Genomic DNA, 144,179 nt, shown 5'->3' on the forward strand with positions numbered 1-144,179 from the left:
AATTATTCCAAATTAGCGCCTGTTCCATCTTTTTTTGTCCGTTGCTTTTTGTGCGCTAAAAAGAACCACAGTCATCGTGCAACTCTCCTTGCGTGTCAAAAACAAGCTGCACCATCTGCTCGTCGTCGAGGTTTTCTTTTGTGTCATTGTTTGTGACACCACCTGTCGTACGCGACATCAAATTCCCGCTGCCTCTTTCATCATCTGGTGGGATTGACCTCGAGCCTGGATAGGAGTCGTGTTAATAAATAGTGTAAAGCGAATTTAGCGAAATAAAAAGTGTATGGCGAACACAAATTTGCAATCCCAAAACTAGAAGCGACGAGGAATAGTTGGTACTCGATGGCGCACAACTTAAGGAAACAATCACTGGATTTCATTGTACTGAACCTTTTGAAGAAATATAAAAAACGGAGTATTGATTTTAGCAACCCTGGTGAAAAAAAGTTGAAAGTTTCATTTACGTCTGTATTTTACTAACCAGATCTGTCAGCTTCTACCACTACACTGCATTCAATGTATGGTGTAAAAAGTGCCTTTTTTTATTTCGTGCGTTATTATTTTCATGTAGTAATATAAAATTGTTAAAATAAAGCACTCTTGAATTTACCATACAACGTCAATATCTTTTCGTTGTTACGTTACATTTACATCAATTACAATTGTTTTCCGTATATAAAATTCATGTCCTACGTTTTCCAGTATTTCTTTTTTTTATTTCTTCGTTATGTAGACAAAACGATATCTCAACACTGCCTTGTGTATAGGCCTCCAATCTAAAAACATTGCTCCCCCCCCCCCCCAGGCACATTAGAGCTGCTTTTTTTTTTCGCGGATTTTCACCTGGGGTGACCCCCAACAACCGTTGGAAGTAAACTTTCTTGATTTTTTATTCCAAAAGAAATATCAATAAATTAGTGCACATATAGAAAATTTTGGCAAATTTTTCGGAGCTGTATACGAGAGAAAACTTGAAATATTTCAGCTTCAAACACCTTGCACAAACGCTTTCCCGAAATCTAGGTAAAGGAAGAAATGATACTTTGAGAATATGTTTTGTGTGAAAAACAACTCAGATGACATGCCGTCAAACTAGTAAAGCTCCTACACAACGAATTTTTTTTCCTGTAAAATATTTTAGCAAACAGGAGCTTTCATAGTAAGTAATCGGAACATTTTTTTTTTCGAGTACAGCAGAGACGATCTCTAAAGTGGCTGATACGTTTGGCGCAGAATGACCCATGAACCAAAGTAATGCGGTAATTGTTAAAACAATGACAACCACACATCCTTTTATTTTGTTACTGCTTATCGAAAGCGTCAAGCTAGTCTGATGATTTCAATTGTATTACTCATGTTATCTCAATGCGCATGAAAAAACCTTCATTTTTGAGGAGACAGATTGTTGACGTCCTCCATGAACGCTCCGGAATGAGTTACTAACAGGATTACTGGGTCATCCGCATCTAAAAGCGCGTCGCTTTATCTCGTATCTTCGTATGACTGAAACGGCAAGCTTCTGATATCAATCACTCTGAGACCGCTATCTGATTCTCGAGTGCCTATATAACTCGTGCATTTTCCGGAATGTTCAAGACACTCTCCACGACCAGTCGCCGCTCAAGAAATAAGCGACAAGGGGCTTGCATCGAGTTCTTCTTTTGGAGTTTAAAGGCAAGTAGAGCTTTGACATCTCAAAAAGAAAAATTTATAGAGCTAATGGAGCTTTGACATCTCAAAAAGAAAAATTTATAGAGCTAATGAAATAAATCGTGGCGATATGTAAATATATAAACATTGAGCTCTTTTCAGTTGCACCCTATTTCTTATTATTGATGCTTTTAAAGTGTACGCCAATTATCACCTTGACGAAGTCATTTTATTTTCCTGCTCACAGTCTTTTCAGTCCAATCCGGGCCTTTTCTTTTCTACTTCATAAGTTGGTAATGCGTAAGGCAAACAGATAAAAGCATTCGAATTGATTGATTGATTGATTGATTGATTGATTGATTGATTGATTGATTGATTGATTGATTGATTGATTGATTGATTGATTGATATGTGGAGTACACATCTCAAAACCACCGCAAGATTTTGAGAGACGCTGTAGTGGAGGGCTCCATAAATTTCCACCACCTGGGATTCTTTAACGTCAACCCAAATCTGAGCACACGGGCCTACAGCAATCTTTGCTGCTTCGAAAATGCAGCCGTCGCAGCCGGTACTGGATTCCATGACCTGCGGATCAGTGGTCGAGTGACTTAGCCAGTATACAACCGCGGCGAGGCAGCATGCAAAAGGAATTAACTGTGTTACCTCGTGCTCACAGGAGGTGTTATAAGTAGCTGAATAAACTTGTGTTAGGAGCAGGGGGGGGGGGGGAGGAGGCATTTGGTAAGATATTGATATGTCAAGTAAAGCTCGCCTGGGTGGGACGAGAACACAGAGTAGAAATAGTCAGGACCAATCCAAACTAACTGAACAAGTTGTTAGTATGCATTCTTCCTTTCTACTTCTACGGCGGTGTCTCATGCAAAGCGTGGATTATGTTTACACAATTACGCTTCGAAATAGGTTGGTTTTCTGCATTAGCTGTAACAATAAAAGCAAAGAATTAACTTCAACCATAAAGATTACAAATTTTTCTAGCGTAAGCTACAGTGGCCGAGGTAGTTTTGCGTGGCTTATATGATAACCGCGCTGCACATGCCTGAAGAGCACTGACGTCACACGCCGTCCAGAAAGCCTGGAAGCTCTTTGAGTGACGTGTCACTAGTTTGCTGGCACTTGAATAGCGCGAACTCACTCGCTAGTCCTTCTGTTCGTCCATCTGTGAGCCGTTGCATTCATCCGTCTATCTGTACACCCGCCTGTATGTCTATATGTATGCATTGCCGTTCATCCGTCCGTTGCTTCCGTACGTATATACTGGCGTAACTCAGCTATGCCACCGCTATTTTTATAGGAGGCGGAACGGCAGGGACTGGATGAACGCCTTGACAGTTTCGAACAACACTTATTTTCCTTGTTTACATCCCGAAAAAAACCCCTCTATGGCAATTTGGGAGAGGACGACGGAGAGTGGGTTCCTATCAAACTCCCGTAGCTTGGGCTGTGGCTACGGCCCTGCTTCAGATGTCGCACTCTGTTATCGATGCTGCACATGACAGGTAAATAGAGGACGCTGAGACTGCTGCGCAGGTGTCATTTACGGGAAACAAACTATTTTGCGATGATGACGCTGGGGCAGGGCCACATGGCAAACGCTCGTCCAAGCGGCTGCAGTTGAACTCTGTTTCACCTTCGTAACTACGTTTATTCTATTACTTTCAAAGTCATGCATATTTAGTTCACATAAAGTTGATATTCATTGAGACCAAAGTGTCGCTGAAAAGGCTCCCAGTCTTTTATTGTTCTGACCGTCATTTCTCTATACTTAGAGTGCACAAAAAAAAGATATATGAAGAAGCAAGGGGACGGAAAACATGAAGAAGGCTGCGTTCTTTCATTATTTTTAACTTAGAAGTTCTCGGTTCTAGTTGGCGTCATTGGGTCCGGAAAGTGAAATGTCCTACCTAGACAGCCTACACCAGAAGCGCTTCGTGGTTCTCTTGCATCACAGTCATTCAAACGTTAGGCTCACTTCGGGACGCACTCTGTATATGTCTGACAGTATCCGAGCTCACGGGGCACATCACTACAACATGCACGTTCCTGATCATTTCTGAGCTCTTTTGTCTCAGATATTGTTTGTTATAAAACGCATAGAGAACTTGCGTTTCGCAACCATCACAATTTTTTACGGAATAGCAAATCCTGGTTTGTTCCAATGTCAGTGAAGCATGGGCATTAGGGAAATGATACCAGTGCTACTTGCGCATCTGATGTGAGGGAGGTCAAGTTGTCACTTTAATTGCTTACTCTTGGACAGTGTCTAGAAACTTTTTGTGTGAGCATTCCTCCGATTTCAATTTAAAATCATTCAGTCAGCTTCGCAAAGATAATGGACTATACCGTCAACGTTGTAGTTCACGAGAAACTGTCGTGCTTTGCCGGAACTCAGTGTTCATCGTGCGCTATGTTTTCAACCCGAATCATCTTGCCATCTTGGGGCACTGTCGGCATAGCCGAAACCAATTCTCACGCGCGTTTCTCACATTTAGGCCTCAGGATGGTTGTCATTGGCAAAGCACGCTGCATTTTACGCAGAAAGTCACGCTTAAAAGGAGTTAGAGCATTGGTAAGATGAATGATGAACCAAGTTCAACTTCGAGGAACCGAGATAGCAACGTTCAGAAAAGTGAAGGAATTGAGTGGTTCCTTACGTGCCCCACTCCTCGTCATTGTGTAGTGGACAAAGAGTGAGAAATCCTGGAGCAATAACAAACCCAATTACCGTACTTGGCAATAACACAGCGTGGGTGCTCAGGCAGCAAGCTTTTTTTTTTTTTTGCCTTGCCCTTTTCCTGGAATGTGGGAGCAGCCCGCAGTTCACTTTCTCCAGCGAAAGCTAAAAAAGTATTTTTTCATAGGTTAAATATAGTTTACTATCTGCCTAACTAGCTCGTTCAGTGATTGCTGATCTGCAAACTTCATAGTGAAATTATCGCTTGTAAAACAATATCTCTCTGATCCTCTTCTTGAAATGTCAATTTTTTTGCTGTGGCGCTAGGTACCCTGGGCAGGCTCTTTCGGGAATTCCCAGCTTTCTTCATTACAAAGTTCCTGCTTTGTAGGCCAATAACGAGGTGTCAAGATCAACGTGGAGTTTAATGCAGTGGAAAGCGAAAATATATAAAGGTAGAGAAAATGTAAACCTGAAGTCGTTTTCAGGGAGCCGCGGCACGATGAGCAATAGATTGACAGATCCGCAATTATTTGTCTCAACATCAAAGCTTCAAAACTTCGAAGCTCCTCGTGCTACAACACGTTGTTTGGCATTTCGAAATAATGTGTCTACTTTTTTTTTTCTTGTAAAGGAGTCATCATGAAGACCTCGAGCACTGCAATCTTCTGTGTTATATCAATGTGCGCCGTTGTCGTGACGGTCGGTCAAGCCCATCCTGCTGTCATTGTCGGTGGAGGATCGTACGGATGCAACTGCCCTGCATTAAACGTGCTGGCTGCAAGGTATGAGCCTACATTTTACAATACTTCTTACGTCATCTTTATATTTAAAGCACAGCTGTCGTATACAGAATAGCCTGAATAGTTTATATGCCGACCTCTTTGCCTTTCTCTGAATAAAGACCTGTCTCTTTTCGAAAGGTTACATTTGCGCCTGCAAAATGTTGCTTGAAAGCTCTGAGCCAAGTGCATGAAAATTCAAAAAAGACCGAAACAGAATGTACTGAACTTCAAGGATTTGGCTGAGATTCAATCTAAACTTGACGAAGGTTGATCGTCGGACTAGCCGGAGCAGCATTTCATTTCGTCATTTCACAGCGCATGGCAAGAGAATGAACAAAGGGGTAGACATGCAGAGCACTCAACTTATAAGATGCTTTTTATTTCCGCGCCGCTGCAATACATATGCGATTCTCATAGGAGAAAGAAAAAAAAAACAGAGAAGACGAGGTATACAAAAGTGGAGTCAAGAGTACGGTACCCAATCATCGATATCACCTGTCGTGCTATAAAAATGCGCTTATCTTACTCGAAAGGGCAAACGAGGCTAAGCTGACATCCTTTCCATCACTTTTCAAGATCTGCTAAGCTTGTAGGATTTCCCGTTTGCTCATATTTTGGTTTCTTGTACGCACACATGTGTCACAAAAAGAAAGCCGGCGTCCACAATCCCGACAAAGTTTTCCAGAATTCCCGCTGTTAGCCCTATCTACAATGTACCGAGATAATCACTCTGGTGAATTAGGGGCATTCTTCGCATGAGACGAACTGATTTTTATGCTTGGCGGTGCCCACTTTTCGGGCATTTCCATTGACATTCTGTGAACCTTGAAATCTGGTACAAGGTTTAGGCGCACCGTGCACTAAAACCTGTACGCACATGGCACAAGGAGAAATAGCGAATGGCCACCTGCTATCGCAATTAATTATTCTCAAGTGGGCATTCTCCTTTTTTGATTCATTAATGTCCCACTTTGCAGGCAATGCTGCACCACGGTGGGCAGTTGCTGTCTCAGGGCAGGAATGGGCTTTGGTGCTTACGGCGGCCATCTTGGAGGCCACCTTGGTGGCGTCGGATTCGGTGCAGGATACCCGGTTGCCTCTTATGGTTCCCTTGGACTGGGCATGCGAAGACCACTGCTCATGCCGCCTCGATTGGCTCACGGTGGCGTACAGCTTAATATTGGCGCTGGACTGGGATGAGCTCTATATATAGTGCGAAACATTGGTGGTAGGCTGGGATGAAGTGAAGCGTCATTGTTCAGCAATAAAAGTTATTGAACACTGAGAACTTATGCTACCTTTTGCGCAACATTGAGTGCATCATCATTCAATATGTCGTCGAACACAAAGAAAAAGAGGTGATAATAAAAGAGCCGTGTGTGTATTTGTGGTTGTTAGTGATCTCTGATGCAACGAATAGTCCTTCCTTACGAAAGTTCAACGCACCATTGTTCCACGTTTTGCATTATTCTCCAGCAATTTTAAAGCCCGGACCCACAGTTAGAAAACATGCCCTAGTGGGGGCCAACAAAAAATTTGGACCACTTGGGCTTGTTTAATATGCACATAAATCAAAGTGCACATACCACTGGCGTTATCGTCTCAATTTGAAAATCGACAGCAATGGCTGACACGAAAGCTGTGGCCTTCGGGTCCACAGCTGAGTGCTGCAATCACGGTACCGCCGCAGCGGCTAGTAAGGGGTCTTCAAATATTCTGAACAACCGCAGTTCTTCTACATCGCTCAGACACCGACTACATGCCTTAATTATTATTTTTATACCAGTTATACTGAAATGCGACTATACCAAGGAAAATTTCACTACACGACTAAGACATGTTCAGAAATTAACGTCAAAGTTGTTTAACTGGAACTATAATGAACTAGAATATAATCTAGTGGCGCGACCGGCAGGCCGCGCCTGCTGTTTTGGTGGTCCAAAACCATACGAACGGCCGCTCGGTTTTCTCGGGGCGCCACTGCGCCTTTTCGTGTCATGTGCGCGAGGCGAGAGCACGCCGGCGGTGTCTTCTCTGGATAGCACGAGCAGCGCGGGAGTGAATCAGTGCGTGTGCGTATGTGTGTGTTTGGTGCATTGAGCCACCACCACCTGAAGGAACTTCGTCAAGGCCTGGAAGCTCTACCGCATATGTCAAGAGGCTGACGACGTGGGTTGCGTTGTGAGCTGTGGCGGCAACAATGCCACCAACGCCAGCATTCGGCGGCGCGTTCACATCGGCGTTCAGTCTTTGCAGCATTACTGCGCTTCGACAAGGAACAACGAATGTTGCATCCTTCACTGTGTGCAATCGGGCTCTTCGTAGTTGAGATGGGTGTTGCTTGTGATTGTGCTCGTGTTCATCGGTGAGTGACCAGATTGCGAGCAGCTGCGGTGCGAAAGAGGTTTTCTGTCCATATTTCTGTGGAAACTGTGAATCTGGACTGCGAGTGTATGTATTTGAATTGCCCACTGACCAAGTGGGGCGGCAACATGAATACGGGTAGATAAGGGCTATTTTAAGGGAGAGTGTCAGCCCAACAAAAACATGAAAAAGTAAATATTCTGCTTTTATTTCGCTTTGTATGTTGTGCTACACCTAGTACCGTGTTATTCCGTGTCACTTTTATTGGATGTGCACGTTTCAAAGTACGCGTTAAGGCCACTACCATAAACTGGAATCATAATTCTGCCACTCTCTTGTCATTCACAAATGTTGGAAATTATTTTTAGCCTGAGTGATACAGACGAGAGGGCTAGCGACCACCAGAGGGAGGTCCTATATTGTACACGAGACGCACTGTTTTAGTCTTCAAGTCCCTGTGCGCGCTTCTCAACCAGTGCTCTTCCGGGACGCGTACCACGCTCTTGTTGGCCACGTAAGAGAGCGAAGCCGATGAGCGACTCTTGCAGGACGAATTATTGCATTTTCAGTTCTAACAAGCTGCTCTACCGCACGTGTGCCATTGCACTGTGCTGCACAAAGACTGTGGTGAAGTCTATGAGAGATACCCTGCACCAACAAACATGTCGCTTGTGACATTTCGAAACGGAGAACTGGTTGCCACTGTTTCGCCCCGGCTAGCCGAAGCGATAACGAAGGCGCTCTGGAGGCGCCGTTGTTTGGATCTCCCACGCCAACGCTCTGTTAACGTTGTTCACGAACTAAAAGCCAACCAGCATCACAACAATCACGGGCGGAACGTCTAGAACCACTTATCACCCATTAACTAATAGCCTCAGGGAACGTATGAACAGGACGCTCGCCAATATAATATGTATGTAGACGTCAAGCACAAGGCCTGAGACGATCTTTTGCCGATATTCATTCGCGTACAATAGGGCACACCAGAGGACAATGTAGATGACTCCCTGCGAGCTTGCCTGCGGCTGAAAAGTAGCCGCCTTGCTAGACGTGATGTTGCCCTACGTTGAAAAGTATGGCCCCAACAAAGACGCTGCTGAATTTATTAAACGCTCTCAGAACTAGCACATCAACTCTGGGCTGTCCAGAGGGCCCACGACGCGGCGGCGAGGTGCGGCTTATCCGTTCCGACTTGGGAGCGGCCCGCTGCTCTACCTCCTCTAGGTAGTCATCCTCAGGACCTCAATAAAGTTCTGTGTCTGTCTGTCCGTCTGTCCGTCTGTCTGTCTGTCTGTCACTGAAGAAGCCCGCCAGCTGACCCGCATTCGCATCAAGAAATAACACCTCGACGCCCATCATTACAACTGGGGACATCGCGACAGGCTGTACGCGCTTGGTGACCGTGTAGTGGCATGGACTCCCATCCACTGCGTTGGTCTCAGCGAGAAGCTGCAGACTTCTGTGCTACTTTGAACCATAAAAGCTCACTCTACAGCTTAGTTATTGTACATTCTTACTAACATCGGGGCACTGTTTTGACGTGGAAGGGCAGTGCCGCCTGTGCTAGTACGCACTGGATACTTTCACCAAAGGCTTGGTAGTAGTCGTAACGTATTCTTCGGTTTTATAACGAAACTTTTTTCTGAGACAAACGAGGCACACGGGAATAAACACTGCGCTGGCGCTCATCTCAAGATGAGAGGGTGAAAAGAGTATGCAAGCCGTTTCCACTTCTGTGTGGGATCCAACGATGAAGTCGTTCCAGTGTGACGTTTCTCTTCATCTGACTATCCACAGCCGTCTGATTTCAACTATTTTTTTCTTGTGGCCACAAGTACGTTCAATAATTTTTTTTTTTCAATTTCAATACGCTTTTGGTGCTTCCTTCACCCAGTTGTACCTCTACCACGTGAAAATTTTGAACATTAATGAGCAACAATGCTTTGCACAAAAATCGTAATATACGACAATGAGTTCTTTGCTTCCCAAATTGGAAAGCACCCTTTCAGATATACATTTACACAGTTCTGTATGCGCATACAGTTTCATTAAAAGCGGAAATATTGTTTCCTTGACTGTCACTGTAATAACTCTGCTTTAAAGGGCCCTGTAATGCTTTTTAAGCATGGTCAGAAAGTGCTGCCGATCGGTAGTAGAGGCTCCCGATAACACGCGAGCCAAATATTCTTGCGCATCACGCGGCCTGGAGTTCACAATAAGTTATCACAGTCAGCTAAAATCGCAAGTTGTATGGCAAGTTTTAACATCGCTATTGTTCTTCTAAGGGATCAATTCCAATGTTGAAACTTGCCATAGAAAAACTCTTCGCTTGGTATACAGGTGTGAAACTGAGTTTTGTGGGATCATCACGACGTTTAAAATATTTGAAATCGTTCTTCTAAGGGAATAGGCGTCTCTCATAATCATATGGCGGTTTTGGGACAATGAACCCCACATATCAACCTTATAATGGAATGGGAATTTATTTCATCATTAATAGAAGAGAGAACTTTTTTTCAACACGAGAATTACAAAACGACCACTGCAGTCTAACCTCGATTTAACAAAATGACCGAAACCCGCCATTCACTTCGCCAAATCTCTAACTTCGTAAAATGATGTGAACAACAAATATCGTGCGAGCGGTTGACAAAATTATTGCCAAGTGACAAAGATCCTTATTTTCCCCTGCGCACGCTTCGCGAGCAGCGGGAAAAGCAATCCTTGTATCTAATAGGCTAAATATATGCGTCCTCAGCAGCTTGGTGTGCCTCATTAAACCGCCTTTGTGGGTCGATGGTGTCAGTCATCAGACTTGGTATGGGCATGCAAGCACCGACAGTATAAGCATCATTCGTACCTTCAGACTCCTCTCTTGTGGGTCACATACAAGCTGCACTAACTCATCGTCATCGAGAAGTACTATTGTGCCAGTGTCCGTGAGATCACGAGTCCGTCGGCGTAGCCAGGGAAAGGGAGTTCGGGGTTCCAACTCAAAACCCTCCCAAAATGTTTCAGTTTTTCTTGCGTGTCTAGACACAAATAAACGCACGCACAAACATACATAAAATATGATGGGATGCCCTGCCCCCTTTACCCTTCTCTCCCTCTCAAAAAAAAAATGTTGCTACGCCTGCAATCGAGATGAAGAGCTAGGTGAAGCCGCCGCCGCTTTTGCCATCTGGCGGATTTAACCCAAAGCCTTGAGACAAGAGTTTAGTCTGTTCTTACATGAAGCTTCATTCTTTAGCTTTGCCGGAATCAAGTTCAAGTTTATGCAGTAACATTACATGTACAAAGAACGGGTTACATAATGCATACAAATTCAGGAGGTTCCAAAGTACGAGACTGTCAGGGGGACTTCCTATATTTAGTGGCATACATAAAAGGTAACAGCGGCGAAAAGGGGGACAAATAAAAAACGCAATCAAAACAGAACGATCAATACTAATCAAATCAATCAAAACGAGACTGCCTCTGCTGCCATGCTGGCCGCACACTCCCAGACCTTCTAGGCGCCATAAATTGAAAATAAATATATTTTTCTCATTCTTTCGTTTTCATAATGCTCCGTTAAATAGGGTTTTGTAAAAAAGTTTGCTCATTTTGAGTTCTTAAAACCGTTAAGCATGCGGGGGGAATCAGAACTGGTTTCATGAATTTTAAAATTCGTAAAAACTGGTTTCGTAAAATTGCGTTTTAAGTGTATTCATTTGATTTCACTTGAGATACGAAACGATCTTTTTTTTTAATTAGGATCCCACTGCGTATAATAACTGGCCAAAAGAATAATGTTTTCGGACTTCGCTGTAAGCGCTCGAACGTTTGGAGTAGAATGACTCGTGTATCAAAATGTGTCATGCGTCAACTGTTAAGACAATGACAAACACGCGTCCTTATATTTTGTTACTGGTTATCAAAGATGTCAAGCTAGTCTAAAAATTTTAATCTTACTAATCTTGATATCTCAAGGCGCTTCAAGAAACCTGAATTTTAGAGCAGGCAGATTGCTGAGGTCCGCCACGATAGCTCCGAAAAAACTAACCTGACGAGAACCAGTCCGCCAGCCGAAACGAGTCACCAGCACCACTGCTGTGTCATCGGTATAGAAAATCACATCGTTATATTTACTATCTTCTTATGACTCAAACGACAAGATACTGATATCAATCACTCTGCGACCGCTATCTGATTGTCAAGTGCCTATATAACTTGTGAACTTCTCGGGGTATTGGAGACTCTCCCTACCACCAGGCGCCGCTCAAGAAATAAAACGTAAGTACAATTTCACATTTAAGAAAGACAGCTTTATAGCCCAAACGACGTGATTCTCTGAAAAAAATCAGCGTTTTCTAACGGTGTTTAATTGAGTAGCAATAATGAATAATGGTTTTTTAAATTTATGGTAACTGTTGCTTTAAAGGAGTGTTAACATTTTGCTGCTCTAAAGTTGGCCGTTCTACAGACTAGATTTTTGTTTCTCTATTTCGTACACTCTAAAATGATTAGAAAAATACGCATGTTTGTTCAGAATTATTTAGGACTACTAACTTGCGCTCACAGGAAGCAACTCCCGGAGCCTGTGTTGAGGGAGGTGGGCCATCGGTATTATATTATTGTGCGCTTGTTACAAGACTCCCAGCTAGAAGAGTAGACCGGATGTACGCTAACCAACTGTCTTCTTCTGCATGAGTGGCTCGTAAAAAGTGCGAATTATGCCTACATGTCTATTTTTTACTATTTATCATGTTCACCCTTAAATTTATATTTTTTCCTTCGTTTTTCTTGTTGCTGCTCTCCACAATCGGAAGTACAGTTAGGGAAAGGGGGCTTGCTATACATTAGCTATCAGAACAAAGCAAGTAATTACCTTCAGCCAGCTTTGTAGCCAGCATTTTTTTTTCTAGAGAGGGGCGGAGGAGGACACATGCTGACGGTATTGACCTTTTTAGAACAACACTTGTTTTCTTTATTTTCAGTAAAAAAAACACGTCTTAATTAATGGGGGTTCGAGCTGCACATCTACCCCTAGCATGAGGCCACGTTTGAGTTGTAACTGCGTTATTAATTTATAAATTATTTATTTATAACACCTCAAGGGCCCCAGTCAAGGGGTGTTACATGAGGGGTAGACAGTTCACAAACAGATGATTTGTTCGATGGCTCTTTTGAAATGGACGATGCTGGAGTGGTGCACGACATCATCAGAAAAATCATTCCATTCTATTGATCTTTGTACAAAAAATGAAGAGTGATGGGCAGTGGTATGCACACGGGTAGATAAACCGCTTTCGATTGGCTGATACGGCATGAAAGACGATGAGCTGGAACAATAGCATGGTTCAGGTGCAATGCGTGATAAAAGTTATTATTCAAACACAGTCTTGAAACTTTGCGGCGCGAAGCTAAGTAAACCGTGTTAGCATGAGATTTTAGCTCAGTGACGCTACTGTGATAAGAGTAGTTCGAATAAATAAATCTGTCTGTGCGATTTCGGATAGATTCAAGTGTTTTAATAAGGGTGATTTGATGGGGATCGCAGATGGCACATGCGTATTCTAGCTTCGGACGAACGAGTGTTAGATAGGTTAAAAGTTTAACAGAAGGTGGGGCTAGACGTAAGTTTCTTCGGAGATAGCCAAGAACGTGGTTTGAACCATTTGTGATGCTCATTATGTGGGATGACCAGGTGAGATCTGAAGTTAGAGTGATACCGAGGTATTTACATGAATTAGCTGTTGTAATTTCAGAATCAGACAGGATGTATTTTTTGGAGGAATAAGATTGTCGGCGATGGAAAGAAATGGCACAGTTTTTTTGTGTGTGTGTGTTAAGGGACATCAGCCAGTTTTCGCACCATGATTCTAGTGTTAGAGAAGCGTGGACATTACCAGTGCTACGTGTGCATCAAATGTGAGCGAGGTTAAGTTGTAATTTTAATTGTTCTCTCTTAGAATGGAGTTCACAATATTTTGTGTTAGCAGTCCTCTTAGTAGTAAGTGCTAAAAGGCATTCAGTTAGCATCGCGAAGAAGAATTAACTACGAAGTGCACGTTGTAGTTCACAAGAAACTGTCGCGCTATGACAGAATTCATCAGGGCTCATCACCCACTCTGTTTTCTACCCAAATCACCATACCAACTTGGAGCACTGTCGACATAGCAGAAACCGATTGTTAGGCGAGTTTCTTACATTGAGGTCTAAGTGTAGTTTTCTTTCTTGCCAAACATGACACATTTCACGCAAAAGGTTACTTTTTAAAGGAGATAAAGCATTTATAAGATAAAAGATGAGTCATGCCCTACTTTGAGGAACAGAGATAGCAACGTGTATAAAAGTGCAGAATAAATCCAATGGCTCCTTACACCCCCTGCTCCTAGTGATTGCATAGCGGATGATGACTCGTGGAGTGATAAACTAGTCAAGTTGACGTACTTATGTCATCTTTGACTGGTCGTTTTGGAACGCCCTAGTGAGCTCTCCTGAGAGAAAAAGAGAGAGATAGGAGAGGTTGAGGAAAGGAAAAGTGGCAGCCTTACTCTCTCTCAAGAGAGCGCTCTGAAATGACCAGTCAAGAGTGGCATTAGACATAGGACAGCGGGGGTGCTCTGTTGTAATATATGTTTTTTTTTTATTTTTCGCCTTGTCCTTCTCCTGGGACGAGGGAGCGGCTCGCGTGTTCTCTTCACTCAACTAAAACTGGACGGAGATTTTTTCAGGACTTCTATATTTTAGTATCTAGCTTGGTAAGCGATTGCTGATCTGCGAACTTCATTGTGTACATCTCGCTTATAAAACAAAGTGGACAGTTAAAAGTGGCCTCTCTACGGTTCGAATGATGACACGATCGGGCTGTCTTTTTTGGGGTGGGGGGAGCGCTAGAAACCCCGGACCATCTCTTTCGGGGATTCTCGGCTTTCTTGACTACAAAGTTCCTGCCTTGCAAGTAAATTGCGAGGTATCAAAAGCAATCCCGAGGGTAACTTAGTGGAACGTGGAAGGTGACAAAGGCAGTGAAAATATAAACCGAAAGTCACTACTTTGAGATAGCCGCGGCACGATGAGCAATAGATGCAGATATCGGCAAATATTTACTTCAACCTCAAAGCTTCAAAACTTCAAATCTCCTCGTGCTACAACACGTTGTTTGGAAATTCAGAAATGATTATTCTACTTTTTTTTTACTTACAGCAGCCATGATGAAGACCACGAGCACTGCTATCTTCCTTTTTGTATCACTGTGCGCCACTGTCACGACGATCGGCCAAGCACACCCTGCAGTCAACGTCGGCGACGGATCGTAAGTATGCTTAAACGTGCTGGCTGAAAAGTATTAGCCTAAATTTTACAACACCTCCTACATCGTCATTATATTTTAAGTAATGCTGTCGTACACAAAAAAGCCCAAAGAGTTTATAGGCCGACCTCATTCACTTTGTCTTAACAAAAACATCTCTCTTTTCGAAAAAATTAGAGTTGCATCTGGGAAATGTTGCTTGACAGCTCCGGGCCAAGTGCGTGGAACTTTTAGAAAAGACTGAAACAGATAACCTTCAAGGATATGTACTGAATTTTAATTTAAACTCCACCATGGTTGATCGTCGGGCTAGTTTATGCAGCATGATTTTATTTCACCGTTTCGCAGCGCGGACAAAAGATCGAAGAAAGTGGTAGACACGCAGGGCGCTCCACTTACAAGATGCTTTTTATTTTCCTATTACAGCAATACATACGCGCTTCTCACAAGAAAAAGAAAAAAACTGCGCAAAATGAGCAACAAAAAAATGCAGTCAAGGGTACGGCATGCCCATCATCAATATTGACGATAAAATTCACTTTCTTTACTCGAAAGAGCAAGCGATTGATTAACTGATTCATTCATTGATTGATTGGTGCCTGGCATTTAACGTCCCAAAACCATTATATGATTATCAGAGTGGAGAGAGAGAGTAAAACTTTATTGAAGGGGAAAGGGAGAGGGGCGTTTTAGAGCCTTTATGGTTGGGGCCCTACGTCCAGGGCTCCACTGGCCTTAGCCGCCCGCCGGACTTGATCCAGTAGTGCGAGCTGCACTCCTGGGTCCGAGCTAGCGAGGTGTGCCTCCCACTGCTCCATACTAGGTGTTAAAGGTTCGCCGAGAAAATTGGTTATGTCACTTGGTTTACGATCGCACCCCCACGATATGTGGTAGAGAGTCGGTCTTCCGCCGCACCACGGACATACAGCCGGGTAAAGAGTTGGATGTATCGCGTGTAACTTCAGTAGGTGCGGAAATACATCCGTTTGAATTTTTCTAAGGTCAGTGGCCTCTTCCCCATTAAGGGATCTGTGAGGTGTTCCACATTTTTGACGCGTGAAGCGCTGGTGAGCTAGAATCTCCCTAGGTAAAATTGGCATGGTCAATGAAAGAGATGGATTCTCCGCTCGGTTACAAAACGCACGAGCTAGAGCGTCCGCCCTTTCATTGCCTTCGAGACCTGCGTGTCCCGGGCACCAGATCAAGCGATGGTGGTGAGTGAGTTTGGATCCTAGCAACCTCAGCCCCATTGCTGGAAGGCGGCCCCTTAAAAAGAGCCGGCAGGCTTCCTGGGAGTCGGATAAAATAACTGATGGCTCCCCTCTACGCTCCTGAAACCTTAAGGCTAAGGCTATGGCCATCGTCTCCGCCTTTGTAGCCGAGGTCGTGCGTACGGAGGCACTCGTTAGCAGCGTCATGTTGTTGTCGACAACAGTAATTATGTGTCTCTGCCAATCGAAACTGGCCGCATCGACGTACGCGACATTTGAAGCTGAGCCGAATTGCTTTCGAAGCCAGTTTACCCTCGCAGTACGTCGCTCAGCGTGAAAGTCGTGATGCATATTTTTGGGCACCGGTGCGATTGAGATTCGCCTGCGGACCTCTTGGGCTACGTCGACCAGCTCCTCATCAATGTGCTGTGGGTGGGGCGAAATTCCTATTCTAGTGAGTATCGCCCTGCCTGCTGAAGTTTCACTTAGACGATTCCTCTGAGACATGAGGACTGCGGCACTGAGCTCAGCATAAGTGTTATGTATACCGAGAGCTAGGAGCCGCTCGGTCGGTGTGCTGGTGGGTAGACCAAGTGCTGCCTTAAAAGCGCTTCTAATGAGCACATCCACCTGGCTCTCCTCACTTCTGTCGAGTGAGTGGTACGGTAGGCCATACGTCACTCTGCTCAAAACTAAGGCCTGGACAAGCCGGAGAGTATCCTTTTCTTTCATGCCTTTTTTATGATAAGTGATGCGACGGATCATTCTAGCTATCTGTTTAACCGTAGTCTTTAAGGTGGTTATCGTGTGACTGGCTTTGCCATTGCTTTGGACCCAGAAGCCAAGTATACGGGCCTGAGTAACCTCGGCTATGGCATGGCCGTCTACCTGTAAGTTTATGGCACCGTTACTTTTGTAATACTTACTGTGTATTCTTATGAGTTCAGATTTTTCAGGCGCACAGCTCAGCCCACTATTTCTTGCGAACTCTGCCACAGCTGTCGCAGCAGCCTGGAGGGTCTGCTCTTTCAGCGCCAGTGAACCCTTCGTAGCCCAGAGTGTGATGTCGTCCGCATACAATGTATATCCAAGGTGCGGGATTGCTTCGAGCTCGTGAGCAAGTCTGCGCATAGCTATGTTAAAGAGCAAGGGGGAGATGACTGCCCCTTGCGGTGTGCCTTTATTTGGCATCGAGAACGGCACCGACCTCGTGTCGCCTATCCCAATAGTTGCCGTCCGCCCAGAGAGGAAGGATTTAATGTAGTTAAATGTACGCTTTCCGCAGCCGATTGTGTTGAGTTCAGAGAGAATGGCCTCGTGCGAAACATTATCAAAGGCCCCTTTGAGGTCGAGGGCCAAGACCAAATGTTCGCCTCCCCTGGGTACGCAACTCATGACCTCTTCTTTTAAAAGGAGGAAGGCATCCTGGGTTGAGAGTCCGGAGCGAAAACCAATCATGGTAGCGGGAAACAGATTTTCTTTTTCAATGTAATTTTGAAGCCGTGTCTGTACTACTCGCTCGTAGAGCTTGCCCATGCACGAAGTAAGCGAAATGGGCCGCAGGGCTCCGAGCGATGGTGCTTTACCGGGCTTTGGTATAGTTATTATTTTGGCTTCCTTCCACTCCGGAGGAACGTGACCTTGGGACCAGCAGTGGTCGTTAAGAAATTGCGTTATCTGCTCAAGAACCTCAGTGCTGAGGTTTCTTATCATAGCGTTTGTTATACCATCCGACCCCGGCGCAGAGTTCCGATTGGCTGCCTGGGCTGCCGCGAAAACCTCTTCTTTCGTGATTGCGGCGTCTAATGTGGCATTCTCGCTGCCGATGTACTCTAATGTACATGGCGGAACCACATCAGTACCGATATAACGGTCTTTAAGCGCCTGGATCAACTCTCCGTCGGTGCCGGGGTAGCTGTGTACTATTCTTTGAAGAATGCGGTTCATGGAGGACTTAGATTTGTCCGGCTCCAGCATGGACCTCAGTATCGCCCACGTCTGGCTAGTCCCTAGTGTACCGCGGAGAGAACCGCAAAACTGCACCCAACCATCGGTGGCAAGTTTCGTTGCGTATTCATTCGCTTCCTCCGACAGAGCAGCGATTCGCCTGTAGAGGCAGCGGTTGAGGCGTTGTTTTTTCCATCTCTTGATCAGGCGTCGCCTACTATCCCACATGTGCAATAGGTGCCGGTCTATCGCAGGCGCCTCAACTGTGCGCGCTATTTTCTTAGAGGTGGCATCATGCGTTTCTCGAATGAAAGCAACCCACCCACTGACATCACAGGGCGTTTGCTCCGGCAGAGGGCGCTTTCGAAAGGTCACCCAGTCTGTCATCACAACGTCACCAGCGACACGACGAACTTTTGGTGATGCTATAGAGGTGCTAAGAATATAATGGTCACTACCAAGGTTTTCATCGAGGTTTGACCACGTGGCATTTTTAATGTTGAAGGTGAAGGTCAAATCAGGGTACGTGTCCCTGCTAATGCTATTACCAAGCCTGGTGGGTGCTGTTGGCAGAGTGATAAGGGTAAAACCTAATTTAGACGTGGTGTTCTCTAATAACACTCCCTTGGGTGAATCCCGGACGTAGCCCCAAGCGGTGCTCGGAGCATTAAAGTCGCCCACCACCACTAATTGATCTCTGGTGCCAACGGCTCGAACTGCCTCGTTTAGGAGTGGGCCGAAGTCGTCATTCCGGTTTTTGGGAGGACTGTATATGTTTAAAATTTTCGTTCGTACTTTTCCTCGTTTTTGTGGGAAGACATCGATAATTTGGTGATTAATGTCAGTCTGATCGTAATGGTCTAGCGCAACTGTCATGAAGTTACTCACCAGCGCTGCAACGCGGGGGTATTTTGGATCGTATAATGTGTAATATCCCTGCAATTTGACGGGACGGTTCCCAACTTCTTGCAGGCATATTACATCAGGTGGGATTAGTGCCGAATGGATGTAATTCTGCAATGCCGCCGCTCGTTTGTGGAACGTGCGACAATTCCACTGCCAGATTTCTAGGTGGTCGGAGTTTTGCGTGGAATTAGTTCGCGCCATGGTGACTACTGCCTTTATTGGGGGGTGTCTGCTTTCTCCGTGATTCGACGGTCCTTCAGTAGTGGACTGCTCGCGGAGGTAACACTGACCCGCTTGTTGATGGCACGCTGAATGCCTACAACTGAGTCATTAACGTATCGTCTTTGTTGTTCCGTTTCTGCTGCAAACTCTTTCCTGTACTCCGAAAACATTTGATGCATTTGCTGCATCATCTGCTCTCGGAGTTCAGACGCTGCTCGTTGCTGTTGTGATTGGAGTTCTCGCATTAAGTTTCGCAAGCTCTGCAACTGTTCCCCCATCTGTAACTGGCTAACGTGGGCCTCCTCGCTAAACCTCTGAGGTATGTCTACTTTCGCCGTTCCTCCCTCCAAAGAGTGGGCTACGGTTGCCCTGGAGATAGCATGAGTGGCGTTGTTGTTCGCCTCTAAGGCGTTAAGCCTGGCTTCAAGTTTGGTTTCTAAAGATGATATGATTTTGTGGAACTCCCGGCGTTCCTCCTTAATCTGGCATCGAAGTTTCTCGTTTTCTAAAGCAAGCTGCTTATTCTCGGCAACCATTTTCTGATATTCGGGATTCTCAATTAAGGGAGCAGATGGAGACACAATCCTCGTCCAGCTCACCGTGTTTGCTGGCTGGCAGGCGGCTGCCTCCGTCCCCTCTTTGGGCGGCGTCAAGATTTGTACCAGCGCTTTCTTCTTCTGCTGCTGATGCTGCTGCTGTTGCTGCTGCTGCTGTTGCTGTTGCTGTTGCTGCTGTTGCTGCTGCTGCTGCTGTTGTTGTTGCTGCTGCTGTTGCTGCTGTTGGTGCTGCTGCTGATGCGGCTGTTTGTTGAGTCGTTTTCTGGACGCAGACTGGGCTCGACCCTTTGAGGAAGCCCGTGACTTGGATCTTGAACGTGAGCGTGATTCCACTGACGAGTCCCGCTCGGAGCTGAACCAGCGTGGATGGTGCCTCCGTTTTGGCTGATCCACTCGGGACCTCCTAGGCGGAACGTGTTTAAGCTTCTTCTTGCACATTTTGTCACCTGTCATATGGTCCTCACCACATATCACGCACTTAGGGGTACACGCGTGTCCTTGTGCGGGTTCACGTGTTCCACACGTGGAGCATACATTGGCGTCGGGCGTTGGGCACACGTCAGTTCGATGCCCTGTGGAGTGGCATACCTTGCAAGCCTGCCTCGTAGGCTTGTGGGGATAACAGATGGCTTCCGCTCCCATGAAATAGACGCACCTAGGCAGTGTGCTGCCCGTGAAGGTAATGATGGCGGTCTTCGTAGATCCGAGCATGCGTGCCCGCTCAATCTTGACCCCCTGTGTTCTCACACGGAGATTCGCCATGAGTTCTGCTTGAGAAGTCCCCGACGGAATACCATGGACTATGCCTCGTAGGACGTCCTCAGGATCCGCCACATACGAGTTGAATGAGTGCACTCGTCCCCTGATATTCAGATGCGTGATCTCTCGCAGCTCTTTGGCTACATGCTCGTGGGGCGTCGATACGATGATAATATTCGAGCCCGGGTGGACGCGCAGCATGAAGCTACCACCGTCGAAGTGTCGGTGGCAAGCGTCTATCACAGCGGTGGAAAGTTCATAGCCGAGTATGTCTTTTACGGCGAGGCCTTTGTGAGGCCTAAGGATGATCTTTATGTCGTCCTTTGGCAGGGGCGGGAGCGGACGGCGACTTCTCGTACGACGTCGGCGCTTCACCTGACTTCCCTGCTTCGGTGGGCTGCTTGACGAGGCGTTGCACTCCACAGCTTCTGACGCGTTTTTCTGGTTTTTCTTCTGGTTCTTCTTTTGCCGGCGTGTCAAAACCGTGTGCCAGCCATCCTCCGTCCATGCGGCACCATCGTGGCGTTCCCCTGCAGACACATTGTCGACTTCTTCGGACGAACCCTGCGGTAGCCAGGTCTGAACGTCCATTTGAGTGGTTTCTGTAGCAGACTCCTCATCTGTGTGAACCAGTGGCTGCTCCTGAGGAGACCTCGGTGTTTCCTGAAGAGCGTCCATCCGCCGACGCTTGAGACGCGACCACGACGCAGACGCCGCTGTGCGGCGGTGCGTCTGGCCGGGCGCGACGGTCGCTGCCTCGAAGTTTTCAGCTTGCAGAAAACCGAAAAACAGCCACTCACCGCTGAAATTCGACGTTCACTGTTCGCTGTACTTTCACGAATCCGATGCACTTCAAACAACCAGAAATCGCCGAAAAACCATAGAAAATCTGCGGAGCCGATGCGACGCGCGTCCGCACACCGTGGCCCCCTAGCGGCCGATCTATCAGAGTGGAGGACTTCGGAAGACAAAGCAAGCGAGGCCAAACTGACAATGTTTTCATCACGTTTCAAAATTTTGTATGCTTGTAGGATTTACCGCGTGGTCCTAGTTTTGTTTCTGGCAAAGACACGTGTGTGAATGAAAAAAAAAGCAAGCATCCACAATCCCGACAATGTTTTCCCAATTGTCCGCATATAGCCCTATCTAGATTGTGCCGGTGTATTCTTGTGGCAAAATAGCGGCATACAATGGGCTATGCGTTCTTTGCGTGGGACGAACCAGTCTTTATGCTTAGTGGTGCCCACTTTTCGGGCGCCTCCCTTGCCGTCGTGTGAACATGTGTTATTCTTTGAAATCTGGCACAAGGTATGGTGCACCATGCACTAAAATTTGTTCGCACATGGCGCAACAACAAAGAGCTATCGCAATTCATCGCTCCCTTGACAGCATTCTGTTTTCTCGATTCCTTCCTGTCTAACTTTTCAGGCAATGCTGCGCCACGGTAGACACTTGCCGTCTCAGGGCAGGAATGGACTCTGGGTCTCATGGCGGCGATCTTGAAGGTCACCTTGGTGGCGTCGAACTCGGTGGATACCCGGTTTCCCCGTATGGTCTCTTTGGGCTGCGCATCCGAAGACCCCTTCCCGTTCCCCCTCGATTCGCTAACGCTGACATGCAGCTGAGTGTTGGCGCTGGTATGGCATGAACGCAATACATAGTGTGAAACGCTGATGGTATTTCGGGATGAAGAGAAGCGTCATTCTTCAGCAATGAAATCTATTGAACACTGAGGACGTCTGCTGTCTGTGTGCCGACATTTACCAAGATCGACGTCGTCGACTCTCAGGGCTGTCTTAAGGAGTCTGAATGATCGTCGTTTTACTAGGAAATGGTCTTGAGTGCATGGCCGCGTAGTACATAAGCACAGAAAGCAGCACGAGCCGTTCTACAATTCTCTAAGCCCCCGCCCCCCCCCCCCCCCTCTGAGCAACGGCCTGTAATACTCTGCACTGTGGGGTGTGCAATGTGCACCTTCTCTTTTTCTCTTTTAGTCCCTTCTCACCACGTGTGTGGGCAGCAAACTGGACGTTGTCTAGCTAACCGCCCTACTTTTACTGTATTCTTTCTCTTCCTCTCAGTGCATCGTCAATAAGTAAACCATTGAATGCACAGAAAGAGGGTGGATAATATGAGATCCTTGCGCATTGATCTGCGTTGCAACAAGGAATAGTCCTTCAGCACCGAAAGTTCTACACGCTAGTGAGCCAGATATGGCCTTCTTGCTTCAACACTTATAAAAGCCTTTAACAGCCCCCCCCCCCCCCAAAATGCAACTTCATGGCTGCCCTTTTAATGCTTGGGCACGCACTTAGGCACTTGTAGCAAAGAACATTGACAATACTTTCTGATTTATATGCCGAAACCTCAGTTATAAGACACGCCATACTGGAGCGCAACAAAAAATTTGGACCCCTGCACTTGATTAACGACGTGCACTTCAACTTCAGCTCACAGGCGGCTGGCGTGATCGTCTCTATAGAGCATTTGACAGCCATGGTATGGGTTAAACCTGTGATCTTCCAGTCAACAGCCACGCATCGCAACCCAGATACGTTCGTGGCAGCTATATAGTAAATGGTCTTGAATTATAGTGACCAGTTTATTCGTATCACGGGAATGTAAAATACTCATTTTTATTAAAATTTGTTGCATGCCGCTTCTACTGAAGTGCGACCATACCATGTGAAATTTTGCTGCATGAGGCAGAAGTTTTCAAAAAAAAAGCGTCAAATTCGCTTATCTGTAACGGTGGCTTCTTGGTCATTTAAAGCATGCGTTGTCAGAGTGGGTTTTGTGGAGCACAGGGGGCTCCGTGAAGGACATCATTGGGTTCGGCGAGCGATCAAAGCGAACGCAACCAGCTCCCGTTCTACACATTTGACAACTATTTATATATATAGACAAATTGAACGCTACATCCGTCCCAGACTCACGTGCAAGCAGCTATTAAGTGTGAATACACTTTATAAGCGACCAGAAACCATCCACCGCCGTCGGCGGCGTCCGCAGTCTTCTCTCTATCTTTAAAAGAAAGAGGACTTGGCGGGCCGCAGCGCGACGCTCTACCGAATAAGCCACGGACGCGACGCTGATATCGGTGTCAGTAACGTGCCTTATACCCCCTCCCCCTTCGCTCGCTCCTCCGCTCTCCTCGCTCGCTGCAGCTGCGCGTGCACCCCTCTCTCTCGCGCGCCCGCCTTCTCTCTCAGTCTCCCGTCGAGAGCGGGTCGTGCGATGGATGTCCCGGAGGCAACGCTACCATCAACAACGAATGCAGTACCACCGAATGCCAGCACTGCACCCGTCGTTGGAGGTGACGGTACCGCGGTGGTTTCGCCTACGTTGGAAGACAAGGCGGCGCTGCGAAGGGCTCGTGAGACCGAACGTAAGCGGGCGAAGCGTGCAGCGGATGCCGAACTGCGTGCTCGCGAGGCCGAGTGCAAGCGGGCGAAGCGTGCAGCGGATGCCGAACTGCGTGCTCGCGAGGCCGAGGACAAGCGGGCGAAGCGTGCAGCGGATGGTGAATGAACTGCGCGCTCGCGAGGCCGAGATGAGGCGTCAGCATCGAGCCGCGAACGCGGCCCAAGAACCGGAACGACAACGCAAGCGTCAGGCGGAGAAGGGCGATGAAGGCCGGCGTCAAGACGCCGCTCGCAATCGTCAACGGCGAGTGGACGTTCCCGAAGCCGTTCGAGCCAGTGAACGTGCCGCGCGGGAGAGGGTGCGAGCCCTGGACTTTGCTCGTCCGGACGCGTCGTGAAGTGTAAATAAATAATACTTCGTATATAATGTATCTGTGTACAAGTGCTTCATGACAAACAACACTTAAATTCATTAAATACACCTTAATCATCATCATCAATAATAAAACTCCCAAGCATTTCCTCGAGGGTGAACATGGTTAAGTGCGAATGCATGGGGTGATGCTATGAGGGAGAGTAAAGTTAAAATCCTTTGGCATTCGCCAGTGAGTTAACGTAAACTCCCCCGTGTGATCAAATTGCGATTCCCAGGAACCATTACACTATAAAGGCATCATAGTGTGATTAATAAATGTAATAGGGCGAATTATTAAATACCCCTCATAGCATCACCCCGTGCATTCGCACTTAACCATGTTCACCCTCGAGGAAATACTTGGGAGTTTTTAATTCGTCGTCTAGTGCACGTCAAGATAGTTTGACGATTTGTGCACGCGTATTGTGGCAGAATGCGCAAATCATGGGTAATTCATGATCGTCACCACTTTAAATGCACCTTTAAACTGTGCCATGTGATTACGTCACCGACCCCGTGGCACAGTTTTTATCCATGTCGATGTGTCACTGTAATATGCTGGTTCAGTGATTACAACGCGCACCGAGCGTCTTGATGTGCATCAGACACAGCGACGTCGCTTCGTACCCCGGCTGTGGGCCGCACGGGCACTTAGGCTTAGCTTTACCACCGGTGTATCGGTTGACGCACGTTTCTCTCTGAGACTTACACATGCACAAAGAAAAACTTGGTAAGTAACGAACACTCCCATACTTATGCGGCCGAATTAGAGAGCAAGTGAATTTATAGAGGGCTTCCCCCTCTTACTAAATGCATTGGGACACTAACTAGTTGCTTTTGAAAGTTCGCATGTTTCGGTTTTGGTTGTATGCGTGTGTAGCTTGAAACTGTGTCATAAGCTTTCATTTTTTATTTTTTATCGCAACTGGCGGTCTTATGGGTTATATTTCTCATATTTATTAATGGCAGAGCCATAATTTTTGTTACCATTAGAATTCACGAAGCTTCGACAACTACTCATGAGTCGTCATTGCAGCTGCTATAGAGGTAACGCGCTATCCCGCAAAGTACACAGAAAAAACAGAGAAAATGACAAAAGAGTAAGTACTCATTAAATGCAAGCAGCCCTCTTACGTTGTAGCTGCGCCATCTCTTGTCACGCAAAGCTACACTAGGTTGCGTCAGCTGAAAAAGAAATAAAAAACAAAGAAATAAAGCGATGATGTGTCATCTCAACATTTCGGTCGTGTGAGAAAACTGCAAGACGCGGGAGAATGCATCCATTGAGCCCATAGTATTAGAAAGAATTACAATTTTCTTTCACGAACATCGCATTGCGACACTTTCTTTATCCTCTCATTACATAAAGTGTTACATTACCAACATTCTCCTATGCGACTTTGCCCCGCCTAGCTGGCCTAGTCGCTAAGGGACTCGGCTGCTGACCGCAGGTCACGGGATCAAATTCCGGCTGCGGCGGCTGCATTTCAGATGGAGGCAGAAATGCTGTAGGCCCATGTGCTCGGATTTGGGTGCACGTTAAAACCCCAGGTGGTCGAAATTTCCGGAGCCCTCCACTATGGCGTCTGTCATATTCACATCGCGGTTTGGGGACGATAAACCCCACAAATCAATCAGTTCCATGCGACTTCAAACCAAAAAGCACGCACATCTAAGTTCCGGCATCCGTGATAAAATGCCACGCGCAGTCAAAATCGCCACGTAAACGCAGATGAAGATTCTTTTCGGGACCTTTTTGCAACGTATTGAAGCGAAAATTTCCGAGGCACGCGGTACTTCAAGCTTCTGCAAGTAATCTTGTGCCAGGCAAAACATGTGTGACCCACGTTATCGTGCACCTGATCTTCTCAAGCACTCGTTGCGTTTTCGACAAGCTTGTCCATTTGATTCCACCAAACTATCGCCATCTCATAACGCAAGTGCCGAAAGACATGCGCAACAGAGAAAATGGAAAATTGGCATGAACCTTTCATACGTTTAAGTGAAATCACCCAATTCCTAGCTACGGTGTATTTTTATCCTACATCATCATCACCATCATCATCATCAGCCTGACTACGTCCACTGCAGGACAAAAGCCTCTCCCATGTTCCGCCAGTTAACCCGGTCCTGTGCTTGTTGCTGCCAATTCATACCCGCAAACTTCTTAATCTCATCCGGCCACCTAACCTTCTGTCTCCCCCTAACCCGCTTTCCTTCTCTGGGAATCCAGTTAGTTACCCTTGTTGACCAGCGGTTATCCTGTCTACGCGCTACATGCCCGGCCCATGTCCATTTCGTCTTCTTTATTTCAACTATGATATCCTTAACCCCCGATTGTCCCCTAATCCACTCTGCTCTCTTCTTGTCTCTTAAGGTTACACCTACCATTTTTCGTTCCATTGCTCGCTGCGTCGTCCTCAATTTAAGCTGAACCCCCTTTGTAAGTCTCCAGGTTTCTGCTCCGTAGCTAAGTACCGGCAAGATACAGCTGTTATATACCTTCCTCTTGAGGGATAGTGGCAATCTACCTGTCATAATTTAAGAGTGCTTGCCGAATGTACTCCCCCCATTCTTATTCTTCTAGTTACTTCAATCTCGTGGTTAGGCTCTGCGGTTATTACCTGCCCTAAGTAGACATAGTCTTTTACAACTTCAAGTGCACTATTACCTATCTCGAAGCGCTGCTCCTTACCGAGGTTGTTGTACATTACTTTCGTTTTCTGCAGATTAATTTTAAGACCCACCTTTCTGCTCTCCTTGTCTAACTCCGTAATCATGAGTTGCAATTCGTCCCCTGAGTTACTCAGCAATACAATGTCATCGGCGAAACGCAGCGCAGGTGCGCTTCGCCGATGACATTGTGTTGCTGAGTAACTCAGGGGACGAATTGCCCCTCCTTTATCCTACATACCGCAAGTCTAACGACGCAGTCCATCAAGGGAGAAAAAAAAGTGCAGGTTCTCACCTAGCGCACGTGATCTGCAGCAGAATACACCATATGGCTGTGCTGAAAAGCGCTACCGTAACACAAAACATCGCTCAATGCCGTAAATTCTTGAAATGAGTAAGCCAAAAAGAGATGCCGCCGACACACGCATCAAAGCGGCCCTGCTTCACCAAGTGCCACAACTGGTTTGTCTATGACGTCCCATCACCGGTGTCGCTTGATGTCAGATTATTGTTCCACGAATTTCCAACTTATCGTGTAAAAAATTACTTTGCATGATAGGGAAAGAAATATAAAAAACGAACAATCGTTACATTTATGTTACGCAACTCTCTTTTCTTTTTTTTCTGGTGCTGCTTGCCCCACCTGAGCGCTTATAATGACTTGGGTTCTCCGGTTTGGCCTCCAAGATGGCGGGCGCACGGCGTGTTTCTTTCTGGTCATCCCGATCATCGCGCTCCCCAGTGAAAGCAACAAGATTTACCTCGCGCGCCCGCCTACCACGAGAGGGCGCATTCACTGTAGAAGGCAAGGAAAAGGGGACAAAGCTGACATAAACAAGGAAAGCGGGACAAAGCTGACATAAACAACTACCGTCCTACAACAGTGACATCAGTAGTCTACAGGCTGGCGATGCAGATTATAAAGGAAAGACTGCAGGCATGGATAGAGGATGAGGGGGTGCGGGGGGAACTGCAGAATGGGTTTCGGAAACACAAGAGGTTGGAAGACAATCTGTTCTCACTGACGCAGTGCATCGAAATAGCAGAAAAGGAGCACAGGCCCCTGTGGCTAGCATTTTTGGATATAAAGGAAGCGTACGATAGCGTGGTTCAAGAGGAATTGTGGGGAATACTAGACACACTAGGTGTGGAAGGTGTTGTCACTAACCTTTTAAAGGATAGCTATAAAGGTAACAAGGTAATTATAAAGTGGTAAAAACAGGTATCCGAGCCTGCAGAGGTAAAACGAGGATTAGGCAGGGCTGTCCCCTGTCACCTTTATTATTCATGATGTATCTACAAGGATTAGAGGCCGAATTAGAGGGAAGTGGACTGGGCTTCAACCTATCTTTCGTCAAACAAGGAAAACTCATTGAACAGGCACTATCAGCATTGATGTACGCAGATGATATAGTGCTAATGGCCGACAACAAGGAAGATTTGCAGAGATTGGTGAACATCTGCGGTAATGAGAGAGATAAGTTAGATTTCAGATTCAGTAAGAAAAAATCAGCAGTCATGATTTTTAATGACAATGAAGCTAGGGAGCTTAGAATACAGGAGGGCACGCTAGAGATGACAGATAAATTCAAATATCTGGGCGTATGGATAAGCAATGGGGCCAAGAACCTAAGGGAACACGAAATAAACGTGACGACTAAAGGTAACAGGAACGCAGCGGTAATGAAAAACAGGGCACTGTGGAATTACAATAGGTATGATGTTGTGAAAGGAATATGGAGAGGGGTCATGGTTTCTGGTCTGACGTTCGGCAATGCAGTCTTGTGCATGCGATCAGAAGTTCAAGCAAGATTAGAAATTAAGCAACGTGGCATACGTAGGCTTGCCTTAGAAGCTCACGGGAAAACACCAAATCAGGGAGTACAAGGTGATATGGGAAGGCCATCATTTGAGGGCAGGGAAGCTAGCAGCAAGATAAAATTTGAGAAGCGATTGAGAGAAATGGTGAAGGAGCGTTGGGCTAGGAAGGTATTCAGCTACTTGTACATGAAGAATGTCGATACAAAATGGAGGAAGCGAACCAGAAAATTGACTGGTAAATACTTAGAAAACAGCAGGGGGCCAAACCAAAAAGAATTATCGGTTAATAAGAAGGTGAAGGAAGCTGAGACCAATATCTGGAGAATTGGCATGATTAAGAAGTCTGCACTAGAGATCTATCGAACTTTAATGTAGGAAATTGCCAAGGAAAGGATCTATGATAATACTCGGGGTAGTTCTCTACTGTTTGAGACCAGGACGAGAGTACTGCGAACCAAGACATATCGGGCCAGATACGAAGGAGTAGACACGGTATGCAGTGCGTGTGGAGAGGAAGAAGAAACTGCCGAACACTTGATAATGTTTTGTAAGGGGCTTCGCCCTATATTTCAGGATCATGGCTTAGAGTTTTTCAAAGCTCTGGGGTTTGAGGACAAGGAGGGCAAAATAGACTTTAAGCGAGTAGAATTAACTAGAAGGAGGCTATCTGATTGGTGGCTAAAGTCAAGGCACGAGTGAAAATTAAACCCTTTACTGCAAAGTACGAATCCTCAACCTCACTATTTAAAGGAAAAAAAATAAATGTAGTTTTTGGTTCATTAATTATTAAGGCTTGGTGGCGCTAGCCACCGCCTGATCTAAAGAGTACAGCCATATTCATCCATCCATCCATCCATCCATCCATCCATCCATCCATCCATCCAAATGTTTACTTTTTTTCTTTTACTGCATTTATCTTGGACCAATTTACGAAGAAAAGCATGACATTTGCTGAATTTCCTTATGGAGATTATTGTAAAGAAATCTCAACTCATCTGTGCGAGTATTACTTATTTTTTCTCATTAGGGTCCATTTTACTGGGTGCTAAATACCCCGATTTTACTGGGTGCGAAATGTATACCTCGATAGAAGCTGAAATGCCTCGTATAGAGGCCTTCTAGCTTTCCCAATTTCCGGAGTGGTGTATGTGTGAAAACTGCGCTAATTATTGTTGTTGAGTCCTATTGCCCTTCTGTTGTGACCCATCAATTTACTATTTTATCGCGTAGGGATATTTATGAGGCGGTCAGCCAAAGCACGGTTACGCTCTAAATAGCTGTATGCCCTGGTCATGCCACTGAAGTAAGTAAAGTGATGTGACACCCCTCTGGAATTTTTATGGTATATAAATAATTGGATAGATCTGTGACTGTATAAGTAAGTATTTTGCAGGAATATTGTAGAATTATTTAATTAGTCAACCTACATTTACTTCCTCAGAATGCCTAAGCCGCCAATGTATTTTTATCGCCTATTGCAACATGAATACGTGTTGGTGGTTGTAACGTCGTGTTGTTGTTTTTTTCGCACAACGTGCAGGTTTCATTTGGGAATTCCGAAGAGCCACCTCAGGACACTTCCCGAAGGACGAATCTGTTTGACGCGAACATTTATTAACAATAGCTTGAGAACACTTAACCCAAATATAACGAGTCTTAACTCTCTGATACTGTTACCAAGAAATACAGAAGCTGTATATTAGTTCTTAAACAAAAAGTCTTAAGCACGCAGTTCCTATACACAGAGTGTGTCGCGGAACGTCAGAGGAGTGGCATCTCACCCACGTTGTTGCGTAGGCGCTTGGGCGCGAAGCACGGGGTCGATGCAGTTGTCGTAGTAGTTGGCATCGGCATTGGACAGCTACACGAACCGTAGGAGAAGTAGCCTTCCTAGGCTGCTGGTGGATGCTGCGCCACCTGACGCTGCACAAGCTGGTGTTACACTAGCCGACGCTGCATTTTGCGCACTGGCCTTGAGGTAGAGTCTTGGTTTGACAGCCTCGCCTGAGCTCGAGCCCGAAGATAGATAGCTCAGACCTGTACACGGGCACGGGAACGTCAGCGCATCCTCGTAGTCCTGGAGCCCCTCAGGTAACAGGAAGATGGAGTTATCAGCCTTGGATCGGGTCCGAAACTCGACCGCCCTGATGCGTGGCTCGTCTTCCTCTGGCCACAACTGCGACTCTTTTCTTTTTCCCTGTCTCACACGTGCTTCGAATAAAGCTGCGTCTGCGTCGAATGGGCATTTCAGTCGTTCCCTGTTATACATTACCATCCGTGCCAGCTTCTTCCTTGCCGATTTAGACCTTGGTTCATGGCGCGCACTTCAAATTCCGCTCGCCACGTTTCAAGTTCCACGCACTCCATCACAGAGCCCACCCCCCTTCCCCCTTTTCATACAGGTTTTTTTTTTTGAAATAAAAAAAACTGCTGTTAAGGGCGCGTATGGCACCACATCACCGATTCACTGCATACATATGACCACCTCATAGTTGACTAAACATCGTCTTAATGTCCACTTTTGCAAACATAAATTGCACATGCAGGACAAAATACAGAAACACCATCCCATCTTACAAGCCCCCAGACTAAAACAATTAGCCTGTTTAGCACACTACCAGTTTTTTTAATATATACACTGCCATGTGGAAAAAACTATACACCATGTCATTCTTCAGTGTGTATGCAACTTCATATCTTAACTATCTACAAGAAGTTCCCATCCGTGGTCCACAATCAAGATCCAAAAAGAAGTCATTGGTTATTTCGGCTCGACGCTCAAGTTAGAGCGTCCTACACAAAACGCGGAACTGCCCTCATCACTAGGCTGAAGGCAAGAACGGGGTGGCCTTGAAATAATTTTTGACAGTAAGCTCACCTGTACCGACAACTGTGGACCATCAGAGGCTCAACCACCCAATTGCTAGCGTCAATGTAGTAATGTCTGCTTTCTCGTTGTAGGCGTTGTTTCCAAGCGCGCGAGTGTCACAGCGCCCTAAAGACGGCATGAATGCCTTGTTGGACTGGCACGTGTTCTGGCCCCCAGAGATGTCATGACAACCGCTATGTAGACTGTTCTCTCCCGGTTGTTTTTATATCTGTTGCCCGTTTTAATTGCGAAGCATTTCTTTGCGCACTGCAAGCACATTTGGCATCTATCTATCTATCTATCTATCTATCTATCTATCTATCTATCTATCTATCTATCTATCTATCTATCTGTCTATCTATCTATCTATCTATCTATCTATCTATCTAGCTGCCTACTTTTCTGGCCGTTTCGACAATGGTGTCATTTCCAAAATTGGTATGGCATAACATGACTATATTACGAGCATAAGTGTCTAGTCATAACGTGAAAATTATGACATGGTTGTCATGAATGTCATGATTTACATTTCATGGTTTTGCTGGTCTTGTGGTGGTTCCGTTCACATGACATGTTGCGAAACTGGTTTGCTATATTATGATAGCATGGCGAACACAACCAACCGATCCTAACAGGAAAATTGTGACATTTGTGTGATGTAAAAACATGATTTCATGCCACACTCATGATGCACTCGTGGCCGTTTCTCTAGCTCCTCTTATACCAAATTTGGTATTGCAGGACGTGAATGAATGTCGAAAGTATGAAACTGATGCAAACATGATAATCATGAGATGCGTGTCATCTAACACATGACTACTTGCCATGGCCATGATGCACTCGCGGCCGTTTCTCTAGCTCCACCTATCCAAACTCGGTATTACAGGACGTGAATGGATGACGAAGGTATACGCCTGATGCAAACATTATAATCATGAGATGCATGTCATGTAACAACATAACTACACGCCACGGTCATGATGCACTCGCGGTCGTTTCGCTAGCTTCACTTATACCAATTTTGTTATTGCAGGACGTGAATAGATGATGAAGGTATTTCACTGGTGCTAACATGATAATCATGACATGCGTGTCATGTATTAACATGACAACATACTATGCTCTTGGTGCGCTCGCTGTCGTTTCGCAAGCTTCACATGTATCAAATTCGGTATTGCATGACGCGAATGGACGACATAGGTGAATTACATGTCCAAACGCGATAATCCTGACATGCGTTTCATGTAACAACATGACTACATGCCACACTCATTATGCACTAGCGTGCGTTTTGCTAGCTTCACATATGTCAAATTTGGTAGTACGTCACGTGAATGGATTTCGAAGGTATGTGAATGATGCAAACATGATAATCATGAGATGCGTGTTATGTAAGGACATGACTGCATGCCACACGCAAGGCACCATTACACTTCGACGTGACCCGGCACGCGTGCGCGCCAGCGTTCGTTTCATCGCGTCTCGCCGGCGATGCCACGCCAGGCGCCGATCTGTCTGCCTTATACTCGCAGGGCCGTGCCCCGCTGTGTTGCTTTGGTGCATGCGCGTTTGAGCACGCCCGGTGTCCATCCGTCACAAAGAGAGACAGGCACAATGCTGTCTGGGTAACGTCGTCGGCGTGAAAGGCAGCATGTCAAGTTTCGCGCCGGTTGCCATGGGCGCTGCATGCACCGGTCGCACCTGGCATCAGTGCCCGCGTTTTGCTAGCGGTGCATCGCTGCACGCAGCGCGCGCGCACACAATGTTACGTTAGCGTATATTGAGCCCTTTCATAATGCGCTCGCCACCATTTCGCTAGCTTCACATATACAAAATTTGGTATTACGGGACGTGAATGGATGACGAAGGTATATGACGGGTGCAAACATGATAATCTTCACACGTGTGTCATGTAAGAACATGACAACATACCACGTTCATGATGCGCTCGCGGCCGTTTAGCTAGCTCCACATGTAGCAAATTTGGTATCACGTGACTTTAATCGACGACGAAGGTAAATGACAAGTCCAGACATGATAATTACGACATAGAAGTCATGTAATGCATAATTTAGCTTCGCCTCATAACGTTGTGCTGATTTTAAAGTGACATATCAACCTTCCTCATACGTGCTTCGCATACCATAAATCCACCAAGTAAGTGGGATCTGCCAATTTTTTCCATCTTTTGAACTCCATCACCCCTATCCCCAGGTACTGGTCGTTCCAGACTGGTTCAAATTCCTGCCTTTTCTTTGCCTCCTGTTTTTCTTCTTCTCTTCTTGTACCAAGTGTAGGTAGATCAAACTAACCGAAATGATAGTCGCCAAGAAATGTGGAGGCAGCCTTTAAACTGTGCACAACCTGAACTAAGGTATAGCGATATAATCAGCAATAGCTTTCGTAACACGCATTGTAAGGCACATGTTGCAAGTGATATAACCAAGCTCAGCAAGCATACTAGAAAACTTAGAAGTCGGTGCTTCGAGGTTTCACAACGAAATCGAGTACGACATCTAAAATACCTAAATAATGTTCATTTGTGTGCCAGTCCAACGTACTTAACAGTTCGCCTGCATCAGAAAAGAAAGACGCAAAGTGAAAGAAGCAAGAGTGTGTTAACAAAAATTGTTTAACGATTCAGAGTACTTCGTACTCAACTACAGGAGGGCAGTGAGCCGTCCCACAATATTTGGTTTAGGAGAATTTGATTTCCAGATATATCTTACAGAGCTTATATATGTGCACACAGAAAGATGGACAATAATGATCATGCGTATGTACAGTGCAAGCTGTTATATACAGCGAAATTAACTCTTTTGCGTATGCAGTGATGTACAATGCAAAAATTGTACAACAAGGACAGGACATTCATGGACATCGAGATGATTAAACTTATATTAACAGTTTGGCTATATCAACAAACAAGGGGGTCATCCAAAATGTAAGGTGATGTTTTTGCATTTACCAGTGAGGACAGATTGCTCTCGTGCTCAAGAACATTATTGCACAAAAAAGACATGATTATAATGAAGAAAAGGAAAATACGCACCGAGATTTCTCAGTGGTGCAAGATCTAGCCCACCTCCTTAATAGGGGAGGAAAGGCATGGACACTTTGTTTTTGTTTTTGCAATAATGAATCACGTAGACCAGCGTCGGAGGAAAGCCTCCTCTCCCAGCACACCTAGTTCTTCAGTGAGATGCATAAGCATTACGTTTCTTAACCGATGTAGCAAAAATGTATGTAGTTCGAGGCACTCTTTCTTTCAAATGCATCACCAACAAGCCCACATAGCCAATCTTGTCGGTGTAATAGAGACAACATGGCTTTGTGAGGGTGTCCCCTCAGGTGGGCCAGTCCCCTCCGCGTCCGTAAGACGAAGGCTCCGATAGCCATTCAGAGTTCGACAAGTTATTCCTGTGGCGAAACTTCCACTACATACTTATTTGGGACATACTAGTAACCATGCGCCAAACGGTGCGTACTACTCTACATTCATGAAAGACATGGTTCAGCGTCTTGACGCGGCCGCATTGCGGACATGTGGCGGAAGGCGCCACGCCCCACGCCGCAAGGCGGTCGGCCGTTGGTCAAACCTACCATTCCTTAAGCCATTTTATATCCCACTATATATCTTCAGGACCAAGAAATGTTTCAACATATAACCTGCTTTGTCAGAAACGCAAGAAAGGTGAAACGTGCTTGCTGCCTCTGTGAATTACCGCAGCATCTGCGCAAACTAGCCATACTTTCATCAATAAAATTTTGAAATCAAGCAGCGGCAAATATTTGCTTATTGACGAAAAATCGAGATTCATTTGTCGAGGGCATCATTCCTTTATTGACCCAGTCAGATTTATTCACGCGACAATCCTACGGCCGGCATTCAAGATTATTGCGGAGGGTTCGCTGACATCTATGTGCATTTAGAGAATCTTTTCCTAAAGGGCTCCTCGCCAGTTTGCACAAACTTTTAGATCCGAAGCTCCCCTTATTCTAGCTTTGTCATGCGTCAGGCGTCAGAGAGAGAACAAGAAACGAGAAAGAAAAGAAGGAAGTATTTCCCGAACAGTATGATGGACGGCGCTGTCTCATAGAATTGCATACAAACTACAGTTGAGTGAAGATATTCTGAATGGCGCTGCACCGCTACTCTCCGATTGTCTGCTGCGAGGGCTGCACCCGGGTACGCAGAGAACTAGTGTCTCTCAATCTCCCGGATAGTCGCCCTAGGTGGCGGATTATTGGTGGGACGTGGACGTAGCAGAGTGGTGGGTGCATTCAAGACGCTTGCGCAAGGCTTCCTTGGCTCGCGTCTCGTCGGCGTTACCCGAGCGCTGTCTGCATACTCGAACGGATCGGACGCATAGACGCATGCACGGTCGGACAAACTCACGGATGGATGGATGGACGGACGCATCGCCCCACTCATGGTTACTCGCTCCATGCATATGCCGTAATTTTTTCACTGTCGTTCTTTTTTCTGCTTTTTTCTTTGTTCGCCACTTGCCTTCCCTGACGCTGCGCAGTGCTCCTCATTGGGCTGTAGACTTGAGCGCCCATTCTACAACGAACACTTCTACAATTTTGAGCCGATGAGCCCGATGCATACTATGGCCGTTCACGATCACGTCTGCGAAAAGTTGCGGCACCAAGCGCCACAAAATTGGTCAAATTTTAGCCGTTTACTGCCTAGTGTAGAAAATGCAAGCCAGTCAGAAAATGCGTGGCATCTTCAATGCTGGCTGTCAAGTATTCACGGAAAACGTAGCTTTCAGCATAATATATCTAGCGGCATCTAGTCTAAAAAAATTATGCTAGAAGCATTCGTTTGTTGCTGATGACGGAGGGCGAAAATCGTGTGTGGCTCTCACTTCTTCGTTTTTTCTCACCTGCGTGACGTGTACTTCTCATGTACCCAACTTCTCATGTACCCAACTCGGTATTACGCGACGCGAATGGACGACATAGGTAAATGAAACACCCAAAAATGATAATCATGACACGCACGTCATTTAGCAACATGACTACGTGCCACACTCATGATGCGCTTGCGTCCGTTTCGCTAGCTTCACATATGCGAAATTTTGTATTACGTGACGTCAATGGATGACGAAGGTATGTGCTTGGTGCAAACATATATAATCATGAGATGTGTGTCACGTGAGAATATGACTACATACCACAGTCAAGGCACCAGTACATCTTGAGTTGACACGGTGCGCGTGCTTGCCGGCGTTCATTTCGTCGCGTCACGCCGGCGTTGCCACGCCAGGCGCCGGTGTTGCAGGCGCGCGCTGCGTTGCTTTGACGCATGCGCGTTTCAGCGCGTCCGGCGTCCCTCCGTCACTATAAGAGGGAGACGCAGTGTTGTCTGGGTAACGCATCGGCGCGAAATGCAGCATGTCGCATTTCGCGCCGGTTGGCGTCGGGCTGCACCAACGAACGCTGGTCGCACTGGTCGCGCCTGCCGTCAGACTATAGAGCGCACACGTTTTGCTAACGTAACGTCGCTGTGCCCATGCAGCGTGCGCGCTGGTCAATGCTACCTTGGAGTATATTGAGCCCTTCAAGGTGCGCTCGCGGCCGTTTTGCCAACTCCACGTATACCAAATTTGGTGTTACGAGACGTAAATGGATGACAAAAGTATATGACTGGTGCAAACATGATAATGCTGACAAGCATGTTATTTAAGAAAATGACAACACACCACGCTCATAGCGTGCTCGCGGCCGTTTTTCTAGCTCTACATATACTAAATTTTGTATCACGTGACCTGAATAGAGGACGAAGGTAAACTACACATCTAAACATGCTAATCATGACACGGAAGTCATGTATGGCATGATTTACCTTCACCTCGTAACACTGCGCTGATTTTAGAGTGACATATCAACCTCCCTCATTCATGCTTCGCATATAATCGATTCCCACTGTACGTGGGATCTGCACGTTTTTTTATTTGTTTGTCAGTTTCACATATCAGGCAATTAAGGGTTAAGCTGCTTGCCCTTTTCTCGGGGCACGCATGAAATGATGACGTAGCAGTACACGACAGGATAGGTATAGTTGGTACCTCCCCGACGTCGCTCCTCTACGCAGACGCCTGTTCTGTGACGTCGCAATCTTTAGCACACGAAATCATAATAATTATTTCACGCAGAAAGTGTATATGCGGCAATTTGTAGCTTGTATAGAGGAACAGGACTTGGGCGAAAAAAATCACAGCACATCCACGGAGTGAATGATGATGAGTGGGGTGAACGTGCGTCAGTCTTCCCGCTCTTCTATACATCCGTTTGTTCGTACTTCTGTCCGTCCATGCATCCGTCCATGCGTCTATCCGTCCATCCACCCATCCGTCCACCCCTGCGTTCTTCTGTGTGTCCGTCCGTCTGTGCGTCCATCCATTAATTCACGCGTCCTTCCATCCATTCGTCTGCTTGTCTGTCTGTCCATCCATGCGTCCATCCGTCCATCTAGTGAACACTCCATGTACCGCCACCTGGCATCTTTTTATCGCAATAATATTCGCGCAATCGTCTCTCTTTCCACTGTGGCACATACCCGTCTATCCTGTGGCACATACCCGCTCTTTCTGAGCACCAGTGGCAACGTTTTCAGCAGTGTAAGCGTAAGCGCCCGCTATTTCACATGTATACACATGCTTCGCCTTTAGATGGTCTAATGTTATAGGGGCGAAGCTCTTTATGACGTGGCTTGGGCGTCTCCCGTTGCCGTTGTGCGTAACCGCCGGTGGCATACACCCGAGCGGGTATGTGCCACCGGCGGTTACGCACAACGACAACGGGGGACGCAAAATCCACGCCATAAGGACCTTCAACCCCATAAGATTAGACCATCTAAACGCGAACCATACGAAAATGAGAAGCTGCGGGCTGTAACGCTTATGCTGGTGGCAACGTTGACGCTGGCGCTCATCATTACAGTTAAACCTGCGGAGCCGCAAACCACGCAGTAATAAACCAGTGTTTCTTTCAGGAACATGTCAGTCAATCGTCGCTAATGGACAATAAGAGACAGGAGACTCCACGTGAACACACGGACCTGTGGTCCGCTTTTAGTTCACACGCACGCTGTGAATTTTTATTTTTCAGTGCACTGAAGAAAACTTCCTCCGGCGCTACCTTAGAGGTTACGATGCGGGGCTTATACATCTGCGGTTGTCACTGAACGGTTGTGCAGAGTGACCAGTCAGTTTTTCAAATAGTAGAGCGGCTTTGGAATCGGGACGGCTCACTGCTCTCCCATAGTTAAGTACGAAGTACTTGAAATCGTTGACCACTTTTCTCTACACAGAAGTATTTTGCTGGCAGACACTGTCTCAGTCGGCGTTGCGAGGCGAGAGAGGGTGAACGTAAAAGAGGAGAGAAAGGAGAGTGGACACGCAGGCACAGTAAGGATGGTCAGGCCGCACACCGGATTAAGCTCAACCCTGATCTGCTTCGCGTGTAAAAAGAACGATCACAAACCGAATGTTTGCGCATGTTTTCTTCTTAAACTTTACTGGAAATAGCAGCGAGAAGCGTGAATATTCTTGCCCAATTTCACGTGTATTCCTATTTCACGCTTTGCGCGTCGTCGTGCGGACGCCATACTTTGAACGAAACTAATTTTCTACTGAGTTCTAGCTCTAATTGGTCTCATTTATCGTCCCGCGTCTGAGAAAACTTTTCTGCGGCACACTGCAAGTCTCGCGTACGTAAAAACTTAGCAACTCTAAGTACGAATTTACTGTAAGCACGAATTCCTAGAATGGTCAAGTGCTACAGCTTTCATGTGTTTAAATATGGGTGCACGTTGAAGCAGCACTAGGTGTTAAAATTTATGCCGAGACCCTTGCTGTGCCTGAATGCTTTCGTGGCTTTCTCACGTACAACTACCATGGTCAATCACATTGTACAATGTTTACAATATTATAACACAGCAGAACCGAAGTATTGGAATAAGCAAATAAAGTTTGAGGTAGCTTTGTTAATGCTGGCGCGAGGTTGCCTGGACTATGGTATCACCAGTCGTGACTCAACCGCTGCTAACTGGGAACGACGAGGCAAGACAGCTGTCTACATCGGCGTGGCTTTTCTTTTTTCATTTCTAAGGTTTCTTGTATGTAAGAAAATAATTATGTTTGTGGGGGTTTAACGTGTGGAAATATATCCAAAAAGAGAAGTGCGATACAACACTGTGCGTTTAGAAAAAGTTGTTTACGATTTAGAGCACTTGGTACTCTAATATGGGAAAGCGAAATGCCTTCCTGTGGGCCTCACAATTCACGGGATCATTTGTACAAAATTACACCATGAGCAAATTCACGCATAACCAATGGCTAGTCGCATAAAGTGACAGGCGGAAAATTTGCCACTAGTTTGCTGAAAATATGAAGAAGGTGCTCCAGCACTCAGTGATAAAAGGGTCATTTATCGCGCCTATTTTAGTACACCGTTACCACCCTGCTAGTGAGCATTTTTTATTAAGGTAGTTGCATGCCTATGCGGGAATTTATTTACCGAGGAAGAATGATATTACGTCATGCTTCGAGGTGCTAAGTTCCTTATTCGTGTAACCTTAAGGTAAGCCTCTAACATTGATGAAGTTAACCACTCGTGAAAACAGTTTTCATTGAGTTATAGTAACCATGGTGCTAAAGATCAGCTTTTCACAGTGTAGTTGCAGCTATAAAGTCAACACGTTTTTAGTTGTTCTGTGCCTTCCTGCACTACAACTTCTGCTGTTGAACGAACATGCTGAACTCTTTGTAGTGAGGTGTTATGCAGCGTCAATGCGCGAAATTATTTATGTGAGGTCACGAAGTAAAGTGTACATCATACTTTACCAATTATAGGGTTACCATTGCAGCCAGACCTCGACACCCTCATGTTTGGTGATAAGGGTATTATAAAATTGTAAGTACAAGTCTACCGCATCACCATGCACCACAACCGGTATTCTTTTGACGGACATTTACTATGAACTTTCATATAGCATTATCATGTTTTTGACCTCTATGAAACTGATCAGCTAAAACAATGGCACAATGTACTGAAACGTCGAATTCATTTTAAAATAAATACTTTGGAATAGTAAACTCAAGTTGACAATAGTGATTACTTAAGGTTGTTTTTTTTTTTCATTCGCGAACAAATAGTAGGCACCGCCACTCTCCGCTACTGCGTTGTTTCTTCAACCATTTATACCTCAATGACAGCAGTGGTAGTGAGTCCCGAAGCAGTTTATGAGAGTCTGCTTCTGAAATGGAGGGCTAAATGTAAAGAAAGACAAAATTGATGCTTTCGATAACCAGAAAACGAAGAAGAAGAGACATATAAAAGATATGTGAGAATAGTTAGTATTTCAGTGCCGCTGAACAAGAGGCGTTGCGGTGCCAACGGGATGATTGCTGGAGCGCCTTCGCTGGGGCGAACGCCCGCTTTCGGTGCGAGTTTCTCCAGCGGCACTTTGGCTTCGGCTGCGAAGTCTGTGACCACCTGTGGTTCGAGAACAACCACTGGGATGAATGCATTGGGAAACGCATTTGACTGCTTACTACACTGCTCCATGATCATGATCATCTGCGACCCACAATGGGTACTATATGAAATAAACACTCTGGTAAGCCCAAGTCAAACGTGTGTCAAACCTCATTTATAAGCACGAACATGTAACGAATAGCTGTTAAAGGTTTCAGTGCCACGTTGATTTGAGCCCAGTGCTAAACACCGACGCTGCACGTTTGAGCGTTCGCGGGTTACTCATCTATATGGATACTCGGGCGGGGATTTTTTCAAAGATGCTCCATGCGTGAGTCGGACACATACATGCCACTTTTTCTCGTAAACTAGTCAACCCACTTTGAAGCAAACAGCTATTCACTAATTTTATGTGCGTTATGTAGTCATTTTACCATCACACATTCGGCTATAGAACCCACAAATGTGGAGAACCCACTATAGAACCCACAAATGTATAAGCAAAACTTTGCCCAGTGGTAGCCGGTACAAGTTTCGTAGACACATATGCCAGCATTTTTATTACGTAAAGACGCATAGGTGTTGGTATCACCTTTGCGTTTGAGAAGCAGTGAAAGAGACTTAAGGGCAGCCACCCACCTGACAAGGCTATTGACTCAGGCCTGGTTTTGAAGCCGCTTTGCTGGCTGACACACATCAAGACGCGAGAATAATGTTACCTCAATAGCACCACCATCCTTCCTACCCGATCGTATGTAAAGAGCTTATGGTCTGCTTTTTAGCAAGGTGTGCGTAGATTACGCTGAATGTGATACATCATTTCGCGGCCCTTTATTGTTGATAATGGTCAGGTGATGTCGATGACGTAAGCGGGGTTTGTTCGGGGTGTGGAGGTCATGGGGCGTCTCATCGCTTCCACGTAGGAAGGCAGCTCTTCTTGCTGGAACGAAAAAATGAAAAAAAAAACGAAAAGCGTTCTTAAAACCACATCTATGAGGCGGCTACTAATTAATTCGTGCATGACGCGTAATGAAGAAACTATTCGTGAAAGCATTCCTACCTGCAGGTACAGAGCGAGCACGCGTCAGTTGGGACTGACAGATTACCTAGATGTCCTATTTTATCTGTAAGTTCTGTACAATTGGCTACTAGCCTATTCTCTAGGGACGTTCTTGATATATTTTTGTTACTTTTGATGCAGTTCCGATATATATATATATATATATATATATATATATATATATATATATATATATATATATATATATATATATATATATATATATATATATATATATATATATATATATATATATATATATATATTCCAGATTACTGTAATGTAAATGACTTCTGCGAAAACCCACAAGGTGGCGGAAAGGTTATTAAGGGAAAGAAGACAACCACCCGATTGTAACAAGAAGCCACAAGGAAATCCGTACGGATTTCTCAGAAAGAAAAGCCTCTTAGTTGCCGGTAAAGTAGTCCTGGTGCGGAGTTCAAACCCGGGACCAACAGCTATTCGGGGCGTCGGGGCGATCGCTCTGACAATTGAGCTAACCAGGAAGCTAGCACTTGACAGCGCAAGGGTGAATTCATCGACAACTCGAAGCACACGGACACATTCAAAAGCCACAAATGAATAACCAGCTGGTTACCTATAAATATCTATCATGGTATAATATCTACAGTTATCTTGGTGAAATAAGTACTTTGGTACAATGAGTAGTACGAAAAGGCACGTGAGCCAGGTCATTAGGTGATGTCAAGACGCAATGTAATAATGTTTTAGATGGCATCGTCGCCAGCACGATGGCGCATTGATAGCTATTATTTGGCCGTGTTATGTCTAGAAGGTTTCAGAAGAGGGACTGGGGCAGAGGCCTTGTAATTAGTTGGGGACATTAAAGTAATTTGAAAAGTAGTATGTGAGAGTGTGTGCCTTCGCCTGTGCTACTGCTAGTAGTAAAGAGACATTAAGTTATCTATGCCTTCATGCCAATGAGCTAGGGTTCAATCGCTATTGAGTTCAATTTCACAAAGAACGTAACAAGAAACTGATCATTCTACTGATCTAGTTGGAGTGTAGCTAACGGGAGTTAGTGGGCTTGAACTGAAAGAAAAAAGAATAAAGTGGATGTTTTTGTCTGTCTACAATCAGGCCCTTTATTTTGAAGTTAAGAGTGTCACCCCTATATTGACATGCATAGGGCTACAGTCACAAGCCACCGATTACCCCCTGCAAGTCAGCCTTCGCTAGGCACACGCAATCAGCTAAGACCACTGGATACTAGGTAAAAGATTCCACAAGACACTGCTTTCTGCCATGCTGTTAAGCACTGTTCTTACGGCCAACATCTAATATCAAACACAGATATAAGCAAAAATTTTACTCCTTAAGGAGGTAGGGTGGAGTAAACGCTACCCAAAATTTGAATTTGTAAGTTTAAAACCAAGGAGGAGGAAGCAACAAAAAGGGAGAAGGCAGGGGGTTAACCAGAAAGACATCCGGTTGGCTACCCTACACTGGGGGATTAGGGAAGGGGACAAGAAGTTTAAAACCAAAATGTCCACTTAACTCTGAGAATCTTGTGGAAGCCCGTGATTATGAGCGGCCACTGTAAGTGGTTTAAATGCCGCGCCAAATTGGGCCACACGCCCTGGCTAAGTAGTATGCGCCCATAACACTTTCTATTTCCCAAAGAGCGATTTTCTCATAAATTGCTCAATTTCAATATAATTTTTCTCAAAGAGTGTTGAAACAATTTCGATGAAACTTTCTCTTAATGCGCTACAACAAGGTACAATCTGAACTAGAAAAATGCTGTTTTTTTAATGTAGGTGCAGAATATTTCATATCGATACGCCCCCAAGTGGGTTTGAGCATGCAGTTGTTTTAGTTTTTTATACAAATAGTTTTTAAACAATGTCTTATTTTCTAGACCAGATATCACGAACGAGCCTCTAACGTAACACGGCTTAATTTCATTAAGCCGTGTTACCTTAGAGGCGTGTTACATTAGTTTTGGTGGTTGCAGGAAATATATTCATTAAAAAGTATAGTACGTCTTGGAAGGAGAGGTAACCTAGGCATAAAACATCTTGTCACGTGAAATTTTATGTGAATACCAGCAGCCATTTCTAAAGTATTTCGTTAAAAGTGACATATACCATTTACCTTTGCGTACCCTTCAGGACATGCCTAAGTCGCCATAAAAGAAAACAAACACAATTTAACAAGAGGCCTAGGATAGCTGTCATAACAGCAACACACATGCTTGAAGGAAGCAGTCGGAAGCACGGCGGACAAGACTAGCTGCACACTAAGGGAAAAAAAGTCAGCACCTGCTCTCGCAGAATGTCGGTGTAAGTAGGCGGTCTCTCTTGCCGCACTCGAGGCTCAGGCTCGGCCATTGCTGTCGACGATGACGAAGCGAACGCGATGCTTTCTTCGTGATCGGGCTGACTCATGAAAGCCCTGCGTGTGCCAAAGTGTTTGGAAGTGTTAACAGAAACACATACAACAACTGAAGCTCGCAACTGATTACACGAATAATGTTATTTAACAGCGCAACTGTTATTACCAGCCGTCTGTCGTTATTCATGGACACACAGGGTGTATCGATCGAGAATGAGCACGCTCTGTCTTCGCCCTCTTTTTCGTCTTCTGCGTCGCTCCCAGAACGCGTCAGCGTGACTTCTAATAACTCCGAATGGTGAGATAACGAATACAGGAGGTGTGGAAGTTTAGAGAGTGAGAAATAAAAGAAATAGAAGAACCAAAAAAAAGAAAATTCAGATTAGCTGCTCAACACTGAAGTGTCGGCTTTTTTTTACAACATTTAAATACGCTTGCTTTCGCTGGAAATACGTATTGTTAAATTATGGGAGTAACAGTGCCCTGTTGAGTTATAAGGGCAGTTAAATGCGATATGCTGGATGCCAGGTACATCTATCTAAGTGGCTTGCCCCGAACGAATGTCTCATTTTGTAGTGAGGACAGGTCAGGGGGGCACGACAGTGCCTCTTTCTAGATTCGCCGCCGTTTTGCAGCCGATTTAAACGAGTTTTGCGAACACGTGTTGGTTACCAAAACTGTGAACCTGGTGGAATTTTTCGCGCCGGCATGGTACGCTACATGTATGCGCCGCATTAGTACACGACGCTTTGCTAAAAGTTTCAAATACAACCTGTAATGCTTCAACATCGCATCAAGACAAGATTCCTAGACGTCTTCAGCCTCTTTGAATGACAAAGTCACTGTTTTGGGTGATTTTCAATGCATTATTACTGTGCGCACCATGACGAGATCGCTTTATTCTCTCCCATTGTATAGTACCAAGCTCTTAATATCGTCATTTTTTCTAAACACACCCCGCTATTTACGCTACGCAAATAACGAAAGTGAAAATGTATAATAAAACCCATAGATATTTTAATTGATGATGGATATGTGGGGTTTAACGTCCCAAAGCCACCACATGATTTTAAGAGACGCCGTAGTGGAGGGCTCCGAAAATTCCTTCCAGATGGGGTTCTTTAACCTGCACCCAAATCTGAGCACGTGGGCCTACAGCGTTTTCACTTCCATCGATAATGCAGCCGCCACAGCCAGGATTAGATCCCGTGACCTGCGTGCCAGCAGCCGAGTACCTTAGACAATATACCAGGGTGGCGGGGCGCGGTAAACACTTTGCTAGCCAATCTTATCTTATTCAAAGCCTGTATTTTTCATTATTCACATGGTTGTTCAGGGCTCGCCACGTCACTTCATACGTAGAATATTGTATGTAACTCTACCGTTTGTTCTACCCTAGCAAAACAAAATATCAACAAGTAGAAAATGCGACCAGAAGCTCGCACAATACATATAGTATTTATTTAAACAGTGAAAAAATACATTTCACGGATATTGCCACGTAGTATGATATATATAGTACTATTGCTCAGACGCGAAAACCCCAAAACTTTTGTTTTGTCTAACCTCCCTGTCTTTTCTCCTTCCTTCCTTCCTTCCTTCCTTCCTTCCTTCCTTCCTTCCTTCCTTCCTTCCTTCCTTCCTTCCTTCCTTCCTTCCTTTCTTCTTTCCTTCCTCCCTTTCTTCCTTCCTTCCTTTCTTCTTTCCTTCCTTCGTTCTTTTCTTTCGTCCTTTCTTCTTCCTTTCTTTCTTTCTTTCTTCTTTCCTTCCTTCCTTTCTTCCTTCATTCCTTTCTTCCTTCCTTCTTTCCTTCCTTCATTCCTTTCTTCCTTTCTTTCTTTCTTCCTTTCTTCCTTCCTTTCTTACTTAGTTCCTTTCATCGTAAGCTTTCATTCCTGTTGGCCGACTGATATCTCGTATTATATCCCCAGCTGAACTATTCTGTTACGGAACATTTTCGTAACAAATAAAAGAAGCGAGAAAAGCGAGAGTTCTTCTATTCTGAATATCAACCACTCCCCACAACATTGAATGAGCAAATGAAAGAAAACATATTCTGTAAAATAGAACGAAAAAAACGTAACCTACTTCATACATTGAAGTTGGTTTTGCTAACATTAAAAAAAAGTTTCATTCATTCATTCATACAAAGTAAAACTGAGTCGTTTGCTTCTTGCTAGGACCTGAAAATTAGGGTTTCATGACACTCAGAAAAAAAACATCAAGGACGAAAAAAATTTACCCAGTTCCCATTAATGTGTGCTCTGCTGTGTTTACTTACAAAGCGCAAAAAAGGCAGTCCAGGGGGCCCAAGAACTGGCGCAATACAACCACGTTTCCGCCCTGGCTGTGGTGTTGCCTACAGTAGCAGCTGCGAGAGGATGTCGCTCGTAGACATTCTGGTGGCTTATACTCCCTAGGACCATTTAATAAAGTACTTGACTGACTGACTGGCTGGCTGGATGACTGGTTGGCACACGGTCGGTCGGTCGGTCGGTCGGTCGGTCGGTCGGTCAAGGACTTTATGAAATGGTCCTGGGGAGCATAAGCCACCAGAATGTCTACGAGGGACATCCTATCGCAGCTGCTACTGTAGGCAACACCACAGCCAGGGCGGAAACGCGATGGCGTTCTGCCATTTCTTGGGCCATCTGGACTGCCTTCTTTGCGCTATGTAAGCAAACACAGACCGACTGACCAACTGACCGACATGAAAAGGAGCGCTTAAAACATAGATTCTACAAAAGTACATGAATATCCACAAAACATTACCAATGACTGTGAATGCCACTGGGTGGGCAGTGGCGTCAATAAATTCAGCTGTGTTATTAAAGAAATGAATACCCCGAAATGGTATACATGCTTCTTTGTGAATATGTGGGCATTTCACTCTGTTTTATTTCAATTTTTGATTGAAATAAAATTGCCAGCTTGCACGGCAGCAGTGGTAGTTTACATAGGCTGCAAGCGTGTTTCACTTTCACATGCATGCGCACCATAACTTTCCACTTTCTGCTCTCTCTGTATATTTAGCAATTTTTATATTATAGTGTATTTTGCGCTGAGATATGCTGAGGCCACGAGGCACCAAATCGTAAGTTCTCAGATCATGCATGCTATGCTCGGATACAGCACTTCCATCGTGTGCCTTACATTGCCCTTTTCATATGCTATTGACATTGTTCTCGGTGTTACTCACTGTAAGTTGTTGCAACTCCGAGCCCAGCGAGTTTCATTTCGGTAGCGGGCCCCATCGTAGGACACATCGTCCAAGAAGTCAAATGGGGCACTCGCAAGAACGACTACAAGAAGTCAAATGGGGCACTCGCAAGAACGACAAAGATTCCTTTATATGATAAGCAACTGAGAAGTTTACATAGGAGGATCAAATAAGCAAGTAAAAGGCAGCTCGCCGAATGAGTGAAAATATACAAAAGCTTTCCCGCTTACATAGCGCCGCGTTGCCATCCCTGGATGCATGGTCCATAGCCTCAGCCAGTATGACGCTCGATAGTCTCGGTGGTCCACCCGCGAAACAAAACGCAGAATGCATGTAGAGGAGGGTACATTTTAAACGATGCCCAAATATGGTGACCAACCCACAACACCAACGCTTTGCACACGACACCAAGAATTTTAAATGTTTGAACGCCTGCTGATCGGAGTTTCCAAGAACTCTCCCCGCAAGTAGGGCGATGTTCTAAAGGCCGTCATTCGAAACATGTGCGAAACCTTCCTGTCTCTATTTGGCAAGAGCATTTGGTGGCCTGATAAGTTTATTGTCAAACACGCTACCCCAGTTGAAGATACTGTTGAAAGGGGGAAATGAGAAGGGTTGACTAATCCCCCGTCGTTTGCAGCGAGTTACTCCTCAATAACTGCGAATTTCCAGAGCTTTGCTATTCTCGAAAGGTGCAGAGCCGCAACTGGTTTGGTTTTAGCTGCCACCCAAAGCAGAAATACTGCGATGGCTTCAAAAATGGCCTCTTCACCTCCGTACTTGTTCAGAACGCCTTTGTGCCTTGGATGGCGCCGAGGTATCAATGACCTTTCCTTTCGTGCGAGGTTTCGTAGCACCGAACCAGTCCGATGATACCCTTCTTCATGCTTGACAGTGAGGAAATCAGCCCGTTTTAACTGCCCACTCTTGTTTGCGCTGCGTTTAGATCCTCTCGCCGCGTTCACTGCCACCGAAATAGTTTCGATGCTGTTGATGGTCACAACGAAGCGTTCTGTTTGTGCGCGAGTTGGTGGTGGCGTTCGTCCCTCTTGGCGCGTTTTCCAACCTCTCCCTTCGATGGTGTGAAATGTGCTCTGTTGCTCTCAGTGAGGATTACTACAATGTTGTGTAACGAGTACAAGTAAGGACATATATACTTTTGTTGCCTTCATTTTTTGCTGGTTTCAATACAACGGAACGAGCCCTTATAAGCGAAGTGGCTGAGAAAAGCATGCCATTGTAATTTAGTGACGTAAATGGCATGTCGGCCGACCAGCTTCCCGCTTGGTAAGCTTCTCTGAACAGAAAACGGTGTTAGATAGATTGGAAGCAGTTGGTGCTCCGTTTCGCGTCGAGCATTTGAACACAAGCCGAGAACAATAGCATCTATGTGTCCGAGCGTTTCCTGTTGTGTGTCTTGTAAATCCGATAGCATGTTAGCCCCAGATGAGAGGAAGGCAGCGCACTTGTGCTTTCGTGAGAAAAATGAGCTCCAACTCACGAGAGCGCGTCCAATAGCCTCGAACCCTACATCGGCTCATTCACAGTGGCAGATAAATTTAAAGTCACAGTTTTGCCGTAAAAGCGAAACAATGAACGTGATAGCAAGAAATTGGGAGGTCACGCGCATAATTTAAAGCAGATCGAAGCATTCCCTCGTTTCTCAAGCACAAATGATGCACTAAACATACTCACAGGCACGGATGCACGTGAATAAGCGTCTCAGTTCTACTTCGCTGTGTCTAAAAAGCGTGCGCTTTTCGGAAACAGAGGCTGCAATGGTTGCAGTGACATTTGTTTGCCCGGTAAATACAACAGAATTGTTCCAAGTAGAGCCCGAGGCCAGCCAAGAAGTACGATCCTCCCCACGAGATAAGGGCTTGCGAGGGAACGTCCACCTCTAGGCTGGACAAATTACGCGTGGGAAATTAAAGTGCAGCCGCCGTGCGATGTGGCGACGCTAAAGCTCCTATACCTTCGGAAAAGTACAGCATTATTTTGATCTGTGCCGCTTCTTCCTCTCACCAGTGCGAAAGCAAACTGCAAGCTCATGGAGCCCTACAGGGGGTGCCAATATTGAGAGTGAAATAAAAAAGCAATGCGCCGGAGAGGAGGTGGCGAAGAAAGAGCACATGGTGGTACTTGAAAAGTACATCGTTCTTATCAGCACCACTCCTTCCTCCCACCGGCTCGAAAGCCAACTGGAAGCTTGTGACACGTTAATGGGGGCGTCATTGTCGCAAGAGAAAGAAAAAATATGGGCCCCGCATCTGCATGTTAATCTGCAAATGTCGTCGAAAGACGATAGTCTTGCGTGTGGGGAGGAACAAAACATTTATTTGATGTTCTGCGCAGAAAGAAACGATGACTGGTATTCTGGACGATAGTTAGAGCGTGAGAACAAAACGACGACACAGAGAGAAGAAGGACATGAAGGACACTTATCCTTCTTGTCTCTGTGTCGTCGTTTTGTTCTGGCGCAATAACTATCGTCATGCCATACCAAGCTGCCACACTTCTAAGGTATTCTGGAGGCGCTGCGTTATAGTGCCTCGAGCGTGCAGTGGAGGTGAACGAGCGTATCAAGTCACATTAGGCGTGATACGTGAGCGCCATCTGGCAGTTTTCTTAGAAAACGAAGCGCGTGGCTCTGAGATGGGTGTGCGTGCCCGGCTCAGAGGTGATAAGGTGTAGAACGCAATGCGACGGGTAGGTGCCACCACTGTGTCGTCTTAGCAAAGCATTGAAAACCCTCACTTTTTCGGGCAAGCGTTGCATGGCCAGAGCAGCGGGATAAACGCTACAATCCTCAGAATTACTTATGTATGCATTTTCTAGTAAAAGACGCACATGCGGAGTATATACGTGTTTTTATGTTGCCTCAGATATGCGCAATAATTGCTTTTTAATTGACGATCTCACAAGTATGAATACTGAATCTTGAGCAACATTGGTGGGCGCTGCGGATGGGGTCGGCCGTTTCAAGTACCCGGTGCCGTTATGAGCGGACAAACAGACAAATGTACAGACATATAGTCCAAAATTTTTGCGACGAAGGTCTCCAAGAAAGAGTATCATCTTTAAAAAGCAACATGCCGTAGAAGAGGCGGTGAGGGGGAAAGCAGATGGTGGTACTTTTACGAAGTATTAGCGACGGGCGCTCATTGCGTCATCTTGATGGTGATTTGAAAACATGATAATTCTCTCCGACATGCCCGTGAGTAGCGGTAGATAGTAGATATAAATAGCTTGCCATGTGAAGAGTGAAGCAAGTGCTGTTTGGTGGCTCAGTGGTTAACGCCTCGCACTCACGATTGAGAGGCCCAAGCTTGAGAGCACTAACGATTGAGAGAACTCAAGCCAGAATTCGTTGTTTTTTTTTCCTCTTGCTTTTTCATATATATAGATACGTATACATATACGGTGAGTGACGCCAACGTTGACGCTAACGCTGACGCTGACGGCAAAAGCCAGCCGATAGTGTACATATAATTGCCAACGCAATAAAAGGCAGCTTGTTTTCGCTAGCTGCCGACACCGCGCTTTGATATATCGTTGATACAAAACGCAGTTCACAGCATGTCACGGGGCACTGGCGGTAATACGAGCTCGCATCGGCTGGCACTGCCACAACCAAAAAGCTAGCAAGCTATGCAGCTACAGAGATATCGGCTGTGAAATAGCCTGTCGTGATGCGCAGGCCGGTCACATATAGGTGGCGTTCGCTGAGCATTTCCCAACGCATCCTTCACTTTTCTTGTGCATTTTCTTTTCGTGTAATTATTGCTAGCAGGCGATGGCACGCGATCGTGTGCCGTTTCACAAAAACTATCACGCTGGAGTGCTAACATACAACAGAAGAGCACCCTTCTTTCCCCTCTTTGGGAAAGAAGGGCGCTCTTCGACAGTTGACTTGAAAGAAATAGCTGGTTTCGGCACTGCGAGTTGTGATGAGAGCACAATACATCAAAGCTCCTAGAACTTCGTAAAGTAGCAGCACTCTCCTCCTCCACTCTCTTTTTTCCAAGCCTCTTCTCCTTCGCACCTCCTTTCGAAACGTGGCACCACCTCGATAGTTCCTGCGTCGCAGACGCCCTTTCGCGACGAGAGCGCTTGCTTGGCAGGCAGCGCGCTGAAAGCGGTCGCGCCAACCGTCCAACTTGTCCTACAATTACCTTAACGAGTGTAACGTTGGTGCGTTGTTCCATGACAGCTCTGTTTAGTGCCACGCGCAACGCCCTCGTGTGATCATGCCTTCATCGAGTCACTCGGCATCGCAGTGACCAAATGTTGATTTTGTGCGCATCACCCCTTGGTGAGTATGTTCTTAAACGTAAGATTGTGATCGTTAGTGAAAACACCAGTTTTTTCTTGACCCATCGTTTAGCGCGTCTCCGTGTAAGTTTTCCACTGTAAATGACATCACTCATAGGTACGTGCGTGGCTGCTGCAGCTTACCTTTTTATAAGCTGGCGCGATAGCACCCGATGGAAGAGTGCGACTGTCTTTCCTTACTCGGCGTTTATGCGGTGCAAGCTTCGCCGTATATAGAGTATGCAATATGTGCAGAGAGCATTCGCGGTAACTTTCACGCAGTGGAAGGAACAACTGGCGTTGACGCTATGGCCACGAGATGGCGATGTCTCCGACGGCCCATTTCGGCGTTTGGTAAAGCATCTAAGGTCTTAATAATGCGTGAGAAGACGCACATCATTTAGAGTTGACAAATTCGAACAGATGTGGTTGTTTCGTAAAGTGCTTAGACGCATCACTTATATGTAGGAAATGTGCCTTGTGAACGTATTTCACATACGAAAAACGTCACTGAAAGAATAAGCTAGCATATCAATGACCAGGCGTGCCACTATACGGCATTACTTCGCGGGAGCTCCACTCGTAGATGTAAACCTTCACACAAAATAACAAGCAAACTATCACGTGACATAAGACGTATGTGAGGTTTCCAAACAATGCACGCAACCAGTGACTCGAAGGCATGCACGCTTTGCATAGCTGCTTTCACATCGCGACTCTCCCGGCTGATCGGTCAACGTAAAATAGCCACAGAAAGCAATTTGCTCTGAAATACAAGAGCACGCAACAAGAACTAATGGAGAGTAGCAATTTTATTGTGTCTTGCTGCACTCCAGTCTTGTTTATTCAAAAAAGCAGCACAGAATCTCTGAAGTTTCACAATCACACTTTCGATCGTCTTCTTGCGCGCATGCTAAGCCCTCAAACGAATACTGCGAACTAAAACTAGTCGTCGCATAACGAGAAGCAGAAGACGTAAGCAGGTATTGTTGACGAAAAAAAAGCTCTTGCAGAAGCGTTAATGAAACATGAGTGAAAGATTACGACGTCCTGCACAATTAAGTGCGACTTGTCTACGATGTTAGAGCAGATAATAAATTGAGCAAATATCGAACCATATTCATAGAGAGAGACGAGCAACTTCGCAGAGTAGATCCGAAAATATCGGCCTGAAGTTCTCACTTCCGATTCTATGCAACCATGTCGTTTCTCGCAACTCGTTGCGCTTAACGGATGGTATCATAAAGAGCTTTTCGGCCGTCACTAAATTTGTTCTGCTATCCAAAGGTGCAACACTCACTCATGGCAACGAGCAGCGACATCATCCTTGGGTAAAAAGTATTTCACGGCACAGCGCGCACGCTAGGACAAGTTCTCAACCGTCAAATTGCCAAACGTGGTCGGTAAGATTGCCGACCACGGACGACACGCGCCCGCCACCGGCTGACACCATCTACCTTTCTGTGGCAGATCTGCATGCGCGGAAGCTGATTTTGAACTTCTGCGTGGACGCACCGATGCATCAACAGCTGCGCGTGTTCGTGACGTCTGTGACGGAGACTGAAAAGCACCCACTGCAGCATTTCTTCGACAGTGGGCATGGTGAAACGAGATTTGATTGATTTGATTGATTGATATGTGGGGTTTAACGTCCCAAAACCACCATTTGATTATGAGAGACGCCGTAGTGGAGGGCTCCGGAAATTTCGACCACCTAGGGTTCTTTAACGTGCACCCAAATCTGAGCACACGGGCCTACAACATTTCCGCCTCCATCGGAAATGCAGCCGCCGCAGCTGCAATTCGAACTCGCGCCTTGCGGGTCAGCAGCCGAGTACCTTAGCCACTAGACCACCGCGGCAGGGCATGATGAAACGAGAGCGACCATGTTGCTGACCATGAAGTTCTTCGCTGTACAGATTAGCCACTCTGTTTCCAACATAGAAACTAGAGACGAAGTGATGTTATTAGTGTTGCCATGCCCAAGCACCTGTTTAATTATTGCACATGATTGCTTTTGCGCATGCAAAATGTTACTTTGTGGGGACGTAGAGACAAACCCAGGTCCTGCAAACGCTGATTTATTACACAGCCTTCTTCAGGGACAAGCAGGTATGAAGGCTGAAATGCTGTTGTCAAAATTGATGGAATGAACAAGTGATGCGTGACTTGGACTTGCGATTTCGAGCAACTGAAGACAAACTACAGAACTTTAAAGATAAATCACTGGAAGCTACCACTCTTTAATCTACTGCAGCTTCGCTTAAACCTATGCTGTCATGACAGAATTCCAAAATAACTGATCTTGAAGACCGAAGCCGTTGGGCAAACCAAGTCATCCATGGTGTTCTCAAAAACACGAATGCAAATGATACCTTCCTTCGAACTGCTGTTGTTGTGACCAATATTTTCGAGCCAAAATTGAGAGTTAACTGCAAGTCAATTGCCCGCGTTCACCGTCTTGGCCACCAAGGTAGTCGTAGTCCCGTCATTGCGTATCTTCAAGATTAACAAGAGAAACAGGAAGTCTTAAAGAATTCAAATAAACTGAAGGGCTCCAGTATTTATGTACAAAATGAATATAGTCAGTGCACGCTGCGCAAGCGCCGCCTGCTCTGGGAAAGTGCAAAAGCTAAACGTGACAGTAGGAAATGGGTGACTCTTTTTCATCACAACATTAATATTGACGGCAAACTTTTTGACTAGAATGAAACACATGATGAACGTGTAGCTGGAATGAAGCTACACGCTCCAAGCTACAGGCTCTGATTGACCCTCTCGGAAGTCTGCTTCCAAAAATTAGAGTGCTGAACGTAAACGCTCAAAGCTTGTCCAATAAAGTACACGAGCTTGAGTACCTTCTCATCTTTTACGACCCTCACATTACAATAATCAAAGAAACCTGGCTGCACGAAGGTATAAAGGATTAAGTACTCATTCCTCCTACATATCAAATTTTCAGACGTGATCGGCCAACGAGAGATAGTGGTGTAGCAATAGTTCTCAAAGATGGCATTATTGCCCAGCCCCTACAACAAATTCATGAGCACGAAAGTTCATTCCTTAAAGTCCGCTGTGGGTCGATTACTTCACAGTGTGTGCAGTCTACAGGCCACCCTCTTCGACACACGATTATCTGACTAAGCTGCATGACCACATGTGAGAGTTCAAAAATGATCATTTGATTCTTGCCGGCAATTTTAACTTGCCGACTGTTGACTGACGCATTCCCGGCTACGGCGCTGATGAAAACACGTTGAACCCTCGCCGACATTACCCTGATTTGTGACCTTCTACCGGTTGTTAATGAGTGCACAAGAGAAGCTGGAAACGCCCGTTCTATTCTCGACCTAAAATTTCTGAATTCCCATGTACTCAAATACACAATTTCGATTGAAGATGGCATCTACGACCACAAAGCAGCGTTTTTATCCCTTAGTATTGGCTGAAAAAAGTACACAGGCAGGAGACAAGACATCTCAATAGGAATTACTCGAAGGCGGATGACCAAGCTATTTTGGATTATATGTGGTTCTTATGCAATAATCTTTCAGATATTGTGTCGACCACTTGGCATCAAACAAAAACTGCTATAAAATACTGCATTGATAAATTTGTGCCAATCAAACGTGTTAGGAAGAACAGAAATAACCCATGGATCATGAGCGACATCATACATTTGCACCGCAAGCTAAAATGTGCTAAAAGAATAATAAAGAAACACTGCAGACTTATCTCGTTGATAGCCCAGCTTGCAACTCGGCTAAGCGAAGCTAGGGCGAGGCACTTCAACCATTTGCTTCCTAACTTTTTGAAAACTAACCCGGACATATTATGGCGGTACTTGAGTGATACGAACAAATCGCCAACTGAGATACCAGTATACGGGTGTATTGTTAACGATCCCACCAAAATTGCAACCCAATTCAATCATTATTTTCACTCTGTCTTCACAGATGAAGATGATGCTGACACAAATAATAGTTCTTTTTCTACTATAGCTCCCGATTTCATAACTGTCAAAGGTGTTCTTTCATGGTTACTTAATGTTAATACAAGATCGTCTCATGGTTCAGATGGTATAACAAACGTATTTTTGTACCGTTACGCTGAACCTATCGCGCATGTTTTCACTTATATTTTTCGCCTTTCTTTTCATGATTCTAATCTTCCGATGACTGGTATACGGTGTGTGTTATTCCTGTTTTTAAGAAAGGTGATCACCTGAATGTTGAAAACTACCGCCCTATATCATTGACTTCTGGTCCATGTAAACATTTTGAGCACATCATCACGCACTACATAACGTAATTTCTTGAAGAAAACAATATTCTGACGCTTTTTCAGCATGGTTTCAGGATTGGCCTCTCGGCTACCACCCAACTCGTCACCATTATTTATGACTTCGCAATAGCACTTGAAAAGGGCGACCAGATAGACGCCATATTCTTATACTTTAGAAAAGCGTTCGACTGTGCCTGTCACGGTAAACTACTCTCGAAACTTTCATATATTTGCCTAGCTATTAACATAATTTAGAGGATTCGCTCTTTCCTCACCAGCCGGAAGTACTTTGTTCAAATCGAAGGCTGCAGCTCTGGGAATTTGCCTGTAACCTCGGGAGTTCCCCAGGGCAGCGTCCTAGGCCCTGCCTCATTTTTTATCTTTATCAATGTAATTGTTTCATCAGTTGATACCTCTGCCGTAAACCTAAAATTTTTGTAGATGATTGCATTCTTTACAAGCCAAATAAAAGTGACAGGAACCAAGAGTCCTTGCAGAACATTATTGACACCATGCTATATAAAGTTTGTAGATGATTGCATTCTTTTCAACACGGCTTCCGCCAGGGCATGTCTACTGTAACACAACTCATTGGAATGGTCCATGACGCCTCATTAAGCATCGATCACCAAAAACAAATTGATCTTATTCTGTTAAATTTCTTGAAAGCATTTGATCGGGTGTCGCACGGCAAACTCATCTTGAAACTCCAACCTTTTCTAGGCAAAGGTCGAATTCTTGACTGAATTACTAGCTTCTTAACATACAGGTCGCAGTTCGTGGAATTAAACCATGTCCAATCTTCAATCGTACCGGTTACCTCTGGCGTGCCGCAAGGCAGTGATTTGGCACCGGTATTATTCTTACTTTTCGTGAACGATCTTTCTTCATTTGTTAATGTTTGATGCAGATTATTTGCCGATGACTGCATTCTGTACAAATAAATCTACTCACACGATGACCATATCACATTAAATACAGCGCTAGACGCAGTTTCAGCCTGGTGCAGTGATTGGCCAATGAACATCAACGAAAAAAAGTCCGCGCTCTTATCTATAACTAGAAAAAAGAATCTATCCAATTTCAATTACGTCATCAATTCAGCTACCCTTTCTAATGTCACAAAAAATAAGTATCTAGGGGTCATTCTGTCACATGACCTACAGTGGGACGCTCATATTCATTACATCACATCATCTGCGCTGAAAAGACTGTTATTTATAAAAAGGCGATTACAGCAAGCACCACCACACACAAAGTTACTGGCCTACAAGACACTTATACGACCTATCCTGGAGTACGCAAACACTGCCTGGTTCCCGTACACAAAAAACTAACCAGCAAGCTCGAAGGTGTTCATTGAAAAGCGCTTAGGGTCATCTTCAACAAATTTAACCGAACAGATTCACCTACGGAGCTGCTTAAGAAGGCTGGACTACTAACAATAAACAACCGGGCGATATTGGCACGCTTAAAGCTGATGCACCAACTGTTACATGCTCAAGTAAACATAGACAAGTCCCGCTACATAAAGCTATCCGCAGCTAGAGCTACCCGCCACAAATACTCTCATACCCTTGCCCCTTACAGATTTTACACAGATGCCTTCAAATTCTCGTTCTTCCCGCTTGCGATCAGAGAATAAAATAACCCGTCCCCCTTCGTTGCCAATAGCACATCCTTAGCCACTTTCACAAAACTAGTTGAAAGCTACTTGGTAGCCTCGCAAACATAATATGGTGCTATGGGATCTTTCTTGTTATTTAAGAAAAGTGCTAATGTGATTGTACTTTGACAAATGTGCTTATGTGTTTTCTTTTTTGTTGTTGTTTTGTTAATTATTTTCTCATTATTGTTCTCTTTCTATTGACGGTACTTAATCACTGCCTTAGATTGTCCAACTGTTATAATCTCTCTGGGATTGACAGTATGTATAAATAAATAAATAAATAAATTCTTTACAAGCCAAATAAAAGTGAAAGAGACCAAGAGTCCTTACAGAACAACCTAAATTCTTTCTTCGATTGGTGAAATACTAGGTCGATGGAGTTAAACATTAGTAAATCAGTCTTTCTACAAATTTTAAATAAAGCTAGTCCTTTTACGTGGTGGTACACCTTAAATAATAATCCCTCGCAGTGCCATTTTTTGGGCGTGTTGGTAAAGGGAGCTTGACGACATATTGAGCGCTAAGAGACAGGGACAGGAGAGAGTGGACACCACAATGCGCTAACTTCAACAATTTTTATTTTCAGGAAACGCGAACCTATAAATCCGTGTACAGTGGCGCCACCAGTCTAACCACTAGCCCAGCAGAAAAGCCCTTTCTCGATCTAACAAGTCAACTGACGGTGCACTTACACATGCGTCACCTTTGCGAAAGATAGCATGGGCTTCAATTATCTCTCGCACGTCTTTATCTTTATGCTTCGCCAGAACACTGCAGGATGCGTACAAGGGTGTGCAACCACATTCCACGCAATGTACTGACAAATGGCCATAATTATTCTTGTTTTTAACATTGAGCTTATGTTCACGAAGACGGTCATTAAGGCATCTACCCGTCTGACCTATACATATACCACCACAAGTCAGAGGAAGCCCATAAACTACCCCTTCAACACACGCCACAAAATGATCGCGATGCTTCTTGGAGCAACCGACAGCAGGCTTGCGGTGCGGGTCCGTCAAGCGACTTATCCTGCCAAGCTTTTGTGGTGCTGAGAATACTACTTTAATGCCCACTCGACTAGCTACTTTCTTCAGGTTATGAGCAGTTTTGTGCAGGTACGGCACTACTGCAACTCTGCTCCTACTCACTGCCGGTTGGATGTCTGCTTCCCGAGGGCGACTGTCCAACCGGCATTTTTTAAGCAAACCCTCGACAACAGACACCTGTATCGACTCTGGGAAACCTGCTGCGGATAACCTCTCCGACTGACTCATGACACTTTTCTGAATTTTATGATGGCAAGATTTCCGCAATGCGTTCCCAAAACACAGATTGGCAATGCTTCTTTTTACTAGCTTCGAGTGAGCAGATTGGTATGGCAACAGGGGCTTATTAGCTCTGGGCTTGTATTCCCAACACGTGTGCTGCTGCTTGAATTCCAATTCAATGTCTAAAAACCGCAGCACGCTATCGGTTGGCTCTTCTACTGTAATAACGAGTGGGCTAAGGCAAGCAGAAAAAACAGCTTCGAGTTGACTTACTGCTACGTTTTCTTCACGCTCGAACAAGACAAGGTAATCGTCCACGTATCTCACAACTTTTGCCACCCTGTGCTGTGACAAGACATGTGCCAGATTTCTATCATGGTGGGCCAGAAAAATGTCACTCAGTACCGGCGCCAAACAGGAGCCGATACAGATGCCCTGCTTCTGAAGGAAAGTTTTCCCATTCCACGTGGCAAATGTCGAGCGGAGATATAAGCGAAGCAAGTCTAAAAAGCATTGAACCGAAATCTCGGCTGAGTTTTGAAACGCAACCACACCAAAGCTGTCAATACATTCTTCCACGCGCTCGATTAGTTCATTTTGAGGCAAAGAATAATATAAATCTTTTATGTCAAAGGAGCAGGCGAAAAAACCTTTGTCTGGGTTACTCTTCAGGAAATCTAATATTTCCCCGGAATGCCTAATCAAAAAGGGGTCGTCAATTTTAAGAATACCGAGCCTTTCTTGCAAGAAAAGGGCTAGGTTCTTCTGCCATGACCCTATTTCCGAAACTATTACCCTCAATGGCCATTCAGGCTTGTGCGTTTTCGCGCTAAACATAATATCAAGGCTATCTTTCTTGGCTGCGTCAATATTGTGAAACAATCTACTCAGGCCCAAATTTTTACAGAGACGTTTTGTTTCAAGTTTTACCTTCCTAAGAGACACATTATTGCACTCATTAAAAACTTTGGCAACTGCAGAACAGGCTCTCTCGTCATAGTCACCTTCCCCTAGGACAACAAATCCGCCCTCCTTATCCGCTGGCAGAACGCACAGTCGCTTCTGCTTCAAGAACGACACAACACGGCTTACAGGCACCCGTGAAGCCCCAATATTCTTCCGCGAGATCACATCAACCCCTTCCGATATACATCGATTCGCTTCACCTTCCGGGGCACACTTTGATATCCGTCGCACAAGGCTCAAAAGTTCCGGCGCACTCAACCGTGGCTCGACGGCGAACTTAGGTCCAAGTTTAAGAGCATTTTCAACGTAGTCTGGAAGACTAACCTGGCCGGTGGTTCTGACGCTGCATGTGGTTGGAACTGTCTTTTTTGGGATGCTGGCACGTAAGCCTGGCAGAGTCTGCTTCCACATGAATTCCGTGCCGCTGCTGACGATCGCTAGAAGATTCTTCCACTCCCTGGTGGCATGTCGTGTCCTTCCTGGATCTTCCAAGGAGGTCTTGAGCAGGTCCTTTAACATCCGAGCCTGCCTGTGCCACTCACTCCTAAGAATCTTGAGGACTCTGATGCCATGCCCGGCTGAAGGAGCGAGTCCACCAAACAACCGCACGACTTCATCCGGTAGGTGCTTGCAGCGAAGCATCGCGATCATTTTGTGGCGTGTGTTGAAGGGGTAGTTTATGGGCTTCCTCTGACTTGTGGTGGTATATGTATAGGTCAGACGGGTAGATGCCTTAATGACCGTCTTCGTGAACATAAGCTCAATGTTAAAAACAAGAATAATTATGGCCATTTGTCAGTACATTGCGTGGAATGTGGTTGCACACCCTTGTACGCATCCTGCAGTGTTCTGGCGAAGCATAAAGATAAAGACGTGCGAGAGATAATTGAAGCCCATGCTATCTTTCGCAAAGGTGACGCATGTGTAAGTGCACCGTCAGTTGACTTGTTAGATCGAGAAAGGGCTTTTCTGCTGGGCTAGTGGTTAGACTGGTGGCGCCACTGTACACGGATTTATAGGTTCGCGTTTCCTGAAAATAAAAATTGTTGAAGTTAGCGCATTGTGGTGTCCACTCTCTCCTGTCCCTGTCTCTTAGCGCTCAATATGTCGTCAAGCTCCCTTTACCAACACGCCCAAAAAATGGCACTGCTAAAATTTATTTCTAGTACATCGGGCTCTTTTCTGTGTTCTTCGTACAATCCGTGTTCAGTTGCTCCCCTCTTGATTCATGCCAACTGCCAAGCTCGCTCCCTTTCCTTCTTCATTCGCTGCAAGCACCTACCGGATGAAGTCGTGCGGTTGTTTGGTGGACTCGCTCCTTCAGCCGGGCATGGCATCAGAGTCCTCAAGATTCTTAGGAGTGAGTGGCACAGGCAGGCTCGGATGTTAAAGGACCTGCTCAAGACCTCCTTGGAAGATCCAGGAAGGACACGACATGCCACCAGGGAGTGGAAGAATCTTCTAGCGATCGTCAGCAGCGGCACGGAATTCATGTGGAAGCAGACTCTGCCAGGCTTACGTGCCAGCATCCCAAAAAAGACAGTTCCAACCACATGCAGCGTCAGAACCACCGGCCAGGTTAGTCTTCCAGACTACGTTGAAAATGCTCTTAAACTTGGACCTAAGTTCGCCGTCGAGCCACGGTTGAGTGCGCCGGAACTTTTGAGCCTTGTGCGACGGATATCAAAGTGTGCCCCGGAAGGTGAAGCGAATCGATGTATATCGGAAGGGGTTGATGTGATCTCGCGGAAGAATATTGGGGCTTCACGGGTGCCTGTAAGCCGTGTTGTGTCGTTCTTGAAGCAGAAGCGACTGTGCGTTCTGCCAGCGGATAAGGAGGGCGGATTTGTTGTCCTAGGGGAAGGTGACTATGACGAGAGAGCCTGTTCTGCAGTTGCCAAAGTTTTTAATGAGTGCAATAATGTGTCTCTTAGGAAGGTAAAACTTGAAACAAAACGTCTCTGTAAAAATTTGGGCCTGAGTAGATTGTTTCACAATATTGACGCAGCCAAGAAAGATAGCCTTGATATTATGTTTAGCGCGAAAACGCACAAGCCTGAATGGCCATTGAGGGTAATAGTTTCGGAAATAGGGTCATGGCAGAAGAACCTAGCCCTTTTCTTGCAAGAAAGGCTCGGTATTCTTAAAATTGACGACCCCTTTTTGATTAGGCATTCCGGGGAAATATTAGATTTCCTGAAGAGTAACCCAGACAAAGGTTTTTTCGCCTGCTCCTTTGACATAAAAGATTTATATTATTCTTTGCCTCAAAATGAACTAATCGAGCGCGTGGAAGAATGTATTGACAGCTTTGGTGTGGTTGCGTTTCAAAACTCAGCCGAGATTTCGGTTCAATGCTTTTTAGACTTGCTTCGCTTATATCTCCGCTCGACATTTGCCACGTGGAATGGGAAAACTTTCCTTCAGAAGCAGGGCATCTGTATCGGCTCCTGTTTGGCGCCGGTACTGAGTGACATTTTTCTGGCCCACCATGATAGAAATCTGGCACATGTCTTGTCACAGCACAGGGTGGCAAAAGTTGTGAGATACGTGGACGATTACCTTGTCTTGTTCGAGCGTGAAGAAAACGTAGCAGTAAGTCAACTCGAAGCTGTTTTTTCTGCTTGCCTTAGCCCACTCGTTATTACAGTAGAAGAGCCAACCGATAGCGTGCTGCGGTTTTTAGACATTGAATTGGAATTCAAGCAGCAGCACACGTGTTGGGAATACAAGCCCAGAGCTAATAAGCCCCTGTTGCCATACCAATCTGCTCACTCGAAGCTAGTAAAAAGAAGCATTGCCAATCTGTGTTTTGGGAACGCATTGCGGAAATCTTGCCATCATAAAATTCAGAAAAGTGTCATGAGTCAGTCGGAGAGGTTATCCGCAGCAGGTTTCCCAGAGTCGATACAGGTGTCTGTTGTCGAGGGTTTGCTTAAAAAATGCCGGTTGGACAGTCGCCCTCGGGAAGCAGACATCCAACCGGCAGTGAGTAGGAGCAGAGTTGCAGTAGTGCCGTACCTGCACAAAACTGCTCATAACCTGAAGAAAGTAGCTAGTCGAGTGGGCATTAAAGTAGTATTCTCAGCACCACAAAAGCTTGGCAGGATAAGTCGCTTGACGGACCCGCACCGCAAGCCTGCTGTCGGTTGCTCCAAGAAGCATCGCGATCATTTTGTGGCGTGTGTTGAAGGGGTAGTTTATGGGCTTCCTCTGACTTGTGGTGGTATATGTATAGGTCAGACGGGTAGATGCCTTAATGACCGTCTTCGTGAACATAAGCTCAATGTTAAAAACAAGAATAATTATGGCCATTTGTCAGTACATTGCGTGGAATGTGGTTGCACACCCTTGTACGCATCCTGCAGTGTTCTGGCGAAGCATAAAGATAAAGACGTGCGAGAGATAATTGAAGCCCATGCTATCTTTCGCAAAGGTGACGCATGTGTAAGTGCACCGTCAGTTGACTTGTTAGATCGAGAAAGGGCTTTTCTGCTGGGCTAGTGGTTAGACTGGTGGCGCCACTGTACACGGATTTATAGGTTCGCGTTTCCTGAAAATAAAAATTGTTGAAGTTAGCGCATTGTGGTGTCCACTCTCTCCTGTCCCTGTCTCTTAGCGCTCAATATGTCGTCAATAATCCCTCGATTGAAGTGAACAATTTTAAATACTTAGAAGTAAAGATTATCAATCAACTGTCGTGGAGCCACCATGTTGAGGACGCCTGTTCCTCCGCCTCTAGGAGCCCCGTCGCGGTGGTCTAGTGGCTAAGGTACTCAGCTGCTGACCCGCAGGTCGCAGGATCAAATCCCGGCTGTGGCGACTGCATGCATTTCCGATGGAGGCGGAAATGTTGTAGGCCCGTGTATTCAGATTTGGGTGCACGTTAAAGAACCGCAGGTGGTCAAATTTTTCGGAGTCCTCTTTTATGGCGTCTCTCATAATCAAATGGTGGTTTTGGGACGTTAAACCACACAAATCAATCAACCGCCTCTAGAAAACTAGGTTTTCTAAGACACAAACTTAAAAACGCGCCGTCACAAGTTAAGCTTCTTGCACACAGTGTATTTATACGACCCCGTTTTGAGTACGCATGCGTGGCCTGGGACCCATATTTAAAAAAAACATTTATAAACTTAAAATTGTCCAGAGAAGGGCGGTAAGATTCATTTATAATGCCTATCACAATCTTGATTACCTTAATCAATTGTGGCTACAAACAACATTCCACTTTTGAAACAGCGTAGATCTATCGCCAGACTGAAGTTTCTTTTTCTGTTTCTAAATCGTCAGTTTAATATCGACCCTCATGAATACCTATCTTCGTCTTCTTCCAGGCAAACCAGACATAATCACAATCATGACCTGACACCATACTTCGCACATACTAACCTTTTCAAACACTCCTTCTTTCCCCGAACCATTAGCGAATGGAATACATTGCCTACATATGCTTTTGCTGAACGTTTATTGATTGATTCGTGGGGTTTAACGTCCCAAAACCACCATATGATTATGAGAGACGCCGTAGTGGAAGGCTCCGGAAATTTCGACCACCTGGGGTTCTTTAACGTGCACCCAAATCTGAGCACACGGGCCTACAATGTTTCCGCCTCCATCTGAAATGCAGCCGCCGCAGCCGGGATTCAAACCCGCGACCTGTGGGTCAGCAGCCGAGTACCTTAGCCACTATACCACCATGGCGGGGCGCTTTTCCTGAACATGGCATTGAAAAATCTATGCATCTGTTTTCTTAGCCAACATTATTGACACCATGCTATATAAAGTCATATCATGAGTCCAGTTGTGTTACTTGCAAAAAAGTGCAATTTGTGCACTTTTTTTCTAGTAGTGTATATTCATTTCACTCTGTTTAGTATGTACTTGTTTTTCAGTTTTTGCGTAGGATAGTAAAAAAAAAATTTGTTGTGCAAACGTCTTCTCTTTGTTTTCACTGTGTTCCCTTTCTCGCCCCTTCGGCTTGGTCTACGGACTGCAGTATGTACTAAATAAAAAATAAAATAAAAAATATGCTCTGTGCCCCAAGGAGTCCGCGTATTGACAGCAACGATGGTTTTCGCGAGTGACAGTAAAGAAATGAGCACAGTGAGTGGTCCTATGTGACGGCATCTAGCCAATACCGATGCGGCGCCGGCCTTGGAGAAGTCGGAGGAGGGGGAAGAGAGAAGGCACGCGAATAACCACTTACGTCGCCACTTTGCGAAGTTATAGGGACTTTACAACACATACAAACCGCTCCCATCGCGAGATAAGCACGGGTGGATCGCAATGCACGGAGCGGGATCTTCATAGCGCGCCCTTTTAGCCCGCCGCGCCACCTGGCTAGTGGTTACGTGATGACGTAAACACGTCATCATTGAGTGCTGAGTACCGCTAATGGTAAATGGTATACGTAAAGAGCTCGCCGTTAGTACACTGACGGGAGTTTCTTTATGACCTGGTTGTTTCGCATCACCACGTTCAGGAGCAAGGGGCCATAGTTTCGACTGCCAGCTACATTGCTTCTTCTTCCAATCGTTCCTTTGCCGGCCAACTGTTTATAATTTACGTCATATCCAAGACGGAAATGTGTCAGTGAAGCTGTGGTGAACCCCGGAATAAAGCACGTTCGGTGTTCCGACATGCCACCTATCACTAAACAGACACGCTAACGCATTTTTTTTTTGCAAACTGCGATTGGCCTATGAATGTACAATGGTCATCACTGAGTCTTCACTTGTGATTTTAAAGAGAATCGTCGTGTACGGGTAATACCCTGTATCACAATAACAGTCATACAATGCTTCCTATGACTATGAGTAGTCTAGTAGAAGCGCATCAGTTCATAACGTAAGAAAAACGAAACATCATTGACCTACAGCCAGAAAAGATTGCGGGCAGGCTTACCTAGTGATGACACCGGCAATGAAGCAGCCGAGAAGCGCAGCTACTATGCTGGCTGATATTATCATTGCTGTCCGGAACACGTGGAACGAAGTGTGCTTGCGACCTGCGTGTTACAGAAAAATAAAAGTTGCTCTCTATCACGTTAGATCTGGCAAAGTATTCTAAACACTGCTACGTTTTTCTTTCCACGCTATCGACCGGAATTCCTATGAGTTGTCATCCTCATCAGCCTAACTACACCCACGGCAGGGCCAAGACATGATCTCTTCAATGCTATTCACCACGTGTTTACCGAAGATTTCCACGACCCTATACTGGAACGAGTTAGAGATAAGAATTAATGAAGAGTATCTTAGTAACCTGGGATTCGCTTATGACATCGTCTTGACGAGTTGCTCAGGAGACAAATGACAGCTGAGGATTACTGAACTGGGCACGGAAAGCAGAAAAGTAGGTCTGAAAATAAGTATGCACGAAACGTAAATAATGTGCAACAGTCTCGGCATAAAACAGCACTCTGCAATGGGTAGAGAAACATTGGAAGTTTTCAAAGAATTTCTCAACTTATGACATGTAATAATGGTGGAGCCGAATGTTGATATTGAAATAACTAGCAGAATAAAGATGGGGTGGATCACATTCGACAAGCATTCTCAAATATCTAATGGTATTCTGCTACTAGCAATCAAGTCAAAGGTATATAACAGCTGCATCTTGCCAGTACTTAACCACGGAGCAGAAACCTGGAGGCTTCCAAAGATAGTTCAGCTTAAATTAAAGATGACGCGACGAGCAATAGAAACAAAATAATAAGTTTAACTTTCAAAGACAAGAAGGGAGAAGAGTGGGTTATGGAACGGACCAGGGTTGTAGTAACTTAGTTGAAATCAAGTAGAAGAAATGGACATGGGCCGGGCACGTAGGAAGGATATCCGCTGGTCATCAAATGCAACTGACTGTATTTCCAGAGAAGGCAAACGCACGAAGGGGAGAGAGAAAAATAGGTGGGCCGATGAGATTAAAAAGTTCGCAGATATAACGTGGCAACGGAAAACACAAGGCCGGGTTGATTGACGTATCATGGTAAAGACCTTTGCCCTGCAGTTGGTGTAGCGAGGTTGTTGTTGTTGTTGTTGTTGTTGTTGTTGTTGTTGTTGTTGTTGTTGTTGTTGTTGTTGTTGTTGTTGTTGTTGATGATGATGATGATGATGATGATGATGATGATGATGGCGAATAAGCTCGTTATTTGCTCGCAAAAAAATATTGAGAACAAACAGTGGGTGACTTAGAGTACTACGAGTGCTCTGGTACCGTAGGGCAGTTACGAAAAGCAGGATACTTTTACGAAAAGCAAGTCCCAGTTACAAAAAGCAAGGTACCTTCACGTGTCACACATTTGGCGCTCTAGGGAAATTCAGTGATACACATGTTAAGAGCAACAAGCACTTGCTTTAGAGTGTCATACGCGTTCAACTATTTATGTTGCAGTCGCAAAGTGTTTAGAACAGATGTTCGACAATTGAGAGTATGATGTATTTTCTTACTACGGGAGAGCAATAAGGCGTCCCCACGTTTGTTTACAAAAAGTGTTAAAGCCTTCAGAGTACTTAATGCTCTACCATGCGAGAGCAGAAAGCTGTCCCTGAAGCAGAAGAGTGAGATTGTTTAGAAGAAATGTTCACCGATTTAGAACATACAATGCGTTACTCTACTACGGGAGAGCATCACACTCTCCTAGTTTTAAGCAAGCAAGAAGGTGTTCAGAAGCACTTTTTAACGCTTTATAGTGTGAGGTACTTTACTATGGGAGGCAATATTGTGTTGAGAAAAAGTAGTTAATAATTTAGAGTACTTGGTACTCTACTATGGGAGAGCTGAAAGGAGTCCTCTGGGTTTCAGGCTTAATGATTGATTGATATGTGGGGTTTAACGTCCCAAAACCACTATATGACTATGAGAGACGCCGTAGTGGAGGGCTCCGGAAATTTAGACCACTTGGGGTTCTTTAACGTGCACCCAAATCTGAGCACACGGGCCTACAACATTTCCGCCTCCATCGGAAATGCAGCCGCCGCAGCCGGGATTCGAACCCGCGCCCTGCGGGTCATTCAGGCTTAATGAGGCCACAAAGCTTTCACAGAAGAGGGCCAAAAACTGTGTGTTTAAAATAAGTGAATAACAATTCAGAGTATTAGATACTCTATTATGGGAGAGCGCTGTGTTTAGGAAGAGTGGTTAACGATTTAGAGCACTCGGTACTCTACTACGGGGGAGCTTAATGGCGTCCCGTGGGCCTCAGCAGAAGTAGAATTCTGCCGAATGCATTCAGAAAAGAGTGTTGCAGTGTCCAAGCCAGAATGGTCTTCCATTGCCGAAAACAGAAGACGCTCATTGTGCACTATTGTGTAACTGGTTTGGGGGCTCTATCTATTACGTGTTGCATAAAATTCAAGGAAACGTCCTCTCACGACTCTCTCCCTTTAAGCCTCTTCTAACCAGAGAAAGCGAGCTTTTATTTTTTGTGCAGATAAGAATGAAAAACCACAGCACAAGGGCCCTAGAATTGCGGGTACATGGTTGATTTTTGACATTGAAACTCAGTTCCCCATCGATTGTTTCATCTCTTTTGAGATCCTACACTTTTGTCTTTTCAGAAGGGACGTTTTCCCCTCTCTCCTGACAACCTCTCCTGATCTGGCGTCTGCAGCCACCAAGGATGTTTAAAAAAAATAATTGCTGGAGTGGAAGCTCCCGCAATGCTTTGCCAGCAGTAGTGAAGCCAGCTTTTGGCCTCCAAAGATCTGAGAAACATGCTATTTTCTGGTGGTGGCTACTGAGACATCAAGTGTCTTTGATTCATTAGTCTAAAGCCTACGTCACCTATAAATTAAGAGATAATTGTGTCCGAAGAAATTATCCGCAGAGGCTATAGTATCGGTGACCTAATCTCCATTAAATTTCGCCTTGAATTCGAGGCTTTAAACAAGTAACACAAGGACGAACTTTGAGCACTATCTGACCCGAAGAGGTTGGAACGTTAAACTCGTTGGGCGTGCGAGCAAAACCCTCTTTCTCAATCGCCCAACGCTAACAGCTCATCATGCCCCTAGTAAGGTGGCTGCTGCAGCCACCATCTACGGTTGGCACGATTTCACTCGTGGGCAAGAATTTCCACTGCAGAATTTTTTTAAACCTCTTTGGTGGCCACGCGCCTCCCTTGACTAGCCCGTCTGCCCCTCCTTCCCTGCCACTCTGCGAGGCGAGCAGCTTAAAGCCCCTATACCTTCGAAATATAGGGGCTTTATAACAGTTGTAGTCGGTTACAACCTAAAAATAAGTACCCGCTCCACCCCAAGTACCGCAGCGCACCTGTCAACAGAGCATTGATTGGATTGTTCCGTCCAAACCATATGCGCTTTTTTGCTAATAATTCAAGTACTACGCATTATATGAATTATAGGTTCGTCGTTTTTTGTGGAAACGTTACGTTTGGCTGAGCGGTGAAATCAAAATTTTTCGCAAAATTTTCCGAGTAGCAAAATGTTTCGGGCGAAAACTTTCGAAATTAACACGTACCTGTTCGGTCAATTCATGTTCCTGAAATTACGTGATAGGATCTGACGTCACGTAAATCAGCGATTACAATAAGTCGAAAATTCTGCCTGGATGGGGCGGTGACCGCTGTGGGCAGAGCTTACATTTATTCATAGGCTGTAACCGACTACAAAGCAGCATTGGGGAAAATCGCACCACCTCCCACGAAAAAGGACCAGGAGTAGCATGTGAAGCGGCGCATCGGTCCACTTAAAGTTCCGTTCATCACGGCCATCTTGCGCGATGTGAACGCAGTTTGCAAGTGAAGCAAGCCATGAATTCATTGTAGTTTTTGTTGCTGTTACCCGTGCCGTACTCTTGTCGGATCACGTTATGCGGGGGCATGCGCGTCTACGGAACGTCGCTCCCGACGCTATCACGTGATTGCTGAGAGAGTGGAAGGAGGGGGGGCCACAGTTTCTTACAAAGGGATTTACGCAGGCTTGAACGCACCAGGGAGTTCCGACTAGGATACAACGTGCTGGTTCATCGCACATATGCAGAATCCCGCTCTCCGACGCCATCACATTGCTTAGACATTCTAAGAAAGAAAGCCACAGAGTCTTACCCAGCTCCTTATACAGACCCGAAGGTACAAGCATGCGAGCGCGTTCTCACAGTGGGTCTCGCTTGCTGGATTCAGTGCTGAGTGTTTGTGTCACTTGCGATTGCTTGACGCCCTGCAGCTCTCGCCGAGTGTTCCCCGTTCCTCTGACTCCTTCGATCATGTCCGCCATCTTTCCTATATCTTATCTTCTCTTTCTTGACTCGCGTGCGGTGAGTGCACCATCTTCTATATCCTCTACGATTGACGCAATAGCATTAAAGAGCTCGTTTCGCAGGAATTTTGGCATCAGCGTCAGCGTCGTTTGTTGCGAGTGATAAATCATCAACTTGCGCGTGACCAAAAGTTGAGGAATTTACAAATAAATTAATTAAGAAAAAATGCCAGATCACACGCACACTGGGAATCGATGATATGTGAAGCACCATAAAGAACATTGATATGTCGCTTTAATATCACCACAAAGTTGCGAGGCTGATGCATGTAGTACACAGTAAACACAAGCAGAAATGTTATGCGCACGCAGCCATCTGGATAAGATGCAAGTGCGTTCTTTATATAGTCGCGTAACGACGCCACCGCTAACGTTTGCAATACCAGCCTAAACATTCGTTGGCATGTAAGTTTTGCCGCACATGGTTTCCATGTCATGATTATAATGTTTGCACCTGGCACTTGTTATTGTTATCATTCACCTCACGTAATAACACATTTGGTGTATGCGAAGCTAGCGAAACAGCCACGAGCGCGCTAAGAACGTAGCACGTGCTCATGTTTAACATGATACAAAAATTATGATGACCATGTTTCGATGTGTCACCTTTGTCGCTCATTCACGTCACGCAATACCAAATTTAGTGTATGTCAAGCTTGCGAAACGACCAAGAGTGCGTCATGAGTGTGTCATGTAGTCATGTTGTTGCATCACACGAATGTCTTGATTATACTGTTTGCACCAGCCATATACCTTCGTTATCCATTCAGGTCACGTAACACCAAATTCGGTATTTACGAAGCTAGCTAACGGCCATGAGCGCACATAGAGCGTAGAACGTAGTCATGTTTTACATTACACGCATGTTATGGCTACCATGTTAGGTTGTGTCATTTACTTCGCCGTCCAGTCATGTCACGTAATACCAGATTTAGTGTACATAGAGCTAGCGAAAAGGCCGTGAACGCACCATCAGCGGGGAGGGCAGTCATGACGTACATGAAATGCCCATCATGATTTACATGTTAGGGTCTGTCACTTATGTTCGCCATGCAGTCATGTCATACCACACCAGTTTTGCAATATGCCATGCGAACGTAACCATTGCAAAAGCAGCAAGACCATGAATTGTAAATTATGACATTCATGGCATACATGTCATTATCTTTATGTTGTGACTGGTCACTTACGCTCGTCATACAGTCCTGTTACGCCATAAACATTTTGGTATACATCCTAACATCGGAACAACCAAAAAAGCTAAAAGTCGTAGGGTACACAGACAGACAGACAGACAGACAGACAGACAGACAGACAGACAGACAGACAGACAGACAGACAGACAGACAGACAGACAGACAGACAGACAGACAGACAGACAGACAGACAGACAGACAGACAGACAGACAGACAGACAGACAGACAGACAGACAGACAGACAGACAGACAGACAGACAGACAGACAGACAGACAGACAGACAGACAGACAGACAGACAGACAGACAGACAGACAGACAGACAGACAGACAGACAGATAGATAGATAGATAGATAGATAGATAGATAGATAGATAGATAGATAGATAGATAGATAGATAGATAGATAGATAGATAGATAGATAGATAGATAGATAGATAGATAGATAGATAGATAGATAGATAGATAGATAGATAGATAGATAGATAGATAGATAGATAGATAGATAGATAGATAGATAGATAGACAGACAGACAGACAGACAGACAGACAGACAGACAGACAGACAGACAGACAGACAGACAGACAGACAGACAGATAGATAGATAGATAGATAGATAGATAGATAGATAGATAGATAGATAGATAGATAGATAGATAGATAGATAGATAGATAGATAGATATATAGATAGATAGATAGATAGATAGATAGATAGATAGATAGATAGATAGATAGATAGATAGATAGATAGATAGATAGATAGATAGATAGATAGATAGATAGATAGATAGATAGATAGATAGATAGATAGATAGATAGATAGATAGATAGATAGATAGATAGATAGATAGATAGATAGATAGATAGATAGATAGATAGATAGATAGATAGATAGATAGATAGATAGATAGATACGCTCAATATCGCCGAAGTTCACTATAAAGTGCTTCGAACTTAAAAGTTCGAAGCATGCGGCTTTCTTTTTTGGAATATCTAAGGAATCATGTGATGGCGGGTACAAATGGGGATCGTCCCATGTCGTTTGCGTAGCATTTGTTCTACCACACCAACACGCATCTTTTTTTCTCTCTCTCACACATGGTATTTATCCCAAATGTAGGTTACGTGTATACATACGTAATCTACCTAACATACTTATGAAAATAAAATGGCAGAACTTTATAATTTCAGTCTACATTATTTGCATACGAGCTCGAGCTGTTGATTAAGAGTAGTAACTCTCTTGCGAACGTAGTTTATTGCACCCTGCAAATAAAATAACGGGTTCCAGCTGTTTCTAGCAGGAACACACCAGGCTGGGCATTGTTATATAAATTAAAGCTGTCGTATCGACTACTTTGTGGCTAAATGTCCGCAATGTTCACTACGTTTTCATGCACTCAACGAGCGAGTTCGCCGACACACCTTTCTCTTCTTAGTCGCCGCCACCACGGTGTCATCAGCGGCCTGTCGAAGCGTTCTCAGTCACCTCAGCATACCTGATTACGTGCTTGGTGGGGTATCTCTAGGTTTTGTTTTATGCCTTCATGTTCGCATATATGCGGCACGTTTCTTCAAATAAACTATCAATTGTTAGACAGCGCTTGTGTCGTGCGCTTGCTTGTGTTTTTTTTGTCTTTTTTGTGCACTTTTTTATTGATATGATATATAAGGAGATGTTGGCGCACCATTATGGCACCGGCTACTCCTTAGCCGTTGATTGAAACTTGAACACGTATCTTGAAGCAAAACATACAAAGCAGTGCATGGAAAATAGAAAACTCGGGCACAGATATGCAAAGACACACTTATACGCACATATCACAATGGTAAGTAAATGTTCATAAGTCAATGTAAGAAGTCTCTGGAAATGTCCCTCGTTATTATTCGGTCCACCAGCACAAAACAGCAAAGCACACGTTTGGCCCTTATAAAGATGCATTCACTTGTATGTACATAATAGTTGACACGTCATTCAATTCGCAACACACACGTGATGGGTGTCACATGATACTGTAAATAATAAGTACATGTGTGACAAATGAAGGTTTGTTCTTTGTTAATACTTGTCAGCAGTCCCGCTGTCTTGTAAAAAACGTGTTAATGCTTTTAAAGCGTGGGACTGGAAAAATCCAGTTGGCCACGGGCCCAGAAGTTTTTTCATGCTAAATGGTCTGCGGTCCAATGTGAACATTCGCACTTAAGACGGCGTCTCGGCGTGTCATGATGTGGACAGTCTATGAGAAGGTGACAGACGTCTTCATCTATAAATCCACATTCGCATTCGGGAGTTTCAGCTCTGCCGATTCTGTGCAAGAAATGTTTTGTGTATGTGGTGCCTAGCCTCAATCGGTGAATTAGAGTTTCCATCCTTCTATCTAATGCCAGCGTAATTTTGAATTCAATACATGGATCGATGTGATATAAATCGCAGCTCTTTGTTCTTTGGTCAAACCAAGCAGTTTTGCTCATTCTGAAAGTTGTATTCTTTATAATATTGCGCAATTCATTTTTCGAAATTGGTAAAGAAACAGTAACGTCTTTACGATGTGCTTGTCGTGCTGCATCATCGGCAGCTGTGTTTCCAGGAATGTTGCAGTGGCCAGGTATCCATTGGAATTTGATCTCATGTTGCGCCCACTTTGCTTTGGTGAGCTCCTTCAGCGTTTCGTATGTCATACTATCACTTATTACTGCCCTGTTTGTACTGGAGAGTGATCTTAATGCGGCCTGTGAGTCACTAAAAAGTACCCATTTTCTAGCGTCTGCTAACGAGTTTATAATCTTTAGAGCATACAGAATAGCGAAGAGCTCAGATGTAGTAGATGACGTCATGCGACATAATTTAAACGATTCCTGACTATTGAGCTGTGGTATGATAAATGCCGATGTTGAAGACGTTGTAGTACTTGAGCCATTTGTGTAAATATGTATGTACCCTGGATACCGCATGTGTATCTGATAAAACGCTAGTTGTTGAGCAGTTTGGATGAACATGTCTCTCTTTCTGATAATGCCATCCACTGAGAATTCAATGCTTGGTATTGCGAGCAGCCATGGAGGATAGTCCATTTCAGAGCTCCAAAATTCATTTCTGGGTAATATATGTACATTACTCTGTACATCGTTATGAGCATTGCTTTTATCTCTTAGTAAAATATCCAGTGCCAATGGGTGGTCCTTGTGTTGCGTCTGTAAGCGGAAAAAATGGCGGCATGTTTCAATTGTTCTCATGACTGCAAAAGGTGGTTGCCGAGTCTCTGCTATGACAAGGCTGCTGGAAGTCGCTCGTGGAACACCTATGCAGACGCGCAGTCCCCTAGCTAATAGTCTTTGAAGTCGCTCCTCTGAAGTGCGGGAAAGGCCGTGTAACACTGCTGCAGAATATGCAACTTTTTGTCGTATTAAAGCATTGTGAACAGCGAGCATGGATGATACAGATCCACCCCATGATGTCCCAGCAATTCTGCGGAGTATATTCACTAGCGTATTCACCTCGTTTTCGAGTTTCTTTATGTGAGGTGCCCATGATAGCTGCCTATCCAGTATTACTCCAAGACACCAATGCTGTGTCACAGGCATTAGTGGTTCTTGTTCTAAATTCAGATTGAAGTTCTTTAACTTTTTACAGGTGAAGGGCAATACAGCTGTCTTTGCGTGCGATAGAATCATTCCTCTTTCTTTTAAAAAGTTGTTGATAATATTTATTCCGTCCTGCAATGCAATCTGAATTAACCGTATGTCCGTGCCAGATGCCCAAATGCACACATCATCTGCACATAAGGAGTATTTCAACCTGGAAGGCAGTCTTTTAGCTAAATCAGCCATAACACAGTTGAAAAGAAAAGGGCTGAGTACGCTTTCTTGTGGCACTCCCTGTCTGACGTCGGATTCTGCACTTTTTCCTTCGCTCGTCTGAATGAATATTTTACGACCTGATAAAAATTTGGATACCCACCGCAAAGACCTGCCGGACAGTCCGTGTTCCAACATACTCAGCAGAACATGAGTGTGACTGACTGTGTCAAATGCCCTTTTGATATCCAAGAACAGTGCGACCGTCAAACTACCACACGCGCGTTCATGCTCCACATACGTTACTAAGTCCAGTATTGCATCCATTGTGCATCTCTGCTTCCTAAAACATGTAAAGTAGTTGGAGAATACACCAGTTCTATTGCATCACCATTGAAGTCGCGCATCAATCATTTTTTCCATTACCTTATATAAACAGCTTGTCAGACTGATTGGACGGAAGGATTCAAGGTTCAAGGGAGTCTTAGCCGGTTTTAAGATCGGAATGATGCGAGCAGACTTCCAAGACTCGGGTACAATTTCTTGCGTCCATAGATTATTGTAAATATCTAAGAGAATAGTTGTGCCTGTGGGCCCAAGGTTCTTTAGCATATTGTACGTAATGCCGTCCGGTCCAGGGGCCGATTTTTGACGACATGATGCTATAGCACAATGCAGCTTCCTTAACGTAAATACATGGTCTAGTTGAGGATGCTGGGCCCAAAAGCTAGCATTAATTTTCTAACTGGCTAACGCGACAGAATTATCAAATAATGCACATTGTGATGCGGCGGGCCTACTGATAAGTTGACAAAATTCATCTGCTACCACAGCTTCCGGATTGTCCAAGGCTACAGTAAGAGCACGAAATGGGAAGCTCTGTGATACAAGGCCACTAAGTGCTCGAATTACAAGCCAAATTCTTGGAACAAGTGTGTGGGGAGAGAGCGTGCCACAGAAATCAAGCCAGCGTCGTTTACCTAAATTTTCTAGCCGTCTGCGCATTACACTGTGGATTTTTTGTGCATTTTTGTATGCTTCTAAACTTCCGCTGCGTCGATATGCCCTTTCTGAACGTCGTCTGATGGCTCTTAGATGTTCATACTCTCCATCGACTGCAGCATAGTCTTTTGGAATCGGGACTTTCTTTGTACATTTATTCGCATTATCTTGCAGAAATTCAGTAAAGCTTTCAACTGTCGTGAGGTCACTAATTTGGTTTGTTAGGTGGTGCCAAAAAGCTTTCCAGTTCGTCAGTTTGCTGTAGCGTCTGGTGTTGTCTTTTCGCAAGTGGGGATGATTTATTAGAATGGGAAAATGGTCACTCCCACGTGTTTCTACATCCGTTGTCCATACCACACCATTCACTAGATCTCGGGAACACAAGGTTACATCGATGCAACTAGAGTAATTATGCCCTCGGACAAAAGTTGGGGAGCCGTCATTTAAAATTGTCAAATTGCATTTGTCTGCGGCACACTCAACAATGTTCCCACGTGCATCACAATGATCACTACCCCAGATTATGTTGTGCGCATTAAAGTCTCCGCATATAAACGTATATGAATTAAAAATGTTGAAGATATTTGTTAGCTCTTCTACCGAAATACGGCTTGAAGGTTGTAGGTAAAAATTGATCACTGTAACGCACTGCTCACCAAAGGATACTTTGCAAGCGACGAATTCCGGGAAGTCCGAATCACTTGAGTGAACTTGAAGAGAAGGTAGGTCCTTACTGACGCACAAATGTACTCTGCTAGGACCACTTCGACGAGATGACTTATATATCACGTAGTTGGAGAGGCGGAAATCATCATTTATTCCTGCCTCTTGGATGCGAAGTATTGGAAAGTTATTCTGCAGAAGGAGTTTACGGAAGTCAGCACACTTCCTTCGAAGACCATTGGCATTCCACTGGTATATGGATACATCTTTGTAGCGCTTATTCATATGTTACTTGTCGCAGGTTTGACCCGGACTGTTGACAAAGTAGTGCTTCCAGAGGCAGCAGGGCTTTTACTTCTGGCAGGTTGTTTGCTTCCGGTAGAGCAGACAGGATTGCCTTAAGTGCTGCGAAAAGCATTGGTAGAATCAACTGCATGACTGATGCAGAGGCACGGTCTCCATTGAATGGTTGATTTTCTGAGGCCTGTTGAGATTGACGTGACGTTTCGATGTTGTAGTTGGGGCGAACACTGGCACTGTCGGTTTTGCTACTTTCCGGCAGACGTCCCGTGGGCGTTCGCAGCTTTGACGCGTAGGTTGGGTTACTTGAAGGTACTTCTCGTGAGTGGTCTCTCGGGTGTGCTCTTGGCTGTTCTCTTGGCGGATCTCTTGGCGTGCTTGTCGGCTGTTGTTGCGGTGGCCGCTGAGGTGGATCACGGACAGGATGAACAATCCCAAGGTTTGGAAATGGTTCATTGGGGCGCGGTTTTCTTTCATGGATGAGCTCATGCCGACGCAATTTTGCAGCAGCTTTACCTTGCGGGCAGCCTGAATATGAGGCAGCGTGATTACCTGCACAGTTTGCACACTTAGGCTGAAGAACATACTTGCACTCCTTATGATGGTGTTCTTCTGAGCAGATCTTACACCGGCGTGTGTTACGGCAACTTTTTGCCATGTGTCCGAATCGCTGGCAGTTATAGCACCGAAGTGCTGGATCAAGATATTCTTCTACTGGGTGACTGGTGAATCCTAAATAGATTCTTCCTGGAATTGGGCGGTCATCTCGAAAAGTCAGGATCACTGAGTGAAGTGGACGCGTCGTTACTCCTCCATCTTCCTGGCGGTAGTATTTTATTTGCCGTCGCGCCGATATAACCCCTGCATCTCTCAAGTACTCTAGGAGTTGTTCATCTGAATACTGCAGAGGAACATGTTTTACTTTCCCAACGTTCCGAGTGTATGACTCTGGGATGAAAGGCTTAACTTCCAAGCCACCTACATTTGAAAGCATCAGAAGACGCTTGGCTGAACTTAAGGAAGCAACGCTGACACTGAAGCTTCCATCTCTGGTCGTTCTGAATGACTGCACTTTTTCTTTAGCAGCGGAAACTACTTCAGCTGACACTCGATTGGGGTTCACTTTCCAGAAGCTAGCACCTTCAGCTGTTGGACTAAAGACGACTGGGATACCCTCTGCTCGTTTCTTTTTATAAGTAACCAACGTAAATGGTTCATCTTCGCCCATGTCTTCTTCATCACTTAGGTAATAAGTTGACGTTTTATCGTCGAGAGGATTCTCTTCTAAGCGAGGCTTCTTGCTTTCAACTTCATCGTCTTCCATTGCTGCTGTGCTCGCTGGAGCCATTTCGCGGTTGTGGATTTGCAAACGTGCCGGCTTTATGATGCTTGGACGCACCTGTAAGCCCCCAGGCTTTTCATTGTGTCCTGCAGTATCACTCATGTGGTTTAACGCACTTGGACGAGCATAAGGCTCGTGGCGATGGCTACCGACCACCGTAGTTGTCGCGTACTAGCCAAGTCTTTGATAAATTCATTGATTGATATGTGGGGTTTAACGTCCCAAAACCACCATATCATTATGAGAGACGCCGTAGTGGAGGGCTCCGGAAATTTCGACCACCTGGGGTTCTTTAACGTGCACCCAAATCTGAGCACACGGGCCTACAACATTTTCGCCTCCATCAGCAGCCGCCGCAGCCGCCGCAGCCGGGATTCGAACCCGCGACCTGCGGGTCAGCAGCCGAGTACAAGTCTTTGATAAAGGAACCTCGTACCTGTAGGGCGCCGAGCCCTCGAAGTCTTCACTCGGCGTCTTGTTGGCACACCGCGAAGAAATGGATGTCAGCGTAATAGTCCAAGAAAAGAACAGAAATCGAACAGTGCACAGAAAGAGCGCTCTTTTTGTGCACTGATCTAGCCTAATTTGCTGCTTTTGTGCACATACCTTACATAAGCACGTGACTTAGCAGAACGAACTTCTTCAGGATGCCATGTTTCCTCAAAACAACACGCATGTGAACTAAACTACTGCTTGACATTGCCGTGTTTATTAACCGTGATGTATTTTCTTCCTCTTTGCTCAATTTACATTGCCAAAATACTTCGTATTGCACGGTGGTTTGTACTTGATTGTGCGTTCTTGACACTATATATAATATTTGTTTGGTGGTATTTGTTTAATTTTTTCTATTCTTCCTTTCTTTAATTTTATTCGTTAATATTGTAATATATCTTTTTGTGTTTGGGTACTTGTTGATGTACAAATGTTCGATTACACGCTTTTCGTTCACCGTGATAGCGTTATCTCACCCCCCCCCCCTCTTGTAGCAAGCTGAACGGTATTGCAATAAAGTAAATGAATATTCACAAAAGTCTTCAAATGCTCACGCAACTCTTCAGAATGCGCAAACACATCTATCCACTTGGTAAGACTTGGCTCGTAGCAGAAAAATAAATGCAGCATAGGTAGGCTGACTTGCATCTTGCTGACTGCTTGGCATGATATTGGTTTCCACACTACATGAAATCTGGCGCGATTTTTCGCACTTTTAAGGGGCCCCTAAACAGCACATGAAAATACAAATGCCAGCGATTTTTCCTCCCCCGGGCGTTTCCCGTTTTACCAACTCGATTCATGACGTCAGAAGTTTGTTCATGTGACGTCAGGACGAAACGAGCTATCAACTGATTGATCGATTGATTTGTTGGGTTTATTGTCCCAAAACCACTATTGGATTATGAGATACGCCGTAGTGGCGGGCTCCGGAAATTTTGACCACCGGGGGTTCTTTAACGTGCACCCAAATCTGAGTACACGGGCCTACAACATTTCCGCCTCCATCGGAAATGCAGCCGCCACAGCCGGGATTTGATCCCGCGACCTGTTGGGTCAGAAGCCGAGTACCTTAGCCACTAGACCATCGTGGCGGGGTGCTATCAACTGGTCAATGTACGAGATGTATCTGTTGTGAATCGTTTTGTAATTTGCTTTACCGTGCAGTCATGAGAACATTCTGCCCATTATCGAACGGCAATCGTGCCCGATTAAGTAACTTCACTTGGTTCGCGACTGCGGAAGCAGAGATAGCAGCGCGAAGCCGAAAAGCGCGAAATACTAGCTGGCTCAATGCTTAGTCGTTACCCTGTACATTACAAAGTACTCAGATATAGCTTGCAGAAAGGGTAATGCAGGCGAGAAACAAACTACTTTGTCGCCTTTGAACTCTAGGTGGTGTCGGGACCCTTAAATACCAAAAGGTAACACCTGGTCACGTAACGTACGCCACTCACGTCTCCAGACGGCACAGGGACCATTGCCAACGGTGTCGCTTGTGTTGCAACGCTGGCAATGACCCTGGATGCAGGCACTGCGTGGTAGACACTGGCTGCTCCATCGGCACGGGGCACCCAGACCAAAGGGACGGACGTGTTTCGCCCCTCGCGGGGAACAGCACCCTGTACGAAGCAGAAAGAGGTGTATCCATGAAAACATCACACGTGTCAATGTACATTTATCATGATATTAAAGCTAGCTTTCTTGCTCAGCATTATGGGCAACTAATCTATAGACAAGTTACAATTTCTACAGAACAGAACTAGTTCACTCATAGCGTGTAATTACAGCTACCTATCCACCGTAACACAGATTTAACATATTCTTGCACTCTAGTCACTGACAATTCACCACGACATTCTTCTTTTATCGCTATTCCACAAACTCATCCACACTAGCATGATGCGATCTGTTTGCCTTAATCTGCCTCATCGAGCTTCGAGCCGACTTCATAAAAGCTTTAGATTATCACGCATGTACGCTAATACTTAGGCTTTCAACCAGTTGGCTCTTCCACGAGCTGCTCGTTTGTGGAATAATTGACCAGATGATCTTGCGTCAGAACAATGCCATGCTAAGTTCTGCCACAGACTTGAAAGTTTTTGTGCACAATGAACTGCTGTATCGCATCTTTTCAAATAATCTGGGCCTATATGACCGTTGCCGGTGTTTTTTTTATCCTCCTTTCTTCTGCATTTTTGCCTTCTGTACATACACTTGCAGAAAACTTTTTTATCTTGCACAACTCCTGGTTTATAGTTACTGTCAAATTATCTCTTGTATTAGACTTTCAGGCCTTTCCAGTACTTTTCCAGTATGCGTTGCGCTTGTATGTTCATGAGTTGAATTGCATTTTCTATATTGTTCAATATTTACGTAAGTATACATAAATCGTAGTACGTATAATCTGTATCGTCCCCCTTACACAATGCCCTCGTGGGCTCTGTAAGATACTATGAAAAAATAAATAAATATACATAAATAAATGAATAAATAATGGCCGCAAGTCAATGAGTTTGCTTGCGCAATCACGCGGATATACCTTAATCCGGCCAGCAGTGCCCGCACTGTGTAGCGACGCCTTCACATATTTTCTATGTGGTGTGGGCATGCCGATAAAATTCGAACCTCCTTACTGCAGTGAACAATACAGGGTCACTCCTGTAATGAGGAGCCCATAGAGTGATTGTGAGGGGTGGTCCCGTCTGGACCTCTTGAAGATTCTTTCCATCGCGCCAGCAATAAAAGTTTTTCAAGCAAGCCAATTGTAGACTCTGCTTTCTTCACATCATCACGCGTAATAGACAAGCCACAGAACGTCAGGCAAACACCTCGTCTATACTTTAGGCACGACCGGTGCCGAAAATAGTTGTGTGAATATGGGGCGCAGAAAGGCACACTAATTGATTGATATGTGGGGTTTAACGTCCCGAAACCACGATATCAATATGAGAGACGCCGTAGTGGAGGGCTCCGGAAATTTCGACCACCTGGGGTTCTTTAACGTGCACCCAAATCTGAGCACACGGACCTACAACATTTCCGCTTCCATCGGAAATGCAGCTGCCGAAGCCGGGATTCGATCCCGCGACCTGAGCAGAAAGGCACACTAGCACATTATGAAAATGGTCTGTTGTTTTTACTGAACAACTAAATGGGGAAAACACCATGAACTAGGTGCATCGTTTTTGTATTTGTAGTACAATAGTTCATACCAAAAAGCTTGAAGTTTGACAGCTCATTTTCCTCATTATTATACGCGCAATCACAAGAACACCTTTCAGAACTCATAAACATATTGTGAAAATGTCTTTTATATGACAGCTTACCATATTTGCACCTCGTTTAAACAATGTGGACGGCTATCGTACGAAAAATTATAAGTTTATTACCGCATCCGGCTTGGGACCGCCAGGGGGCCACGGAGTGCAGACACGCATGTCGCGTTGGCTCCGCAGATTTTCAGTGATTCTCAGCGTGAAATCGAAGAATTGACGGACGCCTTCTTACAGTGAAGAAAGTGGAAGTTCCACGGAACCCCGCGATACCACTCTCAAGTAGGTGGACGCTTAATTTTCGGCACATTGACCACATTTCTGCAACGCCGACGAACGCACGACGCCGTTGCCTCCTGCTGCTGTGCATAATGCCCTTGGCCTAGCCCACGGACGCTGGCCTCTTGAGCCCCTTCAAGGCGGCGTCTTATCGGGTTAATGCCACAGGATGGCTACGATGAGCGTGGATGGCGAAGATATACCCCAACAAGAGTATGAGAACGAAGCAGGTTGGCACCTTGTGAACAGAAGAGGAAGAGCCAACAAAGAAACCACAACGCATGAAGCCAAGGACCAAGAAACGCACTTCTCAGGCGAGAACGCGGTCAGTAATAGGTGGAGGAAGGGACAGAGAGCAAGACAAATTGTGGCTGCGAGCCGGATGCCCCGTCTGCCGAAGGCAGATTACAAGATAATTGTGCACCCACGTGACGGCTTCAAGGTCACTGACTACGGGATCAATCGTCTAGAATGCTGCGTTGCCAACGCCGCTAAAATACCCAGGAATGAATCGGAAGAAGACACGGTATGTGCCAACTATAAACAGAACATTCTAGTGGTCAGCACACCATCAGAGGAGCACGCCAAAAAATACAGAACCATCACTCAACTGAAGATTGGGGACAAAGAATTCGAAGCCAATGCGTTTGAGTCAGCTCCGGAAGATACATCTAAAGGGGTTATCCGAGGAGTAACGCAGGACGTGTCTCCAAGAGAGATCGTGGAAATGCTGGTAACCCCGAGAAATCCGACAGTCCTCATGGCCAAGAGGATGGGAAACACCACGAACGTCATCGTCCTCTTCGATGGGCATCGCGTTCCAAGTTATGTGAGCTACGGAGGAGCACTGGTCAAGAGCTCACTATACTGCAAAAAAATAGACGTGTGCTACCAGTGTGGACGCCTTGGTCACAGAGCTGACGTCTGCCCGAGCCCGAATAGCAGAATATGCAGAGGGTGTGGCACTGAGAACCCACCGCAGGAGCACGAGTGCGAAGTGAAGTGCCAGCTGTGTGGCAAAGACCACCCGACGGCAGATCGCCATTGCAAGGCCAGATTTAAGGTACCGTACTTGGTGAAACGACGCCGCTGGGAACGAGCCCGACGGGAGGAAGAAGAAGCACTTTACTACGAAACGGAAGCGAAAGCACTTCACAGGCAAAGATGGGGCGACTCAGGTCAACGATCGGAACATCGGACGCGGGACGCATCCGGACCAGAAGCCTTCACCAAGCTTCAAGCACAAAACAAAAACCGCTCTACGTTTACTACCACCACATCTATGTCGAAGTCCAGATCGAGGTCCAGATCGAGGTCCAGATCGAGGTCTAGACCCAAGACCGGCAATACCGGGTCTCCCCGATCAAAGGAGGGAGGAGGATCCCAAAGCTCAAAAGGACCGAGTGGCGTCCATGAAACCGCGGGACCCTTCCAGGTGAGCTGGGCTGATGTAGCTTCCGGGGCGCGCACGGAGGCAGAGGCTGCTTTTCAATGTAGGATTAAGGCGCTAGAGAACGAATTGGCGCAGATCAGGCAGAACAATGTTGCATTTATGAATGAGATTAGAAAACTCAGGGAAGAAAATGATTTTCTGAAAAACGGAAGGGTTACACGCAACGAGGAAACCTCACAAGTTATAATGGAGCAAAAAGACGCAGCAATAGAGGAAGAGGTAGCAGCCCTCACCCCTGTTAAACGTAAACCAGAGAACGCTCCGATTAAAAGCGTGGTAAAGAAACCAAAAGCAGTGGCGACGCCACAAGGAAGACAGGAGGAATTCGCAAACACCGTGGAAGCCAAAATGGAACAAATTGAAAGAAAATTGCAAACTAATCTCGAACAACAAGAAGTTGGATTTGAGGCAAACATAGAGGCCAAAATTGAGGAGCTAGGCAAGACGATGTTGCAGAAAATGCAGCAAATGGTGGCTGATTTCGACGCCAAGCTAGCAATATGGGGATCGCAGTCAAGTGGTGGGGGCCCAGTTAAGACGTCTTTTAAACCGTACGCTAGGACCTCGGTGCCAACCGAGGGATTAGAGAGCCTGTAACGCCGCCATGGACAGACAAAATAGCTACAGGATTTGGCAATGGAATTGTCGAGGATATAATCGAAAATGATACATTTTGCAACAACATCTTAAAGACACCAGCATCCCGGATGTTATAATGGTGCAAGAAACACACGGGCTGGTCAAACTGTCGGGATATAAGTCATTCGGCAGTGCTGATGGGGAGACAAAGGTATTAGCAACGTTGGTTAAGCGAAATCACGCGGTGGTGCAACATGACACGGAAATCAAGGCAATAACTCACATTCTCCTCGAACTCATACCCATGCGAAAAACAGAGGACAGTCTTTTTGTATTGAATATTCACAGCAGTCCTAAATGCAGAAAGCACAAATTCCGCACGCTGTTTCGAAAAACCCTCGCTATAACGGGCAACCTGGCGCTAGTGATTGGAGGAGATTTCAACGCCCCACACGGTGCATGGGGATACAGGATCAAAACCCAGAAAGGCAGGAACTTGTGGTTGGACGCACAGGAGGAGGGTCTGACGCTCGTGACCGATCCATTCATTCCTACAAGAACACGTACTAGCGTTTGCGCGGATACCACGCCAGATTTGACGTTCACCAAAAATATACTGGACACGCAATGGACCAATACGCAACACGACTTGGGAAGCGATCATTTTATACTTGAAGTAACGGTGAGGGCAGGGCCGCGGAAGGCAAAAGGCAGACAACTTAAACTTGTCGATTGGGACAAGTTCCGAAACATCAGAGAGGAGCCCGACGAAATGATACGGTGTATTGAGGAATGGACCGAAAAGTTAAAACGAGACGTGGAGGCCGCTACGCAAACGGTGCCACCGGAGGCGCAGCTAGAGTATGTAGACAATAAGCTTCTCCACATGTGGGAAGCTAAGGAAGGTTTACAACGGAGGTGGAAAAACCAAACGCACAACCGGACACTTCGTAGAAAGATAGCTAAATTGAACAGAGATATAGAGCAATACGCCCAGCAGCTGTGCAGACAACAGTGGGAGGAAAAGTGCAATGACATGGACAACCAGATAGGAATGGCGAAAACGTGGACCATCCTTAGACATTTGTTAAACCCGGACGGAAACAAGTTGGCAGAAAGGCACAATATTAATCGGTTAATACAAAGATATCAAGGTACAGAGCAGGATTTCCTGAATGAAATCAAGAAAACATACATCTCTCAAGCGCTTCCCGTTACACACCCTGATTACACAGGGCTGGCAAATGATGATTTAGACAACGAGATCGGGGAGGCAGAAGTGAGGGCCGTCTTGCAAAAACTCAATACTAGATCAGCACCTGGACCAGATGGCATAACTAACAAAACGCTACGCAATTTGGATGACGAGTCCATAACTAAGTTAACTGAATTCATTAACAAATCATGGAAGGCAGGACAGATTCCGCAACAATGGAAGACGGGCTGCGGCGGCTGCATTTCCGATGGAGGCGGAAATGTTGTAGGCCCGTGTGCTCAGATTTGGGTGCACGTTAAAGAACCCCAGGTGGTCAAAATTTCCGGAGCCCTCCACTACGGCGTCTCTCATAATCAAATGGTGGTTTTGGGACGTTAAAACCCCACAAATCAACAATGGAAGACGGCAAAAATTGTGTTAATACCCAAGCCAGGCAAGCGAGTGCAGATTGCGGACTTGATGCCCATATCTCTCACATCTTGTGTGGGGAAACTCATGGAGCACGTGATTCTGGAGAGGATAACTACCTATCTCGAGGACCGGGATGCGCTTCCACCCACAATGATAGGGTTCAGGGGGAACCTCTCAACGCAAGACGCAATGCTACAGTTAAAACATCAGATCATAGATAATCCGGGAACAGCGACAAAGGCCATTCTAGGGTTAGACCTCAAGAAGGCCTTTGATAATGTAACCCATGCAACGGTGCTAAAAAGGGTAAACGATCTAGATCTGGGACAACGGACGTACAATTACGTGTGTAATTTCCTGACAGGAAGGAACGCAAAGATCATGATAGGGGACATAGTTTCGAAGGAAATTGAGATGGGCAGTGCAGGTACGCCGCAAGGCTCGGTATTATCACCTATGTTATTCAATCTGGCTCTAATTGGACTGCCAAGCAAACTCGTACCAATCGAAGGCCTGAATTATACTATATATGCAGACGACATCACCCTATGGGTGAGAAGTGGTAATGATGGCGAAATAGAGGAAACGCTTCAAACAGCAGTCGAAACGGTCGAGCGGTATCTGGAAGGTACTGGGCTAGCCTGCTCTGCGTAAAAATTGGAGCTGTTGCTGTACAGACCTGCTCGTAGAGGTCGCAAACCAGGCAACTGCCTGCAAGATCTCGCTCATAGAGAAGAAATACAGTTAAGAACAGCCGATGGAAAAACCATACCTATAGTCGACAGGATCAGAGTACTGGGTCTGCTCATCGAAGCCAAGGGCAACAATGGAGAAATCCTCAGGCGACTGGATGCAACTGTAGCATGAGACTCATAAAAAGGATAGCCACTAAGCACAGTGGCATGAGGGAGGAAAACACGATAAGGTTGATACAGGCATTCGTGATAAGCAGAATAGTATACGTAGCGACATACTTAAAATGCCAAGTCGCAGAAAAGATCAAGCTAGACTGCCTCATTCGAAAAATATTCAAACTAGCTATAGGGCTACCGATTAGCACAAGCACCGACAAACTGTTACTGCTAGGCCTGCACAATACAATAGATGAGCTTATTGAAGCGCAGCGTACGGCGCAATATGAACGTCTCTCTAAGACACGAGCAGGAAGACATATTCTAGAGCGACTAGGCATAACGTATAACACGCAACACGGCGTTAAGGTGGACATTCCAAAAGAGACCAGGGAAACAATGATGATACCACCCTTGCCAAAAAACATGCACCCCGAACACAATAAAGCTAGACGAGAGACAAGAGCAAAACAAATACAAAAAAGTTTGGTAATGACAAGGACGCAGTTTTCGTAGACGCTGCTCGATACAAGTGCAAACGGGGGTTTACCGCAGCCGTAATCGATAGCAACAAACACTGTACGACATGCGCAACGATACGCACCACAAGTACCGAGACAGCGGAAGAGGTAGCCATAGCGCTCGCTGTAGCTCAGACAAACACAACCGTGATAGTCAGTGACTCTCAAACGGCAGTGAGAAACTTTGCCAACGGCCGCATCTCCCCGGAGGCACTACGTATTTTCAAAGGAGGGTGTCGAACAAGACCCAGAAATACATTTATTATATGGACACCTGCTCATGCCATCGCGGGGGACAGCAACAACGGGGCTGTACATGACGCAGCTCGAGGGCTCACCGACCGAGCTGCCCTCTCAAGTGCCGCGCCAGCCTCATCCGGTGATTACGGCGTGGCCGACGAGTGGGAGTGGGAAGGCAGAATGACCAGATACAATGAAATTACAAAACATTATAGATTACAGAGGGGCATATTCCCGCCCCCTCACCCAAAATTAACAAACAGACAGTCTGTCGAATGGCGGCAGTTACAAACTAGGACATATCCGAATCCTGACTATCGCACATTATATATCCTGATATATACAAAACGGACAGGTGCAAGCGTTGCGACTCCAGAGCCACTCTGAAGCATATGTTATGGGAATGTAGAGGAATTACTACTCATAACAAGTATGCGGCCTCGGCTGACAGCCTTCGCGCGCGCTGAGAAGCCGCAATGCTCAGTTCCGTCCTCGAAGACCAAGTGTGGGCCGTTCAGCGGGCCGAGGAAGCCGCCAGGATTCAAGGACTTCTGGCCGTAACCTCGGCGGGGCCATTCGCCCACTCCATCTACTCGCCGGACTCTGAATAAAGTTCTTTCCTCCTCCTCCTCCGCATCCGGCTTAATATGTCCCTTCTTAAATTATAAATGACCACAGACAAGTATTTCAAGGAATCGGGTGATCGAAACTCAATGTTTCTACTTTTTCAACGAAAATCTACAGCAATTAGTGCAAATTGACTCTTCCAGCATGGAGTGATTGTACATACGTGTACACAATAACAACAAGCTGCAGTAAAATATTATCGATATCTGAAACACCACATCACAGAACGGAAAAATATACCACACAAATATATGAGACACAGATTAGAAATCAATGCACATTTTTAGGCTACATGGTTCACGACAAGTATTTTTTAATCAAACGTTTTCAAAGAGTATGCTCCTATATGGTAGTTTGAACAGGGCTGTGCGTCCAAAAAAACTAAGTTTGAAGAAAAATCTTAATTCAAGATGCCTTTTAAACTGCCCTAAAACGTGCGTGGTTGCAGAAAACTTTTAGAAGGTAAAGACCGCGCAATTCATGGTGCGTGAAACACAAAATCTTTTTTTGACAGGCAGTGAAGCAATGATGTGGATTAAACAGCCTGTAATGATATGTAAATGTAAGGCCTATTACTAGTCTATAATGTAGTAGTGTGTGCCAGTACAAATACGCCAGCCGGGGCGACAGAAAATCAGCCAAGAGCTCAAACCAGACATCTCTTAAATATAATGTGTGTTCAATTGTTCGCTTCATATTGTGTAAATGATTGTAGCTACATAGTATGTCCTCTTCAACTTGTCTCCCTAGAAATGCAACCACCGTAGCCGGAACCAAACTCGCGATATTCATGTCAGCAGCCGGGTACCATAACAACAATATATTGACCTGTCATGAGTATGGTTGTTGGAGTTATACGTCTCAACAAAAAGGAACGCTGTGGTGTAAGTATCCGTGAATTTCTGAACTAGAATCTAAATTAAGCTAAGTGCATGAACCTCAAGCTTTTTGCCTCCGTCAAAAAAAAATTATGGACAGTCTTCCCGATGGAAACCATGTTTGGACCGACGCAGCGGTGGTGCGTACGGCGTTGACACGGCTGAAACAGGCGTCGACGCGGGTGCTGGAAGAACGGTTTGAAGCGAAACTCAGAGTAGCCTTTACTCGAGTTAGGGTTTTTTTTTTTTTTTTGAAACGCAGAGAGAGCGCCGTAAGTTTCATCGCGGATAAACGAGCCGAAAGAGTGTTTCCACTTGATGTGGGGTTGAGCCTTGCGGGGAACAGAAAGGGTGAAGAGAGAGAGAGAGAGAAGTGTGTTGCGAGTGGGAGGAGGAGCAACACCTTACGCGGGTGAGGGAGAAAGTGACGTCAACGCAGAGCAGTGACTTGACCTACTTGGCATCATTCCAATAGCTGTGGGGGGAGGGGGGGACGCGGTGTGGCTTGTTGGCACGGAGACAAAATGGGCGGACAGCGTTACACAGGCTACTCGAAGAGATGCTTCGCTTCTAAAGAAATAAAAAAAACGCCTGGTCTGCGCGGGAAGCGCAGCACACTCACAGCGGAAACTGGAAGAGCGCCCTTACTAGAAACCGTCGAAAATTCTCTTGGGGCTACAAATTAATGTACGTTTGCAAAGTACCCACTACTCCAAGTGATTCGGTAAATGATGACGGTAAAGAGTCATGGCTGAGTCCTTTGTATTAGGTTGGAAGCATTCAACGACCCACTCGTATTGGAATTCATACTGTGTGGTGCCTTGTCACACAACTGGCCTTCTGTGACGCCTAGTTGCTACTTCACTTTTCTACCACGTGATACTGCACATGTTGACACGGTTCCATTCTGTCATAACGCTTTTGCAGGAATTTTGTGCACTCAACTTTCTAGCTCCAGCCGGGCTCAGTTTTTTTCCCCTTATTATTGGCTTTTTTAACGCGCCACATGCATCAATGGCGGACACTGCCTACACCAATAGACGGAACTGCAACATCGTCACTACAGGTAATTGACATGCTAAAGTACTGAGATGGCATGGAGTGAACCCAGGGTGGAAGTTTGCTCCATCCACAATATTTTTTTCTTTTAATTTTTTTTTCATTTCGCTCCTTAGCGGTTTCGCGTATCAGCAGCGTCGACTTGGAACAACTCTTGCACCTTTATTGTGATCTATCTTTTTTGGCACCCTTGTTATGATCTATTTCACTCTAATACAGCCGGCCTATTACAGATTTGAACCCGTGACAATCGGTTCAGCATTCCAGCCCCATAAAGACGATGCGATCGTAACGTGTAGCCGGAGGTACGATGAATCTTTACGAAACATTGGTGTTCGCATAGGAGTAAATTGCCGCCAATCCTATAGAGGGCATACTATTAGCGAAAGTGGCCAGCGAATATCAACGTTTGTAATGAAATTCACTCTGGTTCTACTGTCAGTCGAAGAAAAATTTTTGTAAACTATGACGTTTACTTTCTGGCAAATCTGTTAGAAATACTTTGTAGGTTTGCGTTAAAAAAAATACGTATACGTTTTCTTTCGTAATTCATCCCCAATTTTGCAGGATTCTCTGTAACTCACTGACCGAAGATATGACTTCTTTGTAAATATTATCAGTTTTTAATACGTCAATGCTTCCAACAATAGGCCCGCAGTGATGCATTAGTATTTGTAGTTGTTTTCTTCTGAGCATAGCTCGTACCCGATAGAGGAGATTGGCCGAGTATGACGTGAATTTTCCCGGTACTTTTCGAATTACTTCATTCCTAGAAGCTCTAGTTACTTCATTATGCTTTGAAATCCTAATTGTGAACTTTAAAATATGTGGTGCACACACTATTTAGCAAGATAATTGTGTAGTCGCAGTGATGTCTTCCTGAATGGCGAACAAGACGTCCCTGTGGTTGCACCATAGTGTAGGGGCTCCAAAAGAAAACAAAAAACAGGGTCTGATAATTCCAGGCCCAGTTTATGAAGAGGGTGTGCTAGTATGCTTTTCCTGAAAAAATGGAAACGCCGACAAGATAACGAATATGAGTCATTGTCTTCTCTTTATTACAATAAATGCACATAGGGGTGTGGCGATGGCGTAGTGGTTAGAGCATCCGCCTCGCATGCAAGAGGTCCGTGGTTCAAATCCCGGTGCCGCGCAGTTCCCAACCGAAAAAAAAATCCGCGTGTTGATGAAACTGCATTAAGAGGCCTGGGGGGCGGCCTCACCGGTAACCACCGCCGGGAACGCACTCCCTCACCAGAGAAGGATTGGCCACCCTGGTGCAGTATCTGGCCACTACCTCCCACATGCATACGTCAAATAACTCACGGCCCTCAGTTCCCAGCAGCTGCGAAGCAACTGACCATGGCGGCGGTCAGATCTGCAACGCAGCAGAGGGTGCTAAGAATCTTTGGACTACAGGCTGCCTTTGGAACCTGAACTTGGCAACGTTTAACGCTAGAACCTTATCTAGTGAGGGAAGTCTAGCTGTACTATTCGAGGAGCTAGAGGGTGTTAAATGGGATATAATAGGGCTCAGTGAGGTTAGAAGGACAGATGAGGCCTATACTGTGCTACAGAATGGGCACGTCCTTTGCTATCGGGGCTTGGCAGACAGAAGAGACCTGGGAGTGGGGTTCCTAATTCACAGAAACATAGCTGGACACATAGAGGAATACTATAGCATTAATGAAAGGGTGGTAGGTATTGTAATTAAACTGAATAAAAGATACAAGATGAAGGTAGTACAGGCTTACGCGCCTACATCCAGCCATGATGACGCTTCAGTTGAATGCTTCTATGAAGACGTGGAATCGACAATGAGTAAAGTAAAAACACAGTATACTATAGTGATGGGCAACTTTAATGCAAAGGTAGGGAAGAAGCAGGCTGGAAACCAGGCAGTAGGAGATTATGGCATCGGCACTAGAAACGCCAGAGGAGAGCTACTAGTAGAATTCGCAGAACGCAATAATTTGCGGATTTTGAATACTTTCTACCGAAAACGAGAAAACCGCAAGTGGACATGGAGGAGCCCTAATGGCGAAAATAGGAACGAAATAGACTTTATAATGACTGCACACCCAGGAATCGTGCAGGATGTGGAAGTGGTTGGCAAGGTTACGATGCAGTGACCATAGAATGGTACGGTCTCGAATTCGCCTAAACTTGAAGAAGGAAAGAGCGACGTAAGGTTATTGATGAATTGTTTGGGAATAAGCTACGTGTGAATTGCTCTTCTGTCGCTCGTATTCACAGGCTTGGACGCAATAAAGATAACAGGCCGATAATTCTATATTTCCGAGACTACAGGGAAAAACAGGCTATCTGGAAAAACGTTTCAAAACTTAAGGGCTCCAAGATTAGTATTGAAAACGACTACTGTGCGGAAACGCGTCGGAAACGTAAATTGCTTTGGCAGTCAGCTAAGGTAGATAAAGATGCCGGTAAAAATGTATTTCTTGTTGAAGATAGGCTCCGTATTGGTACCGACCTTTTCAGTTGGAACGACTCTTCAAACTCCCGTCAATGGCTGTCAAAGGTTAAAAAGCACCCCGCTAAGGCATAGCAATTCCCAACGTTCCAGCTTCGCTTGATATCTTTTAATGCTAGAAGCCTAGCTAACAAAATCGATAAGCTTGAAAATCTTCTTCTTTTATATGACCCACATATTTGCGTCATTACCGAGACCTGGCTACATGGTCTGATAAGTGACAACGAAATTGTGCCGCCTGGATATCGAGTTTTTAGGCGGGATAGAGGCTCTCGTGGTGGGGGCGTGGCGGTTATTGTAAAAGATTCCGTTGACGCCTGTCTCGCCGATCAAATTGCTGATCATGAAAGCATATTTTTGAAAATATCGCTTGACCATGTTACCTTCTTTCTTTGTGCTCTTTACCGTACACCTAATGCAGATGATATGTTTTTGATGAAATTATATGATCGACTTCTAAGTTTATGCGGGAAACACGTCTTGCTAACAGGTGATTTTAATTTGCCATCTATTGTTTGGGATAATTTAAGCTATGGCTGCTCTCCTTCGGGTGACTCAATTCTTGACATCATGTTTTTGCTCAACCTCAAGCAAGCGGTGGATGTCTGTACCCGAGGCGGGTCGATTTTGGATTTACTCTTTCTAAGTGAAATATTTTCTGATGGCCATGTTGCAATCGAACCGGGCATTTCTGATCATAAACTGATTTTTTTTACTTGGAATAAGGCTTTACATCATGCTAAAAATACTCAGCCTGCCACACTTATAAAGGAATTTACTAGGGCGAATGATGTAGCTATAATTGACTACCTTGAAACGCATATCGGATCCTTGTTACACAATGTTGAGACCTCTTGGCAATTGCTTGTTAGAACCATACGTCATTGTGTTGAAAATTTTGTACCGTGTCGAAAAACTTATAAGCATCGTGCAAACTCTTGGATTAGCCGTGAAATAATCCACATGAAGCGTAAAATTAAAAGGCTTCGCAAGAAGCATGTGCCAATGACACCCCTGCTTAACGTACTGAAAGACAAACTAAAAACAAGCTTGGCACAAGCAAGAAACACTTTTTATAGTAATACGCTGACTGAATTTCTTCAGAATAGCCCTCAAAAATTTTGGAGGTATTTAAGCGAGTCTAAGACAGGGAGTAGTAAAATGAAGGTTAATGGTGTAATAATAACTAATGCTCCAACTATTGCTGAACACTTTAATACATACTTCCAGAGCGTTTTTTCTCAAACCGATGATTACGAACTTGAGAATTCATTCGTTGACTCAGACAATGACCTATTAGTGACGCAAGAAGGCGTTTTGCACATGCTATTACAACTTGATCCCAAAAAACCTCCGGGGCCTGACGGCATTCCTAATGCTTTTTTTAACCGCTACACTGAATACTTATCGGAATTCCTAACTGGACTTTTTAATCTTTCAATTGCTACGGGGGAAATACCGGCTGATTGGGGTATAGCACGTGTGAAACCAATTCATAAAAAAGGTTACCCCTTATCATTTGAGAATTACCGCCCTATTTCTATTACGAGCAGTTGTTGCAAGCTTCTTGAGCACGTTATTTCTAATTACGTGTATGAATTTCTCAGTGAACACAATGTTCTATCAAAGCATCAGCATGGCTTCAGAAGGGGATTATCTACTGTTACCCAGTTAGTTACAACTGTCCATGAGTTTGCACGTGTGCTTGATGTTTCTGGGCAAACTGATGTACTGTTTTTAGATCTTTGTAAAGCCTTCGATAAAGTGCCACACGGGAAATTGTTACACAAATTACAGCGTATTGGACTACCTACAAAAATTGTTCTGTGGATTCAGGCTTACCTTCAAGATAGACGTCAGTATGTAGTGATTGGTAATTCTTCATCGACTGTTCTTCGTGTGTCCTCTGGAGTCCCACAGGGAAGCGTGCTAGGGCCACTTTTGTTTTTAATTTATGTTAATGATTTAGCTTCTCTTATTCCTGAAAATGTGTCTGTGCGTTTGTTCGCGGATGATTGCGTCATTTTTAAGCAAATTTCCTCACCGTGTGATCATGTGGCTTTACAAGATGCACTTATCGCTATCGATAACTGGTGTCAGAACGGGGGCATGCAGTTAAACACTAACAAAACTGTGCTTCTGCGCATCACCAGGAAGCTACGTCCTAGTCAATTCCACTATACTCTAAGAGGCACTAACATAAATAATGTAGACAAATATAAGTACTTGGGCGTCACACTCTCAAGCAAATTAACTTGGTCGACCCACATAACTGACATTACCGCTTCTGCATTACGTAAGCTATGGTTTCTAAAAAGAAAACTAGCATCTGCACCCTCGCGTACTAAAATTCTAGCCTATAATGCCTGTGTTCGTTCTAAGCTTGAGTATGCTTCTATTATCTGGGATCCGCATACCAAGAAAGATATTATGAATCTGGAACGTATTAACAGAAAGGCTGTAAGGTTTATTTTTGACAAATATCGTAGGTTTGATTCCCCGACCACCTTAATGCAATTAAACGACATTTCTACTTTAGAAGCTCGGAGAAAGTTCAGTCGTCTTTCCTTTCTTTACAATTGTTTGTGTGGTATCGTAAAAATTGATCTCCCTCTACTGTGTTAAACCGCTCTCAGTACGACGTACTCGTCATGGTCATGAACATGCTCTAACCCCAATTTTTGCCCGATCAAATGCTTTTAAATATAGTTTTTTTCCTAGAACTGTCGATGACTGGAATTGTTTGCCGTGTGACATCTTTCATTCTAATAAGTTTCTTGGTGACCTTGAGCGTCACCTTCTTTCTTAACCTTTTGTTTCTTTTGCATTGTTGTCTGTTGTTTTCTACAATTACGTTTTGATGTATCCACTCCTGCTTGGGCCAGCACATTGGCCTGCAGTATTGTGAAATGAATGAAATGAAACTGATATGCAAGAAGCCAATCAATGAGCTAGCACTGAGAGGGAAAGTACAGGAATTCAGAGTGTCGCTGCAGAACAGGTACTCGGCTCTTAGTGAGGAAACCAACCTTAGCGTAGATACAATGAATGATAATCTGACGAGTATCATTACGGAGTGCAGTGGAAGTTGGAGGCAGGGTAGTTAGACAGGACACTGGCAAGCCTTCCCAGGAAACGAAGAACCTGATTAAGAAGCGTCACAGCATGAAAGCGTCAAGTACAACAGACAAAATAGAACTGGCAGAGCTTTCGAAGTTGATTAATAGACGTAAAGTATGCGATGTAAGAAGGTATAACATGAAGAGAATCGAACACGCTTTGAAAAGTGGAGGAAGCGTCAAAGCAGTGAAGAGAATACTTGGGATAGGCAAAAGTCGGATGTATGCACTAAGGGACAAAGAAGGCAAAATAACTACCAATATGGATAGGATAGTTAAAATAGCGGAGGAGTTTTACAGAGATCTGTACAGTAGCCGAGACAACCATGATGTGAATACTATAAGAACTAGCAGTAACCCAGATGACACCCCACCAGTAATGATAGAAGAAGTCAGAAAAGCTTTGGAGAGCATGCAAAGAGGCAAAGTTGCTGGTGAGGATCAGGTAACATCAGATCTGCTGAAAGATGGAGGACAGATTGTGTTAGAAAAACTAGCCACCCTGTTTACGAGGTGTCTCCTGACGGGAGGGGTACCAGAGTCTTGGAAGAATGCTAACATCATCTTAATACATAAGAAAGGAGATGACAAGGACTTGAAGAATTACAGGCCGATCAGCTTGCTCTCTGTAGTATACAAGCTATTTACAAAGGTAATTGCTAACAGAGTAAAGAAAACATTAGAATTCAATCAACCAAAGGAACAAGCAGGATTTCGAACAGGCTATAGTATACTCAACGATCGACCACATTCATACTATCAATCAGGTAATAGAGAAATGCTCAGAATATAACCAACCACTACACATAGCCTTCATAGAATACGAGAAGGCGTTTGATTCAGTAGAAATATCAGCCGACATGCAGACACTGCGGAATTAGGGCGTCGATGAAATATATATATAAATATTCTGGAAGAAATCTACAGGGGATGAACTGCTACCATAGTGCTTCATAAAGAAAGCAACAGAATACCAATCAAGAAGGGTGTAAGGCAGGGGGACACAATCTCCCCGATGCTATTTACCGCGTGCTTACAGGAGGTTTTCAGAAGCCTAGAATGGGAACAGTTAGAGATAAGAGTTAATGGAGAATACCTTAGTAACCTGCGCTTCGCCGATGACATTGCATTGCTGAGTAACTCAGGGGACGAATTGCAACTCATGATTACGGAGTTAGATAAGGAGAGCAGAAAGGTGGGTCTTAAAATTAATCTGCAGAAAACGAAAGTAATGTACAACAACCTCGGAAAGGAGCAGCGCTTCGAGATAGGTAATAGTGCACTTGAAGTTGTAAAAGACTGTCTACTTAGGGCAGGTAATAACCGCAGAGCCTAACCACGAGATTGAAGTAACTAGAAGAATAAGAATGGGGTGGAGCACATTCGGCAAGCACTCTCAAATTATTACAGGTAGATTGCCACTATCCCTCAAGAGGAAGGTATATAACAGCTGTATCTTGCCGGTACTTAGCTACGGAGCAGAAACCTGGAGACTTACAAAGAGGGTTCAGCTTAAATTGAGGACGACGCAGCGAGCAATGGAAAGAAAAATTGTAGGTGTAACCTTAAGAGACAAGAAGAGAGCAGAGTGGATTAGGGGACAAACGGGGGTTAAGGCTATCATAGTTGAAATAAAGAAGAGGAAATGGACATGGGCCGGGCATGTAGCGCGTAGACAGGATAACCGCTGGTCATTGAAGGGTAACTAACTGGATTCCCAGAGAAGGGAAGCGATTTAGGGGGAGACAGAAGGTTAGGTGGGCAGACGAGATTAAGAAGTTTGCGGGTATAAATTGGCAGCAGCAAGCGCAGGACCGGGTTAACTGGCGGAACATGGGAGAGGCCTTTGTCCTGCAGTTGACGTAGTCAGGCTGATGATGATGATGATGATGATGATGATGATGATGATGATGATGATGATGATGATGATGATGATGATGATGATGATGATGATGATGGTAAAAACAAATTGAGGGAGGCAACGCGGCAACAAAAATTCGTGATGGAAACTTTCATCGTCCTTGAATAAGACAGATCGCTGCGCCACGAAAATAATAAGGGGTTGTACTCCGGAGAAGTCGTCAGTGCAGGGTCTGATGAACGTTACCTGATTTTAAGCGTGTGTAACCGCACTACTGTAATGCGTACTGTATGTGGAAAAAAAGTAATAATAGGTGCCGAAAGCGACGTTATTGCGAAAGAATCAGCCATTTCATTTAACATCCAACCTTTGTTCTCCGGTGCCCAGATTAAAGAATTCTTCGGAGATGACAGGTAACCAGGGATTTACAAGAACGGGAGGGCAACTGAATAGGGACAGAGAAGAGCATGCAGATAATGACTCTGTTATGATTGCTAAGACTGAAATCAAAGTGAATTGAGAAATTTCTAACCTCCCAACCTTCCTATTTATTTCTCTTTCTCTCTCTCCGGGCCGCAGTTTTTCGCATACACATGAAAATTTCTTCGCATACACGGGGAAGTCGCGCAGCAAAGTCTGCGGAAAGTTTTTCCCTCTTCCAAAACTTCTGTTGTAGACGCCAAGGAAAACAATCGATAACAAACCAGCGCCCACTGTGTTGCGCCAAACAGCTGGGCCTACCGCACTTGTAGTGGACACAAGCTTAGTCATTGCATCGATGATACTCCACCACTCTCGTATCTTTACAAAACAGGGGGCCAAAAACATGAACAAGCTGCTTCTTTGCAGAATGTTTAGGACAGTGCAAAGGCGATGCACTTGTTTAATGTTACCGTTTTCAAAAGAAAACTTCCCATCAGGGTGACTATTGGGCAGACCAGAGAGGCACATGATTGAGCAGAAAAGGAACCAGAAGAGGCCAAGCCATTTGTTTCTAGCGCTAGTATCATAGCAAAACGAAATAGAAATGATATGAGTAACGAATAGAGTTTTTAATTAGAAATGTAATTACGGAAATAGCCCGGAAAATCCTGTTTTTCTTGCTCCTGCTTTGTCATCGAATGACAGGTAATTTTTCATATAAGTAAATAATCTGTATGTTTTGTCCTCCAGCGATTATCCTACATTGAAAAATTCTGTTATTGCCACAGTGGTTTGAGCATATTGTAGTCGATAAATCAGAAGGAACGTAAAACACCGAGGAGTTAATTTTTTAGGAGTTAAGCTGACTTTCATTAGCAGCTGCCATGAAAACATTTCAGTTTTACGTAATGGGTGGCTAGGTAAAAGTGGTATTGCAAATTTCCAAGGGAAAAGGGCAAAATGACAAAGATGATGGCAGGTTGGTACCACTGAGGTTTGTAGACAAGGAGGTCTTTCGAAACCTTCTCTGCCGAACACGAGATGACTGCCTAGAGGTCGGGTTCGAAACTGCGTTAGGCAACTCCTCAATGCTCCTCATTAGCGCAATATCCACGCATCTCCACGAAGTGATTCTTGACCATCAAACTTAGCGTATCATATCGGTGAGTAATCCTACGCTGCCAAAGCGTTGTCCCAATACTTTAAATTGATTGACATAAAGCGTATATAGATACATAAACGTTTTTGCCATCCACTCATCATAGGCAACTTGCGTATAATTTTAAAAATATCTGGTAGGGGGAGGAGGATATGCATCGAAAGTGAATCGCGTAATTGGTCCAGGAGTTTTTGACATATATATGCGGTTCTCTATCAGCAACAAACAAAACTTTCTTGGTCGAAGCCTTTCTTTTGCTTATAAAAACACCATACAAGTAGCTACCAGGAGCACACACTTGACTGAAACTGCATTATATTTATGGTTTGCGAACTGTAAAGATGATATATAGCCGGTATTTTGACACCTGGAGTGAGCGATCATTTACCAATTTTTGCATTTTTCACCTGGGAAGTAAGAGAACGGATGTCTGTCGCTCCTACGTGCTATCGGAAAAATAACCAAGTGGGCATTGAAGTTTTCTACAGAATTGTCGCGGAAACAAAACTGGAGTGGTGTTTTTATTGACATTGCCCCTTTGAGTGCTTATGACGTACTCATAACAAGGCTAACAGAGCTTTAAATCCTAGCCTTTCCAATTGTGACATATACGAAACTTGAGAAGGGAAGGAAACCATGGATTGATACAACGCTTATAAAAGGAAGGAAACCAAGAGAGAAGTTGTTCGCTCAATTCATAGAAACTAAAAGCTCCGAGTACTTAGTGAATTTTAAGCAGGTTTGAAATAAGCTAGCGTCTGATAATAAAGAGGCGCGAGTTCATTACTATAACAATACGTTCACCAAGATACTCACTGATGAAAAAACCACCCGGAACACTGTCGATGATGTTTCACAAAACAAAACTACCAAAACCATTTTTGCGCTTGAAATAGCACTTCTTATTCCGGCACTTTAATTGCCAAAACGTTCAATGTTCTTTTTTTTTTTTTTTTGAAGTAAGGGGCTCCCGATACATAAAGTTGTTCCGTTCAGCCTCACACATCTCGCGTTACAGCATAAATCTCGGAATCAGTTTTTTCAACTTACACGAATGAATTGGAAGTAGACTTACTGATAAAGAAGGCAAATAGCAATTCTGCAGTTGTCTTTGACGATTTAAACGCTGAACCACTACAAGTAGAATAAGAGCATACTAGCGCATCCTTTCCCCAGTCCGCAACCTCATCTTGAGCACTAAAACATTCCCGGACAAGCTAAAAGTGGTCAAAGTAACCGTTATTCATAAAGGCGGTGATAAAAATAAGGTGAATAAATATAGGCCCACTTTCGTTTTACCTATATTTTCGAGAATTATTGAACATTTTATATATACACGAATTGCGAATTTCAGTTGCTAAAAAAAGTTGGCATCAATATGGGTTTCAGAAGAACAAGTATGCTGAAAAAGCCTTATTATATATTAAGTATAAAATAATCGATAATTTTGCGCAAAACGTTTGACAAGCTAATATTTTTTTCATTTAAAAAAGAGTTTGATCTCATCGGCTACAAAATTCTTCTGCAAAAGCTTAATAAATGCACAATAAGAGGCTTATCTCTTAATTTATTAAGAAGTTACCTAACTAATCGGTTTCGATATAATGATATGATGCACTCCAATTCCCAAATGAGAAAGAAAATCACGCCGTCCCACAGGGTTCCCGGGACGTGTTACTTCTTTATCTATTCTACATAAATGATATTGTAAGCGTGCATTTAACACCAGATATTGTACTATAAAAAGATGACACTGACTTTTTTTTTTTCGATCAGGATATGTGCAGTCTTGAAAAACAAGCTAAGATTTGGCTCGGCAATTTGTCTCTATGGTTGCAAACAAATATAATTAAATAATAAGAAAACAAAATAAATCATTCGTAAACCTCGACATTGTTCTCTTCTTCTTAATACGCAGCTCACATTCAGAGGAGGTTTGATTGAGCGGGTTCAGGCTCAAAAGTTCCTGGGCGTAATTTTTCACAAAACGTTGAATTGGTCTAATCACACAGATGAAATTTGAAAGGAGGTATTACGGTCTAATGGTTTAATCAAAAAATAAGATGCTTACTACCCCTTTGGGTAACAAAGCAACTCTACTACACTTTTGTTTGCTCGCGCATACATTACTGCGTGTTAATCTGGGGCTCGAAAACAAGAACAAATAAAATTGATATTCAGGGACTACAAAAAAAGAATGGTGCGCATAATTGAAAACGTTCCGTGTCGAACGCCTTTTTCCTCACGTTTTCATAAGCATGTTATCCTAACATTTGAAAATATCTTTTAATGAAAGACACCGGCTGCATGTCAAATGAAATTACATGCCGATACATTTAACGATGCTTAACCTCAGCAAACAACAAACGTACAGCTTTAGACAGACCACCTATTACAGTAAGAGGATTTGGGCCACAAAAGCTAGTCTTAGTCCTTTCTTTTCAAATTCAAACAGCATGGCCATCAGCATATTCAATGAAAGTAGATCTTCAGCAATTTTCAAAAAAAAAATACCCACGATAATCTATTTAGGTTCCAAGCATGATACGTCTATTTTATTTCTATTTTCTGCATAAAAAGCTCATGTAGTTTCCCATGATACGCGTATCTCAATTCTTTCAAGCAACGCATATTCCTTCTCTCGTATTTGCAAAGTATTCGTTCTTTCACTGGTGTTCGTAACAGCATTTTTTTTTCAAGGGATTTTTTTTCTCTAGAGTGTTTCACGAGTGTTCATTTATTTCTTATTTCTGCTCTTTTTTTCTTTTCCGCTGTATATCTGCACATATTGTATTTCCACTGTGTTAAGTTTCTCTATTTAATATTGAGGTTGATAAACTGTTGTACTTCCACAGTGTAATGTGCTGTGCCTGTTCATTCACGTATTCATGATTTACATATATGTATACGTAATTACTCAGTGTTGTGCACTACTGTGGCCAGAGCGGAGGTTGGTGCTCTGTCAGGCATTCAGTTGCCTTTTCTTCACCCCTTGCCATTTAACTGCTTGATAAATGAATGTTGTATGTTTTCGATGATGAATAAACTCGCGGGTGAAGAATTCATTCCAAACTTTTATGCTTAAAAGAAAGGAAAACAAGGAGAAATTACCAAGGGTAGCTCGTTGGCCTTCTTGGCGCAACACGTTAATGAAATTAAGCGTGGCACTGAAATGATGAGAGAGAGACAGAATGAAACCCACCATCGCACCAGTGGCAAGATACCATTTAGTACGAGCATGTACTGAAATGATATCTTGCCACCGCTAAGGTGCCGGGTTTTTCAATTCACTTTCGAGGCACATCCTCCACATTCGACCCGGAGTTTCGCTTCCTCGTCATGATTCACTTGGTCGAAATGCGTAGATTTTTTTTTCAACTTTGACATGTGAAGGCGACAAGATTATGTCACATCCAAGAGGTTTTCTTGTGTTTGCTTGAAGCAGCGCAAAAAGGCACAGACACAGAAGGCACAAAAACAGAGGAACATCACTGACTCACAAGCAAAATTTAATCATACCGGATACTAGCATCTGGTTAACCTCCCTGTCTTCCTTTTTTCTCGTTTCTCTCTCTCTCTACTCGAAAAAGAAATCAAAGAAAACAAAGTGAGACACAGCAGACGTGCACTAAATTAGAAAGAATAATTCAGTCAGCAGTGCAACAGTCACCTCATACTTAATTCCTCTGTCCTCGTGAACGCTCACCCTTATTATGATAAACGCTAAGCGCGCCACTGAATTGACGAGGACAAGACAGGGAGAACACGCACATGCTGTCGTGCGCATTTTGTCTGTGCCGTGCTCCGAATTTGAGGCCACTTACAGAAAAGAACATCCTGGAACCTTGGCTGACCATCTTGCATACGCGCAAGGCCACGAAAGTTCTCTTGTGCTTCCTAAGAACCACCGAACTTCACAAGTGCTTGGGAATGAACCGCACGAGACCGTGCCTTGTATATAGCTTAGAACGGTCTATTTATTCGTTTCTTCTTTATTCTTTTTATTCTTCTTTCTCTGTTGTTTTATTCATCCTCCTTTCCCCAACCCCATGTGAAGGGTAGTCAACCGAGCCAAAGCTTGGTTAACTTCCCTGTCTTTCCCTGCCATTCCCTCTCTCCCTCTCTCGTCATTTCTGTGCCACGCTTAACTTCACCAAAGTGTTGCGCCAACAACGTCAACAAACTACCATTGCTAAAATTTAACCCTGTTTCCCTTTCTTTGACTGCCTAAGCATTTCGAATAAGTTCTTCACTCGAGTGTCAGCGCTAGCCCAGAGCGTTCGTGCCTTCCTCGCCTACATGGCTTTTTGCGGGGCTTCCGCGATGCGATTGTACGAGATGGTTCAACTTTCTATCCCGTTCTTTTTTCGAGTTACATTAATCAACGTGTCCGTCTCACCTGCGGGACGAGGCGTCTTCGTAGACGGCGTCGAAGAGACTCCCAATGCTTGGTCCGATCTCGTCACGTTAGCTTGGACGGAGACCGCGAGAAGGGTCGACCAGACGAAGGCGAACCCCCAGATTTCCGGGGAGAGGTGCATCTTCGGCTATCATTCGAGCGCTTCCCGCACAACACACGCAAACGCGCGACACTGACGGCCGGTCGATGGGCTCGAGTGGTCTGTTGCCGGCCCCCTCGTTATCCGCGGCGCGGTAAGTGCTACACGAGATAGCGCGGCCAGAACAATGCCCGGCAATCTCGAATACAAAAGGCGCCTTGCAAGCTGTCATGTACACTATACCGTTTTCGTTCAAAATACGACTTCAGTGCTGGATAAGCTAGTGAATGTGCTGCCCTGTGTAAGCGAGCGATCTACATATAGCTGAATGTACGGTATGCTCTTGTCATAGTGTGACTCATTCTAATGACTGGCCGCTAGATAGTCGAGGGCCACCAGGAATCTCCTTGGGAGGAGTTGAACACAGTCAAGGGACGAAAACTTGCTGATACCGACGAAGACGTATAGAGGCTCACTTTCGACAAAATAGGTGGATTACAAAATGTGCAGCGGGATCTTTTCGTCGAGGGGAAGATTTAATCGCTTTTGGAAGTTGCCAGCGTCCCAGTGTGAGCGGTCGCATGTGACTTTGGCTACTGCACATGTTTTTTGTTTTTTTTTTTTTGGGGGGGGGGGGGGGGGGGGGCTAGCTGATGACTCCAAACGCCCCGAATACTTGACTGGACCTATGTGAGTGTTCTCGACACTTCTTGAGAGACCTTTTTCAATACTGAGACATTTTTTTACGCAAGCCGTAGCCCTTTTAGGGCTGTCGGCTGGCAGTATTGCTGCTAGGCCTACCTCTGTCTAGCATGAGAGCTGAAACAGTCCGCGACGCAGCCGCCGTCGATCGGCGCGCGTTTGTGGCGTTCGATCCACGACAGCCTCTCAAGACAACGCCAGCATCCTTCGTCACGAGCAAACAATGCAGTGGCTCAGGGGCGACAATCCAGAGCTGCACCTATTCCCCAACCGCTGCCGCGCAGCGATTATAAAGTCATGTTAAGAGTCCGTGGTGGATTTAACTGTGCTGTGATCCATTCATGCGTTCACAGACAAATCATCCTCAAGGCTTCGGGGCTCCCAATCTCTCACCGCACTAGTTCCAACCAAATACGTGTCAACACTGTCAACCATACCGTTCTGATTATCACACCATGCAGACCTGGGTCGCGATGATCTCTACTACGTCATACGGCTCTAGAGTTTTCAATTCAATTCAGTATTATTTACCACAAAACAATCTGGAGGCACACCCGGGCAAAAAGCTGTCGCAGCAGCTTGAAGAAGGCCCACGGTCCCTTACATGGCACTGGCCCATATGTGACACATGTCAACAAGTGTTTTTACATGGCATTCACATCGAAACCAGTATACATACATATCAGCGTACATCACACGTACACATAACATGTAACAACGACACTTCGTACAAGAATGAAGGGTAATGCATTATTATAAAGATAAAAAGTGGTCACGCAGATGTTTTCTTATTCAATGCGGTTGTGTGTTTGTTCCTGTTGAGTATGGTTGGAATATTATTAGCTAGTGATTGCAGACTGTAGTTGTTCCTGTATCAAGGCACCTTCTATACTTCAGGGTTGCGTGTGTGTTTCGTGTTGTTGTGCGGTTCTAACTTAGCAAGTGACGTGAACTAATTTTTAACATTTTGAGATGAGAAATACATTTTTTGTTATATTCTACATTCATACAGCCTGTCGACGCGGTGTAATTTGTGTTTGAGCAATAGCCTGAAAGTCGATCAACATTTCAAATATAACGGACAATTTTCTTTTGAATCGTTACAAGTTTTCCTATGTTGCACTTTGAAGTTCTTACCCAGACAAAGTAACAGTAGTGAACATGACAGGAATAGACCGTAATAAATTTGCAGCTTTGCCCCCACAGGCAAGAATGCGTGGCAGTGCGCCATAGCACCGGTAACCACAGATAGCTTACCGCATGGATGATTGATGTGGGTGTCCCAACATAAACCAGAAAAAAATATACTCCAAGAATTTTCAATTCTTCAATGGCACCCCTCATAAAATCGCCATTCATGTTGCCGATCCTGTTGATACATGCAGAAGAACTGTTCTCCAGCCTTCCCGCTACTCGGAAGACGAAATCACCTCGACCCTCCGCCGATGCAACCTAAACCTGACTATAAGGTGCACGATGTCTGGGCAGCACTGAAAGCACCCCAGTCATATTCCAAGGCAAAAATCATTCCTTACTACGTCCATTACGAAGGCTGTGCATTTCGATGCCGTCCTTTCAGGCAAAAGGTCGCAACTTGCACACGATGCTGTCAGATTATTGATCGCCAAGACGTCTTCACCAACACCAGCGACCCACTTTGTCCCAAGTGTGGACTGAAAGGTGCACCCATGGACAACGAGTGTGACCATGTTTCTGTTGTGCGCAATAGAAACCATATAAAGGTTCATCGCTGTGTAAACAAAAATTTGAGCCACGCCCTACATGGTCTATGGACAAGCAAGGCCCACCCATCAGCCGATATTTTAGTCGCGACCAAACTCACGTATCAAGCCAGTGGAAAGGTCGAAGCAAAAGCAAAGATCACGGGTGACGCTCCAGTGCCACCACAAGCCAAGATCGCGGTCGTCGCGCTGATTCAACGACGCAAGACGACGCCTGGCCTGCCCTACCACCAAACTCCGCTCTCGCCAACTCTTCAGCCAATTCACACCAGGTAGGCTGGGCTAAGTCAGCCTCTTTTATCTGCTCCTAAAAGTATACCAGCAACAACGAATCCCCCCTCCTTAAAGAAAATTCAACCCTAAAAGCTGAAATTCAGAGGCTTAAATTACAAGTCGAATCTTTTCACCTATCCGCTACTACCACTAGAATTGATTCTCGTTCTCCCTCCGCATCAACTACCCTCGCCCCTCTCTCTCATTCCGCCTCTTCCATGTGTTGTTCATCAGCCCCACGTGAACCTCCTGCACATTTGCCCATGGACACTGGCCCCTGTGCTCAACGTGAACCACCTCGCCCTCCCCCCTGCAAACGTAAAACTACGAACACTCCATGGTCAGAAGGGTCCTTGGAGGTGACAGTTTTAAATTATAATGACAAAATAACCGCATAAAAACTGCATTTTGCAATATACTGACCGCAGTTGAAAAACTCAGCGCAGATTACGCAGCCAAACAAGAAACATTCGACAAATTTACGGACCTTCTGCAAGCTCATATCCAACAAACTACAAGCTGGATAGCTGGAGTTAATACTAATAATCTTAGCATAGCATAACTTTCTACTTCAGCACCAGCTTCGCTTAACAATGGCCAATAACCCGACTCACTCAAAGCTTGAAGTTTGGCAATGGAAATATATGGGGTTTTAAAAAAGAAAGCGCATCTCTAACAGTTCATTGCCTCCTGTTCTAATCTACCTCTCAGTCATTGCCCTTCAAGAAACTCACGGGCCAGTCAGCTTCCCAGGCTATATTGTCCACCAAACAAAAAAGCTGTCCCAGCCCGATACAGCAGTTCTTACTCGAAAACACCTCACAGCGAATCACTCCCACTTTGACAGCGTCAATTTGGAGCATGATTTTTTGGAGATTATTCCTCGCAAGATTGACACATCTGCTCTCACATGGCTCCGCATGGATGTGGACAATAAAGTATTAACACGATAGCGTTAGAGCTCATGTCGCAGAAATTCCACCGTTGGCATAGGCACCGTTAGGTGTGAGCTAAAATTGAGAACGAACCAAATAAAATGAAGAACAAAAGTTTTGATCTCATTGAGAATCAAACCCGGGTCGTTCTTAAGCAGGTCTTCCACCACAAAGCCACGATGATACTAGCAGCTGCCTCGAAAAAAAAACCACCACATTATAGCCATGTTGTGGAAGGAGTCTCCTAACGCAATTCGTTCGAGAGGTGTCACGACGAAAACGAGCCCATTTACAATTTCTTGGCGCATTCGGGAGTCAATCAAACTACGTTGGACAAAAATGGCAGCATATCCACAGAGTGAATGATGGATAGTGGGTCGAAGCATCCTTCCGTCCACTCGTTCTTGCTTCCGTCCATTCATGCGTGCGTCTGTGTGGCCGCCCGTGCGTCCATCCGCCCGTCTGTGCGTGCGTCTGTTCGTGCGTCCGCACGTTCATCTGTGCGTCCGTCCCTGCTTTCGTCCACGCATCCGCTCTGACGACCGTCCATGCGTCAATCCGTCCGTGCAGTCATCCGTGCGTCCGTCCATGCATCTGTCTGTGTGTCCAAACGTCCACCTATTCAACACTCCAAGTACCACCATCTCGCATCTTTCCATTATATATTCCTCATATAGAAGCACCGCCATCCAGCGGACCTTCCAAGGACTGAACGAGAGGACGCACATGCACACTTTCTTATGGCTTGCGCTTCGTGTCTACTTCCCACCTTTAACCACCTCGAGTTCATGGTATATACTAGTTCACTGTATTCATGACACTGCGGCCCAACGCTCGCTAAACCTTTCTAAGACCTAGGAGGTTACGCCCAGTGAGCATAACGTAGCAACCCTTTCTTGTCTTCTGTGCGTTGTTGAACAATAAAAAATTCGCAGCGTGCGAGTTAACTGAAAGCCGAATTCTCCTGTCTCTCATTCCCCCTTAGCAGCCATTGGCATGTACATTGAGCACTAACTTTTATTGTTCAACAACGCACAGAAGAAATCTCTCACCGGCACCACCTTGGAGGTCAAAATGTTATACTTGTTACACACTACTACAATAGCTACGAGGGAGGAACGGGTGCCGCTATAAGAAGCTTCGCCCATGAGAGGCAAGGATAGCGCAGCCATTGCCGGTAAAAAACACACAAAAACTCTCATACAGCTCAAAAAATGGACAACTATGTCCATCTAGCGGAAAACGTACCATGCCTTTCCAGAGGCATTGATAAAGCAAACAGCAAACGATAGATACCGTGCTGCCATCTGTGAGGCATTGTGAAACTCTTTATGGCCTTCGAGAGGGCAAGCGCACGGCGTATATCTTGGAGGCCACGTGACTCTTGCTTTAGATCAAAAAACCTATATTTACCATTCGCGTGCGCGCGTGCGCGTGTGCGTGTGAGAGTGTTTGTGAAAAACGACAAAGACATTGTGAAAAACGTGTCTCGACTACAGCAGAGCGCCGTTCTAGTAGAGGGAAGTGGCCAAACTGCACATTCACTAGATTCCTATAGATTCTTCGTGCCTATGCGCACGTGCATTTTTAATATAATAATAATAATATTGGTAATATATTGTATTAACAACATAATTACTCCGCACGGCCAGCAGGTAGACGGTCATGACTTCGCACTTCGTCATTGGGAGGTTTCCTGTACGCCTTACTGGCTGTAGACCGGGGCCAGGTAACTGTGTTCGTGCGGGTTTTTTTTTTTCAACATTTTTCAACAGCGTTTCGTGAATATGGCTCTACTGCGTCTTTTCAACGATGGTTCCTTTTAACAATGGCCGTATCTGCTCGCCACTTTCACCACAGCTAGAAATGGCGCACATTTGGATAACGTACTTCTTTGGGTGTAAATCAATTTAAGTGCGCCAGACTTTTCGTGTTTACTACAGCAACTTTTGAGCTGTCTTGTAGTTAAGATGGTCAGTAAGACAGTGATTCGTTGACTACTTCGCATCACATTGATTCCCGTAAAGCGTGGAATCTGCCATAATTTTCTTGTTATTACAAACCACATATCCCACGCATATCATTGCACCGTATAAACCTCGTTGTTGTAAATTAACAAGGCGTTAACGAGACTGTCAACGTCGCATTAGACCATGTACTGCCATTTACATGCAAGTGTGGCCTGCGTGCCAAGCAAGTTCAGGATATTCATACAATTACGACGTTTACCCGAACATGTTGATTTTGCCGACTGCTAAAAATTAAATCAATTTCCACAGTCTTCAGGATTTAATTTTTAGCGTCTAACGTCCCAAAACAACTCTATGATTATGAGAGACGCCGTAGTGAAGGGCTCCGGAAATTTTAATCATCTGGAGATCCTTAACTTGTAACTAAATCAAAGCTCACGGGTGTAAATCATTTTCACCACCATCGAAAATGCAGCTGCGGCAGCCAGAATTCAATGACCCCCCCCCCCCCCCTCCGTAAACTCTGGGTCAGCAGCAGAGTACCTTTAGCCACTAGACCACCGTGGGGCCGGCACTCTTCAAGATCTGTCGAATATTTTTCAAAAACTATTGACCGTATATTCTCTTCGTTTTTCTTTGAGCGTGTCAGACACAGTGCCTCTCGAAAGGCGCTACTGTGTGTTTTGCGGAAATTATGGACAATTTGGAGGGGGGCACTTAAATGTAAATTCTATTGTACACGTGTGCTTAGAATAAGTGATTAACAATTTCAAGTACTTGGTACACAGCAATAGGAGAGTAGCTAGCCATTTTGAGCTCGTATAGAAGAGTCATTTGTGATTAGAAAAAGAGATTAACGGCTCAGAGTACTCATTACTTTACTAAGGGAGAGCTGAAAGCTGTTCAGTGGGCCTCATGCTTGATGAGGTTACATCGCCGCCTCAACAAAAATTCTTGAGTTTAGCAACTAACAGAAGCTGAAAGTGCCGATCACAATACGGCTGCACAATATTAGCAAATTTTATCAACTGTGTTTAGAAAATGTTTATAACGATTGTTCAGAAGAATGTTCGATGACGGCTTCGAGTACCATATGCTCGACTATGAGAGAGCAATGGTACCCAATGAACGAGGCATTTCGGAGATCTACATCATATCGACTATGAGATGTGTGTTTAGAAAAAGTGGTAACGATTTAGAGTACACAGTAGTCTACTATGGGAACAACGGATAAAACTAACGAGGTTTAAGAGAATTTCATTTCCGGATATATCTTACATAGCTTATGTGCACACAGAAAAATGGACAATGGTGATCAATGCGTATGTACAATGCAAGCTGTTATATACAGCGAAAAGAACTGATTTGCGTATGCAGTGATGTACAATGCGAAAATTGTACAACAAAGACAGGGCATTCATGACCATCGAGATGATTAAACTTAAATAAACACTAAGGCTAAATGAACAAACAAGGGGGGAGGGGGTCATTCACAGTGTAGGGTGATGTTTTTGCATTCACCTGTGAGGACAGTTTGCTCTCGCGCTCAATGACAATATTACACAAAAAGACATGTTTCTAAAAAAGAAAACGAAAATACACACTGTAATGTCACAGTGGTACAAGCTCTAGCGCACCTCCTCAATAGGGGAGGAAAGGCATGGACATTCTGTTGTTTTTTACAATAAGGGATCACGTAGACCAGCGTCGGAGGAAAGCCTCCTCTCCCAGCATGACTAGTTCTGCGTTAAGGTGCATAAGCATTTTGTTTCTTAGCTGATGTAGTAGGGGAAACATGGCTCTCTGGGGGCGTCGTCTCAGACAGGCCAGTCTCCTTCGTTTCCATAAAACAAAAGCTCCGATAGCCATTAAGAATAAGAAAGAGTTATCCCTGTGGCTAGACTTCCACTGCATACTTATTTGGAACATACTGGTAACCATGCGTCTAAAGGTGCGTGCTTCTATACATTCATGAAAGACATGGTTCTGCGTTTTGACGCGGCCGCATTGCGGACATGTAGCGGAGGACGCCACACCCCCCGCCGCAAAGCGGTCGGCCGTTGGTTAAGCCACCCATTCCTTAAGCCAGTTTAGATCACGGACTTCGGAGTGGAGAGAAGTGTTTGTAAGAGTCCAACGCTTTTTCGCCCGGCATTTCCGGCGTTGTTCCCCAGTTAGGCATTTAAATGCTATTAGTTCGCTCATGTCGGTGGGGGACATTTCCATAAGTTCTTGAACTGGAAAATCTTTTCGCCATTGTTGCAAAGATTTTATAACATGTGTGTATTACCCCGGTGGCTGTTCAGCAACTGGTCCTGTGTCGTTTGCTGAACCAAAAAATCTTCTAGAGGTACCTAGCAGATACACTACGAGTTGCCGGCCTCGATACAATGAGTTCTCTAAGAGTGCGCAGGTGTTTTTGAGAGCCAAAATGCGGCACAACACATCAAGGTTGGGTATACTGAGTTGAGTTGAGTTGAAAAAACTCTATTTGCCCAACGGTTGTTGCTGTGCCTGGGGCTAGGCTGCCAGGGACACATCGTTCAAGAAATATTTTTTGAGGTCCTCGGCGACGGCTCTGGCCCACTGGACGGCCCACACCTGGTCTTCGAGGGCCTCGCTGAAAAGGGCGGCTTGCCATCGCTCAGCAAGGCACCCCATTTCGGTGGGTCCCTCAGTTGATGTCATCCTTTCTCGTGGCCTATCTTCATCTCTTTCGCATTGCCAAAGTATATGTGCCATATCGGCCCGTTCGTGCACGCACCATGGGCACCAGGCCGGTGCTCCTCCCAACCACGGTGGCGGCTGCTCTCTGGGTGGCTGCGTCGCGGCGGGTAAGTTGCCTCGCGACGAGGTGGGTGCGCTCGTTATGGTTGGGCGGGATGCCGGTTAGTCTTTGGCTATTGGCATTGTTGCTGCTAGTTTTAAGGCTGTTGGTGTTGATGGTTGCAATGTCCCCCATGTGAGCGGGAAACCACTTGAGGGCCTTATCAGTAATCTTGCCTGACGCGAAGTCCCCAGCTCTAGCATTAAGCATGCGTGCCACCTCCTGAGACACCCAGCCTTTAATTTAGCTCCAAATTGCTGATTTATAATCGCTAATAATCAGGCTGTCGTCCGCACCGCTGTGAAGTACCGCTAAAGCTATGGCCATTTCTTCTGCAGCTTCGGATGATGGCAGCCATGCTGATGCCGTGACCCGAACCTCTCCTGTTGTATTCAGGACCGCCATAGAGAAAGCAGGTCCCGCCGCCGCTGACCGGTCTTGATGTTGATGTTGCCGCTGTCGCTGCAGTCGTTGTTGTTGTAGCAGTAGCAGTGGTGGTAGTGTTAGCGCCTCTACTTCACCTCGCTCGTTCGCGGGTAGCGGTGGGGGTTCCGAGCGTCCCTTATCGCCGCCGCCGGCTGACAGTGGATACCTGGCCGCATCGAATCGACGAAGACGACTCCCTCTTGGCTTCCATGCACCTTCAGGATTGCTGCAGCTCTGCATTTGCGTCGTTGCAAGTCGTGAACGGGGTGCATGTTCCTGGGGATGTTTCCTGTCAGTATGACGGAAACAGGTAGCAATGCTTCCGGTAGCAATGCTTCCGGTAGCAATGCTTCCTTCAGTCCACGTGCCTCATGATATCAAATCCCGAGCAGGTCGAGAATGCGTCTTCCCGTTATTGTGCCAGACAACTTCTCGAGCTGCGCGACCCTCTGCGCCTCTGCTATCTCGTCGAGGGTGTTGTGCACACCCAGCTCCAGAAGCCACGGGTTTCCGTGTACTGGGGCACACCCAGGGCTCCTTGAACGCTCGACGAATCGCCGTGTTCAGCTTCTCGATTTTGCTTCTGTTCCATTCGGCATACGCGGCGACATACGCTGTGTGGCTCAACACGTACGCATGTATTAACTTCGTCACGTTGTGTTCCTTTAGCCCTTTTCTTTTTTTCGCTACTCGACACATAAGGTACGTTGCGGCGGCCACTTTCTTTTGCAGTCGCGCTACCAACTCGTGGTTCGCACCGTTCTGTTCCAGCCATAGGCTGAGCACTCGTATTTTGGACGCCGTTGGTATTTGGGTCTCTTCCTTCGTCATGACGCGGATGCCCAAGCGACGGGCGTTCAGTACAGCCTGCGGGTGAGGTCTTTTCTTGCGTGGTCTATGCAGGAGGATTTCCGATTTATCGGGAGAGCGAACGAGTCCCGTGCCTTCGAGGTGCCACTCCACGGCCCGGGCGGCCTGCTGCATTCTCTCTTGCACTTCACCGACGCTCGTATTCGCTGTGGTCCACACGGTCACGCCGTCTGCGTGAATCGTGTGATTGATGCCCTCTATTACGTCGAGATGCTCCGGTAGTCCGATCATGATGAGGTTGAAAAGCATGGGAGAGAGCACCGAGCCCAGCGGCGTACCCGCACCCCCCATGTCAACTGTTCGTGGTCGGGCACCGTCGACCTTCACCGTCGCCTTGCGCCTGGTCAGGAAGCTGCTGACGTACCGGTGTAACCTTGAACCAAGACCTAGTTGGATGATTTTGTCCAAAATGGCAGCATGTTTTACTGTATCGAAGGCACTTTTGAGGTCTAATCCGAGCAGGACACGTGCGTGCGTGCTTGGTGCGTTAACGACCTGTTCCTTGATTTGCAGCATAGCATCCTGCGTCGAAAGTCCTCTGCGGAAGCCAATGATGTGAGTGCCGAAGGCATCCCGCTTCTCGAGAATCGTTTTCGCCCTGTTGAGGCAGGTGTGCTCCATGACTTTCCCGACGCAGAACGTCAGAGATATCAGCCTCATATTTCGAACCTCAAGCGGTTTACCTGGCTTGGGTATTAATAGTAGGACATCCGCTGTCTTCAATTCTTGTGGAAAACGGCCTTCCTTCCAGCGTGCGTTGATATACTGACGTAGCTTCTCGATGGCGTCATCGTTCAGGTTCCTCAGAATTCGGTTGGTGATCTTGTCAGGACCGGGCGCCGATTTAGTCTTCAGTAGCTGGAGGATTGTTCTAATTTCCTGCACTGAAAACTCCGCATCTATGGTTCCTCGTTGGGCGCCCCGCAGTATTCCATGTGACTCTCGCTTGCCGGGCGAGTGAGGTGCGTCTGGATGATCTCCTCCACGAAGGCCTGCGGGTCGTCTTTGTACTTGTGTCGCAGCTTGGTCATCTGGACACGAGTCGCCGTTCTCGTGCTGGTTGGATCCAGCAGGTGCCTCAGAAGCTTCCATGTGCGCCCTGCACTCATGTTTCCGTCCATCGTATCACACAGCTCCTGCCATTCCTGTTCGCACAGTCGGACGCAGTGGGCCTCAATCTCTCGGTTGATCTCGGCAATCTTCTTGCGTATCTTCCTGTTCAGTTTCTGCTGACTCGCTTTTCGCTGCATAGATTTCTTGGCCTCTACAAGATGCGCAAGCTAGCTTTCCACCCTGGACGGCTCGGGAACGACAGTTCCACAGGGCCTGTCACCCCCTTCAGGTTCTTTTCGCCTGTCTGGCCAATCTATTTCTTTTGTAGCTTTTTCTACGTCCGCGCGTAGTTCCCTGCACGATTCCCCAATATCCTCGATCGGCCCTTCCTGCTTCTTTCGTTCTCTTTGCTCTCAAAACTTGTCCCAGTCCACGACTCTAGCTTTTTGGCAGCCGTCCATCTTGTTTTTATCCCCTCCCATTGTCATACACAGGACTCTGCGGTCACTCCCCAGATCCTCAAAGGTGTTCGACCAGGTGATCGCGCCCGCGTATGACCAAATGGAGAGATCAGGGGCGTGTCGCGGCACGCGCCCTGTCCGATCCGGGTGTGCGATGCCGGTTCATTGAGTACAACCAAGCCAAGCTCGTCCATCAGTTCACCTAGCCTCTTCCCTTTGGGCGAGTCGGCTCCATATCCCCATTGCGTGTGCGGTGCATTAAAGTCTCCGCAGATTAGGAGGGGACTGGAGGTGGCCTTCGCCATCGCTTCATGAAAAAGGGTGCCAAAGTTGTGCGTGAAGCCCCTTTTTGAAAGGGGGCTGTACACGTTCAGCACGAATAGGCTGGTCTTCCTGTTTCCAATGCGGGGCACGACCTCAATCAGGTTGTGGTCTGTGTCCGACTCCTCGCTGATATCAAGTGAATGGTTGATAAAGGCCATCCCTCTCTTAACCAGGGTACACACCTTTATGTCCTTCCCCGTGCATTCGCACGGAGAGCCACATGTCACATAGCCCGGTAGCTGAGCCCGGTCGAAAGGTTTTTGCAAAGCAATAACGTCGGGAAGTTTGCTTTTCGAGAGAGTTTTCATATATTGCACCATTGTAGCTTTTTTTGTCCTTGAAGCACCTACAGTTCCATTGCCAGATGGTGCGTCTGCCAACAAACTTGCGGGGCGCAGCCATAGTTGCTATTCAAAGGCGTTGGGGGAACGCAACTGTCCGTGCGTCCCTCCTTTTTCAGCGTGGGTGGCGTTGACATTGCTGCTTCTGTTGAAAATGATCGATGCGTCCCACTTCAATTCGTCGTGGCCGTGTCCCTGTTTCGGCAACTGCGCCGTTCTACGTTCCAGATATTCGATGCGCTTATTCACGGCCGCAATTTGGTTATTGACCACGGCATACTGTGTGTTTCTTTCGGCGTCAGACTCGTTCAGCCGAATGAGGAGCGTCTCAAACAGTCGCTCTGTCTTGTTGGTTAGTTTGTCTACCATTTCTTCGATCACGTCTACCTTTCGGCCTGCCGGTCGTGCACGCTTCGGTTCTTGCGTGGGATTTTCAGCACCTTCAAAATGTTGAGAATCGTTTGGGCTCTTACGCTTAAAGCCCACCGCCACGGACGCTTCATATTCACCTCCACAGCACATGTCCTTGTCCCCGTCTCCTACTGCTGAAGTTGTGTCGCGTTCATCGGCAGCTTCATGGGACGAGGAGGCGCCAGAGGATGGGGTCTCTGCGGGGTGTCCTCCCATTCGCTTGAGGACTTCGTTCAATGTCTGTTGTAGCCCCTCAATTTTCCGCGTTGATTTTTCATTCTGCTTTCTGGCCTTGGCCAACTCTTGTCTAAGCTCCCTATTCTCTTTCTCCATGTTCTCCAACCTCGCCGCCAGGCCGGGGTTGGTGGCTGCCCAAGAGCGGCCGCCGACCCCGGCCTGGCGGCAAGAAATGGTGCCCGTGTGTGGAGTCCGCCTTTGTTCCCGTGACTACTTCGCACCAGGTGATTTTGCATGGCCCTTTCTGTTTCCCGCCAGGTGTGGCCCCTCCTTTGTCTTGTTGGGGGTGGTATCGGTTCTCGCTGCGGCTTCTCCTTCCACTCTACTTCTGCTCGTACTATGACTCTTTTTAACGGCGAGGGGGATCCGGATCTGGTTGAACGACCCATGACCTGTTGGGAGCGGGTTCTGGATATCGAGCGACTAGGGCGGCCTCCTTCCACCACACCAGCATTGCTATCTGTCGGTGACGGGGTTCGCTCTTGAAAGTCTCTGAACCTGGCCTTTCACCTTTGCTGCTTCACTATGCGCGGCACCTTGTATTTGGCCTTGCACATCCGGTTGGTCATGGGGTGCGCCTCACCACATATTCGGCACTGAGGCGTACACTCATGTTCATTGATGGGGTTTTTTAATCCACAAATTAGGCACAGTTTGATATCTGGTCTTGGGCACACGTCAGGTCTGTGGCCGAGCCTGCCAGATTCATTGCAGAAGTCTACCTGTTTCCGGTACAGAGATACTCTTATCATAACGCTGTTGAAGTAAACCCACGTAGGAACTCGGTTTCCTTCATAGAGCAGTATCACGTTGGTCGTACTACCGAGCCTCTTCGCATACGTTAGAGAGGGGTTTCTTGTGTTCACCAGTGCTTCCACGAGCTGATCTTGATTATACTTAAGAGGCACATTGCGTATAATTCCTTTTGCCATATTCTGAGGCTCCGAAACAAATGCGTTCGTTTCGTACCTCTTCCTGTTGATAGTCAAAACCTTCACCTTGGTGATTTTCATCGCTGTGCTTTCCTCCGGTGTGCTTATCACCAAAATGTTTTGCGTGGGGTTGGGGCAGATTGTGATCATCTCGTTATCGCCCACTCCTGCTCCGTTGCGTATAGCCTCATCAAGACTCACACCACACCTGCTCCTTATATTCAGCCCGTCTCTCGGTCGAACAATTACCTTGATATCGTCCCTGGGCAGTCTGGGCATCTTGCTTGCTCGTAGAACCTTGCTGACAATGCTTCGGCGGTCTTAGCGCATCCGGCTTGGTGAACGGGCGTCTTCATGTCTCAACACCTTGTTTTGGCTCGCGCGTCCTTTTTTTTCGTGTAACTTCAATCCAGCCATCTGCACCACTGTCAGCGTCTTCGTCTTCACTCATGGAAACGCTTCTTGTTTGTTCAGTTCGGTGGTCCGTGGCTTGCCCTGTCCCTGCCTCGTCTACGTTTATTTCGGCTGTTCTTTCAGTCTTCGAGTTCGACGCGGTATTCGCCAGGCCCAACCACCATTAGGCCTAGACGCTCACTCGTTTAATTCTTGCTCTTTACGAGCCTTAAAGCTCGTAAAACTCACACTCACTCAAAAAGCTGATATCCGTGGGTTCGCGATGACTTGATCTGTCCGATGATGTGCCACTTTTAAGGGTAGAGTTCGAAAAACCTGCGGAAACATTCACAAACCGACGGAGCCGTTGTGACATGCGTTTGCTCCCACTGGCAACTGTAGCACCACCCCAAGTATACTGAGCCCTCTCCATTTTACTGGTAGGCAGATCAAGGCTCTAGCAACAGCTTCAGCGTGTCCTTCCCAAGAAATACGCAGTAGCCACTCTCAGCAAAACCCGATGAGGAGGTCGAGCAAAACTAACGAGGTTTAAGAGAATGTCATTTCCGGATATATCTTACACAGCTTATGTGCACACAGAAAAATGGACAATGGTGATCAATACGTATGTACAATGCAAGCTGTTATATACAGCGAAAACAGCTTATTGGGTATGCAGTGGCGTACAATGCAAAAATTGTACAACAAGGGGGGGGGGGGGGGTGTAGACGAAGTGGGTAACGATATAGAGTGCAAGGTACTCTACTATGAGAGAGCTTATAGCCGTCCCGTGGGCAAATTTTAGAAAAAAAAACTGGTGAACGATTTAGAGTACTTGGCACTCTACTATGGGAGAGCTTATAGCCGTCCCGTGGGTGAAAAAGGAATTTAATTGTTTACCACGTTACACGCAAATTCGGTTCCACATACACATACAAATTCAGTTTCACAAAATTATGGCACTTGACATTTCTGTTCAAATCAATCTATCACATGTTGGCACTGAATTGTTCCGGCACAAAACACAACAAAAATGGGTTTGTTTAGGTAGTTCTCAGGCCTTGAATCGGCGAACACGCCAAAACAACCCGATTGTTGACGATTTTAATGAAGGCACAGGACCGTCGTTTCAGGAGCTCCTCCTCTCCTAGTGAAAAGAATTCCAATTCTAAATGATCCGTTACAATATTATACAACCGCAAAAGCAAAGGCCATTGATTTTTACGGGCCTTTGCTTGATGCACAGCTAGACACCTGTTTTCCCACAACACGAACATACCAGCGGTCAGACCTAGACGTGCTAGCGCGCCGTTTGGACATCTTTTTCTTTTGAGAAATCTGTCTACACCCAAAGGGTGGTACGCCCTGTCCACGAGGGGCCAAAAGGTCTTGGCCACCCGACAGGCTAACAGAACGTGTTTGTTGTCCTCGAACATGCCGCAATGCACGCACTGCTCGGACCGAACGTAGTGCCACTTGTACATTCGATCCGCCGTGGGCAGGACGGACCACCCATAACGCCACACCACATCCTGAATGCTGCCCGGCAGCCAACTGGGTGTCAGCAACACCCTTGGAAAACCTGGGTTTTTGACCTCGCAGCCCCAGTTTACAAGCAGCTCTTGAGTAAGCTCCGTGTTACGCACCTCCAGGATGGGGGTGTCCAGGTTTAGTGCGGCTATACGCTTGTAAATTTCTACTACATGCCTGTAGAAGGCCGTCCGGCTGATTGCCTTAGGCCCCACGGGTTGCGTCTGCAGGAACAAACGGCCCGGCACTCCCAAGAAATATGTTGCCAGTTTCCTGGCGGGGTGTTCCTCCTGAAGTTGCAGGACCTTGAGGGTCGTCTTCAAAGCATACGTGTGCGCGAGGGCGACCACCAAAGGGATGTTTCATCTGCCCTTCTCGCGAGGCAACCCCAACTGCTCGTATTTAACGAGGGCCGTTTTGGCATTCCAGAAAAACCTAATTATTTGGGACTTGACCTTACGCGCGATTCGGTACGGCATGACTACAGAGTTTGTCAAAAACCACAGGCGCCCAGTAAAAACGCCCATGAGTAGATATCGACGTACGTAGTACGGAAAGTTAAATACAAGTGCCCTGGTTATTTCCTGTTGAAGTGTCTTCACCTCCTCCTCCAAACTCTGGTTGGTTACGCCAGTGGCCCTGTAATTTACTCCTAGGATAGTTACATTGTCTACGACAGAGATGCCGTGTAGACACGTTACCGGGAATGCATGAAGACATAAAACTTGCATTTAACTTAAGTTTTGCGCCGGATAGCTCTGCATAGGTTGTGAAAAGTTGAAGGACGGCGACGAGGCTGTCTTCGTCCCTGTGATATAACGTGATGTCGTCTGCATAGGCAGCTACCTTAAGTGAACCGCTACCTGGGGTCTGCCACCCTAGGACACTCGGGTGTCTTTTTACCTGGACAAGGAAAGGTTCAACTGGCAGCGCAAACAACAGGGGGGAAACGGGGCAGCCCTGTCGCACGCCACGAGTTACCGGAAAGAAAGCAACCGTTTCATTATTTATGGCTAAGTCACTATGAATATCATTATACAGTTCCATGATGAGGTACACGAACTGTCTAGGAAAACCGAATGCCAACAGAGTGGTAAAAATGTATTTATGTTCTACCCTATCGAATGCCTGTGCCTGGTCAAGCGATGTAAGCCGCCCCTTCGCTTGTCGCTGTCTCGTGTAGTCTATTATATCTCTGTTCAGCATGTTCAGGGTTTGGACATTACGTCCCACAACAGAGCAGGACTGCCAGGACTTGATGAGAGACGGCATGACTCCCTGTAGGCGCAGGGTTAAGACAGTGGTTAACATTTTATAATCGGTGCCTAACAATGTGATTGGGCGCCAATTGCGTAGGTCTTTTAAGTTTTCTTGCGTTTTTGGAAGCAAAATAATTCTGCCATTCTTAAACGACGGGGGAAGCGTGTGCCTGCTCGTGATAACATTCAAAACCTCACACAAGGCGGGTCCTATTACGTTCCAAAATGCATTATAAAATTCAATGGTTAAACCGTCACTTCCGGGCGCCGATCCGCGGTGGAGGCGGCGCATTGCCAATGTAAGTTCCTCTAAGCTTATGGGGGCAACCAGACTACAATATTCCTCTGAGGAGAGTTGCGGGAGATTACCTAAAAAAGGACGCTTAATAAGCGAGTCCAAGTCAAGTTGCAGCTCATGAGTGCCCATGTTCTCAAAGTGCATACAAAACCTAACTACGTCCTGCCTATTTAAATTGCCGTGGTTTTCCAACTGACCAAGTCTGGTGCTGTTAATATAATTAAGAACCGTGGGAAAACTAGAGAGGACATGCCTTATAGCTGTGTCACTTGTATAAAATCAAATGAGGCACATTTGGCTTTAGCAAACGTCAAAAACCCCCGTGCGTTATCTGGTTTCACTAAAAATTCTAGCTGTTTCTTCAAATAGCTTTACTAGTTTACGACATAGTGAAAGCTATTGCAAAATCAGAAGACAATTTTACTTTGTACCTTTTAGGCAAGCTACAAGAGAGCGACAGAAGGAACTTCACATTGAAAAATTGGCATCTATGGTGATCTATGCGTATGTACAATGCAAGCTGTTATATACAGCGAAAAGAACTTATTGGGTATGCAGTGGCGTACAATGTAAAAATTGTACAACAAGGGGGGGGGGGGGGGGTGTAGACTAAGTGGGTAACGATATAGAGTACAAGGTACTCTACTATGAGAGAGCTTATAGCCGTGCCGTGGGCAAATTTTAGAATAAAAACTGGTGAATGATTTAGAGTACTTGGCACTCTACTATGGGAAAGCTTATAGCCATTCCGTGGGCAAACTAGAGAGGACATGCCTTATAGCTGTGTCACTTGTATAAAATCAAATGAGGCACATTTGGCTTTAGTGAACGTCAAAAACCCCCGTGCGTGATCTGGTTTCACTAAAAATTCTAGCTGTTTCTTCAAATGGCTTTACTAGTTTACGACATAGTGAAAGCTATTGCAAAATCAGAAGACAATTTTACTTTGTACCTTTTAGGCAAGCTACAAGAGAGCGACAGAAGGAACTTCACATTGAAAAATTGGCATCTATGGTGATCTATGCGTATGTACAATGCAAGCTGTTATATACAGCGAAAAGAACTTATTGGGTATGCAGTGGCGTACAATGCAAAAATTGTACAACTAGGGGGGGGGGGTGTAGACTAAGTGGGTAACGATATAGAGTACAAGGTACTCTACTATGAGACAGCTTATAGCCGTCCCGTGGGCAAATTTTAGAATAAAAACTGGTGAACGATTTAGAGTACTTGGCACTCTACTATGGGAGAGCTTATAGCCATCCCGTGGGCAAACTAGAGAGGACATGCCTTATAGCTGTGTCACTTGTATAAAATCAAATGAGGCACATTTGGCTTTAGTGAACGTCAAAAACCCCCGTGCGTGATCTGGTTTCACTAAAAATTCTAGCTGTTTCTTCAAATAGCTTTACTAGTTTACGACATAGTGAAAGTTATTGCAAAATAAGAAGACTATTTTACTTTGTACCTTTTAGGCAAGCTACAAGAGAGCGACAGAAGGAACTTCACATTGAAAAACTGGCAGACCCCACGTACAGTGGGAATTGATTATATGCGAAGCTCAAATGAAAAATGACATGTCACTTTAAAATCAGCACAATGTTGCGAAGTGAAGGTAAATTATGCCGTACATGACTTCCATGTCATGATTATCATGTTTGGATGTGTCGTTTACCTTCGTCATCTATTCACGTCACGTTGTACCAAGTTTAGTATTAGTGGAGCTAGTGAAACGGCCACGAGACACGCGTGTCAGGATTATCATGTTTGCACCAGTCATATACTTCGTCATCTATTGACGCCACGTACCACATAATTTGGTATATGTGGAGCTAGCGAACCGGCCGCGAGCACATCATGAAGGGCCCATAATACTCCGATGTAGCCTTGACGCGCGCGCACGTTGGGCACAGCGATGTTACGTTAGCAAAACGCGAGCACTCTATAGTCTGACGCCAGGCACGACCAGCGTCCGTCAGCGCTGCCTGACGGCAACTGGAGTGAAATGCGACATGCTGCATTTCGTGCTGATGCGTTACCAAGACAACACTGCGTGTCCCTCTTTTCGTGACGGAGAGACGCCGGAGACGCTGAAACGCGCATGCATCAAGAGACGAGCAGAGACGAGCAGGTACACAGAGACGAGCAGGTAAACTACTGAATGCTTTTAATGTAGAGCTCTTCAAGAACTGAACGATTACATAAATGCATTCACCTCAACCTTCTATTTTTTCCGGTTATACTCTATTATATTTTCATCCAGTACTTGGAGCCACACATAGATGGCCACCTTTAGTATTGTATGCGCAAATAACAAACATGCACACATAGTGCCCGTGTAAAGCATGGTAAGACAGCTGCAGAAGTTAAGTAATTTGAAAATTGCATATTTAAGCGAAGGTCGGAGTGACTATACACCTTTAAGCAGCCAGTGTAAGGCAAGATGAGACATGTTTTTCGGATAGTATGTCACCTGCATTCAAAGACAGTAGACAGCTTGTTGTAGCTTTTTGAAGAGTGTGCAGAAAAGGTTGGCTACATTGAACATGATTGGCGCAATCCGTGGTCGAAGTTATTACATCAAAATCAAGCAATCAATTTCTTCGTATATTTATTTAACCCAGGAAATAGCGAAAAGAACGTCCAGCAGTGTTTATTATCGCAATATAAAGCTAACTGAACTCGGTTTAGAGCTTTAATATGTAACTGCTGTCTCAATTCCTATACAAACTTGAGAACATGCTGGCTCTGTGACGGTGTAACCCAAAGCGTAATGCAAGGTCAGCATATATAAAGGGCAAGGAACAAATGAACAAGATCGTACTCACACTATCGAGGTACAATTTCTTGCAGTACGAGACAGTACATTTTACCAAAGGTTGTTGCATGATCATGTTTATTGCCAGAGAACTTTCGAAGTCATGCAATGTCCTACTTGAAGAAGCTTTTTTTTTTGCTCCGTAAGTGTGTAGACAAATATTATAAAGAAGAAAATCATTTTGCTTTCACCAAACCTGTAGTCAGGGGCTCATTCTAAATAGCACTTTTTGGAGTAATGGCTGCATTTGCGACGGTAGAGTGATGTCTGACTTTTCGGTAAAATAGAGCTAGCATAGAGAAGCGGCAAGACCTGCACTGTTTTGCCGACGATTCAGTACGCACCAACAAGTCATCATACCCATTGAAACACGTTCCACCTTTCCGGGAGACAGAACGAGTCTGCGTTGTTGGTAGCCGTAGATAATCTGCCCCCTCTCATGCGCTGTGCACTCCCAATGCACTTTCGCCTCGCATCATGGCCGCCTTGAGAGAGACAGTAATTCACCGAATCCTCAAAGCGGAGAATCTGACGTGATTTTCATCACATGTTACGCCCCCCATAGGCCATGTGAATTATCGTGCCTATTCGTGATGTTCACAGACTGTCACACCGCCTAGCGGAATTCAGGAGCGCCCTCTCAACACTGATCAGCAGGCAGACGCTCCCAATGCTTTTTTGTTCAGCCGTGCTAGCCTCAGTGATAACGCGTCAGCAAGAAACGAACACAAACTACTTTGTATGTCGCGTGTATCAGTGAATATATATACCAAACCAACCGTGACACGACAAATCTGATTCGTTCTTGCGAGAGACGAAGTTTTTGCGAAAATACGTGGTAACTCACGCTTTCGATTATAGCCCGCAGAGTGCAAATATCAGCTTTGAAAATTTTTCTGCAGCCACGTTGGATAGTTAACAGTTATTGTCTAACATTTGCAATTGAAACTCACCTTGTTTTACGTGCGTACAGCATTGTTCGGTGCGTTTGCAGTGCAAGTAGTTCATGAATCCCATAACATTCATTGCAAGGGGAAAGTGGCGCAGGCCCACGATTTGCGCTTCCAAATCTTGACTTACGCTGCGCCGCTTGTTTTTCACGTTCGTTGATAAATGGCAGCACACTGCAAGCGATTTTTTTCTTGCCTGGTATCAAAGCGAAATATTCTCCGCCCTCCCAGACAAGCGTGGTGATTGACGCCGTGTTGGAGTTGTGCAATGACGCGTTGTTAGTGCCATCGAAGTTGTTCGGCAGGGAGAATTCCTCAGATTAATTTCAGCAGTGATGTTCAAAGAAACCGTCTTGATGTCGAGGATTTTTCACTAGACGTAAATGGTTGTCAACTCGCTGAGTGTAATAGCGTCGATGAAGGATCAGTTGCTAGCTTTGGAGCAGCGAGTTGCACTTCCCGTCCCGTCGTGCGTTAATAATCTTTTGGTACGCTCGTAAGTCACTTTGATTGTATTTATTGTATATTATCCCTCAGCGAGCTCAAAATAAAAAAACTGTATTTCTTGTGCATTGCATGTAGCCCATTTACAGCATATATTACAAAACGACGCATGACGCCCATACGCTCGAACTCGACGTGCCAGCGAAGCGAAATGGTTAGAGGAAGGAAATATGCAGTTACGACTACAGTCCACGCTAACTTCTCCTGCACTTCACCGGTGCCGTCCGAACAACGTTGTTGTTGTTGTTCTACAAATTGTCACAATTTGCACGTTGCGAAAAGTGTACGCGTGTTCTCGTTTCGATATCCTGATGGAACCTGCAACATCCGAGTGCAGCAAATTGCGCACTGTTGGAGTCTGGTCATGGCTGTGACACAAGCGCTACTTAATGGGGAGTTAAAGACTTGTGGTCCGTTGAAGAAGAAGCTGCATGATGTTTACAGCAAAAGTAATGACGACGGCGTAATATGTTTGCAAACCATCGCTATGTGTGCAGCAAACATTCGGTCCTACAGTGCAGCCGCGACTGCGCGCTACTCGCTAGTCGCATACTCTGAGGCGAATTCACCAGGCAGGTTCGGCACAAATTATCTCGGAGTGCCATTCAGATCATACGGGAATTTTAGTTCGTGCAGTTTTCTGTACCACTCACAGGATTACGCAAAGCATCATTGATACACGGACAATCAGCTGACACCACCACCCTTTGCACTGCGGCTAGAAATGAGGTAGCGAACATTCAGCAGTTCCTATAGATTGGGAAAGTACTTTGGTTTGATATAGATTCATTTGACGATCAAGACTTTATCCAGTGAAAGCGGCACGGGGAATACGTCCGTGCATCCTATATTTTCCTGTGCGAGCTTACGGGTTGCTCATCCCTCCGCAGCCATCTTGGATTGCACGGCGCGTCATTTATAGGCCATGAGCATTGCGAATACACATCTCTGCAATACAACAGAAATTGTTTTAAAGGGATTCTGGACGTCGCATCAGACCTTGTGTAACCATTTGCATGCCAATGATCTCTTCGTGCAAAGCAAGTTAACCGTATTCACACGACGACTGAAGTTGCTCAAAGATGTCGAACCCTCCGACTTCGTAACATGAAATCGATTACCGCAATCTCTAGGATCTGTCGAATATTTTCCGAGAAGAACTAGCAGTATATTCTCTTCGTTTTTCTGTCAACACGCTCGTGTATGGTGTAATTAGAAAGAGTGTTCAATGATTTCGAGTGCTTCGCACTCAAATATGGAAGAGCAGTGGGTCGTCCTTTTATAGCCAACCAACAATGATCAAAACAGGGAAGTTTACTGCATACAGGTAACAGCACTTCAAGTGAGTACAATTTTCTGGTGCGACAAAATCACTTCAAAGGCCACTAGAAACAAGAGTACATTGATACAATGTCTTCATAAAAAGTGTTCAGTGTTTTTGTGTACTTCGTACTCGAACTAGATGGGAGAGCAGTGGGCAGTCCCGATAACAGTAATAAGGACTGGGAAATCACAACTATGAAGGGTTCATGTCGCACTACTGCTGAATCCAAATGAACAAGGCACACCAGGATTGGATGACCGCCAAAAGCCCTCGTGTGTAGTCCGGTTTTTCTTCAGAGTCTAACGGCCTATCCAAATAGCGTTACTAGAAAACTGCACAATAAACATTACTGCAAAAAAGGAAACAAGTTTACTTTGTATCCTCTAAGCAACAGTCTACAAAAGTAGGAGAGAGAAAGAAAAGTCTCCCTATTAAAAGGCCAATCAGTTGGCATTCGGGTACAAATCACTCATTTACTGCTCTCTGGTTTGACGGATGGTAATAGAAGAAGGCGTGGTACAGAAAAAAAAAGATTTGTGAAGCCATGGAAAATTTTGAATTAGGAACTAAAGGAAAAATAAAAAACTTGCACAGCTTGCACAAGTGGCGCGAAATCTAGAACAGTGTTCGACTCAGCTTTTAGACCCCAAACCATTGCTAATCAGGCTAAAGTTTCGGAACAAACAATAGCTCGTTTTTTTTTATTGATATGATATATAAGGAGATGTTGGCGCACCATTATGGCACCGGCTACTCCTTAGCCTTTGATTGAAACTTGAACACGTATCTTGAAGCAAAACATACAAAGCAGTGGATGGAAAATAGAAAACTCGGGCACAGATACGCAAAGACACACTTATACGCACATATCACAACATAATGGTAAGTAAATGTTCAAAAGTCAATGAAAGACGTCTCTGGAAATGTCCCTCGTTAATATTCGGTCCACCAGCACAAAACAGCAGAGCACACGTCTGGTCCTTATGAAGATGCATTCGCTCATATGTACATAATAGTCAACCCGTCATTCATTTCACAACACACACGTGGTGTGTGTCACATGATACTGTACATAATAGGTACATGTGTTACAAATGAAAGTTTGTTCTTTCTTAATACTTGTCAGAAATCCCGCTGTCTTGTAACAAACGTGGTAATGCTTTTAAAGCGTGTGAATGTAAAACTGCAGTTGGCTACGGGCCCAGAAGTTTTTTCAACGCGAACAGTTCGGACTTAAGACGGCGTCTCGGCGTGTCATGATGTGGACAGTCTATGAGAAGGTGACATACATCTTCATCTATATATCCACATTCGCATTCGGAAGTTTCAGCTCTGCCGATTCTGTGCAAAAAATGTTTAGTGTATGCGGTGACTAGCCTCAATCGGTGAATAAGAGTTTCCATACTTCTATCTAAAGCCAGCGTAATGTTGAATTCAATAAATGGATCGATGAGATATAAATTGCAGCTCTTTGTACTTTGGTCAAACCAAGCAGTTTTGCTCATTCTGAAAGTTGTATTATTTATAATACTACGCAATTCATTTTTCGAAATTGGTAAAGAAACAGTAACGTCTTCACGATGTGCTTGTCGTGCTGCTTCATCGGCAGCTGTGTTTCCAGGAATGTTGCAATGGCCAAGTATCCACTGGAATTTGATCTCATGTTACGCCTTCTTTGCATTGGTGAGCTCTTTCAGCGTTTCGTATGTCATACTATCACTTATTACTGTCCTGTTTACACTGGAGAGTCATCTTAATGTGGCCTGTGAGTCACTGAAATGTACCCATTTTCTAGCGTCTGCTGCCGAGTTTATAAACTTCAGAGCATACAGAATAGCGAAGAGCTCAGATGTAGTAGATGACGTCATGCGACATAATTTAAACGATTCCTGAATATTGAGCAGTGGTATGATAAATGCCGATGTTGAAGACATTGTAGTACTTGAGCCATCTGTGTAAATATGTATGTACCCTGGATACCACATGTGTATCTGATAAAGCGCTAGTTGTTGAGCAGCTTGGATGAACATGTCTCTCTTTCTGATAATGCCATCCACTGAGAATTCAATGCTTAGTATTGCAAGCAGCCATGGAGAGTAGTCCAATTCAGAGCTCCAAAATTCATTTCTGGGTAATATATGTACATTACTCTGTACATCGTTATGAGCATTGCTTTTATCTCTTAGTAAAATCTCCAGTGCCAATGGGCGGTCCTTGTGTTGCGTCTGTAAGCGATAAAAAAAGGCGGCATGTTTCAATTGTTCTCATGGCTGGAAGGGGTGGGTGTCGAGTCTCTGCTATGACAAGGCTGCTGGAAGTCGCACGTGGAACACCTATGCAGACGCGCAGTCCCCTAGCTAATAGTCTTTGAAGTCGCTCCTCTGAAGTGCGGGAAAGGCTGTGTAAGACTGCTGCAGAATATGCAACTTTTTGTCGTAATAAAGCATTGTGAACAGCGAGCATGGATGATACAGATCCGCCCCATGATGTCCCAGTGATTCTGCGGAGTATATTCACTAGCGTATTCACCTCGTTTTCGAGTTTCTTTATGTGAAATGCCCATGATAGCTGCCTATAAAGCATTACTCCGAGAAACCGACGCTGTGTTACAATCATTAGTGGTTCTCTTTCTAAATTGAGATTGAAGTTCTTTAACTTCTTACGGGTGAAGGGCAATACAGCTGTCTTTGCGTGCGATAGAATCATTCCTCTTTCTTTTAAAAAGTTGTTGATAATATTTATTCGGTCTTGCAATGCAATCTCAATTCACCGTATGTCCGTGCCAGATGCCCAAATGCTCACATAATCTGCATATAAGGAGTATTTCAACCTGGAAGGCAGTTTTATTTTTAGCTAAATCAGCCATAACACAGTTGAAAAGAAAAGGGCTGAGTACGCTTCCTTGTGGCACTCCCTGTCTGACGTCGTGCTCTGCACTTTTTCCTTCGCTCGTCTGAATGAATATTTTGCGACCTGATAAAAATTTGGATACCCACCACAAAGACCTGCCGGACAGTCCGAGTTCCAACATACTCAGCAGAACATGAGTGGGACTGACTGTGTCAAATGCCCTTTTGATGTCCAAGAACACTGCGACCGTCAAACTACCACAGGCGCATTCATGCTCCACATACGTTACTAAGTCCAGTATTGCATCCAATGTGCATCTCTGTTTCCTAAAACCTGTTAAGTAGTTGGAGAATACACCAGTTCTGTTGCACCACCATTGAAGTCGCGCATCAATCATTTTTCTATTACCTTACATAGACAGCTTGTCAGGCTGATTTGACGGAAGGATTCAAGATTCAAGGGCGTCTTAGCCGGTTTTAAGATCGGAATAATGCGAGCAGACTTCCAAGACTCGGGTACAATTTCTTGCATCCATAGATGATTGTAAATATCTAAAGGAATAGTTGTGCCTGTGGGCCCAAGGTTCTTTAGCATATTGCACGTAATGCCGTCCGGTTCAGAGGCCGATTTTTGACGACATGATGCTATAGCACGATGCAGCTCCCTTAACGTAAATACAGGGTCTAGTTGAGGATGCTGGGCCCAAAAGCAAGCATTATTTTCTGGCTGGCTACCGCGACAGAATTATCAAATAAGGCACATTGTGATGCGGCAGGCCTACTGATAAGTTGACAAAATTAATTTGCTACCACAGCTTCCGGTTTGTCCAAGGCTACAGCAAGAGCACGAAATGGGAAGCTCTGGGATACAGGGCCACTAAGTGCTCGAATTACAAGCCAAATTCTTGGAACAGGTGTGTGGGGAAAGAGCGTGCCACAAAAATCACGCCAGCGTCGTTTACCTAAATTTTCTAGCCGTCTGCGCATTACACGGTGGATTTTCTGTGGATTTTTGTATGCTTCTAAACCTCCGCAGCGTCAATATGCCCTTTCTGAGCGTCGTCTGATGGCTCTTAGATGTTCATACTCTTCATCGACTGCAGCATAGACTTTTGGAATAGGGACTTTCTTTGTACATTTATTCGCATTATCTTCCAGAAATTCAGTAAAGCTTTCAACTGTCGTGAGCTCACTATTTTGGTTTGTTAGGTGGTACCGAAAAGCTTTCCAGTTCGTCAGTTTGCTGTAGCGTCTGATGTCGTCATTTCGCAAGTAGGGGTGATTTATTAGAATGGGAAAATGGTCACTCCCACGTGTTTCTACATATGTTGTCCATACTATACCATTCATTAGATCTTGGGAACACATGGTTACACCGATGCAACTCGAGTAATTATGCCCTCGGAGAAAAGCTGGGGAGCCGTCATTTGAAATTGTCAAATTGCAATTGTCTGCGGCACACTCAACAATATTCCCACGTCCATCACATCGATCCCTACCCCAGATTATGTTGTGCGCGTTAAAGTCTCCGCATATAAACGTATATGAATTAGAAATGTTGAAGATATTTGTTAGCTCTTCCACCGAAATGCGGCTTGAAGGTTGTAGGTAAAAATTGATCACTGTTACGCACTGCTCACCAAAGGATACTTTGCAAGCGGCGAATTCCGGGAAGTCCGAATCACTTGAGTGAACTTGGTGAGAAGGTAGGTCTTTTCTGACGCACAAATGCACTCTGCTAGGACCACTTCGACGAGATGACCTATATATCACGTAGTTGGAGAGGCGGAAATCATCATTCATTCCTGCCTCTTGGATGCAAAGTATTGGAAAGGTATACTGCAAAAGGGGTTTACGGAAGTCAGCACACTTCCTCCGAGGACCATTTGCATTCCACTGGTATATGGAGACATCTTTGTAGCGCTTATTCATGTGTTACTTGTCGCAGGTTTGACCCGGATTCTTGACACAATAGTGCTTCCAGAGTCAGCAGGGCTTTTACTTCTGGCAGGTTGTTTGCTTCCGGTAGAGCAGACAGCATTGCCTTAAGTGCTGCGAAAAGCATTGGTAGAATCAATTGCATGACTGATGCAGAGGCACGGTCTCCATTGAATGGTTCATTTTCTGGGGCCTGTTGAGAATCACGTGACGTTTCGATGTTGTAGTTGGGGCGAACACTGGCACTGTCGGTTTTGCTACTTTCCGGCAGAGATCGCATGGGCGTTAGCAGCTTTGACGCGTAGGTTGGGTTACTTGAAGGTACTTCTCCAGAGTGGTCTCTCGGGTGTGGTCTTGGCGGTTTTCTTGGTGGATCTCTTGGCGTGCTTGTCGGCTGTTGTTGCGGTGGCCACTGAGGTGGATCACGTACAGGATGAACAATCTCAGGGTTTGGAGACGGTTTATTGGGGCGCGGTTTTCTTCCATGGATGAGCTCATGCCGACGCACTTTTGCAGCAGCTTTACTTTGCGGGTAGCCTGAATATGAGGCAGCGTGATTACCTGCACTGTTTGCACACTTAGGCTGAAGAACTGACTTGCACTCTTTATGATGGTGTTCTTCTGAGCAGATCTTACACCAGCGTGTGTTACGGCAACTTTTCGCCATGTGTGCGAATCACTGGCAGTTATAGCACCGAAGTGCTGGACCAAGATATTCTTCCACTGGGTGACTGGTGAATCCTAAGTAGATTCTTCCTGGAATCGGGCGGTCATCTCGAAAAGTCAGAATCACTGAGTGAAGTGGACGCGACGTTATTCCTCCATCTTCCTGGCGGTAGTATTTTATTTGCCGTCGTGCCGATATAACCCCTGCATCTCTCAAGTACTCTAGGAGTTGTTCATCTGAATACTGCAGAGGAACATGTTTTACTTTCTCAACGTTCCGAGTGTATGACTCTGGGATGAAAGGCTTAACTTCCAGGCCAGCTACATTTGGAAGCATCAGAATAGCTCGCCTTGGCTATTCTCCAGTTCTGGTTGGTTTCCCACACTACGCACGTGTTAGATGGTATTGGAAGAATCATGTCGTGGGTCCAGCTGTCGCATGATGTTCATAATACTCATGTGATTTATTCCACGTGGCTTTGGAGGAAGCATGTCCCGTGGCAGATTGGTACGTGATTCAAGTCCGCCCAACAGTTAGCTTCATAGTAAAAAAGTGATGGATCCCACAAATTATGCTGATAGATTTCATGGAAATCATTCGGCAACTTGACATCATTTGCTAGATTTATTAGTTTGGTGAACTTACTAGCTGGGGTAACTTTATTACAGCCCTCGTTTGTCCTGAAATTCATTTCTTGTGAAATCACCACCGTTTTCACTTCTAGAGCGAAGCTGCAACTGCAAGCGGAGTTAGAGTTTTACTTAGCTTGTGCTCAGCTATTGATTGTAATGTCAAATTTTCGTAAAGAGCCTATATTTTCACTACAGGTAGTACAATTCATAGTTCATTTTGCAAGTCATGAATCTCACTGAAGGCTATGAAGGCGCAATTTATTGATGAAAGAAAAACAATAGTTGCAGGCGTTGCAACTGAAAATCAGAAATTATTTGAACCACGAAATCATTCTGTGCATCACAAAGTCCAATAAAAAAAGACCTCTCTTGTCACTTTTTATTGATGCAATTGTTGTAAATCTTGCACCACAGTTAGTCTTTCTAAATGCAATTTTCATTTTCCAATTTGTTGCAAACAAAAAACTTCTTATTTCTTCTGTTATAACTTAACGATTCTTACTAATATTATCTGGTACTTTGCCGCCCAAAAGCGAGATATGATGGTGCGCTATTGTGTGGTGGTTAACCCCAGTAATTTTCACCCACTGGTGTTCAATAACGTGCGCTGAACAATATTCTCTGGTGGCGTTCCTCGTCTTTCTGTCCTTTCTGTCGCACTTAGTGACGCAAGAATGGGGACCAGTGAAAGAACTATCAGTTGTGGATCACCTCGTACGCTTCAATGCTATGCAGCCGCATCCCATCCATTCTTGTTTGTCTCGCTTGACTACCACGCCAGATAAAGAGTATCCCTTCAGTTTGTGTGTTTGCGACTGCGCAAATACAGGTAACGGCCTGCTGCTGACAAGCGCGAATTCCCGATGCGTTCTACAATAAGTGCTGCCATTGTACATGTTCTTTTAAGGAATGAGGGGCGAGGAGGAATTATCACATCTGGAAAGGACAGCCAAGGCGACTAATGAACCACTGCCATCTTCATGAACGAGGGATGGTTGAGCGCAATGGCGTAGCCAGGAGCTTTTTCTGGGTGGGCATCTTCTACATATCGAGGAGGGCGCCCCCTACATTGTCGATTTTCTATGTGTACGTCATTGCAAAAAAATATTTAGTGAGGGAAGGGGGAGCACGGGCCTATTGTGTTGCCCACCTTATACGCCCCTGGTTGGGCACCCTTTAAGGATCAATGCAGAGCACTGTTTAGTTGACTCAACATACGTCTACTGCACAATGCGCAGTGCTTTATTGTTCAATGCACATTGCTTAGGAAGCACTGTGCAGTAGATTATCCGCACTAACTCCGTTCATGTTTGTGCAATATCGCGCTCACTGTTTGGCTCAAGCAGATTTGTACTATTTGCACAATGCCCCAGATAATACAAAACTCCACAAGATTATTTGCCGTTAGTGGATGTGGTTAAATGTGGTGCAAAACGATATAACGAATTGCTCTTCCTTTGAACAAGGGCGAAACCATGGGCTTTCAGGGATGCAGCTTTATTCCGTGTCTTTCTTCATGCAAGAAGAAGTCTATATTTTGGCCACAGGAAGCGACAAGAAACCTAACGTGCTACGCCGCAACTTTATTGCCAAAGGCTTCTCTGCAACGTCAGCCTTTAGGCCTGACGCGCAGTGGACGTATGTTGCTCATTGTGTGGATAACCTTGCATTTTCGATGGAGTGGAAAATGCTGTAGGCCCGTGTGCTCAGTTTCGGAGCATATTAAAGAACCCCAAGTGGTCGAAATTTCCGGAGCCCTCTACTACAGCCTCTCTCTTAATCATGTGGTGGTTTTGGGACGTGGTGAGCACCTTTTGGTTGTCATTGTGCATGCACGCAATGTTTATTTCACACGTCATCGAAACCACCACCGGTAGCAGAGTTCATAATTCGCGCGGTTGTGCCGTCACACTTTCCTTCATGCATCTTTGTACCTGCTGCGCAATGCGCTAGATCTTAGATATTGTATGATTGATTGATATGTGAGGTTTCACGCCTCAAATCCACCATATGAATATGAGTGACGCCATAGTGGAGAGCTCCAGTAATTCGGACCACCTGGGGTTCTCAGAGCACACGGGCCTACAAAAATTTCGCCTCCATCGAAAATGCAGACTCCGGCGCCGGGATTCGATCCTGCGACCTGCGGGTCAGCAGCCGAGTACCTTAGCCACTATACCACCGTAGCGGGGCGCGCCAGAGCTTAGAAAGCTCTACAATGTTATTTGCCACAAACGAACGTGGTTTATCTAACACAGTGAAACGATGTGGCTACGTTTTCAATTTGTTTGAGCTGGGATGAGACCGTCGAATTGCATTCCTTTGAATTTAAGGGATGTCTCGGATAAGGCAATGTCCACGAGAAGCTTACACGTTGTGACAAGACGTGAGAAGGGAGCTAACGTGTTGCATCCCATGGCAGCAGACACACTGCTTGGCGCCGCGAATGCAGCTGCAGACAGCGCACCTGGTGAACTATAGAGGCATCGAGCACCCCCTTGAACCACCACTCCACTCATTGTGCAGTCCATGCCGCCTTTGCGGTGCTTCGACAGACACGCTCGTGAAGATTGTCTTCGACGGTCCACCCAATCACGTGTTTTGATACTCCATATTTGCATGCATTCTCTGATTTATTGGGACGAGAACCAAACTTTCGCTGTGCGCCGAGTAGTGAAATGCGCTTTATCGCTTGTGAGCGTCTTGAGTGCAGTGTAGAATAGGCGAGGGGATGATTGGGGTAATATTCGACACTGAGCGTTTGCGTCGGTACCCTCTGAAGCAATACGATATGCAAGAATATAATAGTGATGCCAGTTTTCCCGGTGAGCCATGTCTTCTCGTTAGAAACCGGGATAATGTTTCGAAGTTCACGCCTGATTTTTGACAATCCAGTGTTCCTGCGGCCCGGTTTGATTGATTGATTGATATGTGGGGTTTAACGTCCCAAAATTACTATTTGATTATGAGAGACTCCTTAGTGGAGGACTCTGGAAATTTCGACCACCTGGGGTTCTTTAACGTGCACCCAAATCTGAATACACGGGCCTACAACATTTCCGCCTCCATCGGAAATGCAGCCGCCACAGCCGGGATTTGATCCCGCGACCTGCGGGTCAGCAGCCGAGTACCTTAGCCACTAGACCACCGTGGCGGGGCGTTCCTGCGGCCCGGTATCTTTTGTGCGCGCGTTGTGCCTAGAGTTACTCATGTTAACGGTGACCACATTGCTAAGCTACCTACAGCGCTACAATTAGCATGTCTGTATACGTTACACTTCGCGGTTTTGTGACGTGTCATTGGGGCCGTCGGATATATGTGGATTGTGAAGCGCAGTAAAAAAAAACGACCGAAAACATTGGAAAGCAGGAAGTGACTGCTAGATCATTTTCTTTATTCCTCAAGCGAAGTCTGGTTCAGTAGGGCTCAGATGGCGACTTCGACCAATGACGTCCCGGACTAGGGATATCGAACACCCCGGTGGAGATGGGCTATCGCATTGCCCACCTAAATGAAAGTATTTCCTCCTCCCCCTCCTTGAGCACGCACAAACTCGGCGCCAATCTTCTTTTTGGCGTGAAGGCGAGAGAGACACGCCGGGCATCGTCTGTTACCGCGCATGACAGATAGTGTATTGGAGCACAAGGCGAAACGTAGCGCTTTCAGTGTGCCTGCACTAACGAAGCCGGGTATATTCCGCTCTGCTTTTTGGGGTCTCGGTTCTCAGCAAGAACGGCTGTTCTCTGGCGGCTAAGTGGCACACACTTCTACTCGACACCGGAAACAATTCAATATTTAGGCTTGAAAAATTCGTGTGAAGCCCAGTAAGACCCAATATAAATGTTTTTTAATGTTAGCTGTAACTCACTATATCAAAGCTACTACTGAAATGCATTATGTGTCTGCGTGTGTGTGCGTGCGTGCATGCGTTTGGGAAGTTGCTGCCTGATTGAGGTACTCGTTGACTTAAACAAACAAGAAAAACCTCTCACATTTATTATTCCGTCTTGCAGAAACAATTACACAGGCATAAGTCACAAGGATTAACTAGGTTGTGAATACAGGGCAGCGTAACTTACACAACCTACTAAAAGGCTTTCTTTACTAGTCAGTGAAATATTATGAATATATAGTTATATATGCAATGCTTACTTGTAATAAAGATATCATTCATGTGAAGAATAAAGATGCAAGCGTGGTGGGCGAACGGCTGAAAAGTGAGAAAGCTACTATTCTACAAAAAAAATGCAAAAAGTAAATGTAAATTCAATGCCACAACCCCAAAAAGATATGATTTGGCAGCACAAAGCCACAATAGAAAACAAAGAATATTACTGTACATCAAATGTTCTTTTTTCGATTTTAGTTCAGAGTACTCATAGGTAAAGGGCAAACCATGACCAGCGAATCGACACATCTGAAATACCTAGTCACATCGTGTACCCTTAAGGATTTGGCGGCGCGTAAATTTAGGTCTCTTAAATGCGGCGTCATTCATGTGTGTTGTAATATTCAAAAAAAAAGAAGTAAGAACTGCGTCTTACTCAGAGCCTCTCTCAGATTCCAACTTCGAAAAATTTTGCCAAATGTCACGTTTTTGTGTTCAACCGCTAAAAAGAAGTAAGTCATGCAAATATATCGCAAATAACGATGCGTATTAGGCTACCCTTTGGACGCTGTACATAATATCAACATCAAACTCTGCGATTCTTTCTAGCGACAATCAAAGTACCTCCCACGTGATGCGCAGAGTGTCGTTGTGGACATATCCGTCTTTTTTCAGGTCTCCAAGATCAAATGCCTCAAACCAAGCGAATTGGTTACTTCCTAAAGCTGACTTCTCAAGCGCTTTCATAGTGCGGCACGAGTTGTGTACTACCTCTTTATCTTCGCCCTTATCAGGATGTAGGATAGTAAAACGTATTTTGTGCTGAAATGGCCATGTAATGTGATCGTCATGATCCCCTTTGTTCAGTTTAAGCCTCATCCCAAGTAACACGTTTTCTCCACTTTTTTTCAGCATAACGCCAGGTGATATATTGTAACCACGAAGATATACCCGTTTTTTGTGGACATACTCGCTCGCGCTGTCTTTCAACGCCTTAGCCTGAAGCGAACCTATTCCTGGAACAAAAAAGTCACAACGCGTTTCATTTCTGTCAGCGTGTGCGAGAGCTCTCTCCTGCATCTCAAGCATTCTCTTCGTACTTGCACCTGCATCTTTTTTCACACCTTCGATTGCCACTCTAACTTGATTAAGCTGTCCATTTTGCTTTTTTATCGCGCTCATTCCACCGCTGACCACATCACGTAGTGTGTTGACGCCATTCAACAGGTGATGTGCCGCGCCACTGATTTCTCCCACAGGAGCAATACCTTGCCTCACCGGTTCCATGAGAGAGTCCACACTTTGAGAGACCTCACTTAGCCTGCTGATAAGAGTGCCATTTTCTCCACATGCTCTCTCTAGATGCTCCTTAATTTCGTGCGCCTGTTCTTGCACTGCTTTCCGGACACCTTCTATGATTTCGGCCACCGCAGCGTGGCCCAGCTTTTCCTCGCACTCCATTTCTTGAGGTGCTGCATGGCCATTGCATGAAGCTCTCGCATGTTCGCCCATGTCGCGGCACAAAACCGTCGCCGAGCATCTTGGGCAGATTGTGATGTGGTATTCACATTCCCGGTGGAAGTGCTTGTGGACTTCTGAGGCAGCCATCACGAGTGTGCAACCATGTTGCTGGTTCCAGCATTTAACCTGCATTAGAGAGGAAAACAGGTCTACCCAAAAATTCCCGAGAAAAAATAGCTTAAACTAGTATATATATATATGTATGTATGTATGTATGTATGTATGTATGTGCGTGTGTGCGTGTGTGCGTGTGTGCGTGTGTGCGTGTGCGCGTGTGCGCGTGTGCGCGCGTGCGTGCGTGCGTGCGTGCGTGCGTGCGTGCGTGCGTGCGTGCGTGCGTGCGTGCGTGCGTGCGTGCGTGCGTGCGTGTGTGCGTGTGTGCGTGCGTGCGTGCGTGCGTGCGTGCGTGCGTGCGTGCGTGCGTGCGTGTGTGCGTGTGTGTGTGTGTGTGTGTGTGTGTGCGTGCGTGCGTGCGTGCGTGCGTGCGTGCGTGTGTGCGTGTGTGTGTGTGTGTGTGAGGGAAAGAAGTGTGTACCTAAGGGCTCGTTTTTCCTTGTTTTGACACAATATTATGAGATATAACAGACATTATAACCAAGGAATGTATAGGGGAAGTTATTAGAACAAATAGAATGTAAATAAGAAGAAAGAAAAGAGGGTGAAACAATAACCAGCCGTGAGCAGGAATAGAACCTACGACTTTCGAATAACGCGTTCGATGCTCTAACCACTGAGCTATCACAGCGGCCTTCTCTCCACCCACTTTTTGGGGTTTATATGTGAATTTAGAAGTGGGAGTGTCAGTCAGCGCCCTCTGTAGCCAAGCGGCGAGTGTGAAACATTCTTTTATGCGCATGTGTCACGTCACGTAGCACGTGAACTTATTACGAGCGGGCAGCTGACCAATAGTCCCTCGTATACAACCTAATGACACCGAGTCTGCCAGTACGAGACCCTCGTTAATGAATAAGGGAAAGAAGTGTGTACCTAAGGGCTCGTTTTTCCATGTTTTGACACAATATTATGAGATCTAACAGACAATATAGCCAAGGAATGTATTGGGGAAGTGATTAGAACAAATAGAATGTAAATAAGAATGTGTGCGTGTGTGTGTGCATGTGTGTGCGCGCGCGTGTGTGTGCGCGCGTGTGTGTGCGCGTGTGTGTGTGTGCGTGCGCGCGCGTGCGTGCGCGTGTTGAGTGGACAAACGTACGAAAAAACGTTGGCATTACCAACGTTTTCAATACTAGCACAAACAGCGGTAGGCATGTAAATTATGCCGTACATGACTTCAATGTCATGAGTACCAAGTTTGCGATAGACATTTGTGTTCATCGTCCATTCACGTCACGTAGTACCAAATTTGGCATATGTTAAGTGAACGAAATGACCGCGAGCGCATCATGAGCGTGGTATAATCATGTTCTTACATGACACGCATGTCATGATTATCATGTTGGCACCTTCGTCTTCGATTCCTGTCATATGGTTAGCTAGCGAAACAGCCGCGAGCTTACTAGTATATAGCATAGCATGTAATCATGTTTTACACCACACGCATGTCATCATTTCCATAATCGTACGTGTCACTTACAGCCTCTGTCTGTTCGCATTGCGTTTTTCAACAAGTTGCGTTTTTCAACACGTTGCGGGAAGAGTGTCAGCACCTGTCTATGTATATTCTTAAACCGTGCTTCGAAGTGGAAAAGGGGCGCTTTATTAGTGACCCTCCTTCTCCCGGCTTTGCACTGTTTCGTTTTATCTCGGGACCTTATCAGTAACATCAGGAAGACACTGCTTCGCTTGTCAGTTATTTTCATCTTGGCAGCCGTAAGTTAATAGCGGAAGCGGTGCTGATAGCTTTAGCGAGTTGCGTATCTATTCTCGCACTTAATTTCTATGAAAGCGTACGACTGGGTCACAAGCGATCACTCAGGACGTCACAATAATGTTTCGCCTGTGTTCGTTCAATGCCGGTGAAAAATCGCTCGTTTTTTTCTACTTAATTTAAGCGCCACCACTCACGTCGAACGGCAGCGCAACACTGATGTCATCAGCCAAACACGGTTTTCATCATTTATTGTTTAGATTTTATAGTGACACACTCACGTATGAAATACTTATCTATTTTTCGTACCAAAGCACGTTTGTAGGTCAGATTTACTTGGCTGATTATTGTTGCAGCTTTCTATTCCCAAATACACGGTATGGTTACGAGGAACGGTGTCCTGGAGGGATGTGTTAGTTTAGACCTCCCTTGGTTCTTTATGAAGTGCGCATAAGTATAAGCACAAAAGCCCCTAGCACTTTACCTTCGCGAAACCCGGTCATCGTGTCCATGATATGGTCTTCCTACATGTCAGTCTGTCAACAGTGGAACACGATAACCTTCACACCGCAGTGACTGGGCCTGATACACTTTCAACGCGATGGCGTTGAAGAGCTCGTTTCGCAGTGATTCTGGTGTTGCCGTCGTTGGTTTCGAGTGAAAAAAACATCACCCAATGCCTCACCAAAAATTATAACGTCTCAAATAAAATATACAAATGGTGAGAAAGCTCTAGAGCAGAGTGGGGACCAAACCATGATTGTTCGGGTCTAAGTGGGGATTAAACGCGGATCAATTGCGTGGCAAGCGGAAGCCCTACAACACAGCCACGTCGTGTAGGGCTTGTGAAAACAGTTAAGAGAAGTTTCTCTGCTTCATAATGAAGGGAAAGTAGCTTTCGTGCTTCATGAACATACCCGTCCTGTTTACAGGCAACATGAAACATTAAAGTAATAGTGCGCGGTACAAGCGTTCATTCCAAAAGGGCGTCAGACGCTGTGATTATAGTGATGGCTTCATGGTTGAAAGCCAGTACCCAACTGCAAATGGCACATACACTGCTGCGCCTATTCCTTTAGGCCACGTATAGTGGATGCATAGCTAATTCGAAAAGCTTTTATGCAATAAGTGTTTGAAATGCGAACTAGAGGAACGTGATGTCGCTATCGCATTCAACTCCTAAAGGTGAATCTTTAGGGTCCCCTCATTTTTGTTTATTGTCTATAATTATTAGGCAAAGCCCGGCAGAGGCCACATCTTCAGCAAATCATTGATTTTATTTGTGCACTGCTTTCAATAGGGTCAATTAAAAGCATGGGGCTACTGATGGGTATAACGCTTATGATACAAATTATTTCTGCCGGTGCATAACAGGCCCTAGATTCGTTTCAATTTTTGCAAAGCTGATTGGTTCATATTTTTTACTTGTCTTTTTGCTACAGCTAAGCTAAGAAAGACGTTCAAAGCAAGCTCTCTGAACCTTGGCGCCCTTATCTCGAATTCTGTAAAGTGTTACTAGCCTTGCGAAAAGCACTGTTTCTTTCGGTGTCTGCAAAGAACTGCCCTTATTTCTCCCACCGCGAAACCAAATACTTCGTATCTTTCATGGGTGACTTACCTCTCTATTCAGCAAATTTTCAGCAGGGAAATCTCTCCACTCAACGTCTTCTTCCAGGCAGTTTTGTCCATCAATCGGACAAACGTGTCCGTCAGCCACCTTGCACTGTTCGTAGCAGGAAGAACACGCTACGTGGCCGCATGGCAGAAGAGCGGTTGTCTTGCGTACCAGTCCGCATAGGCTGCAAAGCCTATTTTTGGGCAGGGCATTCACAAACTGCAGAGGATTCCAGTCTAAATCTTCCGTGAAGCCTACCAACGTGTACTGCTGGTTCGCAGGCACCATCTTCGGGGCAGTTGTGCGCGTCGAAGAATAGGCTCGTGCCGGGGGCGTTCCGCTCTAGCGAATTCTCTTCATTTCGATATGCCGCCCTTTCTTGTTTCCTCGATTAGCCGTCGCTACCCTCTCAGCAACATCTACTGCACCTAAACTTGCAGGGCGTATCGTGCCTTCCTTATCACCAATGTCGACGACTTGTGGTGCGGCGTATCAGAAACAAGCAAGCGTGATAAACGATACCCGATTACAGATGATTCTTTCGATTGTTTGTACCGTAAGGCACGTTAGCCGCTGTGATGGTCTGGTGTTTATCGTTCCCGAATGCTCAACGGAACATTGCGGGATCGAATCTCGTTCGCTTGCCTACATTTTATGGAGGCTTGAGGCCTGTGTTCTCGTATTCTTTAAGTCAACCCCTTCATTGTTTCCGGGTAGTACTATGTATAAACACCTTAAATACAATATTGATGGCAAATCACTCACAAAAATAGTTTAATTTGCTATCTGCATTAGCATTTAAGCACGTGCATTCTTTCCACTTCATAAGCTTTTCTCGCTTTACATTTCTTATATTAACAGCCATGAATCATACTACCTATCATCATGTCGTAACACGTACGCCATTCATCTCAAATCACTTCAGGGCCTTTAAAACCAGATGATAAAATCAATGACGGATAGCACATTGCATTCCTACTCTAAACCCATCTATCAACAGCTGCATACTTTATACCTATTCTACAGTGTTTTATCACAGATTGTTCCTTATTACATACCGTTTTATTCATCGTGAAATACCATTAAATAGTATTCCTATCGATGCCCTGGTCAACAACACAGGTTTCCAGAGTGCGATAACTTTCGTTTACCCAAAATAATATCGAACTATGAAAAATTGACAGCTCGCTTCTATGGTATACATCTGTAGAATTGCATACCCCTTCATGGTAAATCATTTCGGTCATTGCAATCTTCTAAACACAACACGAAAAGCATATTGGTAAATCAACCTTTTTTTTTGTCTGTAATAAATTTATCTTCATCCTTCCTTAACAGTTTGCTTGTTGTTGTTAGTTTTTTTACAATGCGGTTATGGTAAATATTTCTTTTTTCCTTTTTTTGCGTAGATTGTTGTGTTGGGACTGTACTTTTTTGTTGCCCCTTTTTGCTGTGGTTAACTTTTAAGGACGCCCCCTAATTATAGGCAGTCCCGCTAAAGTCTCGTACTTTAGGTCATCCCGATTGCGTATGCGGTAGATAACCCGTTTTTTTTTTGTACATGTAGTGATAATAAATAAACTGAAATTCAATAAACTTGAAATTTGAATAAACCAGTAGCACATATAATTGGGCTAGTTGGTATTGGTTCACCTTTTAACTGAATAATGGCACTCACACATACACAGACCTTATAACAAGAAAATGCACACAAAAAAAGCACCACTCACAACTAAAGGTTATTGGAACAAAAAGTAGGCACATATAAATCTCTTCTGTTACATGACCCGGCAGGAAAAACAGCAAAAAAAAACACACACACACACGCAAGATGAGGCTATAAAACACGTGCTTGAAACCAGATCCTCAGTGTAGGAGGATCTGAGGATATGATATCAGGCACGTGTTTTATAGCCCCATTTTCCGCGTGTGTGTTTTATTTTGTCCGTGTCTGTGTGCACACCCTTATTCCGTTAAATGTTAAATTAACCACCATTGGCATTTCCTCCGCGGCGTTAGAAACGAAAAAAGCCGCCCGCAACTTATGACTTGAGTAAATGCGTTCCAGAGTAGTAGGGGTATCGTGTGATTGTTCAGTAATTTGGTATGGTTTGGTAATGCTTAATTGTTATTTCGTCTTTATGCTTCTCATTTAGTGAATGAAGGAAAAGCGTTGCCTTCAAGCGAAAGTCTAGTGAAGACGCTCCTGACTGAATTCCGAACGCGCGATCCAATGCCTTCTTGTACGGGATGG

The 144,179-nt window shown here is 45.3% G+C and overlaps 3 protein-coding genes across 4 annotated transcripts; 1 reads left to right on the forward strand and 2 right to left on the reverse strand.

Moving 5' to 3' along the window:
- The first annotated feature begins 4,846 nt into the window (after window positions 1-4,846).
- Window positions 4,847-6,368, forward strand: LOC142768715 (uncharacterized). Its single transcript, XM_075870721.1, has 2 exons — window positions 4,847-5,130; window positions 6,108-6,368. Exons 1-2 carry the CDS (start codon window positions 4,988-4,990, stop codon window positions 6,328-6,330), a joined length of 366 nt encoding a protein of 121 aa, XP_075726836.1. The 5' UTR covers window positions 4,847-4,987; the 3' UTR covers window positions 6,331-6,368.
- A 35,467-nt stretch (window positions 6,369-41,835) lies between these two features.
- Window positions 41,836-104,316, reverse strand: LOC119187305 (uncharacterized). Of its 2 annotated transcripts, none has more exons than XM_075872455.1 (5): window positions 104,088-104,316; window positions 80,695-80,868; window positions 66,078-66,180; window positions 44,374-44,506; window positions 41,836-41,968 (listed from the first exon to the last, which is right to left on the reverse strand). In XM_075872455.1, the coding sequence occupies exons 1-5, from the start codon at window positions 104,227-104,229 to the stop codon at window positions 41,876-41,878; spliced, it is 645 nt and encodes a 214-aa protein (XP_075728570.1). In that variant the 5' UTR covers window positions 104,230-104,316; the 3' UTR covers window positions 41,836-41,875. The 2 variants fall into 2 exon arrangements, with proteins under 2 accessions (XP_075728570.1, XP_075728571.1); XM_075872456.1 differs by having other exon boundaries at window positions 80,704-80,868; window positions 104,088-104,312.
- A 32,503-nt stretch (window positions 104,317-136,819) lies between these two features.
- On the reverse strand, window positions 136,820-142,316 carry LOC119186786 (TNF receptor-associated factor 6). The gene is made up of 2 exons (XM_037435197.2): window positions 141,929-142,316; window positions 136,820-138,608 (listed from the first exon to the last, which is right to left on the reverse strand). Exons 1-2 carry the CDS (start codon window positions 142,211-142,213, stop codon window positions 137,577-137,579), a joined length of 1,317 nt encoding a protein of 438 aa, XP_037291094.2. The 5' UTR covers window positions 142,214-142,316; the 3' UTR covers window positions 136,820-137,576.
- Between the last annotated feature and the right edge of the window lie 1,863 nt (window positions 142,317-144,179).

Source organism: Rhipicephalus microplus, chromosome 8, assembly GCF_043290135.1.
Source record: "Rhipicephalus microplus isolate Deutch F79 chromosome 8, USDA_Rmic, whole genome shotgun sequence".
NCBI classification, from domain to species: Eukaryota; Metazoa; Arthropoda; class Arachnida; order Ixodida; family Ixodidae; genus Rhipicephalus; species Rhipicephalus microplus.

Bases quoted from the DNA above. Each gene is read 5' to 3' on its own strand.
- LOC119187305 (XM_075872455.1), bottom strand. From the start codon at position 104,229: ATGCACCTCTCCCCGGAAATCTGGGGGTTCGCCTTCGTCTGGTCGACC. The intron at 44,507-66,077 runs GTAAGCCTGCCC...TGGCACACGCAG, and splicing joins ATTGCCGGTGTCATCACTAG to GGCTTTCATGAGTCAGCCCG. The intron at 41,969-44,373 runs GTGCTGACTTTT...TTTTCGTTCCAG, and splicing joins CCGACATTCTGCGAGAGCAG to CAAGAAGAGCTGCCTTCCTA.
- LOC119186786 (XM_037435197.2), bottom strand. From the start codon at position 142,213: ATGGTGCCTGCGAACCAGCAGTACACGTTGGTAGGCTTCACGGAAGAT. The intron at 138,609-141,928 runs GTAAGTCACCCA...TCTCTAATGCAG, and splicing joins AAAATTTGCTGAATAGAGAG to GTTAAATGCTGGAACCAGCA.
- LOC142768715 (XM_075870721.1), top strand. From the start codon at position 4,988: ATGAAGACCTCGAGCACTGCAATCTTCTGTGTTATATCAATGTGCGCC. The intron at 5,131-6,107 runs GTATGAGCCTAC...CCCACTTTGCAG, and splicing joins TTAAACGTGCTGGCTGCAAG to GCAATGCTGCACCACGGTGG.